At 33.4% G+C, this 144,179-nt stretch overlaps 2 protein-coding genes and 1 non-coding gene across 9 annotated transcripts; 1 reads left to right on the top strand and 2 right to left on the bottom strand.

The window, feature by feature from the left end:
• The first annotated feature begins 23,662 nt into the window (after positions 1–23,662).
• On the top strand, positions 23,663–67,346 carry PI31 (Proteasome inhibitor 31 kDa). Of its 3 annotated transcripts, none has more exons than XM_085813543.1 (2): positions 23,663–23,801; positions 66,199–67,346. In XM_085813543.1, exon 2 carries the CDS (start codon positions 66,202–66,204, stop codon positions 67,054–67,056), a length of 855 nt encoding a protein of 284 aa, XP_085669669.1. In that variant the 5' UTR covers positions 23,663–23,801; positions 66,199–66,201; the 3' UTR covers positions 67,057–67,346. The 3 variants fall into 3 exon arrangements, with proteins under 3 accessions (XP_085669669.1, XP_085669670.1, XP_035210533.2); XM_085813544.1 differs by lacking the exon at positions 23,663–23,801 and adding an exon at positions 24,479–24,824; XM_035354642.2 differs by lacking the exon at positions 23,663–23,801 and adding an exon at positions 64,779–64,829.
• On the bottom strand, positions 31,597–31,686 carry TRNAM-CAU (transfer RNA methionine (anticodon CAU)). The gene is given in 2 exon segments: positions 31,597–31,632; positions 31,650–31,686. It is a non-coding gene; the product is annotated as a tRNA-Met (tRNA).
• A 1,456-nt stretch (positions 67,347–68,802) lies between the features above and the next one.
• LOC118184904 (5-taurinomethyluridine-[tRNA] synthase subunit GTPB3, mitochondrial) lies at positions 68,803–118,724 on the bottom strand. Of its 5 annotated transcripts, none has more exons than XM_035354637.2 (9): positions 118,591–118,724; positions 103,372–103,701; positions 99,379–99,514; positions 96,450–96,603; positions 94,696–94,768; positions 85,966–86,109; positions 84,661–84,826; positions 76,533–76,892; positions 68,803–69,073 (listed from the first exon to the last, which is right to left on the bottom strand). In XM_035354637.2, the coding sequence occupies exons 2-9, from the start codon at positions 103,640–103,642 to the stop codon at positions 68,842–68,844; spliced, it is 1,536 nt and encodes a 511-aa protein (XP_035210528.1). In that variant the 5' UTR covers positions 103,643–103,701; positions 118,591–118,724; the 3' UTR covers positions 68,803–68,841. The 5 variants fall into 5 exon arrangements, with proteins under 5 accessions (XP_035210528.1, XP_035210531.1, XP_035210532.1 ...); XM_035354640.2 differs by lacking the exon at positions 118,591–118,724 and adding an exon at positions 118,439–118,581; XM_035354641.2 differs by lacking the exon at positions 118,591–118,724 and adding an exon at positions 118,354–118,472.
• Between the last annotated feature and the right edge of the window lie 25,455 nt (positions 118,725–144,179).

Raw genomic sequence — 144,179 nt, 5'->3', positions numbered from 1 at the left:
AGTATTATTTTCTTTAAGTATAAAAGCTAAGAACAAGCATTTTCTGTTGGTCGAAAGACTAATTCTGTAATGTTAAAGCCAAAATTTGGCCGAAGATAAAAATAACTTTGTATTCCTGTATTAATAAGAATTTTAGTTTCAGTGCCGCCAGCTTGGCGAAGAATGAGCAAAGTAAAAATTTATTTCTCTTATTCATTTTATGGTAAATTGTAAAAATCATATGTATTAAAATTTTGTAAATGTACGTAATACTTGAATGTTATGTAAAAGTAGAATTTAGTCTAGAAGCATAAAATTCTAGATGCTAAAAGTAAAATGCTCAAAAGGAATGAATTCAAAATTTAAGTATTAAACTGTATATAAAGTCATGCTTTAGAGCGAAAGCCTGCAGGTTTAAAGATGAATGAGGGGGAAGTTAGAATGAATGTGTTTTGTAGGGTTCTCCACCTACACTTGAATTTTTAAGAATGTTAAAGTAGCTCATTGAGTTGTAGAATGTCGAGTAAGGTGTGTTTATTTGGTCGTTGAACTCTAACAAATCATGGTGGTTAGGGGAAGTGTTGTAAGACTAAAACACGAATATTCCCGTTTGACACCACACATGGTGGAGAGCCAGGGTAAAGTTAAATTAATGCTTGAAAAATTGAATGAATGTGAATTAAGCAATAACTAAGGAAAACGAATCGTTTAAAAACAAAAATTTATTGTGTCAAGAAAGTGTAAATTATAATGTATTTAGAAAGGTACTGATACTTATTCCTTCCAGATGCTGGAAGGAAAAGACCAAGATTGATTGATGAAGTCCAGGAAAAGTTGCTGTAAGAAGAGAGAGTTATAAGTATACACAGAAATTTAGTATACAATTTGTTACATAAGATTTTTTTTTTTTTTTTTTTTTTTTTTTTTGTGTAAACGAGGTTCTCGAGAGTTAGTTCAGAATTATAGAATCTTACAACAGGTCGTTTGTAGGACCTGCTTCCAAGTTTTCCAAATTCTGGCAGCGGCAAATGTAGGGTTTATATTTATTTTAACTAACATTTATTTTAAGTTTAAACTACCTTTCCTGTCAAGCCTTACTTTCCCCTGGAACTGCCAATGCCAGAGTATGTAAATTTTAGTAGAACGCGCAAGGATTCAAATTATCAGCGGAAGTATTCTGAGTTAAATAGAAAGGAAACGAGTTTAAGGTGTGCTGTTCTTACTTCACGAGCGCGGAGGTAGTTAGCCAGAAATTGAAGAACCCCGCGTTTCGGCCTGTGTACCTGCCTGGAAGAATTGTTAATCGTTCAAGTGATCTTCAAGTTTGCTGAATTAGCAGCGGTATTGTAAAACGCGGTGAGGTTAGTTACTTTTAGAGAGCCTCGTAGTTAGAGTCTTGTATTTAGTTTCTTTTCAGGTTATTATTTTTATTTGACCGCCGAGTTGGCGCAGTTTGTGAGCGTCAAGAGCACGCACTTGTAATTTATTACGTTGAATAAAAAGGGACTTAAACCCTTAACAAGACTCTGTCTTTTATCCAGTTTTCACAGTCACCTCTTGGTTGCGTGCAAGTTGGAGGCGCGCAACGCTACATAGTAACTGAGTCATCCAATTTTATATCTTGACTTATTTTGCACGATAAGGTATCTGTGACTATATGCCATACAAGGCCCAAAACAGACACATCTTCTTCCGTGGAGGAATCTTCCTCTGGCACAACACTTCTTATATTGGATTTCCAGAATCTTAAATTAAAATGACCCGAAGCCATAATTATTTGTGATTCATTTACAAACTTTCTCATTTCTATTTCTGAATTCATACTAGCCACACAGTTGTCTACGTAAAAGGATGTTTTCAAAATCTCCGCTGTATGACTTAAGCTTTCGGGAACTACACTCAAATGATACTGTATTGTAGCGGCCAATAAATACGGACTACACGTAATACCAAAAACTACCCTTCTATACCAATACAGTTCAACTTGTTCTTGATTATCCCTACTGAACCACATAAATCTCAAAAAGTCTCGATCTTTTTCCCTTATAGATATTTGCAAGAACGCTTTTTCTATATCTGAAGTGACACCAACGTAATACTTGTGAAACCGATTAAGAATCGAAGGTATAATTTCCATTAAATTTGGTCCAGTAGATAAACAATCGTTCAATGATGGGTAACCAGGCGAATGAGAACTTGCATTAAATACTGGCCTTATACTCGTGCTACTATTTTCTTTAATAACCGCTCTATGAGGTAAATAATGTACACCCTTATATTTATTCTTATCCGGTACTTTTTCAATTATCCCGAGTGCTAACCAGTTCTGGAAAACGTCTCCGTAAGCGTCAAAATTTCCCGTAGTCATTAATTTTCTTTTAGTACTTACAAGACATTTTTCTGCTATCACTTTGTTTTCGGGTAAAAGCGAGCTATCCGACACCCAGGGTAATGGTACTTCGTACCTTCCCTCTGAATTTACCGTAAGAGTCTCTTCAAAATATTTTTGCGTATCCTCCTGTAACTGAGTTTTGGTTTTACTTACGGAAGGTTCACTAATACCCAAAACATTTAACTTCCAGAGATCACTTATACATTGACCCTTCACTAACAGAGAAGAAATTAGGAGGGATGCAGTATTTATCGTAGTTCGCTCAGTGCCAGTAAATTTACCCATAACAGTCCAGCCTAACTGCGTATGCACCGCGCTGACGCCGCACGTAAGGGGAACAATTTTTCCAGTTAGCAACTTACCAGCAAAATCCGCACCAATTAATAATTTTATTTCTTTATCTACCTTACATGTACCATTTTCTAAATCACTTAATTTGATACCATGTGACTTAAGTTCGCGTAACCACGAACCAGATGGGAGTTGCTTAATTTCAGAACAAATTTTGTTTTGACCAAGTACCTCTAATTTACACTTATATTTACTATATATTTGCTTACTTCAATAACATAGTTTTTATATACATTTTCTGAAGTTTCAACTCCACCAAAAAGAAATTGCTTAATTTTTGATTCACCAATACACTTACAATTTAACCTTTGAGCAACATCATTACATAAATATGATTTCATAGAACCGCTATCATAAATTGCTCGTACAAACATTTCTTTAGAACCATTCTGAATTTTTACAATTAACGTTTGAAGATATACATCTGATACATTAACATAGTTATTAAGAATGCCTGTTTTGTTTTCGTCATTCCCTAACTTTGTGACACTTTTTCTTTTGTTAGAAGGCAAATCAGGGCACATAATCACAAAATGTCGATTTTTACATAAGGTACACCTATGTTTAGCTGTGCACTGATTTGCTCTATGGTTTTTCTTAAGGCACACAAAACAAACATTCTTTTTCTTAATAATGTCTTTCTTACATTCTAAACTCATTAAAGATGCATATTTACAACTTTCAGACCAATGGGATTTTTCACAAAAAATACAAGTATCAGACTTTTTATACTTTTGAAAATTTTCATTACACTTACAACTATTACTATTATTTGCATTAATTAGTTCACATGCAGTTGGAACAACAGGTTTTGTGTCAAAAAGCTTATTTTTCTTATTACTTACTTTATCAGAACCCAAAACATCACGGGTAAGTTTAACTCTAAATTCAGTTTCTAATTCCCTTTTTAGAAAATCAATTAATGACTCTAAATCACTCTTACCTGTTGTTTCAGGTGACATACCTCGTTGTCTTTCCCAAATTTGTATTAAATGAGCAGGAAGTGCTGATTCCACTAAAGGAAATAAAACAACTGCAAATTTATCTTTAGTTAAACCGAGTGATTCCAATGCGCGTAGTTGAGTTTGCAACTTGTCATAAAGAGTTAATAAGTCTATCTTTTGTTTGTCATTGATTACCAGTTTTAATAGCTCTCTAACATAAATTTGAATTAAAACATTTTCATTTCCAAATCGTTCTTTGAGATACTCCACGGCTTTTTCGTAATTTTCTTCCGTAGCAGGAAAACTCTCCACTATTGCTCTTGGCGCAGTCTCAGGTTTCGTAGATTGTAGTAGATAATGAAACTTGTCTCTCTTGTCGATGCGAGTATCTTCGTGTATTTTACTAAACCTTGTCCAAAACGTCAACCACTTTCGGGAGTCTCCATCGAACTTCACCAGTTCGATCTCTGGCAATTTCTGTTTTGCGGCCGTTACTATTCCTGATGGAGAACCGCTATTCGTTGAACCAGTAGAAGGCTGTGAACACTTATCCTTTTTCCTGTTGGCTTTTACTTTCAACGTAGATAATTTATCGTAATATTCTTGAGCTGCACTAAATTCTCTTTCGTATTCTTCTTCAGTACAGCCTTTTTTCTGTAGAAGTTCCAAAAAAGAGTCATCTGTATTTCGTAAAGTCTTATACTTCTCTGAAATTTGATCTAAATAAATTTCTAAATCGTCCATATCCGGAGAATCTGATCGTATCATCTAACTTATTAGCTGTTTTCGTAAATACACTCCTAATTGCTTTCCGCTTCTGTTTTAGTGTTTCTAAATCCTCCATGTTTGCACCTAGGAACTTCTCTTATTTTCGTAAATTATCAAGTGTCGAAATCGATAATGTCATCCTGTGACATTCATCCCGGCTGGCTCGCCAAATTTGTTGCTTAACAAGTAAATCATAGGTTCGAAAATCTGAGCCGACACGTTTTAAAAACACCAACATTTATTTTCACACCATTTCTAATTCTACAAAATCTTAAATGCAACTATCAAACAGAAAAGCAGACGTATACGTAATGATGGATCTGGGCACGTGATCCTCGTGACAGACGAATTCTTTAGGGTTGCCACAGAAAGGTAGTGTGTCGCCACACAACAGTTCCGTAAACTTACCGTTCGTCGCCCAAGATGCTCAAAGGGAGGAAAGTGCCTCTACGAATATGCCTCTACGCTCTGCAGCTAATGATTCAGATTCCAACGAAGATGATGATTCCTCACCCAAAGTCCAAGATTTTGTTACTAGAGCTGGCCGACGTGTTAAAATTCCCAATAGACTTGATTTATAACATTTATTGCAATTTATATGTATCCTACAAATCGCAAGGTGGGTGGTTGTTTGAGTAAGACCAGCTACAACTCAACTCTGTTTTAATTTTATGCTTTGAAAATAAGTTCTATCGTTTCTGTAAGAATAACTGCTTCTAATTTTTTTGGAAATATCTGCAATTAAAGTGCTTTTTCATATTAAATCCATAGTTATTTTCGAATCCTTTAAAAGCTACTATGTGGAAGGCTGTCAAATACTGCATTTTTAAAGTAAATAATAAAAGCATATTTCTATCGTAGTTATATGAGAACTGAATAATATGAGATTATAGTATAGCTAGTTATACGAGAATATATGAAATAATATTTTCACAAGCATACACATAATACTTCAATACTTGGGTTTTCAAAGCAGAAAAAGTTATAAAATAATACACATCCAAAAATCAGTGCCAAAGGTAGCTAGTTATCTGATACATATTTACAGACGGTCACAAAAGTATTCGAACACCGGCACCCATTCAGAGCAAAATTGTCTCCAGAGTCTATCTTGGCTCAATGGAAAAAAAACAAAAGGATGGCTCATGTCAAATTTGGCTAGGTGTAGGAAAAACAATAGAACATGATACTTTTCCGTTGAAAAACAAAAGGGTCTCCAGAGTCCATCTTGGTTCGATGAAAAAAGAAAACAAAAGGATGGCTCATGTCCAAATTTGGCTAGGTGTATGAAAACAAAATACAACATGGCACGCAAAGTGTTGCTGCGGCCCGTCTCGGTTAGCGAAGAGTGAAAACCCAAAAGGGTCCCAAAGGGTCCTTTGTTGGATGAGAAAACAAAAGGATGGCTCATGTCCAATTTATTTAGGTGTGGGAAAAATATAACGTGACCTATCTGGCTGAGATGTCTCCAGCGATCCAGTATGGACATTTTCCCCATCTGCAATAGGTGACATCTATAAACAATTCCATTGAAATCTCCTTGAAATATAAGAAACAGCTAGCTCGTGAAATTGTAAGGTATTCCCAAAGAATTCCGCTTCTTGAGAAAGAAAAAAATCCTAGGTCTAGAGGAGGTAGAGAGAGAGAAAAAGCATGCTGCACCTTGGACAGCCGGCACAGTTCTGAACAGAAAACGTGGAATGCTTTTATAGAAAAGAGTTGAAAATGAAAGTAAAAACCAAATCGTCTTGGGTGGAAAATTTCTCTTGGCTGTCGGCTGGGAAAAAATTTTCAAACCTCAGAAAAAAATTCTAAGATGTAAAAAAAAAAAATATTTTATCATGTCTTCTAGACATGATAAAAATTAAATCTACCCCCCTTTTGTCTGGGAATGTTGTCTCACCTTTTCTAAAAATAGACCATGACTCATTCTTGGAATTATATGTTTTAAAAAGGATGAGTCATGGTCTTTGGGTTTCTCCATTCCAAAGTAAACAAAGTGAAGACATCAATTTAATAGAAAAAAAGAAAGAGATGTTTTTTTTTCTAACTCAGAATTATTTTCTCAGCTCTGGAAATATTTTCCCCATTCAACAGCCAAGAAATATTTCCAGCCAACACAATTTCATTTTTACTTTCACTTTCAGTTCATTTCTTATATCTATAAAAACATTCCACATTTCTGTTCAGATCAGTGTGGGTTGTTCAAGATGCAACTTCTCTACTCCATCCCACAACCAGGAAGAAAAGATTTTCTTTCATGAGGAATTCTTTTGGCTTTCGAAAACAACGATGACATGATGATTGTAATATTTTTCTGTTCTAATCCGTGGGGGTTGTGGAAAATACATTCTCGGTACGCGATCCCACACCCAGGAAGAACAGAAAATGTTTTAAAAGGAATACTTTGACCTGACTTTTGAAAAAAAAAACAATGGTCACAGGGCTGTTCTCATGTCCGATGCTTGAACTCAGAATTATTTCCAGAGCTCTGAGAAATTTTTCCTAGTCAACTCGATGACCCAAATTTCGTATATTTATTTAAGCCACTCGAGTTTCGACTTCCCATCCGTGTTTGCTGTGCATTCAACCTGGAGACACATTCCCTGAGCTCTAAGAAAATGTTTCCCAGCCCACGCAATCTCTGAAATGGATTAAAAATAAATTCTTTGATACATTTTTAAAGCTCAAGAGTGTTAGGTGTCATGGAAAGAGCCTTTTTTCCCCTGAGATCTAAGAAAATGTTTCCCAGTCCACTCAATCGCTGAAATGGATTAAAAATAAATTCGTTCCTACATTTTTAAAGCTCAAGCGTGTTAGCTGTCATGGAAAGGGCCTTTTTTTCCCCAGCCCACTCAATAGCTGAAACGGATTAAAAATAAATTCGTTCCTACATTTTTAAAGCTCAAGCGTGTTAGCTGTCATGGAAAGGGCCTATTTTCCCCAGCCCACTCAATAGCTGAAACGGATTAAAAACAAATTCTTTCTTACATTTTCAAACCTCAAGAGTGTTAGCTGTCATGGAAAGAGCCTTTTTTCCCCTGAGCTCTAAGCAAATGTTTCCCAGCCCACTCAATCGCTGAAATGGATTAAAAGCAAATTCTTTCATACATTTTTAAAGCTCAAGCGTCATGGAAAGGGCCTTTTTTCCCCAGCCCATTTAATCGCTCAAATGGATTAAAAATAGATTCTTTCATACATTTTTAAAGCTCAAGAGTGTTAGCTGTCATGGAAAGAGCCTTTTTTCCCCAGCCCACTCAATCGCTGAAATGGATCAAAAATAAATTCTTTCATACATTTGTTTAAACCTCAAGAGTGTTAGCTGTCATGGAAACTGAAATTTATGTCATGGTTTGTATCTCACACGTCGTGAACGGTATGGTTTGAGGTGAAAATTGAAAACCCGGTATGAAAAATCTCTTTAACTTCAATTTAGAAGAAGGTGTGGGATAGATAGATTCCGTCATGGGAAAATGTCTTTCAATGTCATGACATCTCCTTTCAAATAGGATTGAAGGATTTTTCTTAAACTATGTTGAAATCATGATCCATCCAAACCACGGATGGGAAATTCTGATCGATGGATGGATCATCCAATTTCGCTAGAACCTGATAAACAGTTGCCGATGAAATCCAAACGAGGGGCCCTATCTTTTCGAATGGGAATCATTTTCCCCTAAACGGAGGAACGATTTCTATTCTGTGAGACATTAAAAAGTGGAAAGAAACTTGTCTTCACAGAAGCTTTTTCTAGAAGGGTGGTCCTGGGTCTAGATGAGGTAGAGAGAGAAAAAGCATGTTGCACCATGGAGAGCCCGCACGGTTCTGAATAGAAAACGTGGAATACTTTTATAGAAAAGAGTTGAAAGTGAAAGTAAAAGCCCAATCGTCTTGGCTGAAAAATTTTCTCTTGGCTGTCGACTGGGAAAAAATTTTCAGAGCTCAGAAAAAAAATTCTAAGATGTAAAAAAAAAAAAAAAAAAAAAAAAAAAAAAAAAAAAACCCTTTTTGTTATTTTTTATCATGTCTTCTAGACATGATAAAAATTAACTCTACCACCCTTTTGTCTGGGAATGTTGTCTCACCCTTTCTAAAAATAGACCATGACTCATTCTTGGAATTATATGTTTTAGAAAGGATGAGTCATGGTCTTTGGGTTTCTCCATTCCAAAGTAAACAAAGTGAAGACATCAAATTAATAGAAAAAAGAAAGAGTTTTTTTTTCCTAGCTCAGAATTTTTTTCCCATTCGACAGCCAAGAAATATTTCCAGCCAATACGATTTCATTTTTACTTTCACTTTCAGTTCATTTCTTATATCTATAAAAACATTCCACATTTCTGTTCAGATCAGTGTGGGTTGTTGAAGATGCAACATCTCTACCCCATCCCACAACCAGGAAGAAAAGATATTGTTTCATGAGGAATTCTTTTGGCTTTCGAAAACCACGATGGCGTGATGATTGTAATATTTTTCTGTTCTAATCCGTGGGGGTTGTGGAAAATACATTCTCGGTACGCAATCCCACACCCAGGAAGAACAGAAAATGTTTTAAAAGGAATACTTTGGCCTGAATTTTGAAAAAAAAAACAATGATCACAGGGCTTTTGGGATAGGATGAGAACCCATGATGATGTTGTGCGATGGGGCTAATCTTTTTTACTTAAACGGATCTTCTTCTAAACATCAAAGGTATGATTGTTTCCCTAGATGAAGGAAAACAATACCTTTTTTTCTTTTTTACAAGAAAAGTATCCTCAATAATGTTGTTGAAAAGATTAAGGCGATATTTTCTCCTGGAACTATTGTACTGCTCCTCTATGGTGTTGTCGGAAGGGATATCGCATTCAATCCCTTTTTACGGACTCACAAATCACGAAAGGAGTGGCCTTCCAGCATCCAGTGCACCCAGCTTCCCTTACAGAGTTCCGTGAAGGAGGATCGTGGGTATTGAATTCTGTTTCTATGTGTTGTTTCTCAAAGACCCTCAGGATGAAATACTTCTTCCTCCCTCGCGATTGACTAAAAGAATTCCTCTTCTTGAGAAACAACATCCTAGGTCCAGAGGAGGTAGAAAGAGAGAAAAAGCATGTTGCACCTTGGACAGCCCGCACGGTTCTGAACAGAAAACGTGGAATACTTATATAGAAAAGAGTTGAAAGTGAAAGTAAATCGCGTTGGCTGGAAACATTTCTGTTGGCTGTCGACTGGGAAAAAATTCTCAGAACTCAGAAAAAAATTCTGAGTCGTGGAGAAAAAAAGGAAAAATATATATATATATATTACATAATATATATTATAAATACTTTTGTTAATTTTTATCATGTCTTCTAGACATGATAAAAATTAACTCTACCCCCCTTTTGTCTGGGAATGTTGTCTCACCCTTTCTAAAAATAGACCATGTATACTAATATACTACAAACGGACTTTAACGCCTGTTCTCAGTATGTAGCTATACAAATTTGAAGGTAAAATAAAATAAAAAAGACATCTTTTTGGGGAGAAGGGGAGTGAATTTGTATAGGAATATACTACAAACGGACTTAAAAGCCTGTTTTCAGTATATAACTATACAAATTGGAAGGTAAAAAAATAAAAAAACACATCTTTTTTTTTGGGGGGGAAGGCAGTGAATTTGTATAGGAATATACCACAAACGGACTTAAAAGCCTGTTTTCAGTATATAACTATACAAATTGGAAGGTAAAAAAAATAAATAAGACATCTTTTTGCTGGGAAATTAAGTGAATTTGCATAGGAATATACTACAAACTGACTTTAATGCCTGTTTTCAGTATATAGATATACAAATTGGAAGGTAAAAAAATAAAAAAAGATATCTTTTGGGGGGAAAAGGAGTGAATTTGTATAGGAATATACTACACGAACGTCAAGAAAAGAACATCATGGGTAAAGAATTGAAACTGAAAGTCCATAAACGAAATGTTAACGACTGGGAAAAAATTTTCAGAGCTCAGGAAAAATTTTGAGTTGAAAAAAAAAAAAAAAAAAAAAAAAAAAATCCTTTCTTTTCCTTTCTTAATTTGATGTCTTCACTCTTTTGACCTTGTAAAAAGTCAAAAAGTGAAGACATCAAATTAAGAAAGAAAAAGGGAGGATTTTTTTTTTTCGATGTGGAAAATTTTTCCAGAGCTCTGAGAATTTTTCCCAGTCGGTTTCTAGAAGGAACTCCTAATGTATTTAAACCACTCGCGTTTCAGCTTCAGATCAGTCTGTGCTGTGCACTCAACGTGGATACACGCTTCTCACTCTCCTGGGAAGAGCTTCTGTGAAGGTATGTGAACATTTTTTTCTTACTCTTTTGTATTTCATAGACTACAAATATTTATTGAGTCACCCATTTTATAGAAATGTATTCTTATTTCCTTTCAATACTTTGAGGTAGGGTAATTTTCCCCCCCTGCTACTGTTTTTGTTTTTCAAGGCTAGAAATGTTTTACTCAATAGCTGTTTTTATAGAAAACATGCTATTATTTCGTATACTGCTATATTTTGTGAAATTTTAACAAATGACTTTCAACAAGGCAAGATCATGTGATCCATCAGTCAGGAAAAACGGATCACGATTTTTTAATCATATACTGATATATTTTGTGAAACTTTAACAAATCCTTTTCAACAATGCAAGATCTCGTGATCTACAGCTGGCTAGAGCAGTTAGTATAATCGGATCACGATTGTTCCATCGTATACTGATATACTTTGTGAAATTTTAACAAATGACTTTCAACAATGCAAGATCATGTGATCCACAACTGACTCCATCAATCAGGATCAACGGATCACGATTGTTCCATCGTATACTGATATATTTTGTGAAACTTTAACAAATCCTTTTCAATAAGGCAAGATCATGTGATCCACAGCTGGCTACACCAGTCAGTATAATCGGATCACGATTGTTCCATCATATACTGATATATTTTGTGAAACTTTAACAAAGTCCTTTCAAGAAGCCAAGATCTCGTGATCCACAGCTGACTCCATTAGTCAGGAAAAACGGATCACGATTTTATCAATCGTATACTGATATATTTTGTGAAAGTTTAACAAATCCCTTTCAACAGGGCAAGATCTCGTGATCCATAGCTGGCTAGAGCAGTCAGGATCAACGGATCACGATTGTTCCATCGTATACTGATATATTTTGTGAAACTTTAACAAGGTAAGATCTCGTGATCCACAGCTGGCTAGACTAGTCAGGATTAACAGATTACGATTGTTCCATTGTATACTGTTATATTTTGTGAAACTTCTTTAACAAATGACTTTCAAGAAGGCAAGATCTCGTGATCCACAGCTGACTAGACCAGTCAGGATTAACGGATCACGATTGTTCCATTGTATACTGATATATTTTGTGAAACTTTAACAAATCGTTTTCAACAAGGCAAGATCCTGTGATCCATAGCTGACTGCACCAGTCAGGAAAAACGGATCACGATTTTTTCAATCGTATACTGATATATTTTGTGAAACTTTAACAAATCCCTTTCAACAGGGCAAGATCTCGTGGTCCATAGCTGGCTAGACCAGTCAGGATAACGGATCATGATTTTTTCAATTGTATACTGATATATATTTTGTGAAACGTTTACAAATGATTTTCAAGAAGGCAAGATCTCGTGATCCACAGCTGACTCTATCAGTCAGAATCAACGGATCATGATGGTTCCATCGTATACTGATATATATTTTGTGAAACGTTTACAAATGACTTTAATGTGATTCAGAATAATTGTTCAATCGTATACAGGTATATTCTGATAAAAACAACAGAATGATCCAATTTTGAACACGAATATGGGTCTATATCCCAATATGTTTTATACAATCCATTTCATATTTTGTAAAACGTGAACGAATGACTTTCAAGCTGGCTGCATGGGTGTTTTTTTCGTGGTTTTTCACACATGTGTAACGTGAATACGAGCCAGTTTAATTTCAAAAGTCCTCCACGAAGGCATTTCTCAAGGCAAATAGCCCTCAAGGGCTTTGCCGTCATTCAAATCGACTTAATCTTTCTCCAACTTCCACGGTGTCATTTGAAATCCATTGAACCAACCCATCATGACCAGTATGAAACGAAACACACACAAAAATCTGTGGCCGCTTTCCAGAATAACGAAACGTGGGGAGTCCACAGCCCAGACTGAACAGAAGCGAAACAAGAAGTGCTTCCAAAGAAAGTTCAGTCTGAAAAAAATAGAAGGGTGTCTTATCGATCGAGTGGGCTGAAAAAAAAATGTCTGACAGCTGAAACCAATTTCCACACACCTTCACAAAACCTCTTTCCAGGAGGAAGAAGCGTGTATTCAGCTCCAGTGCACAGCACAGACTGATCTAAAGCCGAAACTCGAGTGGTTTAAATAGATGAGAACCCTCTATAGAAATAATTTGAATATGTCTGGTTTTGTGATTCAAGTCGACTGAGAAAAAATTCTCAGAGCTCAGAAAAAAAATTCTGAGTAGTGAAAAAAAAAACTTTTTGTTAATTTTTATCATGTCTTCTAGACATGATAAAAATTAACTCTACCCCCCCTTTTGTCTGGGAATGTTGCCTCACTCTTTCTAAAAATAGACCATGACTCATTCTTTTGGAATTCTGTTGGGCGTTTACTTTTTACTTTCGATTGGGTTTTGACTTTCAGTTTCCATTCCCCACTTATCTATAAAAGCATTCCGCGTTTCAGTTCAGATCCGTGTGGACTGTGGAAGAGGCAACACGTCTCTCTCTTTACCCAATCCCATGATATTCTTTAAGAATTTCTTAGCCATTTGTCAAAGAAGGGGATTCCAATAGAAGAATTTATGAATTTGGAAAATGTCACCCATGGATGATTGGGGGTAAATCTAAAATCTTGGGAGTGGATACTGGAAAGCCCCGCTCTGAAAATAATTCTGAGTTCTAGCAGGGGACATTTTTTGGATCAATAAGCTAAACTATTTTTCTAGTCTCACATTCTCTCGTGACTAGGGTTTTAGATTTGGGTAGAGAGAGATATGTTGCCTCTTCAACAGCCCGCACTGTTCTGAACAGAAACGTGGAATGCTTTTATAGAAAAGTGAAGAGTTGAAAGTGAAAGTCGAAAAACGAAATGGGATCGGCTGGGAAAAATTTCTCAGAGCTCAGAAAAAAATTCTGAGTCGTGGAGGAAAAAAAAGAAAAAAAATATGTAATATATATATAATATAATATATATAATATATATATTACATATTTTTTATTATATAATATATTATATAATATATGTAATATTTACAAAATTTTCACTGGACTACTTTCGATGGTTTTACCGAACCACCATCTTTAGCTGCAAAACCGCAAATGAACCAGATAGGAAATAATAATTAGATAAGATAAGAAAGCCTGGACAAGAATAAGCAACTGGCGCCATCTGTTGGTGAAAGCAGAACTAAAACATAATTTTTTAAAGGCCGAAGGCAAATTTGGATTGGAATTAGGATCGTTAACTAGAATAGAAAGATTTTTATGAATGTGAAATGCCTCTAGAAAATCCAGTTCTCCAATGGAAGATGTTTTTTGAATAATTTTGGCAGCAGAAAAACTGAAAGTGTGGTGAAATTCATTCTAACCCGGATATTATTATTTCAAAAGCCGACAAAGGTGGCCAGATAATCGTCATGGATAGGAACACTTACATCGAGGGTGTCACTAAACTCTTAAACGAAGGACCATATAATCCGATCCCTAAAGATCCTTCACCTTCGTACTTGTCAAAAATAAAAACTGCGATCAAATCTTCGCAAATCATTTCAGGCAACTTAAAACATTCACTTATCCCATCTGTTGCGAATTGTGCCAGATTATATGCTCTTCCCAAAATTCATAAAAGTGGTATTCCTTTCCGCCCTATTGTATCAAATTTAGGTACTGCCTCGTATCCATTAGCTAAATATTTAGTTTCTAGATTTTCAACTCTATTAGACAATAACATTTACACCATAAAAAATTCAATAGAGTTTGTAAAAAAAAGTTAAAAACATTTCTCCTAGTAATTTACTCATGGTTTCTTTTAATGTAAAATCATTATTCACCAATGTCCCAGTGGAGGGTGCATTAAGATGTCTAGAAACCAGACTTCGCGAATTTCATTTCTCTTGCATCGAAATTGATGAGCTAATTTCTCTCACTCAACTCTGTTTGAAACAAACACATTTTGTTTACCAAAATAAATATTACAAGCAAACTGAGGGATTAGCCATGGGAAGCCCCCTCAGTCCCATCCTGGCTGATATCTACATGCATTATTATGAATCAAAATTGTTTGAAACTTTAAACTTCCCGGCATGGTTCCGCTACGTAGACGATACTTTTACTCTGTTTGAAGAAAAATAAAGATGATTTAAATAAAGTTCTTTCAACAATGAATTCTATTGATCCTGCTATTCAGTTCACTTTGGAACTTGAGACTTGCAATTCTCTTCCGTTTCTCGACATTCTGGTCACACGTAACACATCCAACTTCAGTACTACGGTTTACCGTAAACCTTCATCGGTTTGCCTTCCACCACACTTTAAATCATGTCATCCGACTAAACAAAAGTTAGCTTCATTTTATTTCTATGTTTTCCGTGCTCTTCAAGTTTGCTCCTCCAAACTAGCCCTTGATGAAGAACTAAATTATTTAAAAGCAATAGCTATTGACAGGGGCTTTCCACCCAACATTATTAATCAAGCAGTTAAAAAATTCTCATCTCAACACACTAAAAGGCACACTCTTGTTTTAGGAGATTATAAAAATCCTGTTGTCATTCCCTTCTTTCCATCAATTAGCTATAAAGTTGCACATATTTTGCGGAAATTTAACTTTGGGGTAGTTTATTCTCCCATCAATAAAATTCCGAGTTCCATACTCAAGGACCCCATTCCGGATATGAATTCCTGGGGTATTTACAGGATTCCTTGCCAGTGTGGTTTAATTTACATTGGCCAAACTAAGATAGCCTTAAAATTTCGCGTCAAGGAACATGAGGCATATGTTAGAAAAAAGGAAACACAGAAGTCTTCTGTTGCTCAACATTGTTGGTCCGAAAACCACACTTTCAGTTTTCCTGCTGCCAAAATTATTTAAAAAACATCTTCCATTGGAGAACTGGATTTTCTAGAGGCATTTCACATTCATAAAAATCTTTCTGTTCTAGTTAACGATCCTAATTCCAATCCAAATTTGCCTTCGGCCTTTAAAGAAATTATGTTTTAGTTCTGGTTTCACCAACAGATGGCGCCACTTGCTTATTCTTGTCCAGGCTTTCTTATCTTATCTAATCATTATTTCCTATCTGGTTCATTTGCGGTTTTGCAGCTGAAAATGGTGGTTCGGTAAAACCATCGAAACTAGTCCTGTGAAAATTTTGTAAATATAACGCTGATTTTTGTTGTTTGACTTCTGAATTGGTATTTGTTCGGGGTGTTATTGTGTCTTAATTATATAATATATATTATAAATACTTTTTGTTAATTTTTATCATGTCTTCTAGACATGATAAAAATTAACTCACCCCCCTTTTGTCTGGGAATGTCGTCTCCCACTTTCTAAAAATAGACTATCACTCATCCTTTCTAAAGAATAGAATTCCAAGAAAAGAATGGGTTCTGGTCTATTTTTAAAAACGTTGAGACAACATTCCCAGAGAAAAGGGGGATGAGTTAATTTTTATCATGTCTAGAAGACATGATAAAAATTAACAAAATTTTTTTTTTTTTTTCCAACTCATAAGTTTTTCTGAGCTCTGAAAATTTTTTCCCAGCCGATCTCATTCGTTTTTCGACTTTCACTTTCAACTCTTCTCTTTTCTATAAAAGTATTTCGAGTTTCTGTTCAGAACACTGTGGGCTTTTGAAAAGGCAACACGCCTCCTCTCTACCCTAATCGGGAATCCATGATGTTCTTCAGAAGAATTCTTTCAGAATCTCTTACCCTTTCTGAACTTTAGACGAGCTAGCTGGATGTTTCTTCATTTCTTATTCAAGTATGGGTTCAAAGGATTCTTTTAAATACTTGCAAGTAAAACCTTGTATCATTTTCTGTTGATCATGAATTTATTAAAAAGTTTCAATGACTAGTTTTAGGGCTACCTATACCCGACATGATTCATATGTTTTCCTCTACGTTTTAGATGAGACCCTCTCTTAAAAACATGAATTTCCTATTCAAAATTGAAATGATTTTCCAAAATAATGATCCTTTTAAAAAAACATGTGTGTTTGTCTAGGTGTGGTGGGACTGTTAGCTTTCTTCTCTTACGAGATAGTCATCTCCACGAGATGTGTTTTGGATATCTTCTCCACCCTCTCGTGGTCGCTGAAAGCTCGTGCTGGCTCAAGTGAAAAGGGGTCGTTTATTTTGACTCACAACCACGTTATTTTTTTTTGGATATCTCCTCCAACGACTCGTGGAACTCTTTTTCCTGAAATCAGGTATGTTTAGCAGCGCACCCCCTCTGAAGTGAAGCTCGGAATAATTTGACAAATCCTGTCGAGTGGATTCTGCAACCATTTGTAAAGGATCTCAGAGAAACACCCATGAAGACAATACCAACGTGTCGTTTTTCGGAAAGGATGAAGCAGGCTCATGTTGAGAGATGTTGCTGTAAAATGTTTTTTTCTTAGAAAGTTGAAAAAATGGACAGTAGTAAGACATAGTGTCTTCTTTCGAAACTGAGTAGGAGGGTCATTTTGAGATGAGCTGGAAAATATTTTCTGAGAGATTTGAAAAATATTTTTTAAAATAAAAATATATACTTTATATAATATATATTATAAATAATTTTTGTTCATTTTTATCATGTCTTCAGACATGATAAAAATGAACGACATCCCCCCTTTTTTCTTTGAAACCTCTCTCAACCTATCTCGTCCTGTTTCTCAAGTAACATTCCTTTCCTGAAAAGGTAATTTCTTTAGTAACCTAAGACAACTCCTTTCCTGAAAAGCTAATTTCTTTAGAAACCTAAGACAACAGGTTGAGACATCCTCCGAACCAAAAGGAGAGTAGAGATCGTTTTGAACAACGTCGAATAGACAAAACACGAGCAGCCATTTCCGTTCTATGCTTTTTCCTAGGGACGATCCACGAAGGGTCCTGTTTTGTTCACGACCCGTGGTTCACCCATGGATTAAACACGTAGGCTCGAAACTTACTAACATCTCTACCTCCACGGTGAAGTTTGAAAGGTTAGGTGACCCACCCATCATCCCAGCTATGAAATGAAATGTCAAAACAGTGCGCACGTTTTAGAATAAGAACCCTTGTAACCATTTGGGGACTCTACAGCACAAACTCAACGGAAACAAAAAGATAAAAACTTTCATAGATCACAGAGAGTGAATGCTTAAAAATAGGGTGATGTCTCGTCGATCAAATCAGCTGGAAATAAATGTCTAAGAGCTGTGAAGAATGGATGGCCTACCTTCACAAAAGCTCTTTCTAGGAGGGAACAGTGTGTATCTAAGTAGAATACACAGCACAGACTGATGTCAAGTCGAAACTCGAGTGATTTCAAAACACAAGTATGAATTCGTTGTAGTAACCCTTTAAGATAGGTCCCATTTGACTCATCGAGTCGATGCGGAAAATATTTCTATGACGTGTTGCTTTTCAACAGGCCACACTTTTCTGAACAGAAACGTAGAATGCTTTTATAGAAAAGAGAAGAGCTGAAAGTGAAAGTCAAAAAGCGAAATCGGATTGGCTGGGAAAATTTTCTGTGAGCCGAGAAAAAATTCTGAGTCAGTAGAAAAATAATAATAATTATAATAATAATAATAATAATAACCCTTCCTTTTTTCTTTATTAATTTGATGTCTTCACTTTTTGACTTTCTACAAGGTCAAAAGAGTGATTATATTCAAGAAACGGTGAGACAACATTCCCAGACAAAAGGGGGTAGTTAATTTAAAAATTAACTCTACCCCCCTTTTGTCTGGGAATGTTGTGTCACCGTTTCTAAAAATAGACCATGACTCATTCTTGGAATTATGTTTTACAAAGGATGAGTCATGGTCTTTGGGTTTCTCCATTCCAAAGTAAACAAAGTGAAGACATCAAATTAATAGAAAAAAAAAGAAAGAGTTTTTTTTTAAATTTTTTTCATATCTCAGCTCAGAATCTTTCTCTGAGCTCTGAGATTATTTTCGCAGTCGACTCGATGATCCAAACAAGATATATATATCCCAATAGTTGCTAGCAGGAGTTCATACTTATATATTTAAACCACTCGAGTTTCGACTTCACATCATTCTGTGCTGTGTATTCTACCTGGATACCAGCCTATTTTTAAGAATGAACTCTCTGTGATCTATGAATGCCTTTCCCGTTTCGTATTTTTTAAGAATGAACCTTCTGTGATCTATGAATGTCTTTCGCGTATCGTTTCCGTTGAGTCTGTGCTGTAGACCCTGAACAACCTATCGGTCACCGGTAATATCTCTGGAAAGACCCCAAAAAGCTATCCACTGTCGTTGGAGTTGTGTTCACCGGAGACTATTTCTTTTTTGCGATCTCCCTTTTAGTTTTCTCTGATATTCTTTAGAAATGGGTGAACATGGGTAGCGTGAAGCGGGGGACACCTGGATCAGTAGTACAAAAATCCCTTGAGACAAAATCAAAGCCTTTCGCTAGAGACCCATTTCAGCAACCACGAGATGTTGGAGAAGATATCCATAAAACTTCACGTGGAGAAAAAGAATAGAGGAAGACTCTCTTGTAAGAGAGAAAGCTGACCATCCCACACATATATCTACACACGCCCATTTTTTGTTTTTAAAAAAATCGTCCTGCCTTTTGGGAAACGTATTTCAATTCTCTACAGAAAAAAAATGTTTAAGAAGGGGGTCTTATTTACAATGTATAGGAAAAAAAACAGATGAATCATGTCAGGTAGAGCCATCCTACGAGGAAATAAACTTTTTTAAAGATACATGACAAACAAAAAATCATAAAATGCTTTACTCGAACACACCCAACAGAAAACGTTGGACGACCCCGCCCTGAAAAACTCGAAAGGGTTTAAAAACAATACTTTGAACAAATATTTAAAAAGGGAATTTAAATGAGGACCCACCTTTCGTGAAAAGCATTTCTGTGTAGACGAAAGCGGGAAGTGATTTGGAAAAACATTCTTATCCTAGAAGGATGTCGGTACTTGGGGCGTTTTAGTATAGCCTCAAAGGATATACTTTCCCCCCAAATGTTTTCAACAGGTAACATGTTCCAAATTCGCAAGTCATTCCATTGGAATCGCCTTCTTTGATCCATCAATAGCTTCGAAATACAAAAACAAACATCCAACTTGTCTAAAGTTCAGGAATTGTAAGAGATTGAGATTCTTAAAGAATTCTTGGGTTCCAGATCATCATGGGTTCCAGATTTGGGTAGAGAGAGGGAGACATGTTACCTTTTCAACAGACCACACTGTTCTGACTTACATACTTTTATAGAAAAGAGAAGAGTTGAAAGTGAAAGTCAAAAAACGAAATGGGATCGGCTGGGAAAAAATTTTCAGAGCTCAGGAAAAATTCTAAGTTGGGAAAAATATATATATATATTAATTTGACGTTTTCACTCTTTTGACCTTGTAGAAAGTCAAAAAGTGGAGACATCAAATTAAAAAATAAAAAAGAAAGGGTTATTATTATTATTATTATTATTATTCTGACTCAGAATTTTTTCTCGGCTGACAGAAATTTTCCCAGCCGATCCGATTTCGTTTTTTCACTTTCAATTCTTCTCTTTTCTATAAAAGTTTCTCCGCGTTTCTGTTCAGAACAGTGTGTGCTGTTGAAAAGGCAACAAGTCTCTCTCTTAAACATAGAAATTTTTCCTGAGCTCTGAGAATTTTTCTCCCGTCGATTCGATGAGTCAAATGAGACCTATTTAAAGAGTTACTACAACGAATTCATACTTGTGTATTGAAATCACTCGAGTTTCGACTTGACATCAGTCTGTGCTGTGTATTCTACTTGGATACATACTTTTCCCTCCTAGAAAGATCTTCTGTGAAGGTAGGTCAACCTTTTTCTCACAGCTCCTAGACATTTTTTTTTAACTGACTCGATCGACGAGACTTCACCCTGTTTTTAAGAATAAACTCTCTGTGATCTATGAAAGTCTTTCCCGTTTCGTTCTAGTGTTTTGACGTTTCATTTCATAGCTGTAACGATTTATGGGAGAAAGTTTACAGCATCCGTGTTTGTCTACGGGTGAACAATGGGTCGCCCACTCAGCACAATGGAGACCCGGTTTTCGACTTTAGGAAAAGTGGTGAACCCGTGTTGGATCTCTACCCGTGTTTTGTTTTTATTAGACATTATAAAAAAATACTCTACTCTCCTTTTGGTTCGAAGGATGTCTCAACCTGTTGTCTTAGGTTTCTAAAGAAATTAGATTTTCAAGAGAAAGGAATGTTCTCTATTTGAGAAACAGGACAAGATAGGTTGAGAGAGGTGTTCTGAGTTGGACAAAAAAAAAAAAAAAAAAAAAAAACCTTTCTTTTTTTATTAATTTGATGTCTTCACTCTTTTGACCTTGTAGATAGTCAAAAAGTGAAGACATTAAATTAATAAAGAAAAAAGGAAGGGTTATTATTATTATTATTATTATTATTATTATTATTATTCTATTGACTCAGAATTTTTTCTCGGCTCACAGAAATTTTTCCCAGCCAGAATTTTTTTCTGAGGTTTGAAATTTTTTTCCCAGCCGACAGCCAAGAGAAAATTTTCCACCCAAGACGATTTGGTTTTTACTTTCACTTTCAAATCTTTTCTATAAAAGCATTCCACGTTTTCTGTTCAGAACTGTGCCGGCTGTCCAAGGTGCAGCATGCTTTTTCTCTCTCTCTACCTCCTCTAGACCTAGGATGTTTTTTTCTTTCTCAAGAAGTGAAATTCTTTGTGAATACCTTACAATTTCACGAGCTAGCTGTTTTTTATATTTCGAGATTTCAATGGAATTGTTTATAGATGTCACCTATTGCAGATGGGGAAAATGTCCATACTGGATAGCTGGAGACATCTCACCCAAATAGGTCACGTTATATTTTTCCCACACCTAAATAAATTGGACATGAGCCATCCTTTTGTTTTCTCATCCAACAAAGGACCCTTTGGGACCCTTTTGGGTTTTCACTCTTCGCTAACCGAGACGGGCCGCAGCAACACTTTGCGTGCCATGTTGTATTTTGTTTTCATACACCTAGCCAAATTTGGACATGAGCCATCCTTTTGTTTTCTTTTTTCATCGAACCAAGATGGACTCTGGAGACCCTTTTGTTTTTCAACGGAAAAGTATCATGTTCTATTGTTTTTCCTACACCTAGCCAAATTTGACATGAGCCATCCTTTTGTTTTTTTTCCATTGAGCCAAGATAGAAATTGAAATTTAAATTGAAATAAAAAATATTATTGATTATCTAAGATGACAGAGTAGTTTGATGCATCACCATGGTCATCAAAATTAGCAAACCACTGCTGGTGTAAGGAATACATTTCAAGTTACTCTTGAAAAATAATAAAATGTATAAAGTTCTAGTTTTGTTAACAATGCTACTGAAGAAAATTAGATTACTGTTGAAGGTTATTTCTATTGTGAAATATATTATGAAAAATACAGCTTTATTTTCGTATATCACGTTTAACCGGTTAGTTTTACATCTACATGCTTATTATCTGTGAATTTTTACTACCATATGCTTAATATTTTGTTTTGTCTGCTAATTTAAATTTACATGCACTAAAAATCACGTTTACGGCTCGGCTCATCCCTTCGCGAGCAAAAATTGCAACGGCGCCAACGGGTTCTCTGCGGATGAAAACCCTAGACGCACGTTACTCGACTTTTAATGCGAATTTCGCAACATAACAGAACAACATTAGCAATCAGATACCAAAGAAATATAAACACATCTTAATCCCGTTTTTCCCCATGAATTTTCCTTTTTCCCCTAGCACCTATTTCCCACATGATATTTATTTCCATTGGCATAATGAAATGTCGCCCATATCCTTAAAGGAGCCAAGTTGGCGCAACCAAGGCTGTTCTCCGAACCTTATCCCGTTTTCCTGCCAGAATGCAAATTTTTATTCGCGCATAGTCAAATGGGGTTTTCTTAGTCAGAACGAGTGCTAAAGGCCACGTAACTAGTTGAAACTTTATGATAGCAATCTGGCTTCGGCATTGCTTTATTCTTGCCAATAGTGCTTTGCCAATAGTATAGGTTTGAGCCGACTTACGTGTAATTATTTTTATGTAGCCTTTGGCTAAACCAAGCTTATATTTGCAATTGTACCTTTTGAGCTACGCCCTAAATGCTGGCTATTTTTGTGAGCATAAGAAGCGCCTTTTGTCCTGCTATTTCCCAGTTCTTAATAAAAGGGTCTTTTGCACCCTTCTTTTGCAAAATTTCTGTGTGCATTCTAGCCATAGCGATAATTCACTTAGAATAATGCCTGTTATGGCAGATTAGGAGTAGTGAGTACGTTGAGTAGTGAGTATTCAGTAAAGATTGTTTTGACCGAATTGAAAACATTAAAGATATCGGTAAAGGTAGTGGATATGCTATCAGAATAGCTTTGGTTTTTTTTTCTTCCGTGCTAGGACTTTCAGACATATTATTCCTACCTGTTTTATCAGGAAGAGCTTTACTATTGTCCGCAGTAAGTTTATCATCCGACCGAGTAGCAAACTCGTGGTTTTCCGCATTTTTTTTTGCATGGATAAGTGTAACTCATTACTATGTGGAGTTGACATTAGTAGGGGATAGGATTGTAGTAGGATTTTTTTCTTTGCATATACGTATTTAATATTTTCGGGCGTTTAGAATAGTTTGCAGCGAGTCTTTCATCGCAGTTACAACAAACTAAACTGAGAAACGTCTACTTTATCTGTCGGAATGCCTATAGTACCTTTTAGTAGACTTATCTTTGGAGAAACTATGAAGCTCTACTTTGCATTTGTAGTATGTTATCATTTATATCTGTTACTCTAAATATTTTGCAGTTTTCTAAAATGTATTATGGGATACTTCATTTAAGCCTTTATCCAATTCTTTTTCCACTTTTCCCCCTAGAATCATCTTATTATTATTATTATTAATTATTATTATTAATAATTATTAATTATTATTATTATTATTATTATTATTATTATTATTATTATTATGCGTTTTTGAACGTTAAATGGTTTTTGTTCCCAGTTCCAAAACCAATTTGAGCATCTGGCAACGGCAGCTGATAGATGAACATGCGTTTTCGAGTTTTATCGGTGTTTAAAAATTCTAATGAAACAACAGATTTCAATTGTTTGAGGTATTAAACTACAGTAAGTAAATATTTCATATTAACTCAGAATTTTGCTTGCACTGTAATTTAATGTAATTTGAATGATTTTGAAAACAGTATGTGTGTAAAGAAAACCAAAAATATGGGTCCAATGTTAGTTTACGTTTCTATTCTGTATGTTTCGGGAGACAATTTTTTCTCTTTTTCTTATTTTTAACTTTTTTAATATTTCTGGGTTTTCATCCGCAGAGAACCCGTTGGCCCGTCGGGAAAGAACCCGTTGGCGCCGTTGCATTTTTACTTGCCAAGCTCGCCGTTCATTGACGATGAGCCGATCCGTAAACATGATATTTTGTAAACGTGATTTTTAGTGCATGTAAATTCAAATTAGCAGACAAAACAATATATTAAGCATATGGTAGTAAAAATTCACAGATAATAAGCATGTAGATGTAAAACTAACCGGTTAAACGTGATATACGAAAATAAATGTTTATTAAATTCAAGTTAGCACAGAAAAGAATATATTAAGCATAAGACAATATATAAGGATTTATAACGGAAATAAAAATTTAGGTTGATCTTTACATTACGGTAACTGGTAGTTTGGCGACATTTTGGAGGCGATAAAGGTTACTACCTGGGACTTTGGTAATAATGTGAGCAGTACTGAGTTCCGATTACGCATTAATTTGTGTGGGGGAAATGAGAGATCATGGGATATGTCATGTGATATTAATGGACGAATTACGGTTCTTTAATCGGAAAAGGGGGGAAATCGGGAAAAAATCTGGAAATTTTGTATTTGGCTTTATTCTGTGTTGTGTGAAATAGTGTTTGTGAATTTTTGGATCCCATGGCCGTAAGATGGGTATTTAGTGGTATTGAAAAGGATAGTAAGAAATGATTTTTAAGGTTGTGTGAGAGAGAAATAAACATGTTTTATTATGTTATTTATTTTACCTGGTATCTTGCTTTGAAAGATAAGTATGATTTTAAAGATTCTGAAAGAGAATGAAGAAAAGTGTATCCGCCACGTAATGAAGATTCTGAAGGAGATTAGGTAAGTTAGTATTTTTAATTATTTTTATGCATTGTTGGAAATGTAAGGTGGAAAGGAATTTGGTATTATTGGGAAAATTGTTATTAGCAATGATTTAGTTTAAAGTAATTAGGATTGTAAGGCAATTTTTATTAATTGAATGTATGTGCTCATGTATATTTTAAGTGGTGTTTTTGAATTTAATTATATTTTAATGAAATGATAGTTATTTTGTGAATTTTATACTTGTAGGAATTTGGTGTATGTTTAAGTTGAAATAAATGTGCATGGAAATAATTTAAATATTTGATAATAAATATTTGTAATGCTTCATGTATGAATTCGTTGGTGACGTGTATAATGTAATAGATGATTTAGAGGTAAAAGTTTTTGGATATTTTATTTATTTTATATGTGGAAATGTTCATATTTGTAAAGGGTAAATACTTTTTCGCGATCATGTAATTTCATATATGTTCTTTTTACCGGGTTTAAAGATTGAGAAAATTGTCATGTATTTTCGTGAAATTTTTTTAATTTATGAGATAAAAGCAGTGTACATGGATATAGTGAAGAGTGTGCGCAATGCCATTTTTGTGCAATTCTGGGATGTTTTTTTAAGTAAAAATAAGTCGACGTGTACATGGTTCAGTGATATTTTAATGAAATGATAGTTATTTTGTGAATTTTATGCTTGTAGGAATTTGGTTTACGTTTAAGTTGAAATAAACGTGCATGGAAATAATTTAAATATTTGATACTAAATATTTGTAATGCTTCATGTATGAATTTGTTGGTGACGTGTATAATGTAATAGATGATTTAGAGGTAAAAGTTTTTGGATATTTTATTTATTTTACATGTGGAAATGTTCATATTTGTAAAGGGTAAATACTTTTTCGCGATCAGGTAATTTCATATATGTTCTTTTTACCGGGTTTAAAGATTGAGAAAATTGTCATGTATTTTCGTGAAATTTTTCGAATTTATGAGAAAAAAGCAGTGTACATGGATATAGTGAAGAGTGTGCGCAATGCCATTTTTGTGCAATTCTGGGATGTTTTTTTAAGTAAAAATAAGTCGGCGTGTACATGGTTTATGTGTGTGTTATTTTGAAAAACGCGTAAGGTGTATGGTATTGTGCACTTTTTCCGAATTTTGCAGTGAATATTTGTCATGATTAAGCAGTTTTGTTTGATAAAATTTCTAGCATAAGTGTAATTCGGCTAGTAGATTGTTGGAAGAAGTGTTCAGTAGATAAGAAGAAAAGAAACATGTCTTTACTTCGTGAAGACAAAATGGCGGCGGGGAAAAAAGAAATAGAGGGTTGCTGTAGGGAAGTTGGTCGCCAAATTTTCGCCAAAAAATCGCCAAGTTACCGTAATGTAAAGATCAACCAAAATTTATTTAAAAATATAAATTAGTAGGTTGATCTTTACAATATGGTAACTGGTAGTTTGGCGACATTTTGGAGGCGATAAAGTTTATAATAATGTGAGCAGTACTCAGTTCCGATTACGCATTATTTTGTGTGAGGGAAATGAAAGATCATGGGATATGTCATGTGATATTAATGGACGAATTACGGTTCTTTAATCGGAAAAGGGGGGAAATCGGGAAAAAATCTGGAAATTTTGTATTTGGCTTTATTCTGTGTTGTGTGAAACAGTGTTCGTTAATTTTTGGATCCCATGGCCCTAAATAAAGTGAATTCGAAATGGGTATTTAGTGGGATTGAAAGGGGTAGTAATAAGTGTTTCTTTAAGGTTGTGCGAGATAGAAGTAAAGATGTTTTATTAAGTTATTTATTTTACCTGGTACCTTGGTGTGAACTATAAGTATGATTTTAAAGATCCTGAAACAGAAATAAGAAAAGTTTATCGGACACGTAATCAAGATTCTGAAGAAGAATAGGTAAGTTAGTATTTTTAATTATTTGAGGATATTATTTTTATGCATTGTTCTAAATGTAAGGTGGAGGTAAAGTAATTTGCGTAAACGTGCATGGAAATAATTTAAATATTTGACACTAAGTATATGTAACCATTTGTAATGTTTGCGGTATGAATTAGTTAGTGACGTTTGTAATATAATAGATAATGTAGAGGTAAAAGTTTTTGGATATTTTATTTATTTTATACGGGGAAATGTTCATATTTGGAAAGGGTATATACTTTTTCGCGATCAGGTAATTTCATATATGTTCTTTTTACCGGGTTTAAAGATTCAGAAAATTGTTATGCATTTTTGTGAAATTTTTCTAATTTATGAGAAAAAAGCAGTGTACATGGATATAGTGAAGAGTGTGCGCAATGCCATTTTTGTGCAATTCTGGGATGTTTTTTTAAGTAAAAATAAGTCGACATGTACATGGTTTAGTGATATTTTAATTAAATGATAGTTATTGTGTGAATTTTATGTTTGTAGGAATTTGGTATACGTTTAAGTTGAAGTAAACGTGCATGGAAATAATTTAAATATTTGACACTAAGTATTTGTAATGCTTGCGGTTTGAATTCGTTGGTGACGTGTATAATATAATAGATGATTTAGAGGTAAAAGTTTTTGGATATTTTATTTATTTTATATGTGGAAATGTTCATATTTGGAAAGGGTATAAACTTTTTCGCGATCAGGTAATTTCATATATGTTCTTTTTACCGGGTTTAAAGGTTCAGAAAATTGTCATGTATTTTCGTGAAATTTTTCTAATTTATGAGAAAAAAAGCAGTGTACATGGGTATAGTGAAGAGTGTGCGCAATGCCATTTTTGTGTAATTCTGGGATTTTTTTTAAGTAAAAATAAGTCAGCGTGTACATGGTTTATGTGTATGTGTTATTTTGAAAAACGCGTAAGGAGTATGGTATTGTGCACTTTTTCCCAATTTTGCAGTGAATATTTGTCATGATTAAGCAGTTTTGTTAGATAAAATTTCTAGTATAAGTGTAATTCGGCTAGTAGATTGTTGGAAGACGTGTTCAGTAGATAAAAAGAAAAGAAACATGTCTTTACTTCGTGAAGACAAAATGGCGGCGGGAAAAAAAAAAAAAAAAAAAAATAGAGGGTTGCTGTAGGAGAGTTGGTCGCCAAATTTTCGCCAAAAAAAAAAAAAAAAACGCCAAGATACCATAATGTAAAGATTAACCCCATTTTTTGCAGCAATTCCACTTTTTGTTTAATAATTCACTTTGAAACATACTTTCGCTTTGTAGATCCTTTACATATTAGTAAATATATCAGAAATTCTATTTGACAAAATCGAAAGTTCAAGCTTACTTTTATAAAATTGCTCTAACAGTATGCAAAAAATAATAGATGAATCCAATTCAAAGATTAAGGAACAACGCAATCTGAAACATTAACTGAATTAGATAACTTTAGCTTAGCTTAAACCATCCGTTATACATTAAACGCGCATTCGTAAATGTGTTTTGTGCACGCGCACACGCATATTCGCAGCCATAAAGGTCTTACGTGCATGCGTCAACGCGACACATGCGCAGAAAGTTTGTAGCTTTGAGGTCTGGATTATAGATCATTCCGGATTATGGGTGTCCGAACTAACGACTTTTGACTGTATTTCAGTACAAATGTTTTTAACTGATTAAGTTTTTGGCTAAAATTCCATAAGCGGGGTAAGTTGGCGCCAAACTATTTGGGCATTCAAAATTTGGCAAATTTTTAGGCGCACTAAATGAAAGCACTAAAATGTGATTTTTAAACGTCAGCAGAATAGTAACTTTAAAGTTTTGCAGTAGTGAAACGCCGTTATTTTATGTAAACAAAATAGTGAAATGAGATGAGTAAAACAAAGTCAAACAGCTTTGCAAGTAAAAGCATAGTCCTATATACAGTCAGAAGTCGTTAATCCGTACTCGTCGGTACTTCGGCGATTCCGGATTATCAATTTTTCCGGATTATAGATCATCAGTTTATATCTCATAAGATGGCATGCAGAAATTCTAAAATTAAAAATATGAAACCATAATTTATGAAATAAAGAACAATTATGATCTAAAGGGTATCAAAATTTACAAAAAAAAAAAAAAAAAAGCTTAATATTTATTTGTTTACTTTATTAAACATTTCTTTCAATGTAAGTTAAGTTGCTTCGTTTTATGTGATAATACTTTCTCTTTAATTCTATAAACATACATAATTTCTTGTTCAGTTACAAAGTTCCGTTGTTCAAGTCCCGTAATTGCTGTGCCGAGAATACCGACTAACTTGTCAATCGAAATTTTTTCGTTTTCACTAACCTCTCTGTCACCTTCTTTATATCTTTATCCATTTTTTGCAGCAATTCCACTTTTTCTTTGATGGACATCGAAACATACTTTCGTTTTGTAGATCCTTTGGGAGCTCCGGCATCGGAAATTCTATTTGACATAATCGAAAGTTCAAGTTTACTTTTATAAAATTGCTCGTACAGTCCGCAAAAAATAATAAGCCAGATCCAATTCGAAGATTAAGGAACAACGCAATCATCAACATTAACTGAGATAATTATATAATTTTAGCTTATACCGTCCGTTATACATAAAATGCTCACTTGAAAACGCATTCTGCGCTTGCGCATACGCATATGCGCAGTCATCAAAGTCTTACGCGTATGTGATGCTAAAGCAAAGTTTAAAGAAATTAAACATTTAGCAGTAGTAGCAATGAAAGCTCTCTGAGTTATGTTGTGCAGACATTGAAGACAATAAAAGATTTTGAACTTAACCAATTTATTAACAATATAATATAGAATAAAAACACAAAAATAAATGTCAACACTATTAGAGTATTAGGAAAAACAGAACATAATCATCATTCATCAAATATTTTTACCTGTACTCCAAAACACTGGCATTCTATACAAACAAAAACAAACAAAAACAAAAAAAAAAAAAAAAAAAATGAAAATGTCCTAAATAGTGACTATGCAGCCTAAAAATAAAGCTAGCTACCCATTCAATAAGTCCATAGTCAATGGTCAAGAAAACACCTAAAAAATGTAAATGTGAAAACACTTAAAACCGGCCTAACTCTGTTTGCACAAGGAATCGTTGCCGCTCACGTATTTTTAATTCCGCCCACGGCAGTCACTAACAGGATAGCCCCCGGAACCGAAGAACTTCAATCTGGAAGCATCATCTCGCAAACCGGAATCAAGGCATTTTTTTTCACCGGACTGCAGGCATCCTTTGGAAGGGGCTGGAAACCGCTCACTTACCAGCCGGGAAACCAAGAACTAGAAGAGTTGAGCCAATGCCAATGATTTGAAAATTTCGGAGTGCCTATGGTTCAAAACCATTTACCTCCACATCAGAATTACTAAAAGCGAGCAGAAATAGGAAAAATTTGGCATAAGTGATTTACTTGATGCACACAAGAGGGAGCCACTGGCTCGAGAAAGTTTAAGGATAGAGATAAGATAATAAAAACTTAAGTATCATAATCTTTTTATAAGTTTTTAGGTTTTATAATTTTTTTGTATTTTATATTTTATACTTTTTTTTGGTTTTTATAAATTTTTTATACACAATACAAACACTAAAGCAAAAAGCGGAGAGGAAAGAGTTTACGATTAATAGGCTCATTGGCATGTGGCTTGTGTTGGAGAGTGCAAATAATTACTGAGATCGCGATGAAAATATTCTTAGGCAGATTTAAAATCTGCGGGAGATGTGATTCTTAAGTAAACAGATTGATAACTTTGCTTGAAGATCTTGATAGTAGTAGCAGAGGATGGAATTAGCAATTATATGGCAGCTCGCTGAAGAGATGTCCTTCCTTCATGGCGCGGGAGCTGGAACTGATGTTGAGAGGGCGTGTCTTGCCCTTTTGGATGGTGGGTAGATGCCGAACTCTCGGCCAATCACGGCTCTCGGTCTCTTCTGTGAGCTGCGAATAGCAGGATCGTATGCTGGCATCTGTTGAAGTGCTCGGTTATCAATCTGTTCAATTTTAAGGAATAAATTTTGACTATGTTTTTTGATAAGATAATCCACAGGTTTAATGTTAAGGTCCGAATGAATCACATCTGTACGGACGTACCAGGCTGCATTTAGGGCCATACGTAAGGTTTTACTTTGAAAAGATTGAAGTTTTTTCACATGAGTTTTTGCAGCAGTACCCCAGATTGTACATGCATACATAAAGACAGGTCTTATAATTGATGTATAGAGAAGGATTTTGTTTTTAATTGACAGATTGCTCTTTCGAGCTAAAAATGGGTAAAGTTGGGCTCTAGCACCTTTCGCTTTGTTGAGAACATTTTCAATGTGAAGGCGCCAGGTTAATTTTGAATCAAGTACAACTCCTAGGTACTTGTAAGAATTTGACCAGGGAACATAGTCATCAAAGAATTTAATATTAATGGAAGGGTACGGGAGGGGGCTACGTTTGAATATCATAGCAGCACATTTAGCAACATTAATTTTTATTTTCCAAGTGATGAGCCAGTGCTCAAGGCTAGAGAGATATCTCTGAATGATTTGGACCAAGTTTTCAAGGCGTTTGTGTTGAGCTAGGATGGCCGTATCATCTGCATAAAGTGCAAGAGTGATACTAGGTGATTTTGGTATGTCATTAATGAAAATGTTGAACAAAATTGGGCCTAAAAGTGACCCTTGGGGGACGCCGCTTAGTATAGGACGGGGTGTCGAAATGAAAGAATTAACTCGTACAAAAAAAGATCTATTAGTGAGGTACGAATTAATTATATGAATTAAATGGGCCGAAACGTCAAGTCGTATGAGCTTGATAATAATTCCTATATGCCAAGTCCTATCAAATAAAACAAACTGCCCCGGGTGAGGATCGAACTCACAACCTTCAGATTACTCCAGCGAGTTGATTATGAGACTGACGCACTACCTACTGCGCTACCGAGGCTTCAAAAGAGAGTTGAGCCAGAGCGAGGCAAGATACTTATAGCAGGAGTAGGAATGACGTCATCTCACGGCAACCAATCAGCTATCGGCACGAATCGGCTTTTTAGATGACGTAAATCATGTTTCGTTTTTGCATCTCAATTAGGTTGAAACAGTCCGTTTTCAATGCAAACAGTGGTAGCAAGAAAAGAAGTAGAAGTAACTACTATATTATATTAAAATAAGGACTAAACTAAATAAACATTTCAAGGAGGAGAGATGATGCAGTAAAAGGTTTAAAAATAAGCTATATTTTCCAACAAATGCCCCCCACATCATCATCTCCGACCCGAAATAAAAACCGAATGCCAGTATCTTTACAAAAATTCAAAACAAGAATAAATAAATATCACAATTTCATTCAGAAATTTTTAAGAAAATTTTTCTTTGGGAAAATCTTATCCCATTATTAAAAAATTTTTACCGTAGCAAGAAAGTCCAACATGTTACAAAACAATACAAAGTTATATATATGATCATACACTCAGTACATTTACCCAGGGCCCTGGTCACTCATACAACATTCTACACTATACAATTTTACATTTACCTAATATCCATCATAATATGACTTATAACATATTTTCAAATTAAGAGGCAAGATACTTATAGCAGGAGTAGGAATGACGTCATCTCACGGCAACCAATCAGCTATCGGCACGAATCGGCTTTTTAGATGACGTAAATCATGTTTCGTTTTTGCATCTCAATTAGGTTGAAACAGTCCGTTTTCAATGCAAACAGTGGTAGCAAGAAAAGAAGTAGAAGTAACTACTATATTATATTAAAATAAGGACTAAACTAAATAAACATTTCAAGGAGGAGAGATGATGCAGTAAAAGGTTTAAAAATAAGCTATATTTTCCAACAAATGCCCCCCACATCATCATCTCCGACCCGAAATAAAAACCGAATGCCAGTATCTTTACAAAAATTCAAAACAAGAATAAATAAATATCACAATTTCATTCAGAAATTTTTAAGAAAATTTTTCTTTGGGAAAATCTTATCCCATTATTAAAAAATTTTTACCGTAGCAAGAAAGTCCAACATGTTACAAAACAATACAAAGTTATATATATGATCATACACTCAGTACATTTACCCAGGGCCCTGGTCACTCATACAACATTCTACACTATACAATTTTACATTTACCTAATATCCATCATAATATGACTTATAACATATTTTCAAATTAACAAAACTCTTAATTTAAATACACACAAAAACAAATTTCATAGGAAAATTGTTCCACAAAATTTACCAGTTTATGCTTAGTCAGCGGTTTTGTCATGGGATCAGCCAGATTATCTTTACTTGGGACATATTTTAAATTAAAAATTTCCCTGTTCAATAGATCATGAATGAAAAATAGTTTCACATCTATATGTTTTGTCCTTGAGTTCTCAATGGGTGATTTTGTAAAACATATAGCAGCCATGTTATCAGCAAACAATATTGGCCTCGAAACATAGTTACTTGCAATTTTAAATTGAATGCATTCATCCAAAATGTTTTTAAACCAAACTAATTCTTTTGCTGATTCAGTCATGGAGATAAATTCAGCCTCCTAGTAGATAAACTCACTCCCCTTTCTTTAAATGTACGCCAAAATACAGGTGATTCTCCCAACAAAGCTATTTGTCCACCAATAGACACCATATCATCCCTGCTTGAAGCAAAATCCGAATCTGAATATATATTGAGCTTCAGTTCCTTGCATACCATTTTGAGTTTGTGCTGTCTGGTATTGGAAACGTACCCTAACAGTTTAAGTAATCCTTCCCAGTGAAACTTACCAGGATTGCTTTGGAACTGAGAAAATATATTAACAGCATAAGCTATATCCGGACGAGTACGATTGCAAAGAAACGATAGACATCCCAAAACATTTCTATAAGGATAATTCATCATTTCAGTCGTTTCTTCTTGTGTACTGGGACTTTGAGACTTTTTAACTATTGGAAGGGAAGTAATTTGTATTTTAAAAGACTTAAATCGATTAACTATGTCTTCTATATATAATTGCTGATGAATTAAAACACTATTTTTCTCATATTCAAATTCCACACCCAGAAGCTTTCTTGTTTTACCTAAAATTTTCAAATCAAAATGTGAACTCAGGACTTTTAATATCCTTTTAGCCTGAACTTCACTTTTCCCAAACATAACTATATCATCAACATAAACCAACAGAATGACAAAATCTTTAAAACGATAGACACAATTACAGCACTCAAACTTGATGAACCCTAGGTTACATAGTGTTCTATCCAACTTGTAGTACCATAATCGGCCACTCTGATGCAAACCATACAAGGCTCTATCTAAGCGACACACAAAAGTTTCTTTATCTCGCTCCACAAAACCCTGTGGTTGGGACATGTAAATTTCCTCTGATAAAGGAGCGTAGAGATAGGCACTTTTTACGTCGCATTGTATATTTGCCCATCCAAGGTGTGGAACTAAAAGGGAGAAAAAGAGCCTTATTACTGAAAAGTTGACTACAGGAGAGTAGGTTTCATCATAGGTATCGTATTTAATTTGCCGATAACCCTGAGCCACTAAACGAGCTTTAAAACGAACAATGTTTCCAAATTCGTCCCGTTTAATGTTGAAAATCCACCTGCAACCTAGTGGAGTCTTGTCTTTAGGAAGTGGAACCTAGTGAAGTCTTGTCTTTAGGAAGCCATACCTTATGCTTTCGCATGTTGGCCATTTCCTCTTCCATTGCCTCTATCCATTTAAGCTTTTCTGCAGATTTCATTGCCTGGTTATAAGTGTTTGGAATTGAAACATCTAGTCAGCTATCTCGGGTATACGACGTTGAAGGAGTACCAGTTGGGTCGATTTCACCACTATAAGTATTGCTTTCCTTGAAATCAAACAAGGTAGGATCATACTGAATATTATGTTCAGTGCAATACCTTTCTACATCATTTGGTGATCGTAGTCTTTGATTAGACCCCCTCTCAAAATAATACACATCCGTACGAGTGCCGTCTGGCCTTGGAACAGGTTTACGAAGCCAAGTTACTTGTCTCAATGTAGATTGAGTGTCAGTGCCAATTGTAGAAGAAGGTACATTGGTATCGGTTCTTTCCTCTATTTCAGGAAAATAGCCAACTGGAGTGTCAGTAGATTGGAACTTTACCTTTCTTCAGATTCCAAATCAGGAAGGGTGCCCAGTACAGCTCCACTGCCATTTTTCTGCATTCCAATCGACTCTTTAAAAGTAGCATTTAGGCTTTCTACTACCTTTTGCTCATTTTCCAACCAAATTTTGTACCCTTTTGTTCGTACACTGTACCCAATCAATCGGCCCTTTGTTGCCTTTGGATTAAGTTTAGAATTTCTTTTAGCCTTTGGAATTCTCACATAGGCAATCGTTCCGAATGCCTTAAGACGACGTACTGATGGTTTCCGCTTAGTGTATAATTCGAATGGGGTTCTATCTTGGCCCTTATGACAAATTCTATTAAATGAATATGCAAAATACATTACTGCATCTGACCAAAATTCGGAACTCATTCCACTATTGTGTAAGATTGCACATACATTATTTAGAGCTGTCTGATTAAATCTCTCACAAACTCCATTCTGTTCTGGAGTATAGACATCTGTAAATTCGTGCTTTACACCATTTTTATTACAATATGACCTGAATTGATCATTATCATATTCTCGCCCATTGTCAGTCCTAAAGTATTTCAACTTAAGGTTTAAAGATCTTTCCGCACATGCTATATGCCTTTCAAATACTTCAAACACCTGACTTTTCTCCACAATGGGGTACACTACCACATAACGAGAATATTCGTCAATAAAGGAAATGAAATAACGTTCACCATTCCTACCTGGAATGTTAATAGGTCCCCATACATCAGAGAAAACCCTTTCAAGCGGTCTCTTTACTTGAATACCTTCTAAGGGTCTATAGGAGATTCGTCTTTGCTTATTCATTTGGCAATGTTCACAAAACAAATTAGGTGAGTGCTTTAACACGGGAAGACCTCGAACTGAATGTCTCTTACTAGTCCTGACAATAGTATCATAATTTATATGACCAAACCGACCATGCCATAATTCACTATTATTATGCTGAACTGTGGATGCCTCAAATTTTACAGATTTGCCCCCCTTTTTGATTATTTTCGGGAACACATGATAGTTACTTCCTGTGATGACTTCATGGTTTAATAAGGCACCATTTAGCAAGACGAGACAAACATTTATTAAATATATAATTCAAAGCATAATATAATAGTTACTCAGAGCAGTACGTCGCTCCTACCGCATAGTACAATCTACTACCTTCCTCTTCCGAGGCTAACATGCAACTCTTAATAAATACATTAACCCTTTTCGGAGAAGGGCTACCTGCGCCAAGTATGCTCTGTTGATCGCCAAACAGTCGCCAGATATCACACCCCCGTCGGAAGATTGTTGTTGATATTATTTACAAATTAATCAGCAATCTGGAAACTAAAATCTAGCAACTGTTTGCGATCAACGTGAAAAAGAAAAAAAAAACTACATATACTTTTATACATTCTCTCCTAATTTTCAAATCTCAATTACTATAGACATACCTCAATTTACTACATAAACATTTATATATAAACATAGATAAATCATTTTTAACTTCACTTGTTCCGAACATTATTATTATTGTAACAATTTATCAATTCTTAATTCAAAGAAACCAAGTTGATATTTTCTTTTATAAACATGTTAAAATATACCCTAGTATTATTCCAATGATGACAGTAAAATTATTAAGTTTCTTATATATATATAAAATTATATTCTTAACATTCCTTTTAATTAATGATGCTGCAGCATGATTTAAATCCTTGGGAGACAAATATCTAAATTTACCACTTACCTCAAATATTTGTTATCCAATAATTTCTCTATCTATTTCAAATTACATAAACATCTTATTTGCACAAAATTGTAAAATGATTATGAAAAGCAAAGAAAACTATCTAATTATTAACTATACAAAATGTTCGTGAAGATGAACAGTAAATTAATGTTCAAAGTTCACAAGTGGGAAGTCTGGATAATGCATCCGCGTTTGACAGTTTTTTTCCAGGGCAATGTTCTATTTCGAGATTATATTTCTGCAAAGCTATGGCCCATCATTGTAATTTGGACGATTGCGGAGCATTTCTCACTATAAAGGCTAGAGGATTATGATCAGTCACAATTTTCACCGATGAACCGAATATCCAAGATTCAAACTTCTTCAATGCCCATACTATAGCATAAGCTTCACGCTCTATAGTCGGCGAGCTCTGTTGAGGTTTCGATAATTTCTTGCTCGCGTAGCAGATGGGAAATTGCTTCTCTCCCCTTTGCTGTGACAAACATGCACCTATTCCGATTTGGGATGCATCAGAATGAATGACAAACGGATCCTGCAGTGTTGGGGTGATCAGCTCCGTTGACATCGCTAATCGTTCCTTCAGTTGTTGAAATGTTGACTCATGAATTTCTTTCCATTCGAGTATTTCCGGTTGTTTATTTTTCGTGAGTTCTGTGAGCGGGTAGGCGATCTCTGCATACCCTGGGATATAATCGCGATAATAATTACATAGTCCTAACAGACTTTTAAGATCTCTTTTCGTTTTCGGCGTTTCCAGCTTCTTGATTGCCTCTATTTTCTCGGGATCTGGTTGATGTTTTCCTGATCCAATGATGTGTCCTAAATATTTAATTTGAGGATTTGCAAACGAACATTTCTTCGAATTGATAGTAAATCCAAGTGACTCTAGTTTGGTAAAAACTTTATCGAGATGTCGGAGATGAGTGTCGAAATCCGTGGAAAATATAGCTATGTCATCAATATAGGCTCTTGAAAATTGTTGAAATTCTTTCAGCGCGTTATTCATTACTCTCTGAAAAGTTGCTGCTGCGTTCCTTAATCCAAAGGGTAGCACTTTAAACTGATATTGACCTCGATGAGTTTTGAACGATGTGTACTCTTTACTTTGTTCCTCCATGGGAATTGCCCAATATCCTTTCAGCAAATCTAAAGTTATGACGTTGGCTCTTCCTATACTGTACATTAAATCAATGGCGTTTTGCATAGGAAAGTCATCTGGCTTCGTTACTGCATTCAAAGCTCGATAATCTAAGCACAATCTGATATCTCCATTTTTTTTTTTTGCTTACACAAACTACTGGATGAGCTATTTCTGCATTACTTTCTTCTATTAGTCCCGATTTCAATAATTCTTCTACTTCTTCATCGACCTTGGGTTTCAATGCTTCAGGAATCCTATAAATGTAAGGTTTCTTCCTCTCCATATTGGGTATTAATCTAATTTTATGAGCTTCAACTTTAGCTATTTTCAGCTTTCCGGTGAATAGTGCTTGGTGTTTGTTGATAAGAGCTATCAATTTTCTTCTCTGCTGCGGATTCAAATTTTCTAAATTCAGATTTGCATCTATTTTAAAATCTTCCAGGGGGGTCGAGAGATCTTTTCCTGGTAAAGTTATAATTTCTCCAAATTCTTCTTCATTTTCAAATATCACTCCAACTGCATTGACACTAGCTTGGAATTTTCTAATTTTATTTGCATGAACATGTTTGATCTTTCCATCAGGTAGTTTTACTTTATAGGAATGAGGTGGGCAATGATTCACGATTTCTCCTGGACCAGTCCATCGTACATAGAGTTGAATCTGGTATGAGTAAATAAACTTGTTCTCCGATTTTGAAATTTTTTGGTATTGATCTCCGATTAAAGTACTCAGCATATTTTTGTTGTTTATCACTTGCAATTAAATTGGCTTGTTCGGCTGCTTGTTCTAACCTTATTTTTAAAAGTTGTAAGTAATCCACTGCCGATTCACTTAGATTAGGTGGTATAGGTATTTCTCCTGACCATGAAGACTTCAGTACTGCTAAAGGACCTCTTGGTTGTCTTCCATACATCAGCTGAAATGGTGAGACACCCGTGGTGCAGTTTAGTACTTCTCTGTATGCAAAGAGCAGGTATGGGATGTGCTTATCCCAATTCGAAGGATCAGTTCTGATGACATGATGTAACATTTGCTTGAAGGACTTGTTCCATCTTTCTACTAATCCATTTGAAGCACTGTAAGCAGGTGTAGAGAACCTAGGGTGAGAACCTAGTCTTTTCTGGAATTCTTTAGTTAATTTTGAAACGAAGTTACTTCCGTTGTCACTAGCTATTGTATTAGGGATTCCTGTTCTCATGAAAATCTCCAAAAGCGCGTCGCAAGTGGCTTTTGCTGTCAAGCTTCTCAGTGGAATGGCTTCTGGCCATCGGGAATGTTGATCTACCAGACATAACACATATTTATGTTTCCTAGCAGAGGAAGGTTCAATAGGTCCAATAATGTCGATGTTAACTGTTTCGAAAGGTAATCCTGGCCTTCTGACCGGTGTGATGGGAATCTTGTCAGATCGCTTTTCTGGACTTTTCAACTGACAATCTTTGCACGTTTTACAAAAGGTTTCAACATCTTGTGCTAATCCAGGCCAATAAAATTAATATCGTATTCGCTCCTTTGTTTTTCTTATCCCAAGATGTGCACCGAAAATGGAACTATGTGCTAATTCCAACACTTGTGCTCTTCTACTAAGTGGAAGCACTAACTGAAAAACATTCTGTCCTAATATTTTTTCTTGGTGATGTAAAAGATGATCAATAAATAAATAATTTCCTTTTTTTTTATTGCTAGCTTCCATGCTTCTCTCAGCGAGGGACAGTTAACTTGCTCTTCGCGTAGGCGTTCAGCAGACGATAAGTCTGTGTTTACATAAACACTCGCCTTCTTGACTTCCTCCTCTTCGTTTTTCTCCTCCATAAGCATTAGCGGGGGGGAATCGACGCTGTCGTTTGACTGTGCATTGGCGAATAAAGTTTGTAAGTTTTCGCTTCCGTAATTATTTCTTTCTGCGTTTGGTTCTTCTGCCGCAGGATTAATCAACAGTTCGTATATTTCTGGAGTTATTAGGCAAGGCACATTTAGCTTATCAGTCACTGCAATTAATGTATCCACAAAATTAAATATATTGCTTCCATGATCTTTATGGTAAATAGGTACACGGCAAACTTTTGCTTCAATTGGTTGTCCGAAAGCAGGTGTTAGCAATATTTTACCTCCTTCTCTCTCCTCTAAATTTGGAATGAGCGATGAATGTACGATCATTATCTGCGTTCCAGAGTCTAAGATAGCTTCGATTTTCTCAGAGTTAATAAAAATATCTACTTTTTGCAGTGGTTGAACGATGCGTTCTGCGAATTCAGATCGTAGATGGGATGAGTCTACTTTAGCTACGATGGCTTCTTCTTTTTATGTTCTGTTTGAATTTTTTTGAGTTTTGGAATCATCCTTTCCCTTCTTATTTACTGCAGTTTCGTTCTTTCTTCTTTTGTCTGGACAATCTCTCGCGATGTGTTGATAATTTCCACAAATATAACATTCTTTTCTTCTCGCGTGAAATCTTTCATGTTTTGGATATTCTTTTCTCATGGGTGGTGGAATATATTTGTCGTGTGCACATGTTGTATCCAGGAATCTCGGTGATCGCTTAATTCCATTTCGAACTTCGTCGAAAGATTTTCCTTTGGCCGTGAAATAAATATCACATTCTGTAGCTAATTCTTGAGGCTTCAGCCGTTTATTTCCTTGGCGTATTGCGATGTGTGCAGCTGTTTCTTCATCTAATGCTTGGAATAATTTATCGGAAATAATTAACTCCTTGAGTGTTTCGAAATCCTTTACTTCTCTTGACTTGCAGTAATAGTCCCATGTAGCTGTTAGTCTTGAAGCGAACTGGATATGCGTTTCGCCGGAATAACGTTTAGTTTTTCTGAAGTTTTCTAAACAGGTTTGAGGAGTAGGTTGATATTCCTTCAGAACAAGAGTTTTCACTTTTTCGTAATTTTGCAGATCTTCCTCCTTTATATAAACAAGAACATTTGAAGCTTTTTCTCCAATTAATTTCAATAATATTTCTGATTTGTATTCTTCAGGAACCTTCTTGTGCTTAAATGCTCTTTCGATAGAATCGAAAAATATATTCCATTCTTCTGCTCTCTTCGGTACTGGTATAGTCAGTGTTTCTACTCCTTTGATCAGCTTGTCCAGGGAAATTTCGGTTTCTCGTTCTGTGTTTTGTATTAAAGGTGTTGGACTTCTACTTCCTTCATTTTGAGTTGCTCGAATCTTCGCTAGTTCTATTTCGTGTTCTCTTTCTGTTCTTATTCTTTCTTCTTCCATTTGCATTCTTTCCATTTCTTCTTTTCTTTTTCTATTCTCCACTGTAGTAATCAGAATTTCTTTCACGAAATCAGCATCTTCGATGTATTCCTTGCTATTCTGGAGTTTGTGTTTCAGTTCTACCAGCTTCAAATCTGGGGATGCTTCTTCGCCAATTTCCAATAGAACTGTTACTAAATCCTCTTTCTTTGCGTTTTTGAACATTTTCTTCTATTTTCCTTTAGAATCAAGCCTTTCAAACTCTCGATTAAATAATTCTCACGTTTCTACTCTCTTTTGCAAATGAACACTTCTTTCGTTAGTTAGGCTTAACTTTACGCCTCTTCCGTTTTCAATACTCTAAGCTTCTAACCTCTCTGGTTTTCTCGTAAGAGAGCGTGTTGTGATGACTTCGTGGTTTAATAAGGCACCATTTAGCAAGACGAAACAAACATTTATTAAATATATAATTCAAAGCATAATATAATAGTTACTCAGAGCAGTACGTCGCTCCTACCGCATAGTACAATCTACTACCTTCCTCTTCCGAGGCTAACATGCAACTCTTAATAAATACATTAACCCTTTTCGGAGAAGGGCTACCTGCGCCAAGTATGCTCTGTTGATCGCCAAACAGTCGCCAGATATCACACTTCCTATCAACTTAGCCTTGTACAAAGTTGAATTCTCATCATCAGTAACTTTAATTTGCCCATTTTTACCATAAAATCTTGCTCTATTGATATCCACCCTAGGTCCAGATATTAAATTTCGTCTCAGTTCCGGTGAATATAACACATCTTTAAGCAAAATAACCGTATCCCCAAATTTCATTTTAACAGTACCCTTCCCATGAAATGGAAAAGTTACCCCATCAATAGCTACTAGCATATTCTCATTTTTCACAAGAGAAAAAGTATCAAACAATTCATGATTTTTACAAAAATGATGAGATGCAGCCGTATCAAAGATCCAACTATCATCATTTTCTTCCAAATTGTTAACATTGGCTTGAGCTATAAAATGGGACTGTGCATGGGAATTATTACTTTTACTCAACTTGGGTTTATTCTTACACTTAGAAGATGTTTTATTACTACTAGATACAGCTGAGGAAACAGAAGAAGCAGGTGAGGGTGATCTGGAAAAATTACCTCTCATTCTACAGTATTTTTGAATATGACCTGGACGGCCACATTTATAACACTTGAGCCCTTTAATCTGCTTAAATTTGGGTTCACAGTGAGTACTTTGTACTTCTATAGTCTTATTGAAGTTTTCCCTATCTATCTCTCTTAAATTAAGACGCGTTTCCTCTGCTAGAATTTCAAGTTCAACATTTTTAAAAATGAACTTTTCATCTGGCCACCTCAAAATATTCTGAACTACTTGATCAAATTTATCTGGAAGGAACCTAAGAAACTGGAAACATATATATAAGTCTCTTACAGCCTGATTAATATCAGCTAACTGTTCAGTTACGCGTTTTAATCTAGAAGAAAAGAAACTAATACTTTCATTTGGTTTAATTTTGCAATTTAAGAACTCTGAAAACAGGGACATATGTCTTGACCGATAATCTGGCTGGAAATATTTGGCAAGAGTATTCCATGCCACTACCGGGTCATCAATTTCACATATCTAATTTCTATATTCAGGGCTTACATTCATATAAATTAACGATAATGCCAATCGACTTCTATTTTGATAGTCGGCAATAATTTCTTTTGCAATACCCTTAACATCATCTAAGTCAGGACATTTCTCAATACCTTTGACCAAAAGCCATGCATTTTTTTTCATTCAAGACAAACTTCATATCTTTGGACCATGTAAAATAATTACATGCATCAAGTTTAGCAATATTATGCATGATACTAACAGTAGCCATATTTGAATTTTAACAAAAACCGCCCCCCCCCCAATCTCTTAAGTCCTAAATTAACTTTAAACTTCAAAAGTCTGCACTAAAAATAACTCAGGAGCTACTGGGCCCATAACCAAAATGATGCTAAAGCAAAGTTTAAAGTTTAAAGAAATTAAACATTTAGCAGTAGTAGCAATGAAAGCTCTCTGAGTTATGTTGTGCAGACATTGAAGACAATAAAAGATTTTGAACTTAACCAATTTATTAACAATATAATATAGAATAAAAACACAAAAATAAATGTCAACAATATTAGAGTATTAGGAAAAACACAACATAATCATCATTCATCAAATATTTTTACCTGTACTCCAAAACACTGGCATTCTATACAAACAAAAACAACAACAACAACAACAACAAAAAAAAAATAAAATAAAATAAAATAAAAATAAAAAATAAAAATGTCCTAAATAGTGACTATGCAGCCTAAAAATAAAGCTAGCTACCCATTCAATAAGTCTATAATCAATGGTCAAGAAAACACCTGAAAAATTTAAATGTGAAAACACTTAAAACCGGCCTAACTCCGTTTGCACAAGGAATCGTCGCCGCTCACGTATTTTTAATTCCGTCCTCATTGAAGAAACATGGACGCCGCCCACGGCAGTCACTCACAGGATAGCCCCCGGAACCGAAGAACTTCAATCTGGAACCATCATCTCGCAAACCGGAATCAAGGCATCCTTTGGAAGGGGCTGGAAACCGCTCACTTACCAGCCGGGAAACCAGGAACTAGAAGAGTTGAGCCAGAGACAAGTGCCTAGATATTGGGTTCTCATCTATCCCAGAGTTCCACACTCTCTTCGCTCGCAGTATGTCATTTCCGGTTGTGGGGAGGGATCTCAAATGATAGAATAGCTAGTGAACGGAAATCCTCGTATTGCAATTTTCGTAGTCGAGTGTTTGCAAGCTAATTTGATCAAACATCTCTGATCATTTTAAAACAAAACGGTTCTTTTCAGGACCAAATGATCACTTTAATAAAGGGCCCTTTTCAGAGCCAAATGTTTAATCTGATGAAAAAAATCAAACTAATTCGGATATTTCTACGGATATGATTACATCAAACAAGTTTCCATGCGGACGTGGGAAATTCTTTTTTTCCAAATTTAATTTGAAAAGGCATGTAATGAACACATATTGCAGTCTCTAAATTTAAAAGTATGTGAAACATCCAAACTCAAAATATGTGACTCTAGTTGTAATGGTGATCACATATCAACTAAGAGACAGTATAAATGTCCTTTGTGTAAAGGGGATTTTGAAAATGAGTTGATAAATGAACACTTTTTACAAGTTCATGATGTAAAACTTGAAACATCAGAATTAAAATTTGAATCCTATGAAAGTTTTTTTGAATGGAAAGATGATTTAGAAAATAAAGTCGAAATTTATAATACCTGTATCTGAAAATCAAATGCCACTGGTACAGTTACATATTTTACATGTCACCGTTCAGGGCATTTTCATTCACAGAGTTCTGGAAAGCAACACATAAAGCTACTGGGCAGTAAAAAAATTAATGCTTATTGTCCTGCGAAAATAAATTTGGTCAAATCAAAACGAGAGGAATACTATGCATATTTCCAGAAAACACATGTAGGCCATGAAAATGATATGGGTCATCTTTTCCTTTCATGTAAGGATAGAACCTTTATTGCATCAAGAATAGCTGCTAAAGTACCATTTGATGCAATTTTGGATAACATTCACAATTCCATATCTGATTCTGGCTTCGAACGATTGCATCTAATAACAAAAAAAGATCTGCAAAACATTGAACGAAGTTTTGAGTTAGCTTCCAGTGCAGTAAAGCATAGTAATGGTATTGGTGTATTTAATTATGGCAAAGCACACGAGGGCTATCTGCCTAAGGGAAGGGATGCCTTTGTGGAGAACTTTCTAAGGGAAACTGGCTCGTATACACGTTACACATGGGAAAAACCACAAAAACGCCCATGCAGCCAGCTCATTCACGTGATTTGAACCTCGGACCGAACTACCAGTGTTCAGCGACTTTACTGCTCGACCGCTGGTCGGCTAAAGCATAGTAATGACTATGTGGGTGAATGAAATGCTTAGTTCACAGATTTCATGCATGTTATATTATAAGGCACAAGGTGTAATATCCCCAACACATACATTCCTTAACGATGAAGATTTTATTCTCATCATAATGACAAATATGATGACAATAATCACAAAGTGAAATGCTAAAAAAATTTAGTTCAGACTGCATACAGTTAGCTACAAAAGTCTGTGTACAGACTAAATTTTAAATTAAAAAAAACACTTAAAGCATAGAAAAATGTTTTTTAATCATTGCATATTTTTCTTCTATTAGCTAAAATTGTAAGCTTAAATAAAAAGTAAATAATATCAGTGTAATACTTTTTGAATTTTTTCAAAAAACTCAGAAATTCTATCCAATAAGTCTGCGTACACTTTCAAAAAAAAAGTAAAATATAAGTTTTTTACATTACTTCAATTCTTTATAGGATATCCTTTATTCTTCAAAACAGCCTGCAGACGTCTGGGCATTGACTGAACTAGTTTTTAAGTGTCATCCGACATAAATTTCGCCCATTCTTTCTGCAATTTACTAATTAGATCATTTTGTGATGTAATATTGTGTTTTCGAATTTTTTTCTCCAATTTTGCCCACAAATGTTCGATTGGATTGAGGTCTGGTGACTGTGGAGGAGTACGCAATTGTCTTGGAGTGCGATAGAGGAGATATTCCTTCACAATTTTAGCTCTATGTTTGGGGTCGTTGTCTTGTTGGAAAATAAAGGTATTAGAAAGGTTTAAATTTCGGGCACTGTCTCATAGATTTTTCTTCAGAATATCCAGATAAACATACTTATCCATGACTTTATCAATAATGTGAAAATTTCCATCTCCTTTCGACGACATACACCCCCATACCATTACACCACCAGCTCCATGTTTGACAGTTGGATTTAAATTTCTCAGATTCAGTTCTGTTCCTGGTTTTCTCCATACAATAGGGTGGCCATTAACTTTAAATATTGTAAATTTACTTTCATCTGACCAAATTACATTGTTCTAGAAGTCCTGCGAAGAGTTTAAATATGTTTTGGCAAAAGCAATTCTTTTCTTTCTATTTGTCCCGGAAATGTATGGCTTAGACCTAGGTTTGCATCCATGATAATCGGCCTTTCGCAGCACTTTTCGTACAGTTTCAGGAGAAATTTCCTTGTTGCTAGTTAAAAAAATGTCTTTTGCAATGCTTGCAGCAGAAAGTTTAGGATTTTGCTTAATTCGTAAAAGAATTGTTCTTTTTTCCCTCTGCGTTAGCTTCTTCGGTCTCCCACATCTTGGTTTTACAGCAAGACTATCAGTGTCAAGATAGTTTTGAATAACTCTTTGCCCACTAGAAAATGGTTTTACCAATATAACGAAGAGTTTTATCTTCATCTCTCAATTTGATAATTAGTTGTCTCGTAACTAAAGGAATTTCTTTATTGGTTGTCATTTTCGTCGAAGAAAATAGAAATAACAACTTCCAATCAACGTGAAATTTGCTTCGGAAGTCAATGACCTTGAAAGTGTAACCTTCTTTGCATTCTCAAGTTTGAAGTTTAAAAGTGTAAGAAATACCCCGCCTCCTTCGCGTTGTACACAAACTTTATTGCCTTTGATTTCTGACCACTTATCTTTTAAAATTTAGTGTGCATAAATTATTAGATATGAAAATATTACAGTTAAATAATTTCAAAGTCCCTTATTGAAACTAAACATTTAAAAAAAAAAAAACTTTAAGAAACTACCCTTTTCGCACCATAAATTTGGATTTGATATTACTTTTCTTGATGTACGCAGACTTTATTGACTAACTGTATGTATAGATGGCACTCATGGCATGAATGCATATGGCTTTGAGCTTATAGTTTTATTAACTGTCAACAATTTAAGAAAAGGATTTCCTTGTGCATTTTTAATTTCGAATCAAAGTGACCAACCAGTTTTGTCTATATTCTTCTCAATAATCAAGCAAAGCATTGGCACATTACAACCAAAAGTTTTCATGTCAGATATGGCTGATTCTTTTTTTAATGTATAGGTTTCAGAGATGGGCACACGTGAAAAACGCTTCTTTTGTGCATGGCAAAAGAATTTTAAAAAAATCGGTGGTAGAGAAAAACAAGCCCAAGAGTACGAGGGCTATCCAGAAAGTAGATTACGTTTTGGAATAAAAAAATAAACAAACTATAGGAAACAAATTTTATTATATACAGATGAAAGCCACACTCAAATACTACTTTTCTACATAGTCACCATACAAATTAAGGCATTTATCGTAGCGATGTACGAGCTTGGAAATTCCTTCGTCGAAAAATTCGGCCGCCTGCGCCTTGCCGACATTGTTTGCATGCATTTCTTGGGTTTTTGGGGAGAACTTGTGTGCCCCCACTGCATTGATTGCAATTTCGTTTCACAGTTCACATGTTTCACCCATGTTTCGTCACCAGTAACGATGCGATTGAGTAAAGAGTCACCATCCTTATGGTAAGCGTCCAAAAAGTTCAACGCTGCAGCCATTCGCTGATTTTTGTGGTCCTCTGTCAAGATTTTTGGAATCCATCTTGCACAAAACTTGTGGTAACCAAGCTTTTCGCTGATGATTTCGTGCAACAAACTTTGCGAAATTTGTGGAAAACTCAAAGAAAGTTCCGTTATTGTGAAATTTCGATTTTCACGGACTTTAGCATCGACTTTTTCGAGAAGTTCGGCGGTCACTATGCTGGGTCTCCCACTTCGATCTTCGTCGTGAACATTGGTTCGGCCATTTTGAAATCTTATGACCCACTGTCGCACTCCACCTTCAGTGATAATGTTGTCCCCATACACTTCACGAAGCTGCCGATAGATTTCTATCGGTTTACAGTTTTTTGCAGTCAGAAACCTTATTACTGAGCGCAGCTCGCGGGATTTTCAATTAACGCAGACATTTCAAACCGTCACAGTATCTGAACGGAGCACAGCACGAACCTCTCACTAGCACGGCTAGATGCAGACTGAGCTGCGCAACGCTCTGACCCCAAGATGGCCGCGCTAGCCCCGCCCCTAGTGGACACAGACGGAAACGTAATCTACTTCCTGGATGGCCCTCGTATCAAGTTCTCCGCACTTCTTTACAAGAATGTGTATACAGAGTTTTAATACTGCAGCAGAAGTTGTGTTAAATTTCTTGAAAACTGATCCCGATACACTTGATTTTGATAATTATTTTTCGACACATTATTTAAAAAATGCAACTACTTGGGCTTATTGTCACAGAGTTCATTGTGGATTAAATACAAATACACATATTGAAAGAATGCATCGAACATTAAAGTACATATATTTATTTACATGGAAAAAAATGTTAAAAGATTTGATAAGGCTGTGCATGCAATTATGAAATTTATTAGGGATAAAATGTTTGATAGAATCATTACATCAAATAAAGGAAAATTGACAAGTAAAATTAGAGACTTGAGAAACAGATATAAAACCAGCTTAACACTGTCATCACAAATTATACAAAATGAAAGTGGCTGGATTATTTCATCAGAAAGCAATTTAGATTTGTATACCATACAAAAAGTGATCAGTGAGGGTAACTGTGAATTGAAGTGTACTGAATGTAATGTATGCATACACACATATATGTGCACATGTATAGATTCTTCAATTAAGTGGAATATGTGTAAGCATATTCATTATTTATGCCAGATGCAGAAAAACAGTCCAGCAGATATAGTTCATGATTCCTGTAATGATCCTTCATTGATAATAGACACAAATGATATAGTAATAGTAAATGAATTAATGCAAAGTACATCACAAACTTTGACATTAGCAGAAAGAAAAATAGCACTGCTGAATAAATTTACAAGCTTACTAAACTCAGTAACAACACCTAATGAAGTAACTAAAATGGAGAAAATTTATAAATCTGCAATAAATACGAGTATACCACACTTTGAACCTCCTACTGTAAACATACCAGCTAATAAAAAAATTGTACAGAAAGGAACCTTTAAACAAACAAAAAGAAGAAAAATAATGAAAAATTTAATTCAGACATCAGTACAAAATTTTCCTCTCACAGTTATGATAAACAACAAGACAAATATTCAGGGGCAACATTCTTCTTAAAATTTTCATTGTTTAAAAATTACATTATATTGAAAATTCATTTGATGACCTATGTCTTAGTAAAATTAACTTATATTAATTTTACTATTACTTTACATGTACAGGACTCTGGTATTTTTTTCTCTTTATAGAACTCATATTCAGTAAATTTCCAGCTATATACATTTTAAACAATTTTAGATATTTTAAATGTTCTCACTCTGCGGGTAACTGTTTACACAATATGAATGAATTAACTACACAAACATCAAGGAAATGAAAAAATTCTGTGCTACCATTTGACACTTTTTCTCTCAGTCTGATATAGACATTTTTAAGTGGTCAAATTAATCAGCATATCTCATATGATTATTATAGTTTGTGATACCTTAGAAATAACCATAAACCTACCAAAAAATTTCAGAAAATTAAACCGAAAGTACAAAATCACAATGGAACAAATTTTCGGAAAACATTTTCAATAGTCCTGTCCCCTAGTAGCAGTATTTCCTACATGCGTGATGGGACAAATTTGTCCCACCTTTTCATTTCAACCATTTTTAATTAATATATATATATGAATTCAAATAATACTTTTTATCTGCAAGAAAAAAAATATTCATTCTAATACCATAAGTTGTCCAAATGATTTAAATTGCATAAGAAATTAAAACAAAAAATGCTTCAAAATTAGACCTGCAAAGAATTTTTTCCTACATGATTTCTATGAATTACTAGTGCCACCATCTGTTATATATTTAGGAAACTGAAAGGTATAAAAACTGATAAAAAAAAGCCATCCCGCCGCCCATCAAAGGGTTAAAGGCTTTATGGACCTCTTTTTTTTACCTTCTTATTTTAAAATTTTGATTTCAATGCTGTGTCCAAGAAATCAAACAGTAGCACAAAAAAAAAAAAAAAAAAAAAAGGGAGTATGTGTGTATTGTAGAAAAAAAGAAATAAGTGGCACCAGATGCATTATTAAAATAGACACAAAAGTACTCAAATAAACATCTCTCTCCAAAGTTGGCAACAAATTTATAATTTTTGGTGGTGGTGGGGTGTGATAATTAGAAATTACCTAAAAAAATAAATGGATGAAATGCTCCTTTTCAGGAAGGTTATTGTTGATGAACTTAGCAGCATGAATGCCAGAGTGATGACTAGGTTCTGTCAAAATTTCTTCTCTCAGTTTCATTTGTTTCTTTGCTTTGCCTTATGTGCTATACTGCCAAACTTAAGAATAAGCTTTCAATGATAGGGAAAATGAACAATTTTTCAAAAGAATTTGGAATGGACACTTTTATTGATACATAAGCACCAGAAAAACCACTTAGTGCTCAAAAATTTTATTTTGTAGCATAGCACAAACATACAGTTAAGAGGAAGTGTAATGTGTGTGAAACAACAAAACATTTACTAGTGTTTACAGCTGCATGTCATGTCATAAGTAGTTCATGAATGATTTGAATTGAATGACATTTTGGAAAGTTAAAAGTCAATCTGCAAAAAGATATTTTGAAAGTGATAAATTCCCTATAAATCTATTTTAAGAAGAACATATTGACATACTGCTTACATTGGTGCAGTTTAGGATATCCAAAGTGTGATTTTGAATAGCAATTCATTTTCATGAATGAATGCTGTGGTAAAATTCATATGTAACATTGCAACTAAAACCTTACACCCTAAAATATCAGATATATTCCTCCTGATAGCAGATGTAGAAAGAAACCAACAGTTTCGGTATACACCTTGCCAAAAAGTTTCATGAATTGTTCACAGACAATTGCAAACTTATTTCTAATGTAAATAGGATGTTTTTAGAATTATCTGCTAGAGCAAAAGTCTTTAGAGAGATTGCAGTTGATATATTGTTGCCTTTAAATCCAGTTTTGAAAAAAGTGAGGAATATGGTAGCGTGAGCTTGCTATTTTGGCGAGTAGTAGCGTTTTTAAGAGGTGGAGGTAGGGTGATTTCACAGAATGCCAAATACTGAAGTTTTTTTTATAGATTTCTTTGTGAAATGTTCTATCTTTATTCAGTTATTTCTGGTTTCAGTGAAGGGTGATTAACAGATTTTTACTTTCTGTATGCTTTTGTGGGCAGAAAATACAGTAAGGTTGGCCCTAATGACTAGTATTTTGTCAAAACCACAGATGCTGTCAATATTTTTTATGTTCTTTGATTAAAATGCTTAGGCATTATTTAAAAAGACATCTCTAAATAAGAGTCTCACATTTATAGCTTCATATTTCTCTCAAATACAAGCTTCCCTGGAGAAACAGAATCTAAATTTAGTAGCCTCTTTGTATGCATTTGATGTGATGAAAAATGTGTCTCAATATTTACGTTGAAAAAGGTGTAGGTTCAAGCATTGTGAAAACATGTTTGATATCGTTACGAATGCTGTGAATCTCTATGTTTTAAATATGCACCTGTCCCATCAGCAGATGATTGTTTTCCTGCCTCAGGGGCATTTTAACAGATACAACTTGTCAAAGGAGAATCTGAAGAAAATGCCTGTGATATTGACACAAGTGAACAATGTGTTACATGGTGATATTCCTTTCTTATGTATCAAGGTAGGGAATCTTTTTTTTTTTTTCTGTTTGTTTAGGTAATTCTTGACCATGGTATTTATTATTCATTAGCATATTTTCTCTGGAATTCATGAAAAATACTAATATTTTAATGATATGTAGGAATATGTTTTTATGTACTTTGTTTATCAATATTAAGAAAACTTTATCTTTATCAGTGCTAGTTATAGTACATGAAGTGCGTTAATGAATTCACAACTTAACACAGGTAACATATTCATTTTTCCCAAACTATATTTTAAAGACATTTTTCTTTATCTATTTACCTACCGCTTTCAGCATTTTAGTTTGATACAACTGCCTGTCCTTATTCATAACATACTTAACAATACCACAGATTTTAAATAGCATTTAAATTCCTTAGAACATCATTATAAATAAAATAGAAAAATTATACATTTTGTTATTTTTATGCAGTTTGAAGTCATTTGAATTTAGATTACACCACACCAGTGTGTTAATTTTGGTGACTTTGGGAGTGCATAAAACTTCTCAGTCATCTCACAGAGCCAATAAAATGATAATCTTTATTTTACTGAAATCACTTATTGGATGTAACACCTAACATCTTCCGAATGGTAAATATTAAAAAAAAAAATATCATTCGAAATATATTATTTCATTATAATGTTACTCATAAAAACCTATCTGCTTAATATTATAGGTAACATTATAACAACAGAAATAAAAAACACTACTTCATTAACCATTTAAAAATGTATATTTTGAGGGCACATGGTATTTAAGAGCTGCATGGAATAATACGGCTCTCAGAAAGACGACAACCACGTTAGCTTTGGTTCAACCCCCCCCCCGAACTTATTTACATCTTCTGAAACGGAAGTGACGTCTGGTGAGCAACCGAGAGTGGGGAGCTCTGGGACAGATGAGAACCCAATGTCTAGGCGCTTGTGAGCCATATAGACCATAGACCATCGCGTTTATAAGAGGTGTACGACCCGTGAGGGCCTTTACCAATCTATTTTTGTTTCTGTATGGGACAAAATCATCTGAAGTAAGATACCTGAATAATCAGGACTGAAGGAAATTCTCTATGGCTGTACTAAGCAGCTGAGGATTCTATTTTTGTGTATTTACTTTTTTTCTAGCGCAAAGTATGAATTTTCACCTAATTTCTGCCCTACAATATTTTTTAGAACATTAAAAATAATTTCTATTTACATATTTGAATAATAATATTTTTCTACATCTTGTTTTTCTTTTCTGTATTTCTATATACAGAATATTTCACGATTTTATGTACATTTATTTTCCTGAAAGTAGTTTTTCCTGATTATATGCAAAAATTTTCAAAATATATACAAGTCCTTTCAAAATATATACAAGTTCATGAATTTTCACTTAAATTCTGCCCTACAATATTTTTTAAAACATTAAAGATAATTTCTATTTACATATTTGAATAATAATATTTTTCTACTTCTTGTTTTTCTTTTCTGTATTTCTATATACAGAATATTTCTCGATTTTATGTACATTTATTTTCCTGATAGTAGTTTTTCCTGATTATATGCAAAAAAAATTTTTTTTTCTAAAATATATACAAGTCCTTTGCGTTTTTAGGTTCCGCTGAGGGTCGAACCGTTGATCTTAGGATGCACAGTGGCAGGGGTTTATCCTGCTAGGCTACCGGTCGCTTGTTGAGTTATCACCAATTGCTGTTGTGATGTATTGTTCTTGGCCGTTTAAAGGGCTGAGATACTGTGTAATCGTATTTTCCTATTTTTCTGAGGATGTCATAGTTGCTATTGTCCAATTTTTGAAAGAAGTTATGCGAGTGAATGAGGATTTCTGTATTTAGCTGGTTTATTATTAGATCTCTGTGTAAGGTGGAATTCCTTACAAACCATGGTGCGTTTGTTATCATTCTTAAAGCTTTGTTTTGGATTTTTTGCAGGATCTCTCTGTTGCTTTTTGCTGCGCTTGCCCATGCTGGTGCAGCGTATAAAAGGATCGGGCGAATGCTTTGCAGGTAGAGGATTCTTTTGGTGTTTATATTTAAAGGTGAATTCCTTCCAATAAGTGGATATATTGATTGTAGAGCTTTGAATGCTTTTGTTCTCGTTTCTATTATGGGATTTTTAAAGGTTAATTTTTCGTCCAGGAGGACTCCTAAGTATTTTGTAGTAGCTTTCCGGGGGATATTGTTGTTTTCAAATTTTGTATCTTGGTAAATATGCCTGGATTGTGTTCTTTTGAAGATGACTACTGTTGATTTGATGGCATTTATTTTTATCTTCCATCCTTTGTACCAGGGGGCGAGTTGGTTTATTGCATTTTGTAATTTTTGGGTGGCATAGTCTGGATTCATGGAGCTGCAGATAATAGCTGTATCGTCTGCGTAACAGGCGATGAAGGCATCTTTTATTATTGGGATATCATTTGTATATAAATTATATAGTGGTGGGGAGAGATTCGTACCTTGTGGTAGGCCGCTGCTGATTTTCTTGATGAGAGAAGTATGGGTTTTGATTTTTACTTGGAAGGATCTATTGTTTAGGAAACTATTTATGAGCACGATGCTCTTCAGAGGAAAGTTGTAATTTATAAGTTTGATAAGGAGGCCATAATGCCAAACCTTATCAAAAGCTTTTTCTATGTCGAGGAATAACGCTGCTGTTGTTTCATTTTTATTGAAAGATTCGCCTATTTTTTCTACGATTCTCGTTATTTGTTGAGTTGTGGAGAATTTTTTCCGGAATCCAAATTGATGTTCTTGTAGTAGATTTTTTTCTGTAATAAATTCTTCAAGCCTTTGGACGATGATACGTTCAAAGACTTTTCCTAATGATGACAGTAATGAAATGGGTCTATAGTCTGTTGTTGACTTTCCTGGTTTACCTGGTTTCTTAATGACGGTTATGATGGCGTGCTTCCATTGTGCAGGGAAGTAATTTAATTTTAGGCACGCATTTATTATTTTAGTGAGATATACTATTGCTTTCCTTGGAAGTTTTTTTAATGCTTTGTTGGTGATATTGTCATGGCCTGCGGCTTTTCTTTTATTTAGATTTTTGATAATAGTCTTGATTATTAGTGGAGTAATCGGTTGGATGGGGGCATCTGGGACAGTTGAGAGGATGTGCTGTACATGGTTTTCAATATTTATGTCATTTGGATTTGGGAAGTTGTTTATCGTGAATTGTTTTTCATAGGAATTTGCAAAAAGCTCTACTATTTCGTTCAAGTTGTGTGTGGTAGTATTACCATCAGATATTGGACCTATGGTTGTTTCAGTTGTTTTAAGTGATTTGGCAATTTTCCAGACTGAGTTGTCTGTGTGGGAGAGGCTTTCTAGGAAGATGTTCCAGGAGTTTTCTTTAAATTCTTTTATTGGTTTTCGCAGTTGCCTGTTGCTTCTGTTAAATTCCCGTAGATCTCTTCGATCTTGCGTATTTTGAGCAATTTTCCTTAATCTATTTTTCTCTTTGATCTTGTTTTGGATGTTTTTTGGGAGTGTTGCGTTACTATTTTGGATGGGATGTTTACTATTGTCGAGGGTTAGTTGAATTTTTTGTGAGAAGTAATTTATTGCGTTTTCTATTTCTTCTTCATTTTGAGGGGAAAAGGTTGGGTTGATGCTATTGTCTATTTCTTGTTTGAATTTTGACCAATTTATTTTGCATTTTAAAGGTGGTAGCCCTTGTTGGAGGCCATGTAGGGTGAATTTGATGGGGAGATGATCCGAATCTAATGCTGTGTCTACTTGCAGATAAGGTAGTTGACTAATTTTAGAGGTGATGATTATGTCTAGTACATCGTTGGAGTTTTGATGAATTTTGGAGTAGAAGGTTGGTTCTATTGGAGCAGTGATGATGATATTATTGTTGATGCTGTAGTTGTAAAGAATGATTCCGTCCAGGTTATTATTTTTGGAGTTCCAGGTGGTGTGTTTTGAGTTTAGGTCCCCCGCAATAATTGTGGGGAAATCTAAACTGGTAATTTTATCGATGTCTTGAGTGCATAGGACTTTTCCTGGTGGTTTGTTTACTGCGACCAGTAAGTAGTCTGTATTCCTGCTGGGAAGTATACAGGCGCATGCTTCTATACTGCTGAGGGTTGGTAAATGAAATTTGGTGTTATTTAAACTTCTTTTAATGATGATAGCTGTGCCGCCTCCACGGTTGTGAAGTCTGTCCACTCTGTGGATATCAAAGTTAGGAATTTTGAAGGAATCTTCGGGTTTGAGATGCGTTTCGTTTAGGAGAATAACATCCAGATTATGTGTGTTGATGTAATCTTTTAGTTGTAGTGTTTGCCTTTTAATACCATTGCTATTGAAGGATAAAAGTTTAGCATAGTTGATATGCGGTCTATTACTTTGGTTGATTTGTTGTCTGTGATTATTCATAATTTTTGGCATGGAAAATCTTTACCGCTTCTAAGGCGATCTTTAATTTGTTAACTTGAGTATTTTTAAATTTGAGGTAAAGGTCATGTATTTTTTCGATGAATTCGACAAAATCATCGAAATCCTCGTCTTTATCTTGATTATATTATTTTAATTGAGGATTTTTATATTGAGGGGGTTCTTTTGTGGTGGTTTCTTCTTTTTGATGGGTTGATTCTTTGAGTTGCGGCTGTTTGCTTCCATTATTTTTGGTTGATGCTGTGACTGCAGCGTAGGATAAAATGGTGTTGCCTGATTGGCTGGGAGTATTGCGATTTGCAGTGCTCCGGGATTTTGTATCAATTTTTTCGTTTTCTATGGGTTTTTTAATATTTTCAGTTGCGTTGCCTGGCCTTTCAGGGCATTCAATGCTACATGCTGGGTGAGGCCCTTTGCATAATATACATTGTGCTTGTATTTCCTTTTTTAGACGTGCTGGGCAGTCAAAGGATTTGTGGCTTTCTAAGCATCTGACACAGTGAGGTTTGTTGTGACAAGCTTTTTGTGTATGCCCGTACCGCTGACAATTAAAACATTGTGTTGGGCCGGGTTTTAATTTGTAGCTGATTGCTCTTGTTTTCATGTCAAGTATATGCGTGATTCTATAGATTTGTTTGCCTTTTTCCGTTCGTGGCGTTTCCACGTAGAAGACGGGAAGAAGAGATGGGATGCCGTCGCGCATGCGTGTTAGCTGCCTACATTTGAGTACAGGGATTCCCTGTGAAATAAGATCTTCTTTGATTTCATCTGGTGTAAAATACGTTTCTAATCCTTTCAGGATAACTCTAGTTGTTTTGTCTGAATTTAGTAAATATGTGTGATAAGGGATTTTCTCCTTGTCAAATTTATTTTGAAGTTTTTTATAGTCATCTGCGGTGAAGACTTTTATTTTGAGATTGTCTCCCTCTTTTTTACTCTCGATTTTGGTGATATTTAGGGTTTCTTTAATTTCTTTTCGTAGGTCTTTCCAATTTATATCTTCTTGTGTTATAATGAATGGGGGAATTTTCCCTGCATATTTATGAGGTTTTTTAAAAGTATTTTCTTCCTCTTCAGTGATTTCGTCTTCCGTTTGTTGGTTTGCATTAGTGACTCCATCTATTGACTTGTCGAGGAGGTTATTGAATTTATTTGCGGTTACTATTTCTACTTCTGAATTGGTTTCACTTTGATTTGAATTTGATCTTTTGTGTCTTTTTGATTTTGGGGCCTCTTTCCAATTTTCTTGTTTGGTGGGGGTACTATAAGGATAGTTATCTTTGTTGACGAGGGCTTTTAAATCGTTTTGATTGAACTGGTGGTTTAGGAGAATGTTAATTTCGTCAATTTCATCTAGTAGTATTTGATAAATTTTTTCTTCTTCTTCCGTTATTTGGGAATTAGCTTTTTTGTTTTCTAGTATGGTAATATTTTCTCTTAATTCCTGGTGCCTTTCGAGGATGTTTTTGATTGAGCCTTTTGGCAAAGTATTGATGCTGTTTGGTGAGACATTTATGGGTATATCTTTGTCTGCGATTGGTGTGTTTAAAGCTGCATCGTGCAGTGCAATTTCGTCATCTATTGCTAGCATTTTTTGTCTGTGCTCTGAGTTGAGACCTTCAGTTTTGCCTACAATTTCATATTTTTTGCGTTCAGATTTTAACTCGTTAATCCGTTCTATTCTCCAAAGCGGGGAGTTTGGTATATTTTCTCCTTGCGCTTTTGCGCCTTGTCACGTAAGCATGATGCTAAGAATCTGTCGGGGTATGCTTATCCTAATTTGGAATTACGTTACGCCGAAGAGAGTCACCATAATTACCAAAGACAATACTTACGATGGGTAATGACGTTCTAGAAGTTCTAGATGGCCTGTCGTAAGATAAGCAAAATATGGCAATTCGTGAGAGCGCTTAAAAAATCCAACCTCGTCCTTTGGGGCTCAGCTGCTGATATATGCTTGTGATCCAGAGCGACGCAAGATACTTATAGCAGGAATAGGAATGACGTCATCTCACGGCAACCAATCAGCTATCGGCACGAATCGGCTTTTCAGATGACGTAAATCATGTTTCGTTTTTGCATCTCAATTAGGTTGAAACAGTCCGTTTTCAATGCAAACAGTGGGAGCAAGAAAAGAAGTAGAAGTAACTACTATATTATATTAAAATAAGGACTAAACTAAATAAACATTTCAAGGAGGAGAGATGATGCAGTAAAAGGTTTAAAAATAAGCTATATTTTCCAACAGTATGCGTAAACGCCTATGCACATGTGTCAACGTGGCGCATGCGCAGAAAGTTTTTAGCTTTGAGGTCCGGATTATAGATCATCATGGATTATGGGTGTCCGAATTAACGACTTTTGACTGTATATGTAATTCATCATAAAATAGTAGAATGAGCAATTCTTGTAAATAATTATTGAGTAAATAAATGTGTACACTTATCAGATCAGAGCAATGCAAAGTCAGTTTTAAATGTAAACAGAATAGCAAATTATGCTTATTCAGCATCATAAACTAACTAAAATATTCAAGTTACTATCATCGTGCAATTCAACACACTAAACAACTTTCGTTCAAAGCTTTAAATATTCCACATCTTTCGATTGCCACATGCAAGAAACAAAACAAAATAAATAAATAAATAAATAAATAAAATTAAATGAAAACATTCTTAAATTTAAACTTCATGTCATATGAAATCCAACATTTTCCCACCAACAACAGCTTAACCTTCTGCAAATATTTATATAAATATAATATTAAACATATATATAACAATAATATTAAACAGTAAAACTTTTATAAACAAACACAGTATTTCAAAATTAAATAAAAAAAAAATCTGGCTACACTAAATTCGTGCACTTACAGTTACCGAAATAAAGCTCTAGGTTTGCCACAAGAAAACATAGAGCTGAAAACCACAACCAAATTAAAATCGCGCCAAATAAAAAACTCTCGCCAAGCTTGGTGCTCACCCCGATTATGGAATTTTAACTAAATTTTTTAACAAAGCAACCACTGCATCAACATTTAATTAATATTAAAAATTAACTTGGTTGAAAAAATAAAATGTAAATATATTTAAAATATGAAATGTAAACCTAAACAATTTAAAAAATCAAAGGAAAAATTGCAAGGGGCATAATAACACATATTTTACTTTATAGTAACCTAATTGGACAACTGCTATTATGAGACTGTTGAATGTTTTGGATACTTCCATGTTAAAGAGGCCACTTACCAAGTTTGGAAGATTTGGCATCAGTTTTGGCAAAAGTAATTGCCAAATTTATAATGTGAATATGTTTAATTTTCAGATTGTTTTGATTATGTCATATCATCTATTCATTATTTTTCCTCCTCTAAAATGTTACTATTTTAAATTTATAATCAGTTGGGAAAGAAACAGTAATTTTTTTCAGTATTTATAATATCCAACATATTCAATTTTAATGCTGATTTTAGACCTTATCTTTCCACTGTTATGTAAGTCATTATTTTTTCTGTAAAATGTTGACCATTTTTAATACATTAGCTGGAAAAAAAAAAAGCAGTATGTTTTTTTTTTTTTTTGCAGTCTTGTTTGTTCTTTCGTATTTTTGTTATTTTTTTCCTTCTAAAATATTAGCTATATTTAACTTGCCATCAACTGGAAAAGAAACATTTTATGTGTGTTTGTCATAGTTAAGGTTATCTGATGCATTTGTTTGTCATAGTTAAGTCTATCTGATGAATAAAGTTATGCCAATAAGTTAACTTTGCATTGGCATTAACAGTATGTACAAACAGTTATTTATCTGCACTTGTAGGAGGAGCAAATGGTTAATGATCTAACTGGTTTTTTGTAATTGCATTGTGAAAATGTAGCTGTTTTTTATGGTAAAATATTTATTATGCTTACCATGGAGGTAAGAAAGGAAGAAGGGGCGAACCCCACATTACCAATGAAGCACTGCTCTGAGGCTTCGGTCTCTCAGATGTGTTTCTTTTTTTTTTTTTTTTTTTTTTTTGTTTACATTCAGAAGCTCCCTTGATAGCAATTTGATAGTATTTCGACACACAGCATTTCCATAAAAATCGAAAAACGGGACACTTCCGTATAAAGGAAACATTCATTGTGTGATGGATACAGTCAAAAGTCGTTAATCCGGACTCGTCGGGACTTCGGCGACTCCGGATTATAGATCATCAGTTTAAATCTCGTAAGATGACATGCAGAAATTCTAAAATTAAAAATATGAAACCGTAATTTATGAAATAAAGAACAATTATGATCTTAAAGGGTATCAAAATTTAAAAAAAAAAAAAAAAAAAAAAAAAAGAGCTCTTTACTTTATTAAACATTTCTTTCAATGTAAGTTGTTAAAGTTGCTTCGTTTTATGTGATAATACTTTCTCTTTAATTCTATAAACAGACATAATTTCTTGTTTAGTTAAAAAGTTCCCACTGTTCAAGTCCCGTAATTGCTGTGCCGAAAATACCGACTAACTTGTCAATCGAAATTTTTTCGTTTTCACTAACCTCTCTGTCACCTTCTTTATATCTTTATCCATTTTTTGCAGCAATTCCACTTTTTCTTTGATGGACATCGAAACATACTTTCGTTTTGTAGATCCTTTGGGAGCTCCGGCATCGGAAATTCTATTTGACATAATCGAAAGTTCAAGTTTACTTTTATAAAATTGCTCGTACAGTCTGCAAAAAAATAATAAGCCAGATCAAATTCGAAGATTAAGGAACAATGCAATCATCAACATTAACTGAGATAATTATATAATTTTAGCTTATACCGTCCGTTATACATAAAATGCTCACTTGAAAACGTATTCTGCGCTTGCGCATACGCATATGCGCAGTCGTCAAGGTCTTACGTGTATGCGTAAACGCCTATGCGCACGTGTCAACGTGGCGCATGCGCAGAAAGTTTTTAGCTTTGAGGTCCGGATTATAGATCATCATGGATTATGGGTGTCCGAATTAACGACTTTTGACTGTATATGTAATTCATCATAAAATAGTAGAATGAGCAATTCTTGTAAATAATTATTGAGTAAATAAATGTGTACACTTATCAGATCAGAGCAATGCAAAGTCAGTTTTAAATGTAAACAGAATAGCAAATTATGCTTATTCGAATTTTTTTCATTTTCACTAACCACTCTGTCACCTTCTTTATGTCTTTATCCATTTTTTGCAGCAATTCCACTTTTTGTTTGATGAACATCGAAACATACTTTCATTTTGTAGATCCTATGGGATCTCTAGCATCAGAAATTCTATTTGACATAATCGAAAGTTCAAGTTTACTTTTATAAAATTGCTCTTACAGTCTGCAAAAAATAATAAGCGGATCCAATTCGAAGATTAAGGAACAACGCAATCATCAACATTAACTGAAATAGATAATTAAATAATTTTAGCTTATACCCTCCATTATACATAAAATGCGCATGTGAAAACGTATTCTCAACTTGCGCACACGTATATGCGCAGTCGTAAAGGTCTTATGCGCATGTGTGAACGTGGCGCATGCGCAGAAAGTTTTTAGCTTTGAGGTCCGAATTAATGACTTTTGACTGTAATAGCAATTTGTATAGTTTAATGACATTTATGCAACAAATTACATCTTAATTTTTTTTCGGTAACTAACAACAGTAATTTGGATTATGAATTTGTTTTATAAAATTCTAAGCTGTTAAACTACGAAAATATAGATTTTAGCAAAAATATTATGTTTAACGAATGAAAAATACCTTACAGTACCTATAAAATTGTATACGTCTTTCAATACTTTTGATAGAGTATTTGCTGCTTTTATTTTATGTTCCAAATGCGAAAATGTTTAAAATAAAATAAAATTTTTTGTCATCGGCATATTTATTGTAACGTACTTTTTAAAAATTTTTAGAGGAGAGGCTTTATAGTTCATTTTATTTTTATATAATCACTCTGGTTTACACTTTTTACTTAATTGGGTTAATTAAAACATAAAATTACCACCAAATGCTGCAATCCTCATCAAAATTAATAAATATACACACAGTTATTCCAATAAGTTAACTTTTACTGGATTTGTAACCACACATTTGTGTGAAACTGTACATAATTTTAGACGAATACATTTTCGAATTCGGTAAATGGATAATTATTATTCGTTATATTATCAGAGAATTAAACTGGGTAAAATCACTAAAACAGGTTTTGAGTGCTCTGCCAAAATATATTTAACAAAGAAGATTTGAATTGTATAATGAATGTATCCTAAAACATGTTTTAAGTCAAAAATTTGAAACTTGACGGCTGAATTATGCATGTTAAAATATTTGTAATTAGGCACATAGGTCAGGTTAAGCTTTTATTAAATAGAGTAAGGGTTATCTGCCTAAAGGGACAGATGCCATCGTGGAGGGATTTCGAAGAAAAACTGACCTTTTAGTGAGTATTAAAAATAATGCATGTAATTTTCATTCAAATTATATCACGTGTAAATCAATAATCATGTCGTACTATTCAAAGTAAAATACTCAGGTTACCATAAATGAAACAACTTGGCGATAATCCAAGGCTTACCCTAAAATATAGACTACTCTATTTGTGCATTCATTTTATGTGTATCCTAATAGCATAATAAACAGTCTTTTATTGTTTTTATGAGCAAGGATATAGATATTGCTGTATTTTTTGGGAGGGAAGGTTCAGGGGCTAATAAACTGTCTTTTATTGTTTTTATGAGCATGATATATAATAATAGCATAATAAACTGTCTTTTATTGTTTTTATGAGCAAGGATATAGATATTGCTGTATTTTTTGGGAGGGGAGGTTCTCAGGGGCTATGGAATCACATTTGTGATCAAACACTGGTTCATTTACAGCTCGAAAGGAAGAAGCAGCTAGATATGGTGAACAAATTTTAAAGGATTGAAACAGTCACTCAGTAAAATCGGAAAGCTGAACAAAGTATAGTAAAAGCCTGATAATCCAGCTTTGAAGAAACCAGAATTTTAGAAAAAGCCCTCGTCCCAAAATGAATAAATGAGAGATTTGTAATTCCATTACAGAGCTTGCAGTACTCTTAACATGTATACATTACATTGTCTGTGATTTAGCAGCAGTGATGGATAAGCGTGACATCACAATACAGTATAAGAAGTTTGTTTTGGTTTAATGTAAATTCAGTTACTTCTTGATAAGCAGATTTAATGTCTATAAACAAGGATGGATATAAATTCTTTTTTCCCCCCTTACATTTTGAAAAAGCGATTAATATTTGGGACTGCATAAAGTGGAGTATTTCTAAAGTTGCAGGATGTGGCATCAAAAAAAAAAAAAAAAAAAAAAGCTTCAGTATGCAAATGGTAATGTAACATAAAAAAGTATGATAAGCCATTTAATTTTTTATATCCATAATTATAAATCTCTTTATTATCAAACTTAATAAAGAACACTATCATCGTTTAAACTTCTACCAGAATGATCAGCGACATCTCCAGCGGCTTTGCACTGTGGTATATTTATCACAAAAGATTATGTCTTTTTTTTCTGTTTGAATGTTAAGTTAAAATGCTGAACTCCACTGAGGTTTAGCATGGAATGCATGCTTCAACTAAGCCAAAACCAAAAGAGAAAAAGAATTAAAAACTGACTTTAAGATATGTTGGGGGCTTAAGGTCTTGGGAGCCTTAATCATGTACTGGAAGTAAGCAGAGTTTGGGTTTCAGTATAATGTCAGTTGTGATAATATATTTGATGTATTGTAATTATTCATGATATTATATAATTATGGCCACCAGAATTTTTCTGCTTAAAATAAATTTTAGGTTTGTTTCTGCATGTTGTTTATACTTGCACAGTTACATTAAATAAAATAATAAATACAAATTATATTAAATTTCATCTGTGTACACAAACAGCTTGACTATCTGGGAGTTTCCAGGTAGTTTACCATATAAAAAAAAATGAAATGAATGGAACAAGTTTCTGGTCTAAGCTTTATAAAAGTCATCTTATTTGCTATCAGCTTGAATTTCAAAAGCCTATTCTAAAATTTATAGCATATCATAAATAAAAAATGTTTGCATTTGATGTTTTTAGTAGTTTGAAGTGGTTATTACTGACCATGCTCTGTCATACTGAAGAAATGCTGTACAAGTACTTTTAGGAAAAGCTCCAGAACTGTAAAATTATTCTTTGGGAAGGGAATTCATCAAGCCATCATCATTTCTGGGTGCATTCAGTCTATTATGAACCCATGTGCATGTAACAGTACGTTGTTTATTTAGCCGTTTCAGGACTGGCGTCCCATATACGCATTCCCTAAGAACGTCTGTTACAGCCAGGCGTGCTATCCACACATCACTAGAGATTGCATTCAGAGGACGGGTGATGCGTATACGCATTTTAAGCTGGAACGTTTTTCTAAAGGCCACTAGATGGCATCCTATGTCTATTACTTTTGAAATAAACACAGTTTTAGGTTCCTGACCTTGTTTTTGATATATTCTGCTTGACTTTGATATTTTACTCATCAGCTGTTGCGAGCATGAGGGGGAAGCATAAACAGAGGTGGGCTCTTTAAATCGCTAAATATTGACGTGTCTGATTTGTATCCAATTCCTTTTTTTCCTTTACTATGCACGGTCTTTCAGGGCTACTGTTCGGAGTTTTGCATTGCCTTCAGATATATTTCTGTTTCTTCTCTTTTTATTTAGGAAAGCCTCACCTCCAGTCTATTGTGGTGGGAAGTCACTATTTATCAGAAGAAGAATATCTTCATATGGTTAGTGAACCATTTACTAATGCAAATGAGAGTGATGATTCATTTTCTAAAGTTAGAAAGTGATACTTGATCGTGCTTCAAGATTTACCCCACTCAGTCTTCATTTTAAATTTTGTTACTTCTTACCGTAAATAGTCCTTATTGTGTTGTTTTATTAATTTTAAACTTTATTGATGGTTTTTATCAATTAAAACTTTGGAATAATTTGAATAGCGCTTCCGAAAATTATTTTGCAAGATAAGCAATTTTTTAAGTATATTTTCAAGTAAAATAAAGGGGAAAAAAAACGTTTTTAAGTACTAATTTTAACATATATAAGAGCTCAAGTAATAATCTAAAATGATACTAGAAGCAAAACTTCTTTTTTTCTGATTTTTTTTTTTACAAAATTAGGCTTAGCGATGCAAAACCTCTGTCTTGTACGGTGACTGCCTTCGATTCCCTTTCATCCTGCACGAGCGTCTTAAACAAAGGTGTGCCATCGCGAAAGGGTTAAATCAATTACTTCAAAAATAGTATTAAATAAAATAATAATGTGGATTTACATTAATGTTTTTTTCTATTTGTGCATATTTAATAAATAATGTACTATACATATTCAGTGAATTGGGTGAAAGTGACTTGAAAGTTGGTAACTTTTTTAAAAAAAAAGGTCACCAAACTATTGATATGTGTAGCAAACGTTATCAGGATATCAAAGAAAACACACTTTAGCAATTTAAAATAAAAATTATTAAATAAAGATTATATGATACATTAAAGAAAATAAAACACCTTTTTTAAAGAAACCATTTGTAATTTTTTTTGTGCTGTTGTTCTTGCCATATATATATATATATATATAATGTAATGGGTTTTTTTCTTTGAAAAATAATAATAATAAAACAGAATTACACAAACTTAGCATTGTGCACTACACATGACCACAAATGGTTGAAACTTCAACAAACACTCCAGCTGAATTAAAATAAAAGATTGACTTCACTGTTAAAAATAATAAATGGCAGTCACAAACAATAAAGTTGCCATAATAATATCATTATTTAACTCTAAATACTTCATTCCAGCTTAAAATTTATATGAAATTGCTGCTGTGAATAATGTTCTAGCGTAAATTTATATTAAACTGCTCTTGTGAATCAAAAATATATTATAAATGATGTGCTGTAAATTGCTTATATTGGCAACAGTTTGTTTCTCACCATGGCTGCTATAATACTGACATACGTAAACCTTTTACTTCTGCATAAAGAACAGTCTTTTAGCAGCTCATTTATAAGCAACTCTATTCAATAATTTTATAGCTAAATGATATTTTTGCACATATTTTTGTTACATTTGAGTTAATATATGTGTGATTTAATTTCAGATTATGGGTCGCATACGTGGACTCGAACTGCTTTTTAACTTGGTGTGGAAGCAGTTAAAATCCAAAGCAGACTGTTTGGTTGCAGCACTACATTGCCTCTTAATCAATGAAGGTCTGCAGTGCATGGGCATAGGCGAAGATTGGCCAGAGGACGATTCCAGTACAGGAACAGAGTTACTACCAAAGGATTGGAATGAAAACCAAGAGCTCTATTCTTTACGATATGCTACTAAAGACTTCAAACATCGTTACCTCTTCAAACTAGTGAAAGCAGGACATACATTGCACGTGAATGTTGCCTTGGATAAAAATACTGTGGCTGTTTTGTCTTTAAGTATTGAGAGTCATGTGTCTGATGACTATAAAGAGTACTCGGATGCTTACAGGGATCTCGATTCCTTGAGTGATTCTTTTCGTAAGGATGTCTTACAGAAACTCCAGGTAAAGGAAACCAAAGCGGGTACATCTGGAAATACTTCAGCTGAAAAAAAGAAAGTTCCACGGGAAGGTCCCATTTCACCTCTTCCTCCACCAAGGCCACAGCCAGATTTTTCTACCATAAGTAGTGAAGATTTTTATGGTCCTCATGCTGGTATGTTACCCGATATTGGTGGAAGTGACCTAAATCCATTTCACAGAGGACGCCCTAGTGGTATGCTTGTTGATCCTAGTAGCTTTGGAATACCATCTAGGCCAACTTTACCGCAGTTTGGTGTAGGATCACCTGGAGGCCTTCCGCGAGGTGCTGTTCCACCAGGAGCTCGATTCGACCCGTTTCGTCCTCCCATACGAGGACCAAATAGGTTCAACCCAGATCCAGACCACTTTAGGCCTCCAGATTTTGATGATATTATATAATTAATGTTAAACTTTGCCATGAATTACACATATAATAAAAATTAAATGCTGTGGGGAATACTTTATTGTGAATTGTGTTATTCAGCATAGCATCATGCATTTGGGTTATATAACAACATACTGCTGTGAATTTGCATCAAGAATGGTCATATGTACAAAACGTGTAAAAGCTTTCATTTTTCCAAGAACATTTTCTTTTATACTAAATGCTATTTCTTGTTTATCCAAAAATGTAAATTTCTGTGAATAAACATGTAGAGATATTTATATTTTCTACTTTTGTTTTATAAGTAGCATGAGCATAATTATTTGGTAAATTGTCTTATATTGACTTTGTAAAAAAGTCGTCAAAAAAAAAAAACTTTTTTAAAAAGCTGAAAAAGTTCTGAAATAGAATATATGTCTTGCACTTTTATAGGATTGACAGAAAAAGCACAGTGTGTCATTAATCATCTTCAATGCAGATTTGTTTGTTATCTATATCTTCTAGTGAACACATATTAATACATCATACTCTGATTAGAATGTGCCATTTTGTTTTAAAACTGATTTACAAATTCTTATCTTAACCATCATCCTGAAAAGTTCTGAGGCTTTGTTTGTTTCATGAGCAGGGTCTGATTATCATTTAGGACCACAAGACCTGGATCTCATATTTTAGCAGGTCCCTGAATCATTCTGTAGTTTCTCATAATAATGATTTTTCTTCTCATAGAAAGGAGGTTGTTGGAGTCACTCAAAGAATGATGTGCTTAAGTCTATGGATTCTCTTAATCAGGCCCTGTTTTTGAGACATCATGAGAGCATGCATAGTTCCACATTGGTTGTAGTTGCTTATTATTTTCTTGGCAATCTGTGCAATAAGTAAAATTAGCAAAGTTCAGCTTGAGCTGTTTTTGAATTAGTGACTGTAAAAGATTGGATTATTTATAGGGTAATCTAGAAAGTTCTACATTTTTCTGATAGCTATAAATAAAACATTGTAAAATAATAAGATAATTAAAAAAAAAGGAAAGTTGTTAGGTTTATTTGTAAAGAAATTATCGAGATGCCGTTTCACAGCCTCCAAAGAAGTGATCTGAATAGAAATATGAAGGGGCAAGATCTATGAGAGTATATGAGGAGGTAACACAAAACATTTCAGACATGCTTAAATAAGTCTGACATCCATTGAAATGTTGGGTCAAGCATTGTTTATAGTGAAAGATAACAATCTTCACAGTTGGCCAGTTTGGGCCACTACCAGCTGAGCGGTAAATTCGCTAAACACCGGTAGTTCAACCTGGGCTCAGTTTTAAATAACCTGGCTTGCTTTTAAATAAAAGAGCATAATGTGATGAAAGTGGGGTTCTCCGTTCTTTGCAGTGCACTGAAACAAAAATTATGCCACAACACTTGCTAGAATTACACAAATAATATGAGCTTAAGACCACAATTGACATTGACTTCAATTCACTTTTTTATCAGCAGTAACAAAATAATTAGTAGAAAAAAAATCACTTTCAATTGAAGAATGGCAGAACTTTCTGGATGACCCAACAATTTAGGCAAAGCATATGATGGTATTCTCCATCGCAGCAAAAGACTCCAAAGATGTGAATTAGTGATGTAACTGAAGTTTAACAAAGATTGGAATTTTAGATGACTTATTGGTAAATCTGTTTTACTGGGCTAAATTGAGCATGAAGCTACAGGAATGTGACAATATTTTCTTAATCATCGGATGAGAAATCAAAAACATTTAAGCATTTCTGAGAAGAATAAAAAGGCATTTAATTTTTTCCTTTATTTTCCTATACAAAAGTCTTTGAAAATTATATCTAAAATGTCATCAACTCTAATCTTTCCCGTAATTTTCCCCAGTTCGTTTGCTGCATTCCTCAAGTTGTAGGCTGCAATAGCAATATCACACTCCAGCAGACTTTCAAATTCCATCAGGTGCTCGTAGCACTTTTGTACATATTGGCGGTGACGTTCCTGAGTTATAGTTGGCTCCTCACCTCTATGTCCACAACATCTAAAAGTAAAGTAATTAGAAAATTATAAAAGTAAATATGCCAATTTCATATATAAGTGATGATTCAACTTTTGCATTCAACTTTTAAAATGATGATATGATATCTAAATCAGGGATTCCCAATATTTATTCCCTTACAATCAGTGATTATAGGAATCGATAGCTGATTATGCACTGGCTAACTGATCAGCATAGTGAAGATCCCATTGATTACAAAAATTAATAATCTATATAAATTTTAAAAAAATTTCAATTTAGACATTAAAATTTTAATATGTCAGCATGGTTCATAGAACGTCTGAAGTGCTATAATGATATAATTCTTTTAAAAGGGCTCCATGTAAGAAAAGAGTTGGGAGTTAATCAACATGAACATGAACTTTTATTTTATGCAATTGATAAAATTGACAATTTCAATTTTTTAAAGATTTTATAATAATGCTATACCAAACTTTAAATTATCCAAATCTTACTTGAGTGATTTTTTTGGGGGGGACTAAGGTAATCATCACTCCATGATTACCTGAAGTCAGTGTGGAAGTGCAATCATCATTAATTATTTTTTCTTTCGTCACCACATGATTATCAACATACTGTAACTTAAGAAATGATGTTAGCAATGTTTACACAATTTTTTTTTTTTTTTTTAAATTTAACATTTATAATTAAATACAAATCAACATGGAAATCTTGATTTCAAATTTCAGCTGAATTCCATTACAAAGTGGAGTGTGCTGAGGAGAAATTTAACAAAAATTGCTTTCCATATGGAGGGTGTGTGTATGTGGGGGGGGGGAGATTTTTGTAAATGATACTCATAGGCCAAAAGATTGCATTTAGTACTGTTTAAATTGAGAATAACTGATTTTATTTATTCAGTTAAGCCCATGGTGCCAGAATTGGTGCAGCAGAATTTAGAGAAGCACCAAGCATTAAAATTAAGGGATGGAAAATTTTTTTAGAATTCAGGGAGACACTTAGTAGCATGTCTACTGCCCACCATGGATAAGCCTTAAGTATTTGTTGAAATTTATTTATTTGAGACTCAGATAAAGCATGTACAGCGTATAATCATTAGTATAATAAATATCCAAATTAATATAATTAAATATAACTAATTAATTAGCTTTGTCAGCTTGTGATAAAAGCAAGATGTAGTGGAACAACAGGTCTTTAGTCACCAATAGTAGTACCAGCTATCTTTCATAATTGTGTTAATAATTGTGGATTGTTATGATTTTAATGGTTTTCTGCAAACAAAATGGAAAATTTTCTAATTAATGGAATTTGCAAGAAATCTGGAGAAACAGTAATAAAGATCATGTAACAGATTTTTTTCATTGCGATGACAATGTCTCAATCATCAATAAACTAATCTGTAGTGAAAGCTGTAGTATGCTTCTAAATCTAGAAAATATTACATAACATAACCATAGTGAAAAAACTAACAGTTTGTAGAAAGCAAAAAATTTTTGGTTAACAATTTAGTAGGAATTCTCGATCTCGATACAGTAATTACAGGACTTCAAAAATACAAATTTGTAATGAGAAATTATTTCTGTCTAAAGAAATAAAGAGAAAGTATTAGAAAAAATTCAACAACTTTTATAGAAAATAAATGTTTAATAAAAGAAAAAAATAAATATTGAGCCTTTTTTGGGGGGTAAACTTTCATTAAGGGCATAAATGCTTCATTATTTCATTAATCACGACTATTCAGAAAAATCCAGAATTGTGGAAGTCTGAATCTTGGATTTATTTCTGTATTTATAATTTTCTTAAATATAAAATTTTCTCCAAAATTGTCTAATTAATTTTGTAATAATTTGGAAGTAGTTGCAGCTTACTGCAAAATGAAACCATTTCATTCTTAGCAAAATAAACAGTGAAATTTTTTTAAAGTGCCAAGTCAATAGTTGCAATTTTCACAAGTGCCTAATTTTTCCTGAAATGGCTAGAATGATTTTAGTAAACTTCAAAAGGACCACAGGCAAGCCTACAGCTATTGAGGCCCAGGATGGAAATCTCCCTGGAGTCCCTCTTACTGGAAGGATCACCATACAAAATGTAAACATAAATATATAATTAGCATTTATTTAATTAAAATTAAATAGTTAAAATGATTTGGAAAACAAATTTTAAGATTGGGGGGGGGGCAGAATCTGCATCTAGCAGACACACGGAGATTTAAAAAAAAACTTCTTAATCTGCCATTTTTGGTTATTAAAAAAATTTTAACTTTCTGTCAATTAAAAAAAAAAGCCTCCCCCCCCCCGAGCTTTAACTTCTGAAACATTTTTTATAGCTCAATTGAAAGAAATGTTTTTAGCTACTGAATTTTCATTGGAAAGGACTGCCAAACCAATGAGTTTTACTTGTTTCATTGTTGATCGAAGATAGCTTTTAATTAACTCAACTTTTTATCAAAAAACTTCTTTCACAAGAAGCAACTGAAACATACACTGCCAAAAAAGTCTTTGCTGCCCAAAGCAGGATAGTGGTTAGTGACTGACTGTGGGTTCGAATCCTGGAGAAGGCATGGATGTTTGTAAATGTATAGTGTCTGTGTGGCATAGGGGATTCTAAATTTACAGTGAGCCGAAAGTCCTCTCAAGAAGCTGGTGGTAAGAGAAAAGCAGTGGGAGCCTCTTGGGGTGCTCCCCATCAAATTTGTAGGGTGGAACTGAGCAACATACACTTGAAAACTTAGTTCTTTGCACGTAACCTAACTTCTTCTCCCAATCAAAAGCCCAGGGCGATATGCCACCCCATCCTCTTTCAGTATGCTCCTGGCAAGCACAACACCAAATTTCATGAAAATTGATGAGGTTTATGAGAAGACTGCAACTCTACCAAAATAAAGTAGTAGACATCAACCATCACAATAATAATGTCATTTAATTCAGGGACAAATGAGTGAAGACTGGAAGGCGAGACCATACACCTTTTCAAATTTCATGAAAGTATTTTGGATGAAAATTACTTAAGAAAAAAATGTTTCAGTGATTTTAATAAAATGGATATGGTGAATGGAAGTAGAATGTCTTCCTTCCAAATTTTATGAACTTCAATGCAGTAGTAGTTAATCAAACAGTTCCAGATATACAAAATAAAAAAATTCCAGATAGACAAAATAAATGTCACAATAGGTTAAAAGACACAGAATATCAAATCCATTGGAAACTGATATTTTATCTGTGCATTTAGAAGATTCTGCATTTCTGGCTACTTAATCAATGAAAATAAAATACCTCTGATCTATGAAAATAATAGTTTTATATTTTTTAATTTCGTAAAGGTATGCAGTATTGTTTGGTCTGATAGTACCAGGAGAAAAAGTCATAAAGTAGTTTAAAACAATGCAGGATATATTCCTCAAGAACAAATAATTATTACGAAATTTATTATGAAAATGTTGAGGCAGCTGAAAAAGTTTTTAGTGCATTTAATTAAAATTTCATTTTATTAATTATTTTATTGGCAACTCCATATATATATATATATATTTTATTTATAACTCAGAAGTAAGTTGGGTATATTTCTCTGCATTTGTGGTATACTATAAGTGCGTATTGCAGCTATTATGTCTGATATTTCAGTCATTCAATTGCAATAATGAACTTCAAGGAATGACAGTTTAATTAGCTATATCTGATCCAACAAGGAAAAAGGATTACACATCGAGTTTCAATTTTTCCACTTGGTATATAGTATGTATAAACTGTATTCCCAGCAGATATTGATATGGTTGCATATTCTATTTTTGGAATAATGTTTACCTCATCTTCAACATTCAGCTTTACATTTACAGCTCTTCACGAGGATAAATTTTTTACACAAATTTTTGTCAGAGCGCAAAGTTTAAAGAATATGTGAGATTTTTATTTTTATGGAAGGAGTGCAAAAGGAAGATAACTTTTCCACCATTGTGCCTTATTTAATATCCAGTGAGAATGCAATCATTTCTCCAAAATATGTGTGGTTGCAAAGCACAATTCCATAACCATTATAAAGAATATCCTATTCCTGCAAATGACTTGAAAAATGCAAAATGAGAGCGTTTGGAGAGCATTTATACTCAAATGAAGCAAACTGACAAAAGGATAAAATTTCAATCACTAAAGATATGTCAATGCTATAGCTGCAAGCTCATATTATTCACTACTTTCTCTTTCCCTGTATATCGAAAATTTCCATTACAGCACCAGACTTAAATAGAATTCTGTTTGAAAGCTCAGTCAAAGAATCTATTACCATTCTAGGTTTAATGGTCACATACATTTATACGGTATCCTAAGATATGCTTATTGTGTCCTCATTTTTATATATTTAACTGGGTTTAAATCTGTATTGCAGAGCCTTTGTTTAGAACACAGAGAAAAGTAGGGGTATGACAAAAGAAAAGTAATGTACAGGTGTTTTCCTTTATGGGTGTAATGAGAATCCTAACATACTAAAGGTTGATGATTTTAAGGATTAGTAATATTTTCTTTAAAACTAGTTAAAATTCTGGAAAAAATATGAAAAATAATAAATAAATAAATAATAATAAAAATAAAAAAAAAACGAAGATATCCAAACACTTTGTCATATCTGATTTTCATCCCTTCAGAGATTCACAATAACAGTATAAAATAATATTAAATATATAGTTAACTGAATGAGACCTACAGGTTTGTTCATTTTATTCAATAGTTTGGCTATATAAAACCTTGAAGGCATTGTGTGCCAGTATTTTTAACAACACATATCACCAACTGAAAGTTTAACATGTGTATTAGCAATTTGTATCATATTTATTACTTTTTTGAAATATCTGATGGATGAATGGTGAATGATGCTAAAATATGATTTCCAGAAACTCTTTTTTTTTTTTTTTTTTCCCACTTCACAGATTTAGAAAGTATTTCTAAATGCAGCTTCAATCTAACATAAGAGTATATTTTTTAGAAAAAAATTGTTTTTACTTTTACAAATCACTTTATCAAAACATCGATTATTAAACATTATAACACATTCTACATTGGTTGATTAAAATTCAATATTGTAAAACATCTATGCATAAACTTCATAAACTTGAAGCACTGGAACTATGAAAACATGCAGTGTAAGGATAAGCCAGAAAGTAACTATAGTATAATTTTACAACCAGAGGTTTCACAAAGTCCGATTGAAAACAATTCATCAATTATTATAAAGTTACCTAGTCAATGGAAATGCATCAATAGTGCCCAAATTTGACAAGAAAACTCCTGAATTTCTGTCAGCAAATACCTTCCACAAATCTCTGAAACAGTTCACACATATACATAATTTTACCTCTTTATCCTCCGATGAGTGGATGTTGAAATACCTTTAGTATTTAAACCCCGGACCTACGGTGCTGCTGCGTGATACGCTAGCCCAGTGGTGCCCAACCTTGCGCTCACCGATCATTTTGTATGTGCTCGCCAACCAGATTAGGTAAAATGAACAAAAAATATTTTAAAAATAATCATTCATTTATATTTCTTAATTGTTAAAATATCGTAAGCATTTATTGTCATAAGAGATATCTTGCAAGACGATACAAAATAATTGATTGCTGACTGATGAACTTGATAGCGCGTATGGAATCTGATTGCTTCATTCTGATGTTAGATGGCTCAGCAGGGAAAATGTGCTTCAACGACTTGTAGAACTTATTTGCCAACAAAGCAGTTTTTGGAATCTGGAAACGAAAGTTATAAAGAATTGGACAATAATAATTGGTTATCCAATCTGTATTTTATCATGGATATAACAGCTAAACGGAACGAAGATCTCCAGGGAAAAGAAAAAACCCTTTTTCAATTGACTGGGACTGTAACTGCTTTTCAGATAAAGTTAAATTTGTAAATAAATTAGATAAAAGAAAAAAATTTCACCCATTTTCAGAATTTATCAAGCCATACTAATAACCACAAGGCAATTGAAACAGAGAAATACTTGCAAAACCTAAATGCACTGAAAAATAATTTTTAACTCCGCTTCTCTGATTTCCCATAAAGTTTAACCAATATTGTTATTCATCTCAAACCCATTTGCCGAAATTAATATTTCAGATGTATCACATAAGATTGGAAATATGTTTGTTGTTTTGGAAACAAAAATGTTGATGTTTTGGAAATGTGCTCGCAATAGGTCAAAGGTTGGGCACTGCTGCGCTAGCCACTGCGCCACCAGGCCTCAATAAAACTTTAACCATGTCTGAAAAAGAACATGATATCACTGTGTATCGACAGGATAAAACTTGCTTATTTAGTCTCAGATGATGTATCTGAACCTCCTAGTTTAACTAACATGGAGAAAGCTTCATCACAGCAACCAGCCTGTCGAGTAAACGAACAGTCACCTGGAAAAGGAAATTACCAAACTTGTTCATGACATGTTCACTTTCCAAAACAATTTATACAAGACTAATTTTTTCCCTCTTTTTCAGACTTTTAGCACATTTTTTCCAGGAAGGGAGATAGTGTGGGGTTACCTTTCCCCTCACATTTCTTCAGCACCTCGAGTTCTCCTCCTCAAGATGAGATTCTTATCACGCTCATCTCTGCGTGACTGCAAAAAAGAACTCTTCCCTTCTGTTTTTACGAGTTCGTGTAGACACTGTATTCATCATTGAGATTTCTATTATCCTAACACTATGTATATATTTTGATTTATTAAAAGAGTTTATTTTTCTTAATGGGTGTCTAGCAGTTATATAAGACATAAAGTATACAATGTTTCAAGTATAAACATTGTTAAATGCTAATAATAATGCCTTAGCCACAATAATAAATTTAGCAAAGTTTAATACTAAAGAGCACACTTGAACACACTTCCACCTCATGTGATGGGTACACCACACTGTAGACAGGAAAAAATTTAGCCACTCCTTTCACATTGCAGGAGGACAGAAGAGAAGAGGTTTTTTCCCCTTCTATCTTAAGATATTAACTAAACACAACACAGTAAATAACTTCAAATATCTCAAGGAAAACATGGATATTAAGCAGTTTTTACTTAATGCATGAGAATTATCATCTGTTCCTAAAATCACTTAGTAAGTTGCAATTTAGTTAAACTTCTCTGTAAAACTATGTTCTGCAGCAGAATAACAACTAAAGTCGTACTGATCGACGAGATTTCATATCCATACAATAACTATCTACAACATTTTTATTTTTTAATATTGCAATCTTTTTAATACTACAATCTATATATGTATAGATGGAAGGCAAAGAATACCTGCGGCGTAACCATAAGCAATATCATTTTGACATTTTATCATTATATATTAAGGGTGACAGTCTCTATATTGGTGGAAAGCATACAGTAAAATGATTTATAGTATAATTTTGATTTTTTATCATTATATTATGTTTACTTTTTGACTTTCCCAGTGCAGTTTGAATATAAATGCTTAGATTATTGAGAGTTATTATTTACTTACATTTCCTGGACATTTCTGGAGAAATGGTCTACAAACCTGCCCATCCCCATTCCTTCAGTACTAGAAATAGCACAAATGGCAGGATTGGAATTTTCTAAATGGGAGATTCTTTGAAATTCTTCAGGGGATAAAAGGTCTATCTTGTTGAGAAGAAGGATAACATTCATTCCTATATGAGTTGAACACTCATTTTCATCTGAGCTGTTTTGTAAATTCTTTAAATCATTGAAAAAGTCTTCTCCTAGCTCCACACGTAATAAGTATGTCAAAATATCAGTTTCTTTCAAAGAGTATGAATCCATAAGTTTGAGAACTTGTTTCGATTCCATCACAAAAATCAATATGTCAGCTTTTCGTGACCTATTGTAAAAGAAAAGCTGAAACTTAATTACATTATTTTACATATCATAATAATATGAATCTAAAATAAGAACTGTGAATTATACATACGTTAAATGAAAATTTACAAAGTTTAGAGTTCATTTTAAACTTGGTACTTAAAATAAGGTATTGCAAAACAGAAATAAAACATCAAATATTATATACATCAGAGTCAGTGAACATTGATAAATTATCCTTATTCATTAACCAATAAACAAGCTTCCTTGCAGTTCGAGTTGGACAATTTTCTCCAGAACTGATTTACTTTATTGAGCAAATGAATAGCAATTCGACAAAACAGAAGGGTAGCTCTCCTAAGAGTTCACAGAGAACTCTTGTTGGAAGCATGCCAAGAATAGAGATGTGGTATTTATTCAGAAACTGATTCACTTTATTGAGCTAGTGAATCTCTGATTCAAAGAAGAGCAGTGATATTTTAGAATTTACCCATCGAGAGCTCTTGTTAGAAGCATGTTAGGAAATTTTAATTCCCATTTTAAGGACGAAAGAATGTTTATTTTCCCATGCTAAGAATGAATTTAATTTCTATTATTTCCCAAACTTTAAAAACATTTTTATTCTAGAATTTTATTATTTGTTCTATAATAAATATACATTTATTTAAATACAGATTATGTTTTATGTGTTTTGTAAATTAAACAAGAAAAGTATGGAAAATGTTGATAAATACCAAAACTTAAATAAAAGCAGATTTTTAGGTTCATAAACTAAAACTATATACTTAAATGGTAAATACAGACTGAGAATATTCCTCTCAAATATGAAATCCACCCCCCAATTGAGAATTCCTGTTCTGTGTTTTACAGTTGAAATTGAAAGCTAAAATTGAAGCATATCAATTAGAGGAGTTAGTGTTTGATTGAGTTGATTCTTCCGATCCCCCTGGTCATTCAAATTTTTTCACTCTTCTCTCCAACTTCACTAACTGTTCCCGATTCTACTGCTTGTTTGATTTTTTCCACTCTTTGCTCCATTCCTGCTGACCATGTCTCATTCTTGATGTTTTTCATCACGGTTATTGTTAATGAGCAGTGGTTCATAATAAAGAACTGATTCAGTTCATTGAGCAAATGATTTTGATCCAATCCCATATGAGCAGAATATCTATCTGTCTAAAAGCAGAATCTGCGGAATATAACCAAATTATTTACAAGGTACATTTCTGGAACTCATAACTCATAAAAAGTTGTAGTAAAATTAATTCTTTACACATATTAACCCATTAACTGCCAAAACTACAAGGAATGTTTCTTTTCTCATGAAAATAATAACAAATATTAAATTAAGCATTTATAACATAAATTTACATTGAAAATCAAAAAAAAAATGCTCTTATCTGTGGAAAACGCGAGTGTTGCATTCACGCAACGTCAGCGGAATAAAACTACGGATGTTTAGTGAGTAGGATTGTACTCGTGTGATGTTTCTTTTGAGTGAAGTGCAGGACTACTTTTTAGCTGTATAACGTTTTATAAATCTACAAATCACTTTACTTGTAATTAATTTAATATTAAAATATACATTGTATTTCTTTTACAAATACAGATGATTTCTATTGAAAGATTCAAGCATGAAAAGCTTGATTACAATCATGATGTAAAGCTACATTGCATACTTTGCATCTATAAACAGTCTGGCTATGGTACTCTTTACAACAAAGTCTTTTGTTATCAACGGACTTTACGATAAAATGTCTACCATCTCCATGGAATGGTTTTTGAATGCTGAATTTACTAGGTCTTCCTGTTGCTGATCTATTTCTGGCTAATTCTACACTCTCAATAGGAATTTGCAAAAGGAATAATGCATTCTTGCGTCCGAAATCTAAAAGAGACTTTATATTTCCAGTAGTAAAAAGTGGTGATATTTAGTAAGTTTAGATACGGTCTCACCTCATATAATTTATCACTATTGTCAATTTGACTATTGTCAAATGCAAATTCTGCTTCATATTCCTGTACTGCAAACGTGATATCGATTCTCGTACAACAGGAACAGAAATGTCCTTATCAAACGACCAATACATTTTTTCTTGAGGTAAAGAATAATATCCTGTAAGCAATAATATTCCAATAAATCTTCTCATATAGGCTTCAGATGTAATAAATTCTGGGCTTTCTCTTTTTTTTTTTTTTTTTTTGCTGAGCGTATATATTTGTCTGCTCAACGAGAAGAGAGTAAATGTCTAAACTAAAACGAAAATTGAAAAATCTGTGCACTAGTTTTACCTTGTAGTTTGTCTTTTATAATTTTTCTTCTGTCTTTTTCTTCATGTTCTTCCTGAGACACAACTAACAGTTCCTTTTTTATCCACTTCAAGATTTCAATCTTCTGCTTTTTAAAATTTTTAGTATGACTATAACTGCTTTTAGAAACTTACTTCTTACATGAATTTCAACTTCCCCAGCAGTATCATTTCGTAAAATATCATTATCATTATTTAAAACACTGCCATTCCTTTCTTCTTCGTCACTAGTTTCTGCAATTTCTGGGGGAACAACAACACTATCAGTTTCATTCTGGTCACTATTAACATTATCATCCTCTGTTTCTTCATCAAAAAATCTTTGAAGGGCGTCTTCTAATGTAAGATACCTCGTTCTAGGTATTTTTAAACAACCAGAACATGAACCAGGACATCGAAAGGAATGAGTGAAAAAGGAGATTGACTACCCGTTTCCTGCTGATGTTGCATCAGCGCAACACCTGTTTTCACTTGCTTTCCAATACAAATATAAACATCTTACTGATGTAATGTTCTGATAAACGGTGACTTTGACTAAAAATAGATCACTCATACGGACGGCGATTCTTTCGTTAAATATTTTCAGCAAAAATACCCGGTCGAAAATTTTGCTTAAAGTATGATATTAATTATTATAAAGAAAATGATTGTTGAAGGCAAATATTTTTTTACAGAAATAATATTCCCTACACAAAATCATCTGCTGGTATAAAATATCTTAGGTAGTTATATTTATATACGCATTTATTTTGACCGTTGCGTCAACGCAACACCAGCGGCTAATGGGTTAACAACATTCAATCAAAATTTATTTTAAAAGATGGGAATATATAACCAAAAGGATGGACTTATAAAAAAATAATCAAATTCATAATCTGTATTTTTTATAAAACAAACTTGCTTGTTATGTGCTACCTAATTAAATACCGTAAAATTCTGATAGCTGTAAAAGTTTAAAACCAGTTGATTTTTTATACAAAAAAATAATATTTCCAATTAAAAAAAAAGTAGCAAACGTAAAAGAAAAAAATCAAATTATTTCATTATAAAATTAATTTCATTATAAAGATCAAGAAGTAAACTAAAAAATTATTGTTCTATTTGCAAAAATCTTTAAGGGATCCTTGTTTTAATACTGGTTTGTTACTTCTCACAGTCTTTATCACAATTACTAAGTCTTTGTAATCTATTCTTTTGCAAGAAATTAAAAAACGTTAACAGTATTTATTGCAGTTATAGAATCTTTATAAGTCAGCACCAAATCCAGTTCATCATTATTGTCATTAGTGGATTCAGGATAGCTTAATTTTTTTTATTTTGGAAGCAATATTTGGCATTGAAACTTCTCTAGAGCTCATGATTACTTTACTGTCTGCAGATACATATTCATTCAAATCAAATTCTAAATCAAGTTTTCAGTTCATAACTTAAGTCTGATAAAAGGATATAATCTTCAATCTCACTTCCTTCGGGTGTGGCTTCTGAAGAATTTATTTTGAAACATGCATGTCTAGAGCAAGTGTGTATAGTTTTGGTAGAAATCATGGTTCGACTTTTCACTATGTATGTTTCTGATTTCCGTCCTTTATTAAGTCAGTAATCTGATTTTAATCCTTTAGTCCATAACATTGCAATACACTAGTCACATCTGATGACAGCTTTAGACTTTTTAATGGTTTTCTAAATTACTTACTCTAGATGAGCTATGTAGTTGTTAATAACTTAAATTATTTAACTTAATTTCTTATTTTTTAACTTAAGTTATTTTAACAACTTAAATTATTTACCTGTTTGTGAAAATTGTGTGCCTAAATTCTTGATTTTCTTTCCTGTACTTCAGAAGTCATAAAAGCTCTGGAGTAGGTATCATAGCTCACTGGCAAAAATTTTACATCTTTAAAACACTGGGGATTTGGGAATATCTCCGTGGCAATAGATTTCAACATCTTATTGCCATCCATGTTGAATACCAACAAAATGGCCAGTCTTTCCTCACACTCCTCCCTCCAAAGCATTCTTCCTTCTTGGAAGAAAAAAAAAAAGTTTTGTTACGCAAGATTCTGCAAAACAATTCATATTAAAAATATCATTTGGACCTTATTGTTTGCAACTTCTTTTATCAGCATGTTTTTACAATCCAGAATGACCTCTTGATCAATTTCAGATGCTTCCCCTTTGAGTTTTTGAATAATTAAGTCATGCTTTATCTTTACCCTTTTCAACCATCTATTACCTAATAGCAAAGTTTTTTCCTTGATGTTCAACAGCAATTTGAAGAGCTTTTCCTTCAAAATGAAAGTAAAAATCAGATTGTATCTGGGCATACTTTATCCAAGTGATTTGAAATTTCTCGATTTCTTCATATGGAAATACCTGTTATCCTTTTCTTTTCTTATTATCATGAGCTATGGTGTCTTTTGGTGATAAGATGACATTCAACAATGTTTGAGGTGTTCCAGAAGCTTTAGCAAAGACAGGTTTTGATTGATTTGATTTTTGAAACTCCTTGATAATCTTATTCTTTTCCCAACAATGTTAAATTTTTCATCTTTCTTGACATTCTGCTGAAATACCAAGAATTGCCCATCTGCCTATTTTTCCACAAATGCCAAAGGGATATACAGGTGTTCTCTTACTATGTGAATGCGTAGGAGAAGAGAGGAGGACTGGCAATGCTTTACCAGTTTCCCTTTTCTGAAGCTGAAATGATTTTGACCTCTAATTTTTTTTTGGGGGGGGAGGGTCTTTCACATCTACAGATCGACATTTAAGCAGGTATACAATTTTTTAAATAACGACTTAATTATTTATTTTTTATTTTTTATTATGGTACATTTTGAGTACACAAACCATGTCAAAACATAAAAGACTATAAACACGATGAAGCCATCCATTGTGCTCAATAATTCGAATTAGTAATGTGAAACATATTTTCAAATAATTTCATAAAGAAGGCAAAAAGTAATTTAATTTGTTAAAAATTAATTATGTTTCAGTAAATCACCTCACACAGTTGCATATCATTTTGTTCTCTTAACATTTAAAAAAATAATTGCAAAGTTTATGGGGGGGGAATTCAGTTTCTGCAAACTGCTGTGTTTATATATTTTGATTTTGCTAACAACTGAATGTTCAGTATGATCAACAAGACATTTTAATGTTGGTAATGACTTTTACACTTAGCTCTTTAAATATTACATTAGAATTTGATCTATACATATTAACAGGTGTAAAAGATGTGAAACTGCTAGAAGCAAGAAAATGATTCATGGAATGTAAAAAATTTTGGTAAGCTATCGAGTTATTCAATAAATTATCTCTTTACCAGTATGGTTTACCAGAAGAATTTTCTGACCAAAAATTTTTGAATGTATTTTTGTGTAATGAGAATAAATAATATTTTAAACTCTGCATCTAATGCTGCTCTTCAGTTGTGTTCATTTTACAAAAAAGAGACACCTAATATGTATAAAGCATAAGCAAGTATTATCCTCATACACTATATCTCAAGAAGAACAAAATGCTAACTGGCGTATTACATTTCTGCTGTCATTCTTATTTATAGCATTATTATATTTATATACTTTTTGATCCTGCATCTTGAAATAAATTATTGTACTTTGGAAATTGAATTTTGACAGTTAGTGCTCTCTTAATCTGTTATGTCCGTTTTCCTTTAGGTATTGTTTCCAGCTGCAGCAACATTTCATTATTACAGCAGACCTTCACTTAATATACACATTAATGATATCTTTCAACTACTGTTACCAAATTGCTGATGTTGTGGCCATTTGTATACGAAAACATGGAAAATACATAGCTTACTGTGATCTACAATTGAGTTAATATGACCAAAGCATTACTGAATAACATTTCTAGCTGAAGTTGGGAAATAAAATCAAAACAGATTATAAATGTCGTCAAGGAAGATAATAAGCCGTCAAACAGCATGGTTTTGATTTCAGTGAACCATTCTTTATAATAAGGCAAAAGAAGCCACCTTAGTTTGATGTAGATTTTCAATAACTCTATTAATTTTAAAGGCAATCAGGCATGGGTCCCTTTTCTAAAATCTCTGAAATTAGGTAGCTTTTTTGCTTAATTTTAAATTTTGCATTGGCACTTTCTCTTCCAGTGAAGGAAGGAAGCCCACTGAGTACAAAGATAGGATGAATTAGTCAAATGATTTCCTAAAACATTACTTATTAATAGTCCATTAACTAACTTTTACATTTAAATGCAAAAGATACTATGAACAGCTCATAAACAAATTTTTGCCTTTTCCTAATTAAAATGCTGTGAAAGTACCTATTTATATGTTTCTAGTTATATTTAGTTAAATTCCACTGCTATTTTACAAGAATTTTTTCTTCATTATTTAATATTATCAGTTTATTATCAAAATGGACAAATACAATCACATAAAGCAGTGTCTATTGTTCATTTGCTTATCATTAATTTTACTTATAAATTTACTATTTTGACAGTAAATATTATAATTACAGCATCTGCACTCTTCTCAATTTATGCTGTTTTCACCGAATTTACTAAATCAAGAGCTTTCTGAAAAAAACAATACAGAGTAATACCAATTAAAGTCTTTTAGACTATAGTTGCTTTGAGTGATTGACTATTCAAGACGATTTAAAAGTTCATGAAGCATGGAGTGAAACATAAAGTAGCATTCACAACTGACTGAACACATTTTATTTCTGAAGAAAACAATTCATGACACATGAAAGGTACCATACACACCCCTCATGATCATGTGTACATTTTTACATTGTTATAACAATATAATAAGCGACAAACATCTTGGCAGCACAGCATGCAACAACAGGAATGTAATGTATCTAAGATGAAAGTTAGATGCAGAATGATTTAGTTTCAGTTCAAATTTGTTCCCATTGGTTAATTTTAAATTTTGGTTCCCACATTTAAAATCAAAATTGGCTGAAGTGTTATGCAGGTATATGCTTGATGAGTGCTAAGTAAGAATCATGCCAGGAACATTAAATTTAAAATGGTGTAGCTTAGAACGATTTATTCTAAGCAGTTATTATTCATGGAACATAATAAAACTAAGATGGAGAGTTGAAACAAAATTACAGATTTGTCAGAATTCTGATTTATATGTTTTTTTTTTTTATTTTACACACATGCACTATATATCAATGAATGAGAATTTTTTGTTGAATGATAGAAATTATAATATTATGCTTCAAATGCTTTTTCTGGAAAGCCTTCAGAATTATCTTGTATCTGATCAATTCTGGGAAAGCTCAGCCACTTTAAATTAGGAAACAATGTCTAGAATCAGCATTCACAAAAATAACTCAATAGGTACCCTATTCTAAACACTTATAACAGATATAAGATATTTACAGTGGGAAAAAAAATGATAAAAGATAGTGATTTATTATATTTGTTTTCATTTAGTATTTCATATAACTTTCAATTTCAATTAAAATTCATTCTTACCTCTCTTTTGTCCGTTTTACACCTTCTTGTTCTACTGAATCGGAAGTTTCCCTAATTCCTGCAGTATCAGATATATTGACTAGATATCCTCCAAGATTTAAAGAGGTTTCAATGATATCTCGAGTTGTACCAGCAGTAGAAGACACTATAGCGATTTCTCTTTTACCTAAAATATACCATTTATCAAATACCATTTTATCATAATGATTTACATTTACAGAGAATATGTATACTAACTGAAAAAATTTAAGCTTTGTTTATTAATTCAGGAACAGCACAAGTTTCATAGCACTTGTGCAAGAACAGCACAAGTGTTGAAGAGCAGTTCCTCTTTGTCTTTTGTTTCACCATTCGGCCACAGCTTTCCTATAAATAATTTCAGTTGATAGGCATTTTCACACTCATAAGAACATACTTCAAAACACTAAGAGTAACATTCTTGTTTGTATTACTCTTGCATTTCAGTAAGAAAATATGGAAAGCAGAAGATAAATGGCAGTACATTTAATTTAGTTTTAAATTTATTTTTAATCGATGTGTGTTAGTATTATCCAGATGTTTCCAGGCGTGTTTATATTTTCCAGATTATGTACAATTAAACTATACATTGTTAAGGATAAAAATGATTCGTAAGTACTGTGACATCATCCGTTATCACTACTGTTGTCCTACATATTTTCTTGTTTATTGCATTTCCCTTAAAATTTTTGCTTTATTCTGATAGTTTATAATAATAATTCTTCCAACATTGCTCAATAAATGAATTTAACAAAATTAATCTGCCCATAATCAACTGGGAATTGCCTGCATTTTGCAAAAAAAATTTCCTTACTAATATTCTCACAACTACCTCAGTTTTTTTTTTTTTTTTTTTTTTTTAAGAATAATGCTGCACACCAGAGTTTTAAATTATATTTAGTTTGCAATGAGTGGTGACATGGAAAGTTTTATTTTGTTTTTAAGATTCTATTCTTTTTTTTTTATTTAGAAGATTAGTATTCTTTTTTTTTTTTTTTTTTAGACTTGATTAGTATTCTTTTATTTATTTATTTTTTTAGAAGTCATTACAGCAGCATTTGAAGATAATTTGGCAGCAATTCTGAGAAGGCAGTAATTTAAATTTTTAATTTTGTCAATAGCCTGGATTAAAATACTCTCAGGCATGAAAACATATGCTTAAATTTTTTATAAATATTGATATTTTACAATTTCAACATGTCAAAAACATTCAATTTTACAGTTTTGATGTAAATATAATTAATATCTCATAATTAAAAAACTGGTAAATCAATCAAAGTTACTTACACAAATTATTCAGAAGACTACTTTTGCCAACATTTGGTCTTCCAACTAATACGGCAAATACGCCACTTCTTAATTTCTCTCCTTTTCTTTTATCCAATAAATGACTAGCTATCTCTTGTTTCAGTTTATCTACATTACATTTCACTGTAAACAAAATAGAAAAATATATAGATTTAAAATGTATTTAACACCTGAAATGGTTGGGAAGAATAAACAGAACATACCCAGCTATACAGGAAGTTTGAAATAATTACACAGCTATATTTAAATTACTATTGTTTGTTTGCAGATTATGCTGCATCCTCTTTTCTCTTATATGTATAAATTCACAGAATCTCACTGCTAAGGTTTAGAATGATATTGGATCTTTTGAAAAGCACAACTCTTTTTATTCAATCTTATTGCAGCATTACAACTAGCGTATCAATAAAAGTCTTTACACAGCTTTAATTTCTACAATGGTTGGTCATATACATGCATTTCCAATAATAAAAATGCTTTAAATAAGGAAAATGTTTATTATACCAAATTTTAAAATTAAAAAAAAATTAATTTTAAAATTTTGTAAAAACTGCAAATTTTCAGAGTAAATATTTTGTAAAAATTATTACATTATTAATTCATAAATTAATTACAAATGCCATTAGGCTTGTAATTAATTTTTATATTTCTGTATAATTCCTTTTATGGTGTCCTCTGACTTTATGTTATTATAGACAGTAAAAATTTCTACCCATTCTTAAAAAATAAAAGACGAAAAGTTTGACTCTCCTATGATGAAAACTGACCAAGATATTTCAAGTTTGAGAGCACATTTTTAAACACAGGGGATACAAAATAAAGAATCAAATATTTAAATTGAACAAGGTCAAGGCTGAATTCTAACAAGATCATGGTTAACCCTTGAATATACTGATATCAAATACCAGCTAGATATTTAATGACTTAAGAAAGAAAAACATTTCTGATACAATATTAAAAGCAAACACATTAAATATGTTACATGAACAATAACCCTGAACCTGAATGGACTAGAGTATACACTGATAGCTCTAAAATACAAGACAATACTGCGGCTGGTGTATACAGTAAGCTCTTTTCCCAATGTACTCCTGTGGAACACATTAAGTCGAATTTTGATGAAGAGATCCTTGCAATCTCATTAGCTCTGGAAAACCTCAAGATAAAGATCAACTGTTTCTCTAAAGCAGTTACTCTAGCCGATTTCAAAGCAGTCATCCAGGCAGTAGTTATAAACCATGACACAGATACCCAGAAATAAAATAAGACAAACCTCGAACTTTTTTTACAAAAACAAAAACAAAAAAAAATCACTTTTCAATGGACCCCTTCACGTGTAGGTATCAACGGTAACGAAAAGACAGACTCACTGGCCAAGACAGAAACACTTCAGCCACAGGACAGCAAACCACTTCCTCCAGAGTCACTTAAAAAGCATATTTTTGAGAGAAAAATGGATACTCATAAATCTGACCAGGTAAATCCTGGGCTAATATTGAAGACACTCAGAAAAAGTTTTGTCAAAAACCCCACAAAGAGGCTGTGGCAAACTTCAGACTGCAAACAGGCCACAATTGCATGGCACATCACCTTAATAAAATCAGCATCCTTCCATCTTATATATGCCAAATTTGTAATTCAGGCATCATGAATACAGAGAATCTTTTTATATGCCCAAAACTAGATAAAGAGTCTCAGAAACATGGTGAGATTGTAGAGATATTAGGTAATTTTTGGAAGCAGAAGAGATGCAAAATTAGCACCGCCTCTGGAATAACAGCACGGCTATATAATATTCTATATAGCTGGTAAAAAATAAACTGCTAGGAAAGCAGGAGAAATAATTTATAAGATAAGCAAATTATACTGGAAAGGCAGAGCTTTTATGAATTTAATGAATGACCTTTTATGAATTTATGAATTTTTATAAATTTATTATTTTAATTATTACTTTTAATTATGTAAAGACATCTCTTATGTTCCTTTCATTTTTGTTTAAATTTTTAACTTTTTACTTTTGTTCCCATATTCATTTGTTCTGGTTCTTACTTTAAACGCTTGTTCTTTTTTATTATATATCATTGTTCTTGTGTGATACTTGAGCTGTTTTATGTTTGGAATGATCCTTCAGTCATATGTAACAACATATTTAAATCTATGCATAATTGGAAATAGAATGTTAGTTTAAAAAAAAAAAAAGTTTCTGAGGATACAAATTAAATGACCAGTATTCCTATGCAGACTGTTATGAAATGTTTTGATCAATTAATTCCCCCCAAAGAAAATAAGATTTTATTCGCAGAATCTAGTAGAACTTATGTCTTAGAAAACAGCGGCAAGCTTCAATAACCAATTCATAACATTATCTGCATAAATTAAAAGGAAATATATGTTTAGTTTTTTCCACTTTCTTTTCTTTTTTTTTTTAAGATTAGATTAAAGTCTTAATGTAATATGTGAATATTATTTATACATTTTTCACATTTAAAAATTTCAAACTACTTGTGTAAGAATGCTTCTGGGATCCTAAATATAACCAAAGTAAAAATTTAAAAATGTTACACACTAGTACATCACAAAGAAGTATCATCAAACAACATTAAAGGGGATTAAAAAAGATGAATCTTATTGAGAAATTTTCATTCTTCTTTGCGGTTGCAGAGTGCTGAAGAAGCAAAAAGTTCAACATTATGTAACCATAAAATGTGTATGTCCTTCCAACACACCTATCCAGGTTATTGACGTGGCTAATAACCAATTCCCACCAGCGTCATCTAGTGATTTGATGTATGAAATCCTGACATGAAAAATAGCAGTCGAAGATTAGAATGGAAATAGGAATCAGGGGCATAGCTAGAGTTTCCAGCGCCTGGGGCCAATTGAAGAATTTGTGCCCTTTTCTGTGTGCCAAGAATGGAAAACATTTCATTAAAAAATTTCGTAGCATCAATTTGGAGCCCCTTGAATGCTGTGCCACTGATAAGAATCTAGCCATATGTCCCAGATAGCATTTATATGAAGTATTGTATGGAATATGAAGTATTGTATGTATAGCCAAGTACCTGCTGACACAGCTGTTAAGTTAAGCATCTGTTACTCACCTTCACCTTCATAATATGTTTTTCATCGTATGTCGTAAGTTGGCATATCCTGTTCATCTGCTTTGTTAAGCTCAAGGAAAGTCCCCACTAAAATCTACGTTTAACTTGCCGCAAGTTTGCTCCGTTGGCAGGCAGTCAAGTTTTTAAACTCTCAACATTACCCAAAATTAGATCAGCAAATCATGTTATATAATTTACTTTTTAACTGACCTCCTAAGGAAAGCTGAAAACAACGGCAAAAATACAAAATTTTGTAATTAAATAGCCCTGTCAATTTTTCTCTTAGTAGTCAGACTTTTATGTTATTTTATTTCTCATAAGCATAAACTTTTAATTATTTCTTTGCTCCTGATGAAGAGGGACCTGCACCTGTTAGTCCTCAAAATCAGTACAGTCTTGATTAAAATCTATGGCAAACACAAGGTTGTTGTGTTTATGATAAAACCTATTTATATAGTGCCATGGGCAAAGTTGACTGCACTGGTAATCCACAAAATATTATCATCATAGAGGTTCGGTCTCATAAAAAAAATCTTAATTTTTAACAATTCAGCAAGGATAGCCAGACAATTAAAAATGTATGCAATTGTCAATTCTTTGTCCGAGTAGTTACCACAGTTTCTGTAGGTTTTCCTACATTCTCTGTCAGTTTTCATCCTCTGTGATGGTATGTTCTAAGCCTGACTATGCTTTAATTATAAGTCAATCACCACTCACAGGGTTGCCACTCAAACAGGAAAATGAAATTCTCTGACTTTTCCAGGTGTGTTTTAAGAAAATTCCAGTCTAACTGTGTAATGCATGTTGGCTGTGCTAAGCAGTAAATTAATTATGGTATTACTTGAAAACATTATTATTATAAAAGCATTATTATTATAATTACAATAGGAGCTGTTTTTTTCCACTGAAGATTGAGATTAGAATCTGCCCAATCTGGAATAAAAGAAGGCTTTTATTTGCAGGCATTTTGTAGCTAAACGAAAGAAAGACATCTATTTAATGATATTTTTAAAATAAATTCAGGTATTTTACATTTATTTCGCAGAATACACAAGCAAAAAATATGTGCATTAAATTTTATGATGGTATGTCATCATACTGCTAGAATTAATTTCAGGATTATGCCAGCGAAAATTTCTTGAAATTTGGAAGTATTATTTACCAATAATAAATAAATTTACAGGGAAGAAGCAACATTAAATGATATGATAACATAAAAATAAAGATAATAACTTAAAAATTGAATTAGAATAATCAATGATATTTTAGTGAGTATCGTTATATTACATGGTTAGCCTAGATGACTGATTACTATTTTTTTATTTTACAATGGCAAATAAGGCATATATATATATAAAGTTTAAAAAAGCTTTTACGGTAAACTCCTAGCATACCGTAAGGTGTTGGCAAGATTTTGAAAATTGTCGCCAACACCAAAATGACCCGTTTACTGCTTATCATTGTTGTCTTTAAGTTTTCCTTATGCAAATTTTGATCGGAGGTCAATCGGCGGTAAGCTAACGTGGTTGCAGTTGATTGGCCGATGATGTCAAGATCGGTGGGTTGGCCGAGTATTATACATAGGTATACTGGTATCGGCGAATGTCTTGGTATTATGAGCTAGCATTATGCTAGTTTTCTTTCACTCAAATGGTTTTAAATGTAAAGGCTACAGCGTTAACTTACTTTATTTTAATTTACAGAATAAAGCATGAATTTTATTTAGATTAGTCTTAGCTTTATTGAAGGGAAGCAAAATATGCTTTGCCTTTATCACCACTGCCAACAGGGTTATGGGCCCAGCGCCAACAACTATTCAGTCATCCAGTTCAACTCAGCATTGAAGGAATGTAGGTGAAGAGGGCCGTTATCCATGAAAAGAAGCTGACCTGTCTTAGAAGTTTGCTCAAGTTGTTGTATTCAATTGAAGATGTCATTACTACCTGACAACTGGGATCGATGGAAAGTCGATATGAAAATGCTATTACTGGATAGAAATTGTTGGAGCTTCATAGAGGACAAAGAAGAAAAATTAGATAAAAGTGCAACAAGGCGTGAAAAGCAGGAATTCACACTGAGAGAGAATAGAGCCTTCACTACATTATATTATGGAATTAAAACTGAGTTCAGGCTGCTGATACAAGAATGTTCAACTGGTAAAGAAGCATGGGAAGTTCTACAGAAGCAATTCGAACCCAAAACAAGACCAAGGATAATTCAGTTAGTAGATGAATTTAGTATTAGATATATGCCAAATGAAGAAATGGGATTATTCATCACGAGGATGAGAATGACTGCAAAGAAGTTGGCTGAAGCTGGTAACAACTTAGCAGATCTTTTTAAAGGATTTCAGGCAATAAGGAGATTACCCCAGGAATACTCCGGCATTGTACATTGATCTATAGGTGGAAGGATGAAGATTTTACGCTGGAAAGAATTGCTGAAGAACTGGTAAAGGAAGAAAGCCGACTTCGCCAGGTAAATGCTGATTTAGAAGACAGCAAGGTAAGCGTGTTTAATACTATAAGTTGAAATGCAGGGAAAGATAGAGTTGAAAATAAAACTAAATCGAAGAAAAAAATGGGGAATATGAGAATAGGACCTTGTTTCAGATGTCATAAATTTTGACACTTAATCGCTTAATGTAAAGAAAATGTAAGTATAAATCAGAAGTTTAAAATAGATGATAAAAATGGACAGTTTAAAGATAAAGAATTAATGTTAATAGAAAATTATGTAGCAACTACAGATAAAGGAGGTAAGGCAGATAAATTTAATTGGGTTGTAGATACTGCAACTACAACTCATTTCTGTAATAATAGAAATTTAATGACAAATTTTGAAGAAATAAATGATATACGTATGTCTTTAGCTATAGGAAATTGTGAAAGTAAAGTAATAGGAAAGGGTACCATCAAATTTGCAGTAAAAGTAGGCAGTCGAATAAATTGGATTGAGTTAGATAATGTGTTATATAATCCAAATCTAAGGAGAAATTTACTATCAGGAGCAAGGTTAGAAAAAGCAGGTGCTCATTTTGTGATTTCAAAAGGTACGATGTGGGTATACTTTAATAATTGGGATAGATTATGCTATGCTAAACGATATGACGGACTTTATCACGTTTAGACCATTTAGATATGCAACAGATAAAAAGGAAGCTGGTTACGGTACAGAAATTGGAAAGTTAAATAAAGTAGACGGTGCGATGCTATGGCATCGGAGATTTAGCCATGTAAATTTTGATTATATTAAGAAAACTAGTAAGAATCAAAGCGTGAAAGGGTTACCAGAAATTGTAAAACCAACGGAGAGGTGTGAACCCTGTATTATTGCTAAATCTAGTAGAATAACTTTTAAAACTGTTCTGAAGAGATCAAATAAACCATTGCTGTTGGTTTATTTAGACGTTTGTGGCCCACTACCAGTTCCATCTAAAGGTGGGAGTAAATATTTCCTTCCTATTGTGGATGACTATAGTAGATTAGTAACAGTGTATTGTATGAAAAATAAAAACGAATTGTTCTACAACTTTAAGAATTATCATAGGCAAATGGAAAGACTGACAAATAGAAAATTAATAAGTATATGCATCGATAACGGTAGGGAATTCTGTAACAGGCAATTCGAAGGGTACTTAGCCGAAAATGGAATTAGTGTTGAACGCACAAACACGTACACCCTAGAAGAGAGCAGTGTGTGTGAACGTTTTAACCGAATGGCATTAGACACAGTTAAAGCTATGCTTGATGATAAAATGGGAAAAGAATGGTGGACAGAAGCTCTTGGCTGTTTCGTACATATGTGAAACAGAGTATGTCATAAAAGCAACCGAACGCCTCATGAAATTTTCCTAAATAGAAAACCCAGCATTGTTTATTTTAAAATATTTGGTTGTAAAGCCTATGTTGGTGTGCCAAAACAGATTAGAAATAAATTACAAATGAGGTGCAAAGAAGGAATCATGGTAGGATATGGCCTTGTTGGGAAGGAATATTAACATTCATCCATGTGACCTAAACAATAAGCAAAGCCTCAAACTGCCATGTTTTCATGTCATATTGCTAGATTTAAACTAATGATCTAAAATCTGGAATCATCTAAGTCCCAATGATTCTGGATCTCAGATTTTGTACTGCACAGATAAGTTCTGAAATAAATAAGTAAGTTCTTCAGAGATGGCTGAAAGTACAGTACACCCATCAAAGAAAGATTTACAGCTGGAACCATGGCCAGGAATAGTTGATTTGCAATTTAGTGGAAAAAGCAATGTCATTGAGAAAGAAGTCTTTCAATATTGAACTTTCAATATTTCTACAATTTTCTGTGAATCTTCTGATGCAAAAATACATAATGATAAAAACTTAATAGCTAAACTGCTGCAGATAACAAGATACAAAAATATTTGGTAATTCTCCAATATTTCCAAATGCTTCACATAATTAATACTTGGAAAGAAAATATAAGATAATACACGAACAGCTATGCACCAAATCTTAATCTGTGTAAATTTAGTTAATTACTAGTTTCATTCAGTTATGCTATATTTATTATTTGTTGTTCACATTTACTTCAATGAATATTTACTGATCTTTTACAACAGTTTAAAGAAGATACATATTCTTCTTATCATTATTAAGGAATAATTCAAGAAGGCACGAAATATTGTAAATCATTCCATTCATCTAGAATTAATTATACATTAAAATAAGTACTGTTAAATGGTTGTAAATAGGCAATTAGAAATTTCTAAATAAATTTAGTGATGTAGAAATTTTAATGAAATAAATAAGTTAAGAGATATATGTCTTATATTAAAAAAAAAAAAAAAAAAAAAGTCAAATTAGTGCTTTTACTAGTACATATTTTCCTATAAAGGAAATCCAATTTTTCAAACTTAAAATCAACATAAACTAGAATACTTTTTATGGATTTAGCAATTCTAAAAGCAAGACACCTAAAAAGTGTGAGCATTTAATGATTTTAATAATTCTAGTGTTAAACATTGAAGTGCTCCCAAAGAAACAAATATTCCAAAAGTATAGGCATTTAATAAGTACTAGTTTTCCCAAAGAAACAAATAATCCTCAAAGTGTGGGTATTTAATGAGCTTGGTACTTCTAGTATTAAAGACAGAAATATTCCTAAAGAAACAATCAATCCTAAAAGTATGGCCATTTATTTAGCACTAAGCATTACAGTATTCTCCCCCTCCCTCCAAATAAACAAGGAATTTTCAAAGTTTTCATTTAATGAGTTTGGTAACTCTACTGTAAAACACGAAAATGTACTCAGAAGAAATAAAAAATCACAAAAGTATGAGCATTTAAACAGCATTAAGAATTGCAGTATTCCAAAAGGAATAACAAATCCCCAAAATATGGACATTTAAAAAGTTTGGCAATTCTAGTAAATATTAATATTATGAAAGTAAGGAGCTTTTTAGTGTTAGAAATATGGGTATTAGCATTAAACACTAACAGGGATAAGAGAAACACATTAAGCACATTTATCAAAGCAGCTACAAATAATTAAGCGGGTTTTCCAAAAAAAAAATCTTCAATATTATAACAAATTACTGGCTAAGCACTTTTCTTAACTTACTGACCAGTATCTAAAATAGTATTGTCCAAATGCTGGTCCTCACTGAAATCAATATAAGCTTCAAGTCTAGCAAGGCACTGAAAGAAAAACACAATGTAATTTGATAGATAAAAACTAGTAACTACAATTTTGTAAGCTATTCTTGTAATTCAATAACTCAAATAGATATATATGCAATGAAATCTCTCAGAAAACATTCACAGTTCCAAACAATTTTGATGTTATGTATAGATGGTTGCCAGAAAGATGGAATTTAAGCTTGTGTTTTGTAAGAAATGCTTTACATAATTATATTTATGTCCTCTAGGAAATAGCACTTATATTTATTTTCTACATTTAACATTTCATGCATATATTTATGTTTTATACTCAATATTTCATAGATACATTTATATTCTACTTATGTCATACATATATATTATGTTCTATATTATTGGGTTGTTCAGAAAGTAATTTTGCTTTCTTCCGTGTAGTTTTTGGTTGGTACACTTTCAAATATGGAAAGTGAAAAGCAGCATTTTCGGCATATTTTACTTTCTTTTTACTATCGAAAATGTAAAAATACTGTTCAAGCAAGAAAAAAAATTATCTAATGTTTTTGGCATTGAAGCCATCCTTTAGTCAACTATTCAATCAGAAAGGAACAGAGAAACAAATTCACAGGGTCTGCCATTTCCTACTCTATATTAAGTAGGAAATTTTAAATCTCCATATTAAACTAAATTTCTTGCAGCCTTAATGCAGTGAATATGTGAAACACATATGTCTCAGCCTTCAGAAAAAAAGGTTAAGAAACTGCCTAGCAATAACTGGAACTTGTAGAATAGTAGAATGATTGACTGGACTGTTGTCTTACATGATCCTCATTTAGTAGGTTAACCTCTGTTGCTAACAGATAAATGACTTGCTTGAAGCAGATCTGCAGAGAACCATTGAAATATTTTATGCTATAGACTTTATAAATTGCTTAATATTAATGAAACTCACTACAACTACAAATCATTGACAAGACTGTCTTTTGTATAATCAAGGCTCCTCCATTATTCCCAAACTGACAAATGACCTTTCAGCAATTTTGCTACAGACCCAATGACATAATTTTTTACATAAGATATCACCTGATTGTGAATAGAACTCATTAAATTACAAATGATTTGATCATGGTTTTTTCATACCATTGATTTGAGAAGTAACCTCTTATCGCAATTTTGACAGAAACCACTGAAAAGTCTTAATTTAAGATATTAATGATGATTAATGTAACTCATCTTCCAGATCCCATCTTGTATTTGTCCCATTGTACAAGATGTTATATTGTACGAATGCACTTTACATTGATAATGATATCAGAATAGAGGTTAAAAAATGATTCCATGATCAATACGTAGACTTTTATGAGGAAGGAATTGAAAAGTTGATTGTCTGGTGATAAAACAAGCACTTTTTTTTTCAACTTTGATATTATAAAAGAGCTTGCACAACTTGATTTCTTTAGAACTTAATGGCTTTTATATATTTAGGAAATCATTCAAAGATGAACATAGGAGTCAGATATGACAAAAAAGTGGAAATGTGCTAATATTCTTTTCTAGTTATCAAATATTAAATACTGTTGTAAAGTTAATTACAGTTGTCAAATGTTAAAGTCAGTTGTTGAATATTAAGGACTCAATTGTCAAATATTAAATACAGTGATGAAATATTAAGCAGCCAACTGCCAAATATTTTAGCCTTAGTTGTCAAAATCTAAATACAGACCTTTTTTATTTTATCAGCCCAACTGTTGTACAGATTATGCAAAGCACCACCCAATTGCTTCAGAGCTTGCTTGTGTTGGGCTTCTGTTTCTGCATGTAATAAATCTGCCAATCCTTCTACTTCAGTCAGATCCAACTTCCCAGCTAAAAATGCTCTATTGGCAAGAAACATAAATTAAGAAACTATTTTTATTAATGACAATGTCATCATGTCATCAGTGCAATATAACTATTAGTGTGGGTCACAATATAAATAGTGATATACATATAAAACAATCAGCTTTTTTTTGACAGATTATGCACATGTTGGAACGAAAATATGTCATAATTTTTAAAGAAGTCCACATCAGGTTTTTAATACAGTACAAAGTCCGTAAATCGGACTCGTTGGGACTTCTGCGATTTTGGATTAGGGATTTTTCCGGATTATAGATCGTCAATTTAAATCTGGTAAGACAGCATGCAGAAATTATACAGTTAAAAATATGAAACCGTAATTTATGAAATAAAGAGCAATTATGATCTAAAGGGTATCAAAATTTACACACACACAAAAAAAAAAAAAAAAAAGCTTAATATTTATTTGTTTACTTTATTAAACATTTCTTTTAACGCGCACATGCGTAATGTATGCTCTATGCAGAAACGGAAGCCCAACATAAGCAAGCTCTGAAACAATTGGGTTGTATGCACATGAATTCTTTACGCCCATGCATAAAACATACCAAAAGAAAAGTTTGTGGCCTTTTGAGGTTCGGATTATAGATCATTCCGGATAATGGATGTCCAGATTACGGACTTTGTACTGTATAAATATGTGAATGCTTAATTAAAGTGAGCTTATGTACTTCCAAAATAGCAGACTACTAAGCAAATATGAAAATTGAAATGCCTAGATCAGGAATCTGATTTTTTTTGACAGTCAAAATCTCAAGAATTTTTCACCTTTTAATATGTTACATAATTATTCTACAGGGGAAAAAAAAATCTTAATATGACATTTAGATTTCATTTACAAAATTTTATTATTTTTAGATTACATACATCTTGTCATAATTTTGTAAATTCTGTTTTAATTCAATGTTCTTCAAAAACAAAGAAAATATTGATTTATCTACATTGGAAATATTGAATTTAATAGAAATCAAACAAAAATATGCAGACTCTAATAAAACTCTTTTACATTGGAATAATGATTTAATGAATCATACATTTTAAAATTAAGAAAGGAATAACATTTTAATTAAAAGAAAAGAAATCTTTAATTTCATTTCAAATTTTTTTCCCCACTTTTGTAAAAAAAAAAAAAAAAAAAAAAAAAAACTGAACTATTTGGACAATATTATACAGCTTGAATAACTGCTTTAAAGTGAAAAATTTCAGTCTGATTACACCAAATGACATTGATTCTGTTTGGATTATTTGTATATTTACAAGAAACATACAATACAATTAATGAATTAGTTTCCTTATACATAACTACATGTATAATTAAATGATACTAAATACTAAAATTACAACCTTCCAGGTATCACAAAAATGCAAAAGAAAAAGTTGAGAACCTGTAAGAAAAAATTTAAAATTTAAGTAAAAGTGAAGAAGCCAAGTAATTTGGCCAAATTTACTTTTATAGTTTTGCTCATAAAGCACAATTTATTTCTTTGGTTTAGACAGTATTTATATTTTTAAGATTTTAATTCCTTTTCCTATAATACGATATATATATATATATATATATATATAGTAGCACCAAATTAATTTTAAAATAAATTGTCACAGTTTAGTCATTTATTAGCCCAGAAGGGCTATTAATTTCGTTTTAGCATTTTGCGTCAATTCACTTTCTGTATTCTCATTTTTCAAACTGTTGCCACCAACTATTACAGCTCCGTATTATATTTAAAGAAATTAAATAATGAATAATCTACATAAATGTATGTATGTTTCTCACATTGTGATAAAACAACGGCACCTAGCAACATCAAAGTTTGAATAACGTAGTCCTCCATTCACGTATGGCATCCCAAGCCCAAATTTGGAATTTGTTTTATTAACTATTTCATATTTTGTCCAATATTAAAGAATTTTTGATTAAACTCAACCATTTCAAAGCCAGCAATGGCAACACTGTATGGGGGGGGATTTAGCTCTAGCACGCGAGACTGTGTATCGGAATTCTAAAGATATGCTCTTTCAGATATTTTGTGATATTGCTGTTGAACTGAATTTTATGGTTTAAGAGCAAAGAACATGATATTTAATAAATAAAAGTAACACATAAAACGTAAAAAAAAAAAAAAAAAAAAAAAAAACCACCGTTCCCTTTAGGCATAATGTAAAATCTGAATGCCTTCAGAATTTTTTTTATTGTATATTTTTGAATAACTGATTTTTAATTTTTGTCATCATCCTTCTAGCATCCAAATTAAGCCCTATCCATGTCAAACTGAGCTAAGTCCAAGCCAACCCTTCTCAGTATCAGATCAGTCAGTCCAACTGACCAACATCATATCGACCCAAATCCAAACCGACCCTCCTCAATGTCAAATTAACTCCTCGAAATTTATATTGACCACTCTGTGTACTCCTGGTATGGGTAAAGATAAGTATACCTTGGAGCATCCAAGTAATTTTAAATATACCTTGGAGAATCTAAAACAGACAACGTAATCAAACAATTTTCTTCATCTTACAGAAAATTTCCAAGCTTTTACTTATGCTGAATTTAATTAATTACAGTTTTAAATTTCAGTTCTACAAATATATTGTGTATCAACATTTTCAAGAAAATATTTGTATTTAAATACATGATCAAGAGCAGCAGGTATCAACATAATTCACAGAATACTTTAAAATCAAAAATGGCAACAAGCAACATTTAAGTAAAAGGATGAAAATATGATGGAAAATGTAATGTATTAATTTCTCACCTTTTTGTAAATTCCCCAGCTTCAGCAAACCGGAAATGTGGAAGCTTATGCAAAGCATTTAAAACACTTTTTATCACAGCATTTCCTCCATGAATGTGCAGTTCACAAACATCTTCCCCTGTAAAGCTGTTAGGAGCTGTATTAGAGTAACATTATTAGTTTGAAACTATTATTTCCACAGATACAACAAATGATATTTAGTATCCCAATTTAATATCAATGATATAAGAGCATGAAGAATGATGAAATGCCCATCATGTCAATTTGATACGAATGATATAAGCAATTAATTAAAAAATATGATACTGAGGCTGAAAGAATAAGATGCTCATCATCTCAATTTGATATCAGTGATATAAGTGTATGAAGAATTTAATAACTGGCCATTGTATCAATTTGATATCAGTGATATAAGCACATGAAGAATGATGAGATGCCCATCATGACAATCTAATACCAGAAAGATGAGATGGCCAGCACAAACGTTTTGCTTATGCAAAGTACATAAAATGCAAGATACTTACAATAGGACTGCAGTTTCAATAAATTAAAAGGGGAACACTGTTCAAATTAATTATCCTTTTACCCACAAAATAATATTAATTTTTTTTTAAATAAGTTATTTAAATTTATTACTTATCTCCTTATTAGTAGTTTAATCTAATTTACCAATGTTTTGGTTTCTTTATAATTTATTTACTCATTTCTCAATTTATTTTTATTAGCCTTTTCTGATGGCTCATAGTAGGGCTCCAAAAATTCTGATTTAAAAATTAAGTCCAGTTTGTTGAATTTAATTAAGGCCAGGAATTAAGATGCTAACAAAGTAAATAAATAAAATTCAATAAAGGCATCCCTTTGAGGCATAGGAAATTGGTTTGCACTTACATAAAGCAGTTAGCTTAATTAATTAAGGCAAAGCATATGGGGCCTATCTGCCTAAAGGTAGAGATGTATAACTTTGTTGACAATGCTATGCATGAAGAAAACACTGACGCTTACCAAAATTAAAAGGATGGATCAAACTACCACCATTCAGCAGCCTTATCTACTTGGCTATTGGTGGACTACTATTTTCAAAGAAAAACATTACACTTACACATGAGAACAGCCATAAAAATGCAGCTAGCTTGCTGAATAGGATTCAAACTCTATAGTTATTCAAAAATCTTAAGTGTTCAGCACTTTTAACTATTTGGCTACTGATGGATTTAATTTAATTTAGAGTAATTTACAATGACACTTTGATTCACGAATTTGATTCATTTCTGTAGGCCATTTGCATACCATAATGGCCGAAATAATTTTCCCCATACAAAATAATGCAAAATGATGCGACTTGTTCCTGAGCCACATATATTGCTTATTTCAATTTTATAACAGTTCTTTTAAGCACAGTTTAATAAACCAACAGAAGTAATTAAATATGAAACAGAAAAGATAAACACAACATTAAATAAATAAAATAAATGAAAAATTAATTTAATTTTACCGTATCTGTACAAAGAAATAGGAAAATGACGGGTAAAACATTATTGTTTGAACGCAAAATTCCATAAAAATATCAGATAACTGTTTTTATAGGGCATCTTTTTTCATCATTTCTTTGTCTCTAAATGCCACTTGACTTTACTTGAGAATCACTGCGCCTCTGTTTCACTCAAAATTTTCCCAATGGGTTTTTTTATGGCTATGTTTCAAAATATTTCTAAAGTGAGACATGGCAATGTCATTGAAAACCTTGTTGCTGCTTAATCCGGGTCGAAATTTTACATGAAAATTTTGTATCTTAATCCTTTTGGCACCAATTTCACAGATCAGAAAACTAACGTCATTTTTCTACTTCTAAAGACACTTCTTTCAAATCCTTTTTATTGCTTCTTTGAAGTTGTAGTTTTATTCATATTGAGCTCATTTTTATGATTCTGTAATAACTTGTCAGCTTCCTCAGCCCTGAGTATTATATTATATGGCAGAAGTTACTTCAAAACACTTGTTGCCAACTTGAGTGTTCATAACTTGAGACACCGTTCATAATTTGAGGCTTGTTTCGTTCAAATAATTTATTTATGAACTGAATTATTCATGAAGCGAGGCATTCATGATCCAAGGTTTCATTATATTACATTAGTAGCTAATAATGTGAATTCAATGATATTTAATTAATTGATCTTCTTGTACCAACATATTTTTTTCATACATTAAGAAAAAAAGATACTTTTCCATTATGCACCTGCCACACTATAAACTAATCTTATAACTAGAAATTGTTTATGATTAAAAACTTGCCAAAATGTGTGGTAGGTGCATAAAAGAAAAGTACCAAAAAAAAAAAAAAAAACTCAAGTACATAATATAGCACAAGCAAAAAACAAATTTAGGCCTGCAATATGGCATCATAGGTTTGTAGGCTGATATTTTAAATAATTTTAATACTTTAGATTATATACTATTCAAAATAATTAGAAGTATGACAAATATTGCAAGAAAACATATATGTGTGTAAAATGCAAAAGAATTAATGAATGATTTATCTGTGGTGCAGTACGCATTAGCATAGTATGGTGTGGCTTTGCGATAGAATAAAATTAGCCTAAACAATTTACCATATACTTAATATCCAAAAGAGAGGCAAAATTGCTAGAGCTGGATCAGAATAAAATGTTCATTAATATGAATAAAATCACTAAGCAAACTGTTTATGCAATAAAATTCATGCTTTAATATTACTAAACAATATCCTGATTTGCTGGCTCATATCATGTGACCCCAAGTGATCTCATCTCACGTAAACTACGCTATAAAAATCTAATTCTCTTAGTAATTATCTACATTAATTTCAAGTTAAATCTTAATTTGGAATACAAGTTTTAAATGCAAGAATTATTTCAATTCGTACAAATAGCCTACTCAGAAATTATGTAAAACCGCAGTGCTTTACTTCGCTAGTTTATTCTCATTAGAATTGATGAATTTAACCTTTGACTTTGCCTTTTCTCTATTTTTGACTTCGGGTAAGTGATGTAATTGCATCCTAATTGACTTAATTACTGTGAATAGCCTTATGGCATAAAATTGAAATATCTGGTAAAAATTCTGTGTAATTGTATGTCAGTAATAAAAGAAACAGTCAGTCTGATAAGAAATGGCTGCGACTTGTTCTGAAAATGAGGCGTAAAAGGGTACCATCGAGGATATTCCATTTGGCATCATTTGTACCCTTATTGGCGACTTTATCACCTGCGCCGGCAAAACGGAAAAGTACCGAAAAGTGTAACTTTGTAGAGACATTAGGCTATTTTTACAGCAGGAGTGATGAAAAATATGCAATGCCTTCACTGGGAATCAAACTGCGGGTCTCTGGAATATGCGCCCAGCGTGCAGCCCACCACACCACGAAGGCCTGCCAAGAAGGCGGGAGAAATACCTTATAACTTTTAAGAAATTCTATAATTTTAGATGGCTAAAACTATACCTGTGTGAAATGAAACAAGCATGATTATTACACAAAAATTAATACCAATATATCATTGAATTGTGATATCACAACAAGTTTTCAGAATTTCTTATTAGTCACACTCCACTAATGAGAAGTATTTAGAAGGCAACGCATCTTGTCATCAAAATAGTTATATGACAATCTATGATGCCATCAAAATGTGTTTCAGTACTCTTTGATAAGCCACCCGATCTAGAAAATAATCACGGGGCCACACACTATGTCGCAGAATTGTATGAACATATATATATATGTGTTCTTACAATTCTGCGACATAGTGGCAACCTATGAATGCTTTGTGTGCATTATCAACTGATGTTAGGTTAGTGTGATAATAGCTTTTTTCCAATTAGTGCGTAAAGTTAATCTGAAATGGATTTTAGCTTCAATGAGTATGTTAAAAGAGCTGTTAATGCATTAGGTTTCATACATATAGTTTTATACATTCATTCTTGTAAATTTATAGTTGAATTTTATGTAAATAATTAACTTACAAGGAAACCATAGCATTATTGCTTTATCCAACAGTTCCATGCTAACAGGATCCTTTAATTTGCAAAGAAGAATTTTTCTATAATTAGGAAGTTCAGTTACTTTTGTCAGTCTGTAAAAAACATCAGCTGCCCTGGGTCCAGATATACGAATTACAGCAATAGCAGATATTCCAGGTGGAGTTGATAATGCAAATATAGTACTTCTCTTAACCTGTGCATTACTAAACAGACACAGCTGCACTCTGAATACACTCACAGCAACAGAAGTCATCTTCTTTCTGTGATGGTTAAGGTCTTTAATAGTCCCTTTGGCCACACCATGAACAGCTCCTAAAAATAAATATATTGAAAATAATAAACAATATATGTTACTAAATATTTTAGCTGAATTCAAAATAATTTTGTGTTACTGTACTAAGTCCAAAATCCGGACATCCAATATCTAGAATGATCTAATATCCTAACCTTTAGGGAAAAAAAAAAAAAAAATACAAATATCCCTCCCTGCCTTACAAAATCTATGAATGGAGAATATCCAAGAAATAGAAGAAGGTATGCCGTAAATGCAATATTACTCCTGATGGAGATTTCCTGCATGTCACTTTCAAACACCTGCTTGGCTAGGATGTTGCACCATTCCTAATAACAATACATTGAAGCTATAGTGATATTGGTCAAAACCCCACTTTACGCTCGAGTGGTTTCAGGACGGATAAATCCAAAAATTTTGTAGCTGCTAAATTTTGTTGCCCACTGCCTTTTCTAAATATGTTGCCATTTTTAATTTTTGGTGATCAGCGTTTCTCTAACTTCTAAAATGTCTGCCACCAGTTTGGAAGCTGATCCTGTCAGATAAACTACACCAAACTGCTTCTTTGCCTTTTTATTAGGTTTTTCTTTGTCATGAAAATATAGATGATATAAGTGTCTATCTGTATATGCCGCACTTATCTATAATTGAACAGAGAAAATTTCGTGGTTAGTTGAATAATATATAATTACCTTTTATGCATTATGGAATTTTCCTATATAGTTTTCACAATGCACTTTGGTTTCTTAAGTCTAATTTTTACAATAATTACATTTTTGCTTTTCAGGTATTTTTAATCAAGTTTTAAATTACTACAAACATTCTGGAGCCTTTTAGGAATGGATCAACAGTCCATTTATTATTCTGACTCTTTATCTTGTTAAAATTTTTCTTGAATTTTTCCAAGAGCCAACTGTTAAGAACAAAAATGAAGCTATGGAATTATATACATATATAATCCCTTGAGAAATATATGAGTAGTTTCATTACCCATTGTTTTTGTTTAAAAGTTGTTTCCTATTTTTTTGTATTCATTTTTTAAATAAAGAAAAGTTGTGAATTTGTTTATTTATTGTTGTGTGGCAGAGATATTTACTTCAACATTAATTCATAAATTTGAAATTTCCATGTGAATATATTGGTACTGCTCTTATTACTGTGCTTACACATATTCGTAATTGTCAAACTGGTTTTGCAAAAAAAAAAAAAAAAAAAAAAAGAATTAAATACCGTAATTTTTGGAAGAAACGCCACGGCGTTTACATGTTTAAAACTTAAATTTTCAGCGGGTGCAGCGTTTCTACCCATGCGGCGTTTAGGTGCACTAAAAATAAAATATTTCTTATGATGGTCATTGTACATAGTTTGGATGGCCTTGTCATTGTGCATACTGGTGCTGTTCCCACACAAAAGACCACTCAGTTGCTTTTTGCGAACGTTATTTTGTTTACATTCTTTTCCTTGAACTGACCTACATGCCTTATTCACCCTAAACGAGATCTCAGAACAATAACATTGTTCCCCCTTTCAAATCAACATTCTCATCAGTTTGAATAGTCTCTCTCCACTGCCATTCGATGAATCTTCCAGGACCCATCCTCTCCCCACCCCTGCCTTTTCTGCAATTTTTTTCAAAGGCGGACACGACTCCACCTGCCTCGCAATAACGAACTCTGACATATTTTTCCTTCAGCATGAATGTATTTTTCTTGGCATTCTGACAAATACAGATCCCATCAGTTTTAGTACAAGTACTTGTTGGATAGTTTTTAAGTAAGAAGGGAGCGGAAAATTTTTGAAAATGTCTCTAAACGGCACAGAAGCTATACATTTCTTACCTTTAATTTATTTTTGAGTTATGGTTTCATTTCATGCATTTTTCTTAACTGGTATGTCATATATCAGGACTTAGGTAGAGTTTTTGCATCTATACGGCCCACGACGATGTCACGCGCAATTTAATCTATTGCGGCGTTTACGCTGATGCGGCATTTCTGTGTAATTTTAATTTTTTTCCCGCCATTTTTCTCGAGTGCGGCGTTTACGCTGATGCGGCCTTTCTTCCGGAAATTACGGTAACTCCTTTTATGCTTCATAAGCAATCACAAATTTATATTTCTTTCTTTTTATTTTCATTCAAAAATACATGCTTATTTTAAATACTTTGATATTTTTCTGTTCCCACCATTTTAAGTTTACCAAAAAAAAAAAAAAAAGGGGTACTTTTCCGTTTTGCTGGCACAAGCGATAAAGTCGCCAATAATGATACAACCGATGCCAAACGGAATATTTTTGTTGGTAACCTTTTACGCCTCATTTTGAAAACAAGTCGCAGCTTTTTCTTATCAGATTCATTGTTTCTTTCAATACTGGCATATAATTACATAGAATTTTTATCAGATAGTTCAGTTTTATGTCTAAGGCCATTTTCGGTAATTAAGTCTATTAGGATGCAATCACAACGCTTACCCGAAGCCGAAGATATAGAAAAGGAAAAGTCAAGGGTTAAATTCATCAATTCTAATGAGAATGCATTAGCGAAGTAAAGCACTGCAGTTTTACATAATTTCTGAGTAAGCTATTCGTACGAATTGAAATATTTCTTGCATTTAAACTTGTTTTCCAAATTTAGATTTAACTTGAAATTAATGTAGATAATGCCTGAGAGCATTAGATTTTTGTAGAGTAGTTTACGTGAGATGAAATCGCTTGGGGTCACGTGATATGAACGGGCGAATCAGAATGTTGAACCATGAAAGCATAGTAAATTCTTAAATTGATGTCTTTTTAGAAATTTATTGTCTTTATTTATTGGCTTTTTATAAAATTTTAAGCGATATTAAAATGTTTATGCCTTCAAAAAAAGAATTCTTAGAACTAACATTTTTTAAATATTTTTTATGTGTATACTGTATGTTGTCGCCAATAAATTCTGCTTGGCGAGATTTGCGCCGGCGAAACGGAAAAGTACCAAAAAAAGATACTGAAGGTTTCCAAATCGAATTTTAACTTTATGCATTAAAAAAAGTTTAGTTTTATAAATTTATAACAGATATTTTTATTTAAAAAGAAAAAAAATATAAGTATTATTTTTCATATTCTTTCAATTTTAAATGACATTATTTATTTGAACTGAAGTTTTTGAACAGCAGCTTCTTTTTCATTGCATTTTGGCTGCTGATTGCTTAATCAATTATGAAAAAGGACTAAAAATTATGAGATGGCTTAGCATAACAATTTCAAAGGAAAACTATATTAATACTTATGTATTAATGCAACCACCTTAGTAGAAGTTAACAAATTTTCCGAATGTGGCAAACTCTTGCAACCATGCTCGTAACAACCCTTCAATCACGCAATGCTGACATTTTTGGATGCATTTTGTTGTTGTTGTTGTGAGTGAAAGGGGAAAAGAGCGTACTCTAAGTTCCACAGGTTTTTATAAACAAATTGTGATATTCCTTCCCTTACACTTAGTTTTAAAATATGAGCTTGTGGATTTTGACAGCAATGGAAGGAACTGCAATAAAATTTCTGTGGGAATACAGAATTGGTTAGAGTAGACTTTAAGGTACCCCTTGAATTATGGCGAAGTTGTTGTTTCATTTATCACCAAGTTGTTGTTTCATTTATGGTAGCCTGAGTAGTTGAATGTTATGGAAACCCTATCGTGAACGTAATCGGGTGCATGATTCTTGGAAATTTTGAATCATGGGATGTTTTGTAAGCTTTTTTGTGGTGTGTATTGGTTTGATTGTTTAGACGGTAGAATGGCTGAATGTAGTAACATTAATTTGAAGTGAAAGGGGAAAACAGCGTTAATTGACTGGTGTGTAAATGAAGGTTTACTTAGTAGCCGTGTCCTGTATGTAGGAAGGATATGCGTCTAGTCAAACGTAAAAACTGTTTAGATGGATTTATAGGAAGAAAGGTTCAGATGGTCACTATGTGAAGCATTCAATCACAAAGGATACCTGAATATTAGCAATAATAAGACGGTAACAGATTGGAAAAACTTTTGTAGAGATGTATGCGTGGATATTTGTTTTCGGAAAGGTGAAAAGATTGGGGGTGCGGGAATTGTTGTTGAAATAGATGAAAGTAAATTTGGGAATCGGAAGTATAATAGAGGTAAACGAGTGGTGGGAAAGTATGGTGTTTGCTGGAATAGAACAAGGGATGGGAAGGTGTTTTTTTGAAGTGGTTGAGGATAGAAACTATATTGGATGTAATCGAACGAAATATTTTGCCAGGTACAACTATTATATCTGACTGTTGGAAGTCCTATAATTGTCTTTATGATCATGGGTTCGTTCACCTTTGCGTAAATCATGCACTCACATTTAAAGATCCAGAAACAGGACCTCATATAAATAATGTTGAAGGCATGTTGAGTGTGGTAAATAGAGATTTTCGAAAAAAGTGTCTTCGACAGTTGGGAACTTTGCAGGATATTTTTGACTCTCATTTTTGTGAATTTATGTGGCAACGCCGATATACGGATTCGAGTTCAGATAATTTTAGGAAGTTTTTGGATGCTGTTAAGGAATTTTGTGTGCCACAGACTAGAGACGAAGGAACTTCTAAATAGGGTAAGTGAATATTTGCTTTTGGTAGTGCTTAAATGAATAACATGTTTGGTACAACTCTGATATACGCCCTAATTTTACCAAATGTGGCGATATGTGTTCTGCGCTGGTTTTGGGTGCGATTGCGTGTTCTATGGCAACCCTGTTGACGTTGAACAATCTTTCGCTGGAGCTCGTTAATTCGCGTCTATGTCTGAGAAGATGGGAGGGAAAGATAAAATGGTAGAAGTTGTTGAATTGAAGTTCGGCATAAGGAAATATCATTGTGGTCATCCTGTTGATGGGTAGTGGGTATTTGGAGGTGTGGAAAGAATTATTTTTAATGGCTGTGCATGATAGAAGTAGGGATTTGTGATTTTATTTATTTGTGAACCATAGTATGAATTTTCTGGAGTGTGTCTGGCTGTCATGTAAATACGATAGTGATTACATGGTGGCATGTTAAAGGCGGTATGAAATTGGTATTTCTGCTGCTCGAAAAAGCATTAATTCATGGTAAGTGCATTTTATTTTATTCGTGTTCTTATTTTGTAGAATGTTATTTAATATGAATTTCTGTCGTTATTGTTGTTTTTGAAACAGAACGCTGTGTACATGGTATTATTTGAAATTTATTGCTATTATGTTATTTTATTAAAGCGAGGTGTGCGTAGATCGTAGATTGGTTCCTTGCCTAAATTGTGCAATTCGTAGATGATTTTTTAAGTTTAAACAGGATGCTGTGTACATGATATTTTTTATATTTATTGTTGTTATGTTAATTTATTAAAGCGAGGTGTGTGTAGTTTGTAAATTCATTCGTTGCCTACATTGTGCCATTCGTAGACGTTTTTTTAAGTTAAAACATGTCGCTGTGTACATGGATTCTTGTCAAATATTTTTGGTTAGAAACTTTACGTTTTTGCTATCTAAATTTTTTGTTTTTGTTTCAGATTTTTAGCTTAAACCGTGTGTTCAAAACGTAGTTTTCGCATGTGCGAAAACCGCGTTTTTGGAGACATTTTTGGCTTAAAGTTCGAAATATAGACAAAAAATTTAGATAGTAATATGGCAGCGTGAAGTTTCTCATCAAAAATGTTTGGCGAGAAATTTGGCGACTTGAGGGTGCATATCAGAGAAGTTCCACATGTTTTTCCTTTTTTGTGTTATTTTATTGTTTGGTTTAAAATGTAGTTTATTGAAATTATGTATGTTTTTGACTCTATAATTGGGTGCGCCTTTGACTTTTTAAGTGAAAATATATTGATGTGTACATGGACAAAGTAAAGGGAGTGCATAATGCAAAATTGTGCAATTTTTGGACTTTTTTTAAGTGAAAATAGGTCGACGTGTGCATGGATAAAGTCAAGGGAGCGCGCAAAGTCATTTTTGTGCAATTCGGGGATTTTTTTAAAAGTAAAAATACGTTGATGTGTACATGGATACCGAGTTTGTGCAATTGTTTGTCTTGTTATTTTGGCTAAAGAACGAGTCAAAGAATTGCACAAACTCGGTATCCATGTACAGCCAAAATCGCCAAGGGGCACCCTAAACCATACTTTAAACACAGAATTTTGTTGAAAGTTTTTTACAGGGAACAATGAGGAGACGAGTTTACTTGATAGCCACTGCTGCTCAAGATTGCATGAAGCTGAATTTCCACAGTTCTCTGACGACATTTTTTAAGTGAAACAGATCACTGTGTGATTCGAGAGAACACTACAAGGAAAAAAAAAAAAAAAAAAAAACTGAAAGCTTTGAAGAAGAACGTAAATGTTTTACAGTCAAAAGTCGTTAATCCGGACTCGTTGGGACTTCGGCGATTCCGGATTATAGATCATCAGTTTAAATCTGGTAAAATGGCATGCAGAAATTATAAAATTAAAAATATGAAACCGTTATATATGAAATAAAGATCAATTATGATCTAAGGAGTATCAAAATTTACAAAAGAAAAAAAAGCTTAATATTTATTTGTTTACTTTATTAAACATTTCTTTCAATGTAAGTTGTTTAAGTTGCTTTGTTTTTTATGTGATAATACATTCTCTTTAATTCTATAAACAGGCATAAATTCTTGTTCAGTTACAAAGTTCCGCTGTTCAAGTTCTATAATTGCTGTGTCGAGAATACCGACTAATTTATCAATCGAGATTTTTTCGTTTTCAATAACCTCTGTCACTTTCTTTGCTATCGGAAGCCAATTATTTGGCTATATTTGAATTTGATTTAAATCAAATAAAAGACGGAGTACATTGAGATGAAATACTACATTTAGTAAGGAATTATAAGCCAAAAAAAAAAAAAAAAAGATCTGCCCTGAAGATAAGGATAGTGCTGACAGATCAACTTCCAATTCATTGCGCGCCGCGGCATTAAAGATAAACAAAGGATATGCCTTTATCCATTTTTTGAAGCAATTCCCCTTTTTGTTTAATGAACTTCAAAATATACTTTCGCTTTGTAGATCCTTTACATATTAATAAATATATATCAGAAATTCTATTTGACTTAATCGAAAGTTCAAGCTTTCTTTTATAAAATTGCTCTAACAGTCTGCAAAAAATAATAAGTCGAATCCAATTCGAAGATTAAGGAACAATGCAATCTGCAACATTAGCTGAAATAGATAATTAGATAATTTTAGCTTAGCTTATACCGTCCGTTATACATTAAACGCGCACTCGTAAACGTACTTTGCGCACGTGCACAAGCATATTCGCAGCCGTAAAGGTCTTCACAGCGTCAACACGACACATGCACAGAAAGTTTATAGCTTTGAGGTCCGGTTTATAGATCATTCTGAATTATGGGTGTCAGAATTAATGACTTTTGACTGTATTTATAATGTATCATGTAATCTTTAAATTGCTACAGAACGTTTTCCCTTCATATGCTGATAAAGTTTACTGACTTAAGACAAATATACAAATATCAATAGCTTAGGAATCTTTCTAAAAAAAGGCAGAAAACCACCAACTTGTACCCGATAAATGACTTTTATCTTTTCATCTAAAAAAATTGCCAAATTACATGAAAGTTGTCGCTTTAATATGCAAGTACTGGAAAACTGGCTCATGTTTATATTATGCAGATATAACAGCTTGCTAGTTTAGTCAATCGAAATTGAACTCTGGGGTGAACCACTAATACAGATTCATTTGAATAAATCTTAAAATTCATAAAGCAAACTAACTTTTCCAAAATAATTTTCTGGTATTCATTTAGAAAATAAAAAAATTAATTCATGGTCAATTTAATCACTTTTTTCTTAAATAACTCATTCAGTTTATCTATATTTAATCATTTAAGTTTCATAATTTTCAACAAAACTGCTTTTGTAGCAAGAAAAATTTCAAATTGAACAATATATAACATTAATCAGTACTTTTCTGTTTTGAGGACCATAAAAAATCGCCAAACTATTGTTGATGCCAGTGCTGCCAAAAATAATTGCAGCAACCCTAACGCAAAAAAGGAGGGGTTGATCTTTGGATTATGGTAACTTGGCAATTTTTTGGCGTCCAACTCTGCTACAGCAAACCTCTATTTTTTTTCGCCGCCATTTTGTGTTCACGAAGTAAAGACATGTTTCTTTTCTTTTTATTTACTGAACACTTTTTCCAACAATCTACTAGGCGAATTGCACTCATGCTAGAAATTTTATGTAACAAAACTGCTTAATCATGACAAATATTAACTGCAAAATTGAGAAAAAGTGCACAATCGCAAACTCCTTGTGCATTTTTCAGAATAGCACATACACATAAACCACTTACATGTCGACTTATTTTTACTTAAAAAAACATCCCAGAATTGCACAAAAATGGTATTGCAGACACTCTTAACTTTATCCATCTAGACTGCTATTTTCTCATAAATTACAAAAACTTGCACGAAAATGCAAAAAAATTCTGTGAATCTTTAATACTAGAAGCGCCTTAGGGGTCATTTTGACCTTTTTTTCCAATTTTCCGTGTTTTTTTTTAACATACAGCTCAGCTTCGAAGCTGATATTTTTTTACTTTTTCTAAAATGTTCCAAGTATACTATGCCAATTTTTCATATTTCTACGTTAATTATTGAAATAAATAATCGCAGATATACCTAAAACAGCCAACTGGGGTCATTTTGACCCTCATAAGAAAAACGACATATTTTTAAGCGAATGTCCGTTTTCGAATTCCCAATGCCACGTTTTCGTTTTCTGCGCACTGGGAAACACGCAGCTCTTATCGCGATGACTCAGAGGAGAAAAATAAAATCCAGAACGGAGCATATTCTCTCTCCATTGCAATGCCGAGAGGAAGAGGATTGAGTACACAAGAATGCCTTCTGAAACCTGGCACAAGCTAATGGAAAACTGTTATTTATGCTATAATTCTGGACCAGAAATAACCGTTGATGAACAATTGTTGCCTTGTAAATCAAGATGTAGATTTATCCAGTACATGTGGCGAATAAACCGGACAAGTTTGGCATCAAATTCTGGCTAGCAACTGGTATAAAATCCAAATATGTTTTGAATGGTTATCCTTATCTGGGCAAGGATGAAGAACGACTAACTAATTTACAACTTGGGGAAAGTGTAGTTCTCAAATTACTGCAACCACATGTAAACTCCGGATTCAATGTCACAACTGACAATTTTTTTTACTTCTGTGAAACTTGCAGATGAACTTTCTGTGAAAAAAACCACAATTGTCGGGACGATGCGTCTGAATAAGCGAGAATTACCTCCTATTGGTCGTGACACTTCTTCGGCACGGTATTCATGTTTTGCACTGAAAAATTGAGACAAAACACTCACAATATAGAGGTGCAAGAGCAAAAGGAATGTCGTGATTCTGAGCACGATGCACAGTAATGTGTTTGTTGACGACAGCATAAAGAAAAAACCGAACACTGTCACTTACTACAACAGTACAAAATGTGGCGTTGATGTCGCAGATCAGATGCTGAGGAAATATAGTACAAGTAGTGGAAGTCGCAGATGGCCTGTACATGTTTTTTACAACGTCTTTGATATTGCTGCACTCAATGCTTGGATTTTATTCAAAAAGTCCTTGGGCACCTCTATTTCCCGTCGAGAATTTATTCTTGCACTCGTGGAAGAACTACGAGTTGGTGCACTACGATGCCCTCCAATTGCTCAAATGCAGACACTTAAACGAAAGAAATGTGCATTTCAAAGTTGCAAGGGACAAAACAACACTGTTGTCAGCTGTGAGGGATGCCAAAAACCAATTTGTGGTAAATGTGTTGCTGTCACTGTCAAGCGTTCATATTCTATCACCTGCGGTAATGTATAACAAACTTTGAAAAACATTGTGTGTTTATTCCCAATTTTTTTTTTTTTTTTTAAATTTTTTGCATATGTTCTATTAAATACTTTTTGCATTTGTATCTTTTGTTTGTTTTTCATAGATTTTGTTTTTGTTTTTGTAATCTTACATTGAAAGATATTGTGTGCTAATTTGCACTTATTGCACGAAAAAAATTTTTTAAGTATAAAAAATAAATAAAAACCTCTAAAAACTCTTTTATGTGGTCCTTTTAGCATCATTTCAACCATTTACTGTGTTTCTACTTACATTTCTTATGAGGGTCAAATTGACCCCCAATGGCGGTTTTCGGTTAGTCTGAAATTCAGCTGTTCTAGTGTTAAACTCGGTAAAAAGCACATATATGAAATTACCTGATCGCGAAAAAGTATATACTCTTTCCAAGGATGAACATTTCCAAGTATAAAATAAATAAAATATCCAAAAACTTTTACCTCTAAATTATCTATTATATTATAAACATCACCAACAAATTCATACCGCAAACATTACAAATGGTTACAAACACTTAGTGTCAAATATTTAAATTATTTCCATACACCTTTACTTCAACTGAAACGTATACCGAATACCTACAAACATAAAATTCACAAAATAACTATCATTTAAATAAAATATCACTAAACCATGTACACGTCGACTTATTTTTACTTAAAAAAACATACCAGAATTGCACAAAAATGGCATTACGCACACTCTTCACTATATCCATGTACACTGCTTTTTTCTCATAAATTAGAAAAATTTCACAATCTGAATCTTTAAACCCGGTAAAAAGAACATATATGAAATTACCTGATCGCGAAAAAGTATATACCCTTTCCAAATATGAACATTTTCACATATAAAATAAATAAAATATCCAAAAACTTTTACCTCTAAATCATCTATTATATTATAAACGTCACCAACGAATTCATACTGCAAGCATTACAAATACTTAGTGTCAAATATTTAAATTATTTCCATGCACGTTTACTTCAACTAAAACGTATACCAAATTCCTACAAACATAAAATTCACAAAATAACTATCATTTAATTAAAATATCACTAAACCATGTACACGTCGACTTATTTTTACTTAACTTAATTTATACTTATTTAATTTTTATAAAACTTAATAAACAATCTTTACTTCTATCTCGCACAATCTTAAAAACATTTATTACTACCCCTTTCAATCCCACGAAACACCCATTTTCCTTCCACTCTCCTACCTCTCTGATACTTCCGCTTCCCAAACTTACTCTCATCAATTTCCAAAATAACATTCATACCACCAAGCATACCCATATCATTTTTGCAAAATTCCACGCACACTTCCCTACAAAAAGAATTCCAATCAGCTGCAGTCCTACTGTTAATTTCTAAATTCGAAATCCAATAGTCAACTGGCAATCTATTCACCCAATAATAAGAAATCAATAAAATCTCACCCATACTCAAACGACTTTCAGCAAACCACGTACCCTTCCTTACACTCTGTTTCACAAAATGTCCATTTTCACCAGATTTCTTGCACCGCCATTCAAACTTATCATTAATATCCTTCCTTCCACACAATCTCATTTCATTCCCACATTTTGGACATTCATACTTATCCACAATTAAACCTACACTCATGCACCATTCAACGAATTCTTTTGAATTATCACACAAATGCATTAAAAATTTAGAATTCACTTTAGACAGCGCCATACAATCCCAAAATTATTCAACCCTACTTCACACAACACACAATGAAGCTTAATACAAAATAATATACAGCCACAGATATTTTTCCAAATTCCCCCCTTTTCCGATTAAAGAACCGTAATTCGTCCATTAATGTCACATGACATATCTCATGATCTCTCATTTCCCTCACACAAAATAATGCATAATCGGAAGAGTTCTTCTCACATTATTACCAAAGTCCTAGGTAGTAATCTTTATCGCCTCCAAAATGTTGCCAAACTACCATTTATCATATTCCAAAGATCAGCCGTTATTTACTCTTATGCTTCCATTCAGTTATGTTTAGCCTTTTATATAAATTATAATAATAAAACAGTATTATATGAAATTAACCTTTCATATAAATTAAAACAATAATCTTTAGATAGTTATTGACTATTATAACCCCTTTGGCTGATCTTTGGAATATGGTAACTGGTAGTTTGGCGACAGTACTCAGTTCCGATTATGCATTATTTTGTGTGAGGGAAATGAGAGATCATGAGATATGTCATGTGACATTAATGGACGAATTACAGTTCTTTAATCGGAAAAGGGGGGGAATTTGGAAAACTGTAGTACTATATTATTTTGTATTAAGCTTCATTGTGTGTTGTGTGAAATAGTGGAAGTGTGCGTGCCATGTAATGAAGATTCTGAAGATTAGGTAAGTTAGTATTTTTAATAATTTGAGGATATTATTTTAATGCATTGTTCTAAATGTAAGGAGTAAATAAATTAATATGGTATTATTGGAAAATTGTTATTAGCAATGATTTAGTTTAAAGTAATTAGGATTGTAATCTAATTTTTATTAATTTAATGTATGTGCTTATTTATATTTTAAGTAGTCTTTTTTAATTTAATTATCGTGATTTTGTGAGTTATATGTTTGTAGTATTTTGGAATACGTTTGAGTAGAAGACGTTGAGTATTTTCATGCATTTTCGTGAAATTTTTCTAATTTATGAGAAAAAAGCAGTGTACATGGATATCGTGAAGAGTGTGCGCAATGCCATTTTTGTGTAATTCTGGGATGTTTTTTTTAAGTAAAAATAAGTCGACGTGTACATAATTTAGTGATATTTTAATTAAATGATAGTTATTTTGTGAATTTTATGTTTGTAGGAATTTGGTATACGTTTCAGTTGAAGTAAACGTGTATGGAAACAATTTAAATATTTGACACTAAGTATTTGTAACCATTTGTAATGTTTGCGGTATGAATTCGTTGGTGACGTTTATAATAGATAATTTAGAGGTAAAAGTTTTTGGATATTTTATTTATTTTATAGGTGGAAATGTTCATCCTTGGAAAGGGTATATACTTTTCTGCGATCAGGTAATTTCATATATCTGCTTTTTACCGAGTTTAAAGGTTCACAGATTTTTTTTTGCATTTTCGGGCAAATTTTTGTAATTTATGAGAAAATAGCAGTGTAGATGGATAAAGTTAAGAGTGTGTGCAATGCCATTTTTTGTGCAATTCTGGGATGTTTTTTTAAGTAAAAATAAGTCAACGTGTAAATGGTTTATGTGTATGTGCTATTCTGAAAAACGCGCGAGGAGTTTGCGATTGTGCACTTTTTTCCAATTTTGCAGTTAATATTTGTCATGATTAAGCAGTTTTGTTACATAAAATTTCTAGCATAAGTGTAATTCGACTAGTAGATAGTTGGAAAAAGTGTTCAGTAAATAAAAAGAAAAGAAACATGTCTTTACTTCGTGAAGACAAAATGGCGGCAAAAAAAAATAGAGGGTTGCTGTAGCAGAGTTGGTCGCCAAATTTTCGCCAAGTTACCATAATCCAAAGATCAACCTAAATAACTATTTTAGATCATTATTATAATTTATATTAAAAAGGCTACACATAACTGAATGGATTCCTGAATGGAATTCGCTATTTGCTACCGAGTTATCACTAAAGTATAATTTCATCTCGTTGGTTTTTCAAACATAACTTTCTATTATAATGAATGATGCCTTTTCTTTGAAAAAATTCTATTTCAGACTTTTTGTCATTGGTGATTCCCAAATTGTTAAATCCATAGGGTATCAAAAAAGGAATTAAAAATTAAACTAGTATTTAGTATTTGAATGGCGTCTTAAGAAATATAGAAGTATCTAAACTTACGCAATTTGAAATCAGCACATACACTAGATTTGGCGCGGTGTTAAATGGGCGTGTTTGCTAGATTTGGCACTTTTGCACATACATTTTCACTGCAATTTTTTACAGTCCTCAAATCGGAACAGTACCCATTAATCTTATACCTTTAAAGTGTTTTTAAAAAGTTAAACTCTTTTTGCTTACACTACAAACAAATAAAAAAAATTATTTGAACATGGTTTCTTGTATACTATTGCAAATACAGTTTAAATTTAATAATGATCAAGATAGTCTTGAAATAAAATACAATGAAATAAATATACATTACATTTAAATTGTCAAATACACAATAGAATGTAATGAAATAAATATACATTACATTTAAGTTGTCAAATAAGCAATTTAAATGTAATGAAATACACAGACATTTTAATGAAATTCTATATGAATATAATACACAGTTAAATTTCAAAGCATACTAAGGAAAAGAGCTTTGGTGAAAATGTGCCTTAACCCACACCTTTGGCGCGATTTTTCGCTATGGCTTGGGCCAGACTCACCCACATACATTGTATTACTTATAGTAACAAAAAAAAGGTGTGAGTTAAGGCACATATTTTACGAAGTAAGTGATTAGGTCAAAAACTTACGAGGTAATAAATAACTGAAGCGTACAAATAACGCTGGTAATATCATAGTGATTAATTTAACTTTGAGAAGAGCTTCATGTAACATTAGAATACAATAAACATTTTAAAGCAACTTGATTTTTCGCCTTGGACAAATAATCATCAAGATTTTCTGTTGTCAAATATTATAATACGGCACATGTACCTTCAATAACGAAATAATAAACATTTAATTACATAACATATAAGAATGAAAAATAAGATTTCTGATTAAATTAAAGGAAACATAATGCGGCACCTGCCGGTAATGCTATGGAAAAGCAATATTTAAATATAAAAATGAGTTAAAATCTGCTAAAATACACAGTAAACATCATCTGCACAGACCTCCTTGGACAAAACAGATCTTAATTTTTGCACTGACTAAGTCTTTCTGCACGGATGAGCGAAAAATCAAGCTTATCAGCCAAGGAAAGGTATATAGAAAAAAGGGGCCAATTTCGTGTTTCAGAGAATAATAACAAAAAAGAACTTGGTACATTTTATACAAGTTCAAGGTGATTTATATGTAAACAAATTTCAGAACTCAGTGAAGATTGAACCATATTGTTGGAGACGGCCGCTGCAGACAGACGATTACATAACGGTTCGGCGAAGGTCAACAGACAGACAGACAGACAAAGTAGACAGATGTCTTGTTTTGCACTCGCTAAGTCTTTCTGCCCCGATGGGCGAAAAATTAAGCATAGGTGCGAAGGAAAGGTATATAGAAAGGGGGGCAATTTCGTATTTGAGGAGAGTAAAAAGGAAATTCGTACATTTTTTACGAGTTCAAAAGGCCAGAAAGAAAAGATAGGACAAAATAAAATTTAAAATAAATGGCCCAAAAATAAAAGAGAGGAAAAAAAAAAAAAAAAAGAAAGGGCCTAAAGAAAGAAAAGGAAAAGAAGTATAAAATATCCTAAAATACGATTGTGTCCATGAGTGTAGTTAAGGAGTTCATCTGCAAAAATTAGTGTCTTTAAGAAGCAAACTTTAGCTAAGTTTAATAAAAAAAAAATCAATGAATTCCTACATGGTAATGTGTATGCCCTTATCTTGAGACCTAACTAGAAAAGACATATGTCATCACAGAGATGTACATAATATTTTAACTAAAGTAACATTAACTATTGCCGTTCCCAAAAAATTCATGTATATTTCAGAAAAACAGTAATTGACAAAGTCATAAATCCATACACAGTGTGAGAGCATATCAACAAAAATAAATTATACAGTTTATTTTTTTTAAATATTAGTTAAATATAAAATTAATTTATTAATTTAACAGTTGTAATTTATTATAGTACAAGTTTAATAAATTCCGTCACCCTGTATTTATATGATCATAATTCCAAGTTTGATACCTGAAAAAAAAAAGGTCGGGGATCTTAGTTACAAAAATCACAATCTATACTCATCGATGGTCAAGAGATCCCCATTTTTCCCTCTCAAGAAATTCCTAAGAACGAAGAGGGGGGCCTCCGAAGGGTGTGAATTTCTGATAAGAACGGACTACTGATAAGGAATGTGGCGTCTCTACGGAATAGTTACGAAGAAAAAAAACCACATGACTTGCTACTATTACTAACTGTTGTATAATGCTAGAATCATATGAAAAATAATAAATAAAGAAATTTAATTGCACTCTAGTGATAGAGAAACATATATTGTATAAAGAACAGAATGTTACTTATCTGAATATTCCGTGTCAGGGCCTGTTTTGGATTTCTCGTGTTGATAGTAAACAGCTAACAAAACATCTGAAGTTTCGAAGAAGCGAAGTTTCCTTTTTCAATTTGATGAATGAGACATTGCATAGGAAAGGTGAATTAAACTTTTTTAGAGAGTTGAAAATATTTACTGAAACAGTTATTTAAAAAATTTCGGAGCTATGTTTAGACACTGCCTCCAGCTTTCGTGATCCAATTGTAAAGAAGGAAATCCTCTCTGCCAAAAGTTCAACAGAAGGAGCGCTGCATCTGATTGGACTATTTTTATTATTCTTTTTTTTCCTTTAATTGCGCACTAAGCGGGGAAATTTCCTTTTCAATCAGTTATATGTATGTACAGTCGGTCACAAAAGTATTCGAACACCGGTACCCATTCAGAAAAATTACTTTTCCGTTGAGAAACAAAATTGTCTCCAGAATCCATCTTGGTTCGATAGAAAAAAAACAAAAGGATGGCTCATGTCCAAAATTGGCTAGGTGCATGAAACAAAATACAACATGACCTATCTGGGTGAGATGGGAAACAAAATGGCTGCTCACGTGATCCATTATTGCGCTCAGAGAAAACTCAAAGTATGGCTGCGGCTCGTCTCGGTTCGCGAAGAGTGAAAACCCAAAACGGTCTGCAGTGTCTATCTTTGTTGGATGAGAAAACAAAAGGATGGCTCATGTCCAATTTATTTAGGTGTGGGAAAACATATAACGTGACCTATCTGGATGAGATGTCTCCAGCGATCCAGTATAGACTTTTTCCCCATCTGCAATAGGTGACATCTATAAACAATTTTATTGAAATCTCCTCGAAATATAAGAAACAGCTAGGTCGTGAAATTGTAAGGTATTCCCAAAGAATTCCACTTCTTGAAGAAGGTAAAACATCCTAGCTGCAGATGAGGTAGAGAGAGAAAAAGCATGTTGCACTATGGAGAGCCCGCACGGTTCTGAACAGAAAATGTGGAATGCTTTTATAGAAAAGAGTTGAAAGTGAAAGTAAAAGCCGATTGCAAATTTTTCAATTGGTTGCCGACTGGGAAAAAATTTTCAGAGCTCAGAAAAAACATTCTGAGATGTAAAAAAAAAAAAAAAAAAAAAAAAAAAAACCACTTTTTGTTAATTTTTATCTTGTCTTCTAGACATGATAAAAATTAACCCTACCCACTTTTGTGTGGGAATGTTGTCTCACTGTTTCTAAAAATAGACCATGACTCATTCTAGGAATTATATGTTTTAGAAAGGATGAGTCATGGTCTTTGGGTTTCTCCATTCCAAAGTAAACAAAGTGAAGACATCAAATTAATAAAAAAAAGGAAGAGTTTTTTTTTTTTTTTTTTTTTTTTTTTTTTTTCAGCTTTGGAAATATTTTTCCCATTCAACAGCCAAGAAATATTTCCAGCCAACACAATTTCATTTTTACTTTCACTTTCAATTCATTTCTTATATCTATAAGAACATTTCATGTTTCTGTTCAGATCAGTGTGGGTTGTTCAAGATGCAGCAACTCTACTCCATCCCACAACCAGGAAAAAAAAAGATGTTCTTTCATGAGGAATTCTTTTGGCTTTCGAAAACAATGATGACATGATGATTGTAATACATTTCTGTTCTCATGTCCCATGATTGAACTCAGAATTATTTCCAGAACTCTGAGAATTTTTCCTAGTCAGCTCGATGAACCAAATTTCGTATATTTATTTTTTAAGCCACTCGAGTTTCCACTTCCCATCCGTGTGTGCTGTGCATTCAACCTGGAGACACACATTCCCTGAGCTCTAAGAAAATGTTTCCCAGCCCACTCAATCGCTGAAATGGATTAAAAAAAATTCTTTCATACATTTTTAAAGCTCAAGCGTGTTAGCTGTCATGGAAAGAGCCTTTTTTTCCCTGAGCTCTAAGAAAATGTTTCCCAGCCGCCTCAATCGCTGAAATGGATTAAAAATAAATTCTTTCATACATTTTTAAAGCTCAAGAGTGTTAGGTATCATGGAAAGAGCTTTTTCCTTCCACAGCCCACGCAATCGCTGAAATCGATTAAAAACAAATTCTTTCATACATTTTTAAATCTAGAACCTGATAAATGGTTGCTGATGAAATCCAAACGAGGGGCCGTAGATTTTCAAAAGGGAAACATTTTCCCCTAAAAAGAAGAATGATTTCTATTCTGTGAGACATTAAAATGTGGAAAGAAACTTGTGTTCACAGAAGCTCTTTATAGAAGAGTGGTCCTGGGTCCAGATGAGATAGAGAAAGAGAAAAAGCATGTTGCACCTTGGACAGCCGGCACGGTTCTGAATAGAAAACGTGGAATACTTTTATAGAAAAGCGATGAAAGTGAAAGTAAAAGCCAAATCGTCTTGGCTAGAAAATTTTTTTTTGGTTGCCGACTGGGAAAAAATTTTTAGAGCTCAGAAAAAATTGTGAAATGAAAAAAAAAAAACTTTTTGTTAATTTTTATCATGTCTTCTAGACATGATAAAAATTAAATTATCATGGTCTTCGGGTTTCTCCATTCCAAAGTAAACAAAGTGAAGACATCAAATTAATAGAAAAAAAGGAAGAGTTTTTTTTTTTTTATAGCTTTGGAAATATTTTTCCCATTCAACAGCCAAGAAATATTTCCAGCCAATACAATTTCATTTTTACTTTCACTTTCAATTCATTTCTTATATCTATAAGAACATTTCATGTTTCTGTTCAGATCAGTGTGGGTTGTTCAAGATGCAACATCTCTACTCCATCCCACAACCACGAAGAAAAGATGTTCTTTCACGAGGAATTCTTTTGGCTTTCGAAAACAATGATGACATGATGATTATAATACATTTCTGTTCTCATGTCCCATGCTTGAACTCAGAATTATTTCCAGAGCTCTGAGAATTTTTCCTAGTCCACTCGATGGCCCAAATTTCGTATATTTATTTAAGCCACTCGAGTTTCGACTTCCCATCCGTGTGTGCTGTGCATTCAACCTGGAGACACATTCCCTGAGCTCTAAGAAAATTTTCCGAGCCCACTCAATCGCTGAAATGGATTAAAAATGAATTGTTTCATACATTTTTAAAGCTCAAGCGTGTTAGGTGTCATGGAAAGAGCCTGGTTTTTCCCTGAGCTCTATGAAAATGTTTCCCAGCCCCCTCAATCGCTGAAATGGATTAAAAATAAATTCTTTCATACATTTTTAAAGCTCAAGAGTGTTAGGTATCATGGAAAGAGCTTTTTCTTTTCACAGCCCACTCAATCGCTGAAATGGATTAAAAATAAATTCTTTCATACATATTTAAAGCTCAAGCGTGTTAGCTGTCATGGAAAGAGCCTTTTTTTCCCAGCCCACTCAATCGCTGAAACGGATCAAAAATAAATTCTTTCATACATTTGTTTAAACCTCAAGACTCTTAGCTGTCATGGAAACTGAAATTTATGTCACGGTTTGTGTGTCACACGTCGTCAACGGTATGATTTGAGATGAAAATTGAAAACCCGGTATGAAAAATCTCTTTAACTTCACTTTAGAAGAAGGTGTGGGATAGAGAGATTTCGTCATGGGAAAATGTCTTTCAATATCATGTCATCTCTTTTCAAATAGGATTGAAGGATTTTTCTTAAACTATGTTGAAATCTTGATGTATAAAAACCACGGATGGGAAATTCTAATCCATGGATGGATCATCGAATTTCGCTAGACCCTGATAAACGGTTGCTGATGAAATCCAAACGAGGGGTCCTAGCTTTTCAAATGGGAAACATTTTCCCCTAAACGGAGGAATGATTTCTATTCTGTGAGACGTCAAAAATTGGAAAAAAGCTTTAGTTCACAGAAGCTCTTTCTAGAAGAGTGGTCCTGGGTCCAGATGAGGTAGAGAGAGAAAAAGCATGCTGCACCTTGGACAGCCCGCACAGTTCTGAACAGAAAACGTAGAATACTTTTATAGAAAAGTGTTGAAAGTGAAAGTAAAAGGCCAATCGTCTTGGCTGGAGAATTTTCACTTGGTTGCCGACTGGGAAAAATTTTTCAAAGCTCAGAAAAAAATTCTGAGATGTAAAAAAAAAAAAATCTTTTTGTTAATTTTTATCATTTCTTCTAGACATGATAAAAATTAACTCTACCCCCTTTTGTCCTGGAATGTTGTCTCACCCTTTCTAAAAATAGACCATGTATACCAATATACTACAAACGGACTTGAACGCCTGTTCTCAGTATGTAGCTATACAAATTTGAAGGTAAAATTAAAAAAAAGACATCTTTTTGGGGAAAAGGGAGTAAATTTGTATAGGAATATACTACAAACGGAATTTAAGGCCTGTTTTCAGTGTATAGCTAAACAAATTGGAAGGTAAAAAAAAATAAAAAAAGACATCCTTTTTTTTTCGGGGGGGAAGGCAGTGAATTTGTATAGGAATATACTACAAACGGACTTTAAAGCCTGTTTTCAGCATATAGCTATACAAATTGGAAGGTAAAAAAAAATAAAAAAAAATTAAAAAAAGTAAAAAAAAAAAACAATGATGACATGATGATTATAATACATTTCTTTTCTCATGTCCCATGCTTGAACTCAGAATTATTTCCAGAGCTCTGAGAATTTTTCCTAGTCCACTCGATGGGCCAAATTTCGTATATTTATTTAAGCCACTCGAGTTTCGACTTCCCATCCGTGTGTGCTGTGCATTCAACCTGGAGACACATTCCCTGAGACACATCTTTTTTTCGGGGGGGAAGGCAGTGAATTTGTATAGGAATATACTAGAAACGGAATTTAAAGCCTGTTTTCAGCATATAGCTATACAAATTGGAAGGTAAAAAAAAATAAAAAAAAAGACATCTTTTTTTTTCGGGAAATTAAGTGAATTTGTATAGGAATATACTACAAACTGACTTTAATGCCTGTTTTCAGTATATAGCTATACAAATTGGAAGGTAAAAAAAAAATAAAAAAAAGATATCTTTTTTGGGGAAAAGGAGTGAATTTGTATAGAAATATACTACAAGAACATCAATAAAAGAACATCATGGGTCCAAGAATTGAAACTGAAAGTCCAAAAACGAAATGTTAACGACTGGGAAGAAAATTTTCAAAGCTGAAAAAAGATTAAAAAAAAAAAAAAAAAAACTTCCTTTTTCTTTCTTAATTTGATGTCTTCATTCTTTTGACCTTGTAGAAATAAAAAAAGTGAAGACATCAAATTAAGAAAGAAAAAAAGGAAAGGTTTTTTTTTTTTTTTTTTTTTTTTTAAATGTGTTAAAATTTTTCCAGGGCTCTGAGAATTTTTCCCAGTCGGTTTCTAGAAGCAACTCGTTAATGTATTTAAACCACTTGCGTTTCAGTTTCAGATCAGTCTGTGCTGTGCACTCAAGGTGGATACACGCTTCTCACTCTCCTGGGAAGAGCTTCTGTGAAGGTATGTGAACCTTTTTTTCTTACTCTTTTGTATTTCATAGACTACAAATATTTATTGAGTCACCCATTTTATAGAAATGTATTCTTATTTCCTTTCAATACTTTGAGGTAGGGTAATATTTTTCCCCTTGCTACTGTTTTTGCTTTTCAAGGCTAGAAATGTTTTACTCAATAGCTGTTTTTATAGAAAACATGCTATTATTTCATATACTGATATATTTTGTGAAACTTTAACAAATCCTTTTCAACAAAGCAAGATCATGTGATCCACAGCTGGCTAGACCCGTCAGTGTAATAGGATCACGATTGTTCCATCATATACTGATATATTTTGTGAAACTTTAACAAATTCCTTTCAAGAAGCCAAGATCTCGTGATCCACAGCTGGCTAGACCCGTCAATGTAATCGGATTACGATTGTTCCATCATATACTGATATATTTTGTGAAACTTTAACAAATTCCTTTCAAGAAGCCAAGATCTCGTGATCCACAGCTGGCTAGACCCGTCAGTGTAATCGGATCGCGATTGTTCCATCCTATACTGATATATTTTGTGAAACTTTAACAAATTCCTTTCAAGAAGCCAAGATCTCGTGATCCACAGCTGGCAAGACTCGTCAGTGTAATCGGATCACGATTGTTCCATCCTATACTGATATATTTTGTGAAACTTTAACAAATTCCTTTCAAGAAGCCAAGATCTCGTGATCCACAGCTGGCTAGACTCGTCAGTGTAATCGGATCACGATTGTTCCATCCTATACTGATATATTTTGTGAAACTTTAACAAATTCCTTTCAAGAAGCCAAGATCTCGTGATCCACAGCTGGCTAGACCCGTCAGTGTAATTGGATCACGATTGTTCCATCCTATACTGATATATTTTGTGAAACTTTAACAAATTCCTTTCAAGAAGCCAAGATCTCGTGATCCACAGCTGACTCCATTAGTCAGGAAAAACGGATCATGATTTTATCAATCGTATACTGATATATTTTGTGAAACTTTAACAAATCCCTTTCAACAGGGCAAGATCTCGTGATCCATAGCTGGCTAGAGCTGTCAGGATCAACGGATCACGATTGTTCCCTCGTATACTGATATATTTTGTGAAACTTTAACAAGGCAAGATCTCGTGATCAACAGCTGGCTAGACTAGTCAGGATTAACGGATCACGATTTTATCAATCGTATACTGATATATTTTGTGATACTTCTTTAAAAAATCCTTTTCAAGAAGGCAAGATCTCGTGATCCACAGCTGGCTAGAGCAGTCAGTATAATCGGATCACGACTGTTCCCTCCTATACTGATATATTTTGTGAAATTTTAACAAATGACTTTCAAGAAGGCAAGATCTCGTGATCCAGAACTGACTCAATCAGTCAGGATTAACGGATCACGATTGTTCCATTGTATACTGATATATTTTGTGAAACTTCTTTAACAAATGACTTTTAAGAAGGCAAGATCTCGTGATCCAGAGCTGACTCAATCAGTCAGGATTAACGGATCACGATTATTCCAAGGTATACTGATATATTTTGTGAAACTTTTTTAACAAATGACTTTCAAGAAGGCAAGATCTCGTGATCCACAGCTGACTAGACACGTCAGAATAACGGATCATGATGGTTCCATCGTATACTGATATATATTTTGTGAAACGTTAACAAATGACTTTCAAGAAGGCAAGATCATGTGATTCAATAGAATTGTTCAACCGTATACCTGGCATATTCTGATAAAACAACAGAATGATCCAATTTTGAATACGATCCCAATATGTTTTTATGAAATCCATTTCATATTTTGTAAAACGTGAACGACTGACTTTCAAGCTGGCTGCATGGGTGTTTTTTTTTCGTGGTTTTTCCCCATGTGTAACGTGAATACGAGCCAGTTTCCCTTCCAAAGTCCTCCACGAAGGCATTTCTTAAGGCAAATAGCCCTCAAATGCTTTACCGTCCTCCGAATCGACTTGACCTCTCTCCAACTTCCACGGTGTCATTTGAACGATCGAGTCGGCTGTTGGAATAAAATGTCTGACAGATGAAAACAATATCTCCACACACCTTCACAAAACCTCCTTCCAGGAGGAAGAAGCGTGTATTCAGCTCCAGTGCACAGCACAGACTGATTTAAAGCTGAAACGCAACTGGTTTAAATAAATGAGAACCCTCTATAGAAATAATTTGATATCTGGTTTTGTGAATCAAGCCGACTGGGAAAAAATTCTCAGAGCTCAGAAAAAAATTTTGAGATGAAAAAAAAAAATCTTTTTGTTAATTTTTATCATGTCTTCTAGACAAGATAAAAATTAACTCCCTTCTCTTTTTATCTGGGAATGTTGTCTCACTCTTTCTAAAAATAGACTATGACTATCTTGTGGAATTCTGTTGGGATTTCACTTTCGATTGGCTTTTGACTTTGTTTCAATTCCCCAGTTATCTATAAAAGCATTCCGCGTTTCACTTCAAATCCGTGTGGGCTGTGGAAGAGGCAACACGTCTCTCTCTTTACCCAATCTCATGATATTCTTTAAGAATTTCTTAGCCATTTGTCAAAGAAGGGGACTATAATTGAAGAATTTATGAATTTGGGAACATGTCACCCATGGCAAATCTAAAATCTTGGAAGTGGATACTGGAAAGCCCCGCTCTGATTATAATTCTGAGTTCTAGCATGGGACATTTTTTAAATCAATAAGCTAAACTATTTTTCTAGTCTCATATTCTCTCGTGACTAGGGTTCCAGATTTGGGTAGAGAGTGACATGTTGCCTCATCAACAGCCCGCACTGTTCTGAACAGAAACGTGGAATGCTTTTATAGAAAAGTGAAGAGTTGAAAGTGAAAGTCGAAAAACGAAATGGGATCGGCTAGGAAAAATTTCTCAGAGCTCAGAAAAAAATTCTGAGATGTAAAAAAAAAAAAATCTTTTTGTTAATTTTTATCATGTCTTCTAGACATGATAAAAATTAACTCCCTTCTCTTTTTGTCTGGGAATGTTGTCTCCCACTTTCTAAAAATAGACCATGACTCATCCTTTCTAAAGAATAGAATTCCAAGAAAAGATTGGGTTCTGGTCTATTTTTAGAAACGGTAAGACAACATTCCCAGATAAAAGGGGGATAAGTTAATTTTTATCATGTCTAGAAGACATGATAAAAATTAACAAAAAGGTTTTTTTTTTTTTTTTTTACATCTCAAAATTTTTTTCTGAGCTCTGAAAATATTTTCCCAGCCGATCTCAATTCGTTTTTCGACTTTCACTTTCAACTCTTCTCTTTTCTATAAAAGTATTCCACGTTTCTGTTCAGAACACTGTGGGCTGTTGAAAAGGCAACACGCCTCCCTCTCTACCCTAATTGGGAATCCATGATGTTGTAAAGAAGAATTCTTTGAGAATCTCTTAACCTTTCTGAACTTTAGACGAGCTAGCTGGATACTTCTTCATTTCTTTTTCAAGTATGGGTTCAAAGGATTCTTTTAAATAGCTGCAAGTAAGACGTTGTATTATTTTCTGTTGATCATGAATCTATTAAAAAATTTCAATGCCTAATTTTAGGGCTACCTATACCCGGCATGATTCATATGTTTTACTCTACGTTTTAGATAAGACCCTCTCTTAAAAACATGATTTTCCTATTCAAAGTTGAAATGAGTTTCCAAAAGCATGATCCTTTTAAAAAAAAACATGTGTGGTGGGACGGTTAGCTTTCTTTCTTACGAGATAGTCATCTCCACGAGATGTGTTTTGGATATCTTCTTCTTTACCCAATCTCATGATATTCTTTAAGAATTTCTTAGCCATTTGTCAAAGAAGGGGACTATAATTGAAGAATTTATGAATTTGGGAACATGTCACCCATGGCAAATCTAAAATCTTGGAAGTGGATACTGGAAAGCCCCGCTCTGATTATAATTCTGAGTTCTAGCATGGGACATTCTTTAAATCAATAAGCTAAACTATTTTTCTAGTCTCATATTCTCTCGTGACTAGGGTTCCAGATTTGGGTAGAGAGAGACATGTTGCCTCATCAACAGCCCGCACTGTTCTGAACAGAAACGTGGAATGCTTTTATAGAAAAGTGAAGAGTTGAAAGTGAAAGTCGAAAAACGAAATGGGATCGGCTAGGAAAAATTTCTCAGAGCTCAGAAAAAAAATTCTGGGATGTAAAAAAAAAAAAAATCTTTTTGTTAATTTTTATCATGTCTTCTAGACATGATAAAAATTAACTCCCTTCTCTTTTTGTCTGGGAATGTTGTCTCGCACTTTCTAAAAATAGACCATGACTCATCCTTTCTAAAGAATAGAATTCCAAGAAAAGATTGGGTTCTGGTCTATTTTTAGAAACGGTAAGACAACATTCCCAGATAAAAGGGGGATGAGTTAATTTTTATCATGTCTAGAAGACATGATAAAAATTAACAAAAATTTTTTTTTTTTTTTTTTAGATCTCAAAATTTTTTTCTGAGCTCTGAAAATATTTTCCCAGCCGATCTCATTTCGTTTTTCGACTTTCACTTTCAAATCTTCTCTTTTCTATAAAAGTATTTCGAGTTTCTGTTCAAAACACTGTGGGCTGTTGAAAAGGTAACACGTCTCCCTCTCTACATTAATGGGGAATCCAAGATGTTCTAAAGAAGAATTGTTTGAGAATCTCTTAACCTTTCTGAACTTTAGAAGAGCTAGCTGGATATTTCTTCATTTCTTTTTCAAGTATGGGTTCAAAGGATTCTTTTAAATAGTTGCAAGTAAGACGTTGTATCATTTTCTGTTGATCATGAATCTATTAAAAAAATTTCAATGCCTAGTTTTAGGGCTACCTATACCCAACATGATTCATATGTTTTACTCTACGTTTTAGATGAGACCCTCTCTTAAAAACATGATTTTCCTATTCAAAGTTGAAATGATTTTCGAAAAGCATGATCCTTTTTAAAAAAACATGTGTGTTTGTGTAGGTGTGGTGGGACGGTTAGCTTTCTTTCTTACGACATAGTCATCTCCACGAGATGTGTTTTGGATATCTTCTCCACCCTTTCGTGGTCACTGAAATCTCGTGATGGCTCAAGTGAAAAGGGTTCGTTTATTTTGACTCACAACCACGTTATATTTTTTTGGATATCTCCTCCAACGACTCCTGGAACTCTTTTCCCTGAAATGAGGTATGTTTAGCAAGCCCTCTGAAGTGAAGCTCGGAATACTTTGACAAATCCTGTCGAGTGGATTCTGAAACCATTTTTAAAGGATCTCAGAGAAACACCCATGAAGACGATACCAACGTGTCGTTTTTCAGAAAGCATGAAGGTGGCTCATGGTGAGAGATGAGGTGGTAAAATAGTTTTTTTCTTAGAAAGTTGAAAAAATGGAGAGTAGTAAGACACAGTCTCTTTTTTCGAAACTGAGTAGGAGGGTCATTTTGAGATGAGCTGGAAAATATTTTCTGAGAGATTTGAAAAAAAATTTTAAAAATAAAAAATACATATATTATATAATATATATATTATATAATATATGTTATAAATACTTTTTGTTCATTTTTATCATGTCTTCAGACATGATAAAAATGAACGACATCTCTCTTTTTTCTTTGAAACCTCTCTCAACCTATCTCGTCCTGTTTCTCAAGTAACATTCCTTTCCTGAAAAGCTAATTTCTTTAGAAACCTGAGACAACTCCTTTCCTGAAAAGCTAATTTCTTTAGACACGTAAGACAGCAGGTAGAGACATACTTCGAACCAAAAAGAGAGTAGAGATCCTTTTGAATAATGTCGAATAGACAAAAGACGGCTAGCCATTTCAGTTCTATGCTTTTTTTCCTAGGGACGATCCACGAAGGGGTCCTCTTTTGTTCACGACCCGTGGTTAACCCATGAATTAAACACGTAGGCTCGAAACTTTGTAACATCTCTACCTCCACGGTGCAGTTTGAAAGGAAGGTGACCCACCCATCACCCCAGCTATGAAATGAAACGTCAAAACAGTGCACACGTTCTAGAATAAGAACCCTTGTAGACATTTGGGGGCTCTACAGCACAGACTCAACAGAAACAAAACGATAAAAACTTTCATACATCCCAGAGAGTGGATGCTTAAAAATAAGGTGATGTCTCGTCGATCAAATCAGCTGTAAATAAATGTCTAAGAGCTGTGAAGAATGGATGGCCTACCTTCACAAAAGCTCTTTCTAGGAGGGAAAAGTGTGTATCCAAGCAGAATACACAGCACAGACTGATGTTAAGTCGAAACTGGAGTGATTTCAATACACAAGTATGAATTCGTTCTAATAACACTTTAGATAGGTCTCGTTTGACTCATCGAGTCGAGGGGGAAAACATTGACGTGTTGCCTTTCCAACAGCCCACACTGTTCTGAACAGAAACGTAGAATGCTTTTATAGATAAAAGAAGAATTGAAAGTGAAAGTAAAAAAAACGAAATCAGATCGGCTGGGAAAATTTCTGAGCCGAGAAAAAATTCTGAGTCAGAAAAAAAAAAAAAAAAAAAAAAAAACTCTTCCTTTTTCTTTATTAAATTGATGTCTTCACTTTTTGACTTTCTACAAGGTCAAAAGAGTGAAGACATCAAATTAATAAACAAAAAGGAAGAGTTTTTTTTTTTTTTTTTTTTTTTTCAATCTCATAATTTTTCCTGAGCTCTGAAAAATTTTTTCCCAGCCGATCCCATTTCATTTTTTGACTTTCACTTTCAATTCTTCTCTTTTCTATAAAAGTATTCCGCGTTTTTGTTCAGAACAGTGTGGGCTGTTGAAAAGGTAACATGTCTCCCTCTCTCTTTACCCAAATCTGGAACCCATGATGATCTTAAGAAGAATTCTTTAAGAATCTCTTACAATTCCTGAACCTTAGACAAGCTGAATGTTTCTTTTTCGTATTTCGAAGCTATTGATGGATCAAAGAAGAAGATTTCAATGGAATCACTTCATCGTTCTAGGATAGAATATTTTTTCGAAATCTCTTCCTACTTTCGTCTACACAGAAATGCTTTTCACGAAAGTTTGGTCCTCTTTTACATTTACTTTTTAAATAGTTGTTCAAAGGGATTTTCGTTCTGCTGATTCAGGTTTCCCGCGCTTCACGCTACCCATCCTCACCCATTTCTAAAGGATCTCAGAGAAAATTGAAAGGGAAAGAAATAGCCTCCAGTGAACACAACTCCAACAACGACAGTGGATAGTTTTTTTCTGTCCTTCCAGAGATATCACCGGTGACCGATAGGTTGTTCAGCCACACGGGTGTCGTGAAAAGGCACACCATGCCTGTTTCCCTCCCAAAAATGTTTCTTCGGAAAAGGGAAAGTTTTTTTCCCACCCCTTTGGAGATTCCTTTTCCACATCGATACCCAAACCCATCGGCCAGAAAAATAAATTTTTTTAAGAACATGAGGTTTCTGAAATATATTACAAACATACGTATTCATTTTAATATTTTACCTTCATTGGATGAACTAGTCTGTAAACTCTAAATTTCTTAAATGATTCCAACAACATGAGATTTTAGTGTTATTTCATCAATCTTTTAAGTATATTGTGTCTCGTCAAATCCTTTTTATTTGAGATGGATGATTGCTAAACAAAATGGTTGAAATAGCATGATAAGAAGGAAAAATATGTTATGTTAGCAAATAATTTACGTGACATAAATATTATCTAACTATTTACACGGATCCAGCTAACTCAAACTGACTGTATATAAATTGTTTTGAGGGGGGGGGAATTAAATTCATCTTGTCACAGGTTTTAGCTAAATTGTATATACAATGTATTAGAAATTCCTTAGAAACTTTAAACAATATAGTTGTAAGAGGTTAGAAGAAAGAAATAATAATACGGTTCTTCCAAGCTACTTTAAGTAAGATTGACGAAGCATTGTAAGAAATAATAGATAAGCTCGTAAAATACATGTATGCGTGATTTATTAAAAATATTAGACTGAATACGTATCTTATATTGAGTTTCAAGAATGGAAATGTTCTTAAAAAAATTTATTTTTCTGGCCGATGGGTTTGGGTATCGATGCGGAAAAGGAATCTCCAAAGGGGTGGGAAAAAAACTTTCCCTTTTCCGAAGAAACATTTTTGGGAGGGAAACAGGCATGGTGTGCCTTTTCACGACACCCGTGTGGCTGAACAACCTATCGGTCACCGGTGATATCTCTGGAAGGACAGAAAAAAACTATCCACTGTCGTTGTTGGAGTTGTGTTCACTGGAGACTATTTCTTTCCCTTTCAATTTTCTCTGAGATCCTTTAGAAATGGGTGAGGATGGGTAGCGTGAAGCGCGGGAAACCTGAATCAGCAGAACGAAAATCCCTTTGAACAACTATTTAAAAAGTAAATGTAAAAGAGGACCAAACTTTCGTGAAAAGCATTTCTGTGTAGACGAAAGTAGGAAGAGATTTCGAAAAAATATTCTATCCTAGAACGATGAAGTGATTCCATTGAAATCTTCTTCTTTGATCCATCAATAGCTTCGAAATACGAAAAAGAAACATTCAGCTTGTCTAAGGTTCAGGAATTGTAAGAGATTCTTAAAGAATTCTTCTTAAGATCATCATGGGTTCCAGATTTGGGTAAAGAGAGAGGGAGACATGTTACCTTTTCAACAGCCCACACTGTTCTGAACAAAAACGCGGAATACTTTTATAGAAAAGAGAAGAATTGAAAGTGAAAGTCAAAAAATGAAATGGGATCGGCTGGGAAAAAATTTTTCAGAGCTCAGGAAAAATTATGAGATTGAAAAAAAAAAAAAAAAAAAAAAAAAAAAAAAAAAAAAACTCTTCCTTTTTGTTTATTAATTTGATGTCTTCACTCTTTTGACCTTGTAGAAAGTCAAAAAGTGAAGACATCAATTTAATAAAGAAAAAGGAAGAGTTTTTTTTTTTTTTTTTTTTTTTTTCTGACTCAGAATTTTTTCTCGGCTCAGAAATTTTCCCAGCCGATCTGATTTCGTTTTTTTTACTTTCACTTTCAATTCTTCTTTTATCTATAAAAGCATTCTACGTTTCTGTTCAGAACAGTGTGGGCTGTTGGAAAGGCAACACGTCAATGTTTTCCCCCTCGACTCGATGAGTCAAACGAGACCTATCTAAAGTGTTATTAGAACGAATTCATACTTGTGTATTGAAATCACTCCAGTTTCGACTTAACATCAGTCTGTGCTGTGTATTCTGCTTGGATACACACTTTTCCCTCCTAGAAAGAGCTTTTGTGAAGGTAGGCCATCCATTTTTTACAGCTCTTAGACATTTATTTACAGCTGATTTGATCGACGAGACATCACCTTATTTTTAAGCATCCACTCTCTGGGATGTATGAAAGTTTTTATCGTTTTGTTTCTGTTGAGTCTGTGCTGTAGAGCCCCCAAATGTCTACAAGGGTTCTTATTCTAGAACGTGTGCACTGTTTTGACGTTTCATTTCATAGCTGGGGTGATGGGTGGGTCACCTTCTTTCAAACTGCACCGTGGAGGTAGAGATGTTACAAAGTTTCGAGCCTACGTGTTTAATTCATGGGTTAACCACGGGTCGTGAACAAAAGAGGACCCCTTCGTGGATCGTCCCTAGGAAAAAAAGCATAGAACTGAAATGGCTAGCCGTCTTTTGTCTATTCGACATTATTCAAAAGGATCTCTACTCTCTTTTTGGTTCGAAGTATGTCTCTACCTGCTGTCTTACGTGTCTAAAGAAATTAGCTTTTCAGGAAAGGAGTTGTCTCAGGTTTCTAAAGAAATTAGCTTTTCAGGAAAGGAATGTTACTTGAGAAACAGGACGAGATAGGTTGAGAGAGGTTTCAAAGAAAACAGAGAGATGTCGTTCATTTTTATCATGTCTGAAGACATGATAAAAATGAAGAAAAAGTATTTATAATATATATTATATAATATATATATTATATAATATATGTATTATATTATATATATTTTTTTTATTTTTAAAATTTTTTTTTCAAATCTCTCAGAAAATATTTTCCAGCTCATCTCAAAATGACCCTCCTACTCAGTTTCGAAAAAAGAGACTGTGTCTTACTACTCTCCATTTTTTCAACTTTCTAAGAAAAAAACTATTTTACCACCTCATCTCTCACCATGAGCCACCTTCATGCTTTCTGAAAAACGACACGTTGGTATCGTCTTCATGGGTGTTTCTCTGAGATCCTTTAAAAATGGTTTCAGAATCCACTCGACAGGATTTGTCAAAGTATTCCGAGCTTCACTTCAGAGGGCTTGCTAAACATACCTCATTTCAGGGAAAAGAGTTCCACGAGTCGTTGGAGGAGATATCCAAAAAAATATAACGTGGTTGTGAGTCAAAATAAACGAACCCTTTTCACTTGAGCCATCACGAGATTTCAGTGACCACGAAAGGGTGGAGAAGATATCCAAAACACATCTCGTGGAGATGACTATGTCGTAAGAAAGAAAGCTAACCGTCCCACCACACCTACACAAACACACATGTTTTTTTAAAAAGGATCATGCTTTTCGAAAATCATTTCAACTTTGAATAGGAAAATCATGTTTTTAAGAGAGGGTCTCATCTAAAACGTAGAGTAAAACATATGAATCATGTTGGGTATAGGTAGCCCTAAAACTAGGCATTGAAATTTTTTTAATAGATTCATGATCAACAGAAAATGATACAACGTCTTACTTGCAACTATTTAAAAGAATCCTTTGAACCCATACTTGAAAAAGAAATGAAGAAATATCCAGCTAGCTCTTCTAAAGTTCAGAAAGGTTAAGAGATTCTCAAACAATTCTTCTTTAGAACATCTTGGATTCCCCATTAATGTAGAGAGGGAGACGTGTTACCTTTTCAACAGCCCACAGTGTTTTGAACAGAAACTCGAAATACTTTTATAGAAAAGAGAAGATTTGAAAGTGAAAGTCGAAAAACGAAATGAGATCGGCTGGGAAAATATTTTCAGAGCTCAGAAAAAAATTTTGAGATCTAAAAAAAAAAAAAAAAAAAATTTTGTTAATTTTTATCATGTCTTCTAGACATGATAAAAATTAACTCATCCCCCTTTTATCTGGGAATGTTGTCTTACCGTTTCTAAAAATAGACCAGAACCCAATCTTTTCTTGGAATTCTATTCTTTAGAAAGGATGAGTCATGGTCTATTTTTAGAAAGTGGGAGACCAGACAAAAAAGAAGGGAGTTAATTTTTATCATGTCTAGAAGACATGATAAAAATTAACAAAAAGATTTTTTTTTTTTTTTTTACATCTCAGAATTTTTTTCTGAGCTCTGAGAAATTTTTCCTAGCCGATCCCATTTCGTTTTTCGACTTTCACTTTCAACTCTTCACTTTTCTATAAAAGCATTCCACGTTTCTGTTCAGAACAGTGCGGTCTGTAAATAAGGCAACATGTCTCTCTCTACCCAAATCTGGAACCCTAGTCACGAGAGAATATGAGACTAGAAAAATAGTTTAGCTTATTGATTTAAAGAATGTCCCATGCTAGAACTCAGAATTATAATCAGAGCGGGGCTTTCCAGTATCCACTTCCAAGATTTTAGATTTGCCATGGGTGACATGTTCCCAAATTCATAAATTCTTCAATTATAGTCCCCTTCTTTGACAAATGGCTAAGAAATTCTTAAAGAATATCATGAGATTGGGTAAAGAGAGAGACGTGTTGCCTCTTCCACAGCCCACACGGATTTGAAGTGAAACGCGGAATGCTTTTATACACAACTGGGGAATTGAAACAAAGTCAAAAGCCAATCGAAAGTAAAATCCCAACAGAATTCCACAAGATAGTCATAGTCTATTTTTAGAAAGAGTGAGACAACATTCCCAGATAAAAAGAGAAGGGAGTTAATTTTTATCATGTCTAGAAGACATAATAAAAATTAACAAAAAGATTTTTTTTTTTTCATCTCAAAATTTTTTTCTGAGCTCTGAGAATTTTTTCCCAGTCGGCTTGATTCACAAAACCAGATATCAAATTATTTCTATAGAGTTTTCTCATTTATTTAAACCAGTTGCGTTTCAGCTTTAAATCAGTCTGTGCTGTGCACTGGAGCTGAATACACGCTTCTTCCTCCTGGAAAGAGGTTTTGTGAAGGTGTGTGGAGATATTGTTTTCAGCTGTCAGACATTTTTTCCCAACAGCCGACTCGATCGTTCAAATGACACCGTGGAAGTTGGAGAGAGGTCAAGTCGATTCGGAGGACGGTAAAGCATTTGAGGGCTATTTGCCTTAAGAAATGCCTTCGTGGAGGACTTTGGAAGGGAAACTGGCTCGTATTCACGTTACACATGGGGAAAAACGACGAAAAAAAAACACCCATGCAGCCAGCTTGAAAGTCAGTCGTTCACGTTTTACAAAATATGAAATGGATTTTATAAAAACATATTGGGATCGTATTCAAAATTGGATCATTCTGTTGTTTTATCAGAATATGCCAGGTATACGATTGAACAATTCTATTGAATCACATGATCTTGCCTTCTTGAAAGTCATTTGTTAACGTTTCACAAAATATATATCAGTATACGATGGAACCATCATGATCCGTTATTCTGACTGATGGAGTCAGCTGTGGATCATGGGATCTTTTGCCTTGTTGAAAACGATTTGTTAAAGTTCCACAAAATATATCAGTATACAATGGAACTATCGTTATCCGTTAATTCTGACGTGTCTAGTCAGCTGTGGATCACGAGATCTTGCCTTCTTGAAAGTCATTTGTTAAAGAAGTTTCACAAAATATATCAGTATACAATGGAACAATCGTGATCCGTTAATTCTGACAAGTCTAGTCAGCTGTGGATCACGAGATCTTGCCTTCTTGAAAGTCATTTGTTAAAAAAGTTTCACAAAATGTATCAGTATACAATGGAATAATCGTGATCCGTTAATCCTGACTGATTGAGTCAGCTCTGGATCACGAGATCTTGCCTTCTTAAAAGTCATTTGTTAAAGAATTTTCACAAAATATATCAGTATACAATGGAACAATCGTGATCCGTTAATCCTGACTGATTGAGTCAGTTCTGGATCACGAGATCTTGCCTTCTTGAAAGTCATTTGTTAAAATTTCACAAAATATATCAGTATACGAGGGAACAGTCGTGATCCGATTATACTGACTGCTCTAGCCAGCTGTGGATCACGAGATCTTGTCTTCTTGAAAAGGATTTGTTAAAGAAGTTTCACAAAATATATCAGTATACGATTGATAAAATCGTGATCCGTTAATCCTGACTAGTCTAGGCAACTGTGGATCACGAGATCTTGCCTTGTTAAAGTTTCACAAAATATATCAGTATACGAGGGAACCATCGTGATCCGTTGATCCTGACTGCTCTAGCCAGCTATGGATCACGAGATCTTGCCCTGTTGAAAGGGATTTGTTAAAGTTTCACAAAATATATCAGTATACGATTGATAAAATCGTGATCCGTTTTTCCTGACTAATGGCGTCAGCTGTGGATCACGAGATCTTGGCTTCTTGAAAGGAATTTGTTAAAGTTTCACAAAATATATCAGTATAGGATGGAACAATCGTGATCCAATTACACTGACGGGTCTAGCCAGCTGTGGATCACGAGATCTTGGCTTCTTGAAAGGAATTTGTTAAAGTTTCACAAAATATATCAGTATAGGATGGAACAATCGTGATCCGATTACACTGACGAGTCTAGCCAGCTGTGGATCACGAGATCTTGGCTTCTTGAAAGGAATTTGTTAAAGTTTCACAAAATATATCAGTATAGGATGGAACAATCGTGATCCGATTACACTGACGAGTCTAGCCAGCTGTGGATCACGAGATCTTGGCTTCTTGAAAGGAATTTGTTAAAGTTTCACAAAATATATCAGTATAGGATGGAACAATCGTGATCCGATTACACTGACGGGTCTAGCCAGCTGTGGATCACGAGATCTTGGCTTCTTGAAAGGAATTTGTTAAAGTTTCACAAAATATATCAGTATAGGATGGAACAATCGTGATCCGATTACACTGACGAGTCTAGCCAGCTGTGGATCACGAGATCTTGGCTTCTTGAAAGGAATTTGTTAAAGTTTCACAAAATATATCAGTATACGAGGGAACCATCGTGATCCGTTGATCCTGACTGCTCTAGCCAGCTATGGATCACGAGATCTTGCCCTGTTGAAAGGGATTTGTTAAAGTTTCACAAAATATATCAGTATACGATTGATAAAATCGTGATCCGTTTTTCCTGACTAATGGCGTCAGCTGTGGATCACGAGATCTTGGCTTCTTGAAAGGAATTTGTTAAAGTTTCACAAAATATATCAGTATAGGATGGAACAATCGTGATCCAATTACACTGACGGGTCTAGCCAGCTGTGGATCACGAGATCTTGGCTTCTTGAAAGGAATTTGTTAAAGTTTCACAAAATATATCAGTATAGGATGGAACAATCGTGATCCGATTACACTGACGAGTCTAGCCAGCTGTGGATCACGAGATCTTGGCTTCTTGAAAGGAATTTGTTAAAGTTTCACAAAATATATCAGTATAGGATGGAACAATCGTGATCCGATTACACTGACGAGTCTAGCCAGCTGTGGATCACGAGATCTTGGCTTCTTGAAAGGAATTTGTTAAAGTTTCACAAAATATATCAGTATAGGATGGAACAATCGTGATCCGATTACACTGACGGGTCTAGCCAGCTGTGGATCACGAGATCTTGGCTTCTTGAAAGGAATTTGTTAAAGTTTCACAAAATATATCAGTATAGGATGGAACAATCGTGATCCGATTACACTGACGAGTCTAGCCAGCTGTGGATCACGAGATCTTGGCTTCTTGAAAGGAATTTGTTAAAGTTTCACAAAATATATCAGTATAGGATGGAACAATCGTGATCAGATTACACTGACGAGTCTAGGCAGCTGTGGATCACGAGATCTTGGCTTCTTGAAAGGAATTTGTTAAAGTTTCACAAAATATATCAGTATAGGATGGAACAATCGTGATCCGATTACACTGACGGGTCTAGCCACCTGTGGATCACGAGATCTTGGCTTCTTGAAAGGAATTTGTTAAAGTTTCACAAAATATATCAGTATAGGATGGAACAATCGTGATCCGATTACACTGACGAGTCTAGCCAGCTGTGGATCACGAGATCTTGGCTTCTTGAAAGGAATTTGTTAAAGTTTCACAATATATATCAGTATAGGATGGAACAATCGTGATCCGATTACACTGACGGGTCTAGCCAGCTGTGGATCACGAGATCTTGGCTTCTTGAAAGGAATTTGTTAAAGTTTCACAAAATATATCAGTATATGATGGAACAATCGTGATCCGATTACACTGACGGGTCTAGCCAGCTGTGGATCACATGATCTTGCTTTGTTGAAAAGGATTTGTTAAAGTTTCACAAAATATATCAGTATATGAAATAATAGCATGTTTTCTATAAAAACAGCTATTGAGTAAAAAATTTCTAGCCTTGAAAAGCAAAAACAGTAGCACGGGGAAAAATATTACCCTACCTCAAAGTATTGAAAGGAAATAAGAATACATTTCTATAAAATGGGTGACTCAATAAATATTTGTAGTCTATAAAATACAAAAGAGTAAGAAAAAAAGGTTCACATACCTTCAGAGAAGCTCTTCCCAGGAGAGTGAGAAGCGTGTATCCACGTTGAGTGCACAGCACAGACTGATCTGAAACTGAAACGCAAGTGGTTTAAATACATTAACGAGTTGCTTCTAGAAACCGACTGGGAAAAATTCTCAGAGCCCTGGAAAAATTTTAACACATTTCAAAAAAAAAAAAAAAAAAAAAACCTTCCTTTTTTTCTTTCTTAATTTGATGTCTTCACTTTTTTTATTTCTACAAGGTCAAAAGAATGAAGACATCAAATTAAGAAAGAAAAAGGAAGTTTTTTTTTTTTTTTTTTTTTTTTTTTTTTTAATCTTTTTTCAGCTTTGAAAATTTTCTTCCCAGTCGTTAACATTTCGTTTTTGGACTTTCAGTTTCAATTCTTGGACCCATGATGTTCTTTTATTGATGTTCTTGTAGTATATTTCTATACAAATTCACTCCTTTTCCCCAAAAAAGATATCTTTTTTTTATTTTTTTTTTTTTACCTTCCAATTTGTATAGCTATACACTGAAAACAGGCATTAAATTCAGTTTGTAGTATATTCCTATACAAATTCACTTAATTTCCCGAAAAAAAAAAAGATGTCTTTTTTTTATTTTTTTTTTACCTTCCAATTTGTATAGCTATATGCTGAAAACAGGCTTTAAATTCCGTTTGTAGTATATTCCTATACAAATTCACTGCCTTCCCCCCCGAAAAAAAGATGTCTTTTTTTTATTTTTTTTTACCTTCCAATTTGTATAGCTATATGCTGAAAACAGGCTTTAAAGTCCGTTTGTAGTATATTCCTATACAAATTCACTGCCTTCCCCCCCGAAAAAACAAGGATGTCTTTTTTTATTTTTTTTTTTACCTTCCAATTTGTATGGCTATATACTGAAAACAGGCCTTAAATTCCGTCTGTAGTATATTCCTATACAAATTTACTTCCTTTTCCCCAAAAAGATGTCTTTTTTTTAATTTTACCTTCAAATTTGTATAGCTACATACTGAGAACAGGCGTTCAAGTCCGTTTGTAGTATATTGGTATACATGGTCTATTTTTAGAAAGGGTGAGACAACATTCCCAGACAAAAGGGGGTAGAGTTAATTTTTATCATGTCTAGAAGACATGATAAAAATTAACAAAAAGATTTTTTTTTTTTTTTTTTTTACATCTCAGAATTTTTTTATGAGCTTTGAAAAATTTTCCCAGTCGGCAACCAAGTGAAAATTCTCCAGCCAAGACGATTGGCCTTTTACTTTCACTTTCAACACTTTTCTATAAAAGTATTCTACGTTTTCTGTTCAGAACTGTGCGGGCTGTCCAAGGTGCAGCATGCTTTTTCTCTCTCTACCTCATCTGGACCCAGGACCACTCTTCTAGAAAGAGCTTCTGTGAACTAAAGCTTTTTTCCAATTTTTGACGTCTCACAGAATAGAAATCATTCCTCCGTTTAGGGGAAAATGTTTCCCATTTGAAAAGCTAGGACCCCTCGTTTGGATTTCATCAGCAACCGTTTATCAGGGTCTAGCGAAATTCGATGATCCATCCATGCATTAGAATTTCCCATCCGTGGTTTTTATACATCAAGATTTCAACATAGTTTAAGAAAAATCCTTCAATCCTATTTGAAAAGAGATGACATGATATTGAAAGACATTTTCCCATGACGAAATCTCTCTATCCCACACCTTCTTCTAAAGTGAAGTTAAAGAGATTTTTCATACCGGGTTTTCAATTTTCATCTCAAATCATACCGTTGACGACGTGTGACACACAAACCGTGACATAAATTTCAGTTTCCATGACAGCTAAGAGTCTTGAGGTTTAAACAAATGTATGAAAGAATTTATTTTTGATCCGTTTCAGCGATTGAGTGGGCTGGGAAAAAAAGGCTCTTTCCATGACAGCTAACACGCTTGAGCTTTAAATATGTATGAAAGAATTTATTTTTAATCCATTTCAGCGATTGAGTGGGCTGTGAAAAGAAAAAGCTCTTTCCATGATACCTAACACTCTTGAGCTTTAAAAATGTATGAAAGAATTTATTTTTAATCCATTTCAGCGATTGAGGGGGCTGGGAAACATTTTCATAGAGCTCAGGGAAAAACCAGGCTCTTTCCATGACACCTAACACGCTTGAGCTTTAAAAATGTATGAAACAATTCATTTTTAATCCATTTCAGCGATTGAGTGGGCTCGGAAAATTTTCTTAGAGCTCAGGGAATGTGTCTCCAGGTTGAATGCACAGCACACACGGATGGGAAGTCGAAACTCGAGTGGCTTAAATAAATATACGAAATTTGGGCCCGATGGCCCAAATTTCGTATATTTATTTAAGCCTAGGAAGTGGACTAGGAAAAATTCTCAGAGCTCTGGAAATAATTCTGAGTTCAAGCATGGGACATGAGAACAGAAATGTATTATAATCATCATGTCATCATTGTTTTCGAAAGCCAAAAGAATTATTCGTGAAAGAACATCTTTTCTTCGTGGTTGTGGGATGGAGTAGAGATGTTGCATCTTGAACAACCCACACTGATCTGAACAGAAACATGAAATGTTCTTATAGATATAAGAAATGAATTGAAAGTGAAAGTAAAAATGAAATTGTATTGGCTGGAAATATTTCTTGGCTGTTAAATGGGAAAAATATTTCCAAAGCTATAAAAAAAAAAAAAAAAAACTCTTTCTTTTTTTCTATTAATTTGATGTCTTCACTTTGTTTACTTTGGAATGGAGAAACCCGAAGACCATGATAATTTAATTTTTATCATGTCTAGAAAACATGATAAAAATTAACAAAAATTTTTTTTTTTTTTTTTTTTTTTTTTCAATTAAGAATTTTTTTCTGAGCTCTAAAAATTTTTTCCCAGTCGGCAACCAAGTCAAAATTTTCTAGCCAAGACGATTTGGCTTTTACTTTCACTTTCATCGCTTTTCTATAAAAGTATTCCACGTTTTCTATTCAGAACCGTGCCGGCTGTCCAAGGTGCAACATGCTTTTTCTCTTTCTCTATCTCATCTGGACCCAGGACCACTCTTCTATAAAGAGCTTCTGTGAACACAAGTTTCTTTCCACATTTTAATGTCTCACAGAATAGAAATCATTCTTCTGTTTAGGGGAAAATGTTTCCCTTTTGAAAAGCTACGGCCCCTCGTTTGGATTTCATCAGCAACCATTTATCAGGTTCTAGATTTAAAAATGTATGAAAGAATTTGTTTTTAATCGATTTCAGCGATTGAGTGGGCTGTGGAAAGAAAAAGCTCTTTCCATGATACCTAACACTCTTGAGCTTTAAAAATGTATGAAAGAATTTATTTTTAATCCATTTCAGCGA

The sequence above is a fragment of the Stegodyphus dumicola genome, chromosome 3 (assembly GCF_044657685.1).
Source record: "Stegodyphus dumicola isolate Sdum_Otavi_A_Nest chromosome 3, ASM4465768v1".
In the NCBI taxonomy this organism is placed as follows: domain Eukaryota; kingdom Metazoa; phylum Arthropoda; class Arachnida; order Araneae; family Eresidae; genus Stegodyphus; species Stegodyphus dumicola.
The sequence above is the reverse complement of the archived record's forward strand: the minus strand, read 5'-3'. Positions and strand labels throughout refer to the sequence as shown.

Coding starts and splice junctions, on each gene's coding strand:
- LOC118184904 (XM_035354636.2), bottom strand. CDS start 118,157: ATGTTACATGAAGCTCTTCTCAAAGTTAAATTAATCACTATGATATTA. Junction 86,110..94,695: donor CAATACTATTTTAGATACTG/GTCAGTAAGTTA, acceptor TTTTGTTTACAG/TGAAATGTAATGTAGATAAA. Junction 84,827..85,965: donor TAGTCTTCTGAATAATTTGT/GTAAGTAACTTT, acceptor GGTATATTTTAG/GTAAAAGAGAAATCGCTATA.